The sequence below is a fragment of the Spea bombifrons genome, chromosome 2, assembly GCF_027358695.1.
Source record: "Spea bombifrons isolate aSpeBom1 chromosome 2, aSpeBom1.2.pri, whole genome shotgun sequence".
Taxonomy (NCBI): domain Eukaryota; kingdom Metazoa; phylum Chordata; class Amphibia; order Anura; family Pelobatidae; genus Spea; species Spea bombifrons.
The window spans coordinates 37613446-37757624 of NC_071088.1; the positions used below are offsets into that span (position 1 = coordinate 37613446).

The 144179-nt window shown below is 39.1% G+C and overlaps 3 protein-coding genes and 1 long non-coding RNA gene across 7 annotated transcripts in view; 1 reads left to right on the top strand and 3 right to left on the bottom strand.

Annotated features, from left to right (window-relative positions):
- Positions 1-3244: 3244 nt before the first annotated feature.
- TRIM33 (tripartite motif containing 33) lies at positions 3245-64463 on the bottom strand. Of its 4 annotated transcripts, none has more exons than XM_053457554.1 (20): positions 63932-64463; positions 35496-35614; positions 33405-33552; positions 30379-30511; positions 26004-26120; positions 25045-25159; positions 24270-24416; positions 18830-18947; positions 17670-17914; positions 16684-16863; positions 14538-14741; positions 12652-12784; positions 11406-11469; positions 10624-10780; positions 9530-9876; positions 8889-9012; positions 7407-7481; positions 6101-6253; positions 3980-4030; positions 3245-3900 (listed from the first exon to the last, which is right to left on the bottom strand). In XM_053457554.1, exons 1-20 carry the CDS (start codon positions 64353-64355, stop codon positions 3688-3690), a joined length of 3267 nt encoding a protein of 1088 aa, XP_053313529.1. In that variant the 5' UTR covers positions 64356-64463; the 3' UTR covers positions 3245-3687. The 4 variants fall into 4 exon arrangements, with proteins under 4 accessions (XP_053313529.1, XP_053313530.1, XP_053313532.1 ...); XM_053457555.1 differs by having other exon boundaries at positions 14538-14738; positions 63932-64462; XM_053457557.1 differs by lacking the exon at positions 3980-4030 and having other exon boundaries at positions 14538-14738.
- A 39174-nt stretch (positions 64464-103637) lies between these two features.
- BCAS2 (BCAS2 pre-mRNA processing factor) lies at positions 103638-115496 on the bottom strand. The gene is made up of 7 exons (XM_053457573.1): positions 115299-115496; positions 114711-114803; positions 114203-114273; positions 105800-105961; positions 105522-105572; positions 104636-104716; positions 103638-104162 (listed from the first exon to the last, which is right to left on the bottom strand). The coding sequence occupies exons 1-7, from the start codon at positions 115389-115391 to the stop codon at positions 104036-104038; spliced, it is 678 nt and encodes a 225-aa protein (XP_053313548.1). The 5' UTR covers positions 115392-115496; the 3' UTR covers positions 103638-104035.
- Positions 115497-124098: 8602 nt separating this feature from the next.
- Positions 124099-144179, bottom strand: part of DENND2C (DENN domain containing 2C) — a 25594-nt gene continuing 5513 nt past the window's right edge. The window contains exons 2-19 of the mRNA XM_053457558.1: positions 134750-135905; positions 134094-134242; positions 133567-133679; positions 133281-133451; positions 131717-131813; positions 131318-131362; positions 130077-130261; positions 129674-129783; positions 129283-129352; positions 128821-128898; positions 128548-128688; positions 128211-128359; positions 127891-128068; positions 127190-127231; positions 125998-126103; positions 125464-125703; positions 124773-124859; positions 124099-124234 (exon numbers count right to left, since the gene is read on the bottom strand). Of these exons, the coding sequence (XP_053313533.1) occupies positions 124203-124234; positions 124773-124859; positions 125464-125703; positions 125998-126103; positions 127190-127231; positions 127891-128068; positions 128211-128359; positions 128548-128688; positions 128821-128898; positions 129283-129352; positions 129674-129783; positions 130077-130261; positions 131318-131362; positions 131717-131813; positions 133281-133451; positions 133567-133679; positions 134094-134242; positions 134750-135540 (2784 nt within the window). The 5' untranslated portion in view covers positions 135541-135905 and the 3' untranslated portion in view covers positions 124099-124202. The remainder of the gene's footprint in view (positions 124235-124772; positions 124860-125463; positions 125704-125997; positions 126104-127189; positions 127232-127890; positions 128069-128210; positions 128360-128547; positions 128689-128820; positions 128899-129282; positions 129353-129673; positions 129784-130076; positions 130262-131317; positions 131363-131716; positions 131814-133280; positions 133452-133566; positions 133680-134093; positions 134243-134749; positions 135906-144179) is intronic.
- Positions 124114-126538, top strand: LOC128475102 (uncharacterized). The gene is made up of 3 exons (XR_008346435.1): positions 124114-124236; positions 125486-125625; positions 126400-126538. It is a non-coding gene; the product is annotated as an uncharacterized LOC128475102 (long non-coding RNA).

The window sequence follows — 144179 nt, forward strand, 5'->3', positions numbered from 1 at the left end:
TGTTTTCACATATAGGATTCTTTTTTGTAACCTCATTCCTGGAACAGGGCAGATTGCCAAGCATTCACAGAAAGAAACTGGGACTGTCCATGAATTCATGTATTGCATCTGAAGCATTTTCAGCCCTTAAGCATGATGAGCAAAGGGATCTAATGGGATCCTGTAGGGTCTTTTTACATGTCAAGCAGGCAGAGCGCCAAACACAACCTACATGCAAGTTGCTATAACCGGTACAGCAACTCAATGCGGCCACCCACATTTCAGTAGCTGCCAAAGCCTCCAGGTTCCACCTAGTATCCCAGGTATTGTCGCCGTCATCTTCTCTACCCTACCCAGGTTACAACTGGCCATATAAAAGTCCACATCCATCCCTGGGTTCCTTCAAGGACCACATAAAACAAAATCAAGATGGGAAAGATTCCTTTTCCATAACTGGTAATGCAGTAAAAACATAGGGGAGATGCTTTAATATATAAGGTTCTTCCTGAGTCAGGAGGAGTCTCTGTCACTGGCAAATGTAAATAATTTTCAAATATTACATATATACCATACAATAGATACCCAGAAATCAAAATTGTAATTAGACAAATTTTAAAAAAAAATTCTCAAAAACAACCTTCCTATGTGCATTCCTTAGTAACATTACGTACAATGGCACCTATGACTTATTTCTGTGTTAATACAATATTGTGAACATCTTATAATTCATAATCAGCCCATTTTTTTTAGATGTTCTATACAATGCCTAAGCAAAGTACTTAAGAATTATATGATTTCATACTCTATACAATACTCCAGGGAATACATATGCTAAATATTAGAAATACACTTACCAAAGCACATATATATGAATTTTACATTAGCTTATCACAAAACATCTAATAGAAACATCTGGTTGTAGAGAATCATCAACAAATACCACCGAAGACGGTCTCTAGGATAAGTAAACATTTTTCATATCAGTCTTTAATTATACTTAACATGTTATAGGTACTCACTTTTAAGTAAAACACTTTTTTTTCCTTTAATTGAAAGGCACGTTCTACACTTTAGCCTCAAAAGATACTAATGAAAACTTTGTGACAAAAAACTATTAGTATGGCAGCTTGCAATGAGGGAGAGGTAATATTTAATAGGAACATTGGCAGAAAGGGTGTAAAGGTTGAGTACATATCAGTAATGCTGAGTTTCAAATTAGGTTGAATGTCGTACCATTAAAAAAAGATATAGGAACATAATTGACAGAATGTGATGACTCACAAGGTAGATAGAGGCACCATGCATATGTCTGTGTCCCATATCACCAGGACAGATTGTGGAGTAAGCAGGTAAGCACAGGTAGTCTAAATTATGGTACATACTATTTTATCAGGACAAAACTACATGATGACGGGAAAAAAAATCTAACAAGAAATAAAAGATCTTTACCTGATCATGATACAGTTTTTGTCAAGTATTTTGTTATGTCTCAATGCTCTAGATCTTGCCTGTAAGAGACATTAAAGCCTTGCATATGGTTAGGTACTGTTTTAGAATGGGTTCATTTTTACTGATTAATAAAAGTCAATTAATGGGATGGCTACATGACAAATAAGATTAGAAATAAACCTGAAGCTGTCAGGGTAAAACAGTATTTTAACATCAACAAATAAGAAAAATAAACAATTAACGTTAGTCATGATAAATTTACTATCTATCTTATAATTCAACAGTTCATTTTATATTTGTTGGTAGCAAGTTCTAAAGTTTGTAAAATAAGACAATAATTGACTATTATTGGTGCTAGAAACCAATCGATTCAGAAAGGGCTTAGTAATAAAAGTAAAGTACCAAAAACAGCTTACATTTGACCCGTTAAGATTTTGTGTGCACACATTTTTAGCTTGTCCTCTAAACTGTACGGTTATTAACACTTTCTTGCATACATATTTCAGAAGAACCTTTTACCAAAAATTGTGTGTATATATGTATATTATATATATATATATATACACACGTACACATGGTCTTTTGTTCACGGACACCACCTCACAAGAAATATTAAATTGAAATCAACATAAAAACATAGGTTTATTTACCTTTAAACAAGGCATTCACTGGGCATTTACTATTTAAAAGTAAAATAGGTAGAATGGGCATTGAAAAGAGCATGCAGCAACTGTAACAAATGATTCCCTTCAAACTTATTGGTAATTACAGAGATCACTATTAAATATGGTAAAGTCATATAGAACACAGGTGAATATTGAACCAAATACATTACTGCTTAGATTAAAATGTCTGTATTTTGATATGAAAATGAAGATTAAAAAATAGATATCTGTGGATTTGAACAAATCTTCAAATGTCTCACTGGATTATGGGAAAACTAAGAACACATTATTACACATGGGAATGGAGGGTGTAAGTGCAATTTCAGTAGAATGAGGAACGGATTTTCTAGGCTCCTTCTAGCAGACAGTTCATTATAAAAGTGGTATTAGACAGTCTGGTAGTGGTCGCAGTCCGTTTTAAATATAAGATACCCAACAAAAAACAAACATCCATAATACACACTTGCGTAAAAACAGTACAGAAAACGCAGCCACCTTGTTGGCAGGTTACGAACTATGTACAAGTAAGACACAGTGAGCATAGCAAAACAATTGAACATTTCAAAAACAAAATCAAATAAAAAAGGAAGACTGGTAGAGACTCCATGATCCTCTTATATACTAATAACATTAATTTATAACTGGCATAAAACAGGATAAAAAAAAAAATAATCAACAATATTTAAACCAGTACTTTCATTTATTTTGTCCTTATCTTGGATGCAAGACAACAGCAAAGGTGGACAAGTCTGTTGTCTGAAATAATGCAATATGATTTTACGGACACTAGGAAGCTTCCTCATATATACATAACAAAAAAGTTCATGTAATCAAGTTAAACTGTTTCCCTCAAAATTATAATTATATATATATATATATATATATATATATATATATATATATATATATATATATATATATATATATATATATATATATATATATATATATATATATATATATTAGAACCCTGAAGGATGAACCACTCAGCTAATCACTCGATAAAATCTCAAAATAAAAAAAAAAAATAGGAAATGAGCGATTTTGAAAAAGGTATTTCAATTCATTCAAAAGCACTCAAACGTGTACCATGTTTCTTTCCATTTTTCCACATTCAAGCTACAAAGCAGTCCGACGCTGGGAAGAGAATATTTTGTTACAGTAAACCGCATGTACTGGTCCAATCTTCTTGAAAGAAATTGAGTAACAAGCAACACAACCACCAAGTCCACTTAGATATCTGTACAAAGAACGGCTGAGGATACCAAACCAAAATAAATTGGCTATAACATTCACAAAAGCCCAACTGAAAATACAAGTAGATTGTTCCAAGGGCCAAAAGCCCATGAAGACTAAAAATAAAAAAAAATAACAAAAAAAAAAACAAAACAAAAAAAACAAAGTGACAGTAAGTGTCCTCCACTTCGTTAAAAGAATGTTCATATTTTCTGTACAAAGATTTGTTGGTCTAATACTGTCTAAAAGTTGCCAGCTTCTCCATGAAGATTGCCAGCGTAGTTGTGACAATATTCCGGGAACACAAACTAGTTTCCTCTTTTCTACACAAAATATTTATAAGTTCTGTGCTTCCAGATCACTTTATATGCACTGGTCTTTCATCTGACTTTAGACGTTTCCTTCGTGGCTGTACAAAATCCTCGTCTGAATCCTCTGTTATTTCGCCATCGTCCTCCTCTGGTTCAAATTCTGGCAATGCTTGGAAGGTTCTGTCAGGGTAGATTTCTGGGAGTTTACTTTCAAAGTATAATCCAACAGCCTTTCCTGCTTGGGCCACTTCAGAGTCATTCTGTTGAAGAAACAAAAACAAGATTCACCTTGGGTTGTGCATAGACTTTTGTCAACTTAGCATGGTTTGGGAAGCTTACCTGCAGATTAATCTCTTGTGTTTCTGCATAAACTTGAACAACTTTCATCATCTAAAAAGGACACCAGAGTCAAACAAAAGTGAAATTCAATTTTCTAAGCTTTATAAGTAGGGTTCTAGGATAAAACGAGGCCATAACAAAAGTAAATAGTTATGACCGGATTGTATGAAATTTTTAAAAATCTATCCACAATCAAACAATAACATTTTTAGAATGGTGCAGCAGAACTGAATGACACAGACAGCATGTAAGCAGTCCAAATGTCAACTGTGGAAATACTCCACGAATCGTCTAAGGGGAGCAAAAATGGACTAGATCCAGAATTCCATGTTTAACATTCAGTTGTGAGTCATAAATGTCTTGCTATAGCAGGACAGAACTGGACTCTTTTCTAAGAGAAATGGAGCACACAATGCATGTGGTATTGGAGTCAAAAATTGAAAAAAAAAATTCTGCTACTTCATGTAGTAATTTTAAGCGATATTGATGTTTAACAGTCTATTGTCTAATGGTCACTAAACTTGAGTTACTGCCAGCGACAAAAGATTATTGGTATGTTACCTAAACAAGCTAGATTTATTTTATTAATGAAGCTGGCAGATTCAGATGCAACCCATAAGGTGTCATCCTTCCACTGAATGCTCTATTTAAGTTAGTCATCAGAAAGGGGTAATGGCAGGTCAGCACAGTTCCTAACATTTCAATACAGAGGTCTAAACCTTTCGTGCTCTGTTCTCTGGATTCCCGTGAATTATTATTTTCTGCCTCATTAAGTGTTCTGCTTTGCTCCTGAATTTGGCATAGATCTCGTCATCTCTTTGGATAACATCATAACACGATAAAACAAGATTATTCCCTGTATTGACAAGGTATAAAACAGAACGACAATTTTTTTTTCTTAAGACAACTCTTTAGATTAAATTATGATGACTGCTTAAAGTCCAGTATTTGTGAAGAAGATCTGAATATTAGGAGAAAACTGGCCCATTTTTTGATAAACTGAGGATTTATCCCCACTCCCTTAACATTACCAAGCCCTAGCAACCATTTGTACCCAACTTCTTCATATGTGGGGTGGGGGATTGCCACAGGAAATCTACCATGCATAGGTAACAATAAATATGATATTAAATATTAGCCAACTGTAATTTAATTAAAACTGGTGCTACCCAACGATCACTTTAACAATATATCAGAATGGCCATGCTTGCATTAATTCTGAATAAAATGTGTCATGTGTATAATCAATTCACAAACGTTGGGCTACTGTGATATAGTAAATATTCAATAGCAAGAGCCATTATAACAAAATAACTTTACACACTTGGTTTCGGCATGAACAGGCTACAGAGACTATAGGGTTTATTAATTGGAGAGTTGTGGTTGGATATACCTCACTCCACCATTCGTGATAAGTGGCACTGGTAAAGGTCTGAGATGCCTCTGTATTTCAATGGATGAGGAGACTTATCACTGATACAACTATGCTTATCACGCAAGGCCAACAGAAAGTCAAAGGGTTGGTGACAGAACAACTCTCCTGTCAACTTTTCCTTTAGTGAATAAACCCTAGAACATTGTCTTTAGTGCAATTTGCCATCTGTATATTTTGCTAAAAAGTAAAAAGATTTGTGCAACTTATAGTACAGCCATCCGCATACAGAGGGATTTAAAGGAAGCAGCACAGAGCAAGGCCATTAAATACTGATATCAAACAAGATAAGAAAATTTTCAGAAGTGTGTACATTAGTTATGCATGTACGTGTGCATATACATACATATTTGTGGCTTCTAACTGTTTTGAGGAAAGTATGTTTAGGGGATTGCAATCATTCACTACAATATGATTCACAAAACATATTTTGAAACTCATTTGCTTCTGCTCTTTGTGGAGAGGCTTAATACAGTGTTTGCAAATAGGTGTAAAATAGCATCAGTAACTGCCATTCATAATCCAGGTTGGTAATTATGTTGTTAATCTTGACACAAGGCAGAAGCAATAAGAGTTAAAGGTGTGAAACCACAACATAATATACAACTCGTATGACAATACAATGCATTGAACACCCTAAAAGCTAACTGCATTCATCTAGCCCCAGAAAATCAAAAAGGCCAACATACTTCATTGAACCTTTCACAGTTCTTAAATATGAGCCGGACGTCTGCCACAAAGTCTTCAGGCGTCTGGTAGTGTTGTGAGTGCTTCTTTTGTAGCTTCTTTTTTACTGTAGACAGATCCATCGGCTTCTTTATTATTTTATAGTAGTTTGGTATCTGAAGACAAAAAAGAAAACACATTTTAAAAGATCATGAAAAGGAACAGAAAATCAGAAAGAACGGATTAAGCCAATATTCGCAACCATAAAAAGTTTATAGACATGGAGCCACAGCGAACATATGCCCTGAGGCCCAGTAGTCTACTGCGCCAAGACCCCCTTTCCCTCAAACGATAAAATGGATATGTACGGAGACAGGCTGTCAATAGGCAGCTACTATTTTGTGGCTTAATTGGAACCATGTAAAGGTCAGATAAATGTATTGGTTAAAATGCTGTGCTATGCTTCTTCTTCCGCTTTGGAAAGTAACGCTCTCAAAGGATCTTGTGAAATGATCCACTTTGCAGTACGACTACAGTAGTTACCATGAGAAGAAGAAAAATGTTCAAACCAAAACCTTTTTAATCATACATTTTATTAAAGGTTTTCGTGGTTGAAATTATTATTGAAAAAATACATTTCACCAAACATTGAGCAATACATAGGCAGCTTCCAAGGAAACGCGCTTCCCTCCAGCATCTAGCTATGGTCACTATGGAAGCAAAAGCTTCCTGTTCCATGATACGAAAGCACATGAATTAATGTGATATATAATTTTTTTTCATTTTAAAGAACTGTTTAATATGCACAAACTGGCGAAATGAGATAAAAGGTACACACCGTTCAATTAAAAATGTATTAAATTAATCTTTTTCATCTCTGATACAAAGGATTTCTCAATCTGTTTGCAGTCCTAGAGGTCTACAGCCATGCCTTATAAGCTATTGACCAAGTCCGTGTGTGCGGTCAACAAAGTAACTCGCTTGTCACATTAATCTACAGTACAACATTGGATGGATTTAATACCACACTGGTTCTCACTTATTTTAAACCAATTGAGAATGGAAGATGTAATAGCAAGTTCTCTGCTGCTGTCACAAACCGCACTTTGGTAGAGCCAAGCAGACAATATATTAGGATACACATAATATAGGAAAAGGAAATCTAAAAGCTTTGCTTGTAATTAGATCACCAGTCAGTGTGATTACCTGTGCACAAATTACATACTAACATGGAAATTTAGGTTGAAATAATGAAAAAAGGCAAGCCGATCAAACTCAACCTCGTTGATACAGAAGGCGCCAATCTTATAACCCACTGAATCAACTTACCGAGATGGGTACTGGTTCTTGAAATTCAATGCTCAGCTCGTGGCAGTAAAGATAAAGAAGAAGTCGTTCACATTTCTTTTGCAGGTTAAACAAAAAAAAACAAAGATTAGAGGCCCTGGCAAATAAACCAATCCTAACAACAACAAAAAAGTTTAAAAAATAGTAACTGAAAAGCAAGTACACGTTGTGTATTTTTTTTTTTATCCTAATTTAGCAAGACCAGAACCTTATCCATCCTATTCCGATACCAGCAAGAGTCCTTTTCAACATTCACACCAAAAATTGCTTGTGATGGGCATTCAAAATCATATAGTTTGTAAACGCATTCTATAGTTAAACCTCACACAGTCTATGGTTGATTATCTAGTGACTTGTGGTCTAGCTAACAATGCTATCATAGTGTGAGTTTCTTGAATCACCAGATTTCAAGAGATCAAACTCCAGGTTCAGCTTCTCAAGGTATAACAGAGCTGATCTGGACTTGATCGACACCAGAAGAACTCAAACAGCTTAAAGCTAAGGTGGAGGAGTACTCTAAGCCTACTTGCTCCAGCTCGCCAGCTTTCTCCTCGCCAGTCTTGACAACCCCAGGCCTGAGCCACAGGTCCAGGGCTCATTCTTGCTTAGAGCAAAACTCTGGCCCACCCAGCTAAAATGCTCAGTGAGATTCACTGGAAAAAGGTGTTTTTTCCCTAGCTTTTTGTCCGTTCTGCTAGTATGATTAAACAGGTTAATTTAAAGGAGGATAATATAGAATGATAGCCAGGCTGCTCAACCTTAATAACCCTATGCGGAAACACAATGTAACTATTTTCTCAAAAGCCTATGGTGGCTATAGGAAATTCTGTAGCTTGATCAACAAAATGGTTCACAAGCTCTACATTCACACTGTAGACATGAGAAATCAAACTACTTTGCAAATTCTTTGTTTGCTGAGGTTCAGAGGTGTTGTGGATGTAAATTAGCCAACAGCCAAGTTTTAAGTACTATTTTTGCTCTTGTTTAAGGTAAATTTTTTTCCTCACAATCTCAAGTCTATTTCAAAGAAACAATTAAACATTGGAATAAGAGGCCAAAGCAGAAGTAATAAATCCATGACATTTTATCACAATATACACTGTACTGTACAAATGCCCAGCAAGGCTGTATGTGCTGCAGACAGGCACCCTGAAGGGCTTAAGAGCAGGCGCTCTGGATCTCTAACATCCAATGAGAAAAAGACAATACAACTTCTGCACTACCAAAGTTTATTCAAACTAATGACATATGGTACACTATTAACTGCCATATTTCTCATACGAGCACATAAGTTCTTTATCCTAATGTATAATAATGTATTGAGGGCAAAACAGGTCAAGCGCTGGATCAAGCAGTTAGCATACCCTATGCTGTTTGAATAAAACGTATTGACCTGGGAGTAGTGTTGCTGCAAGTTTCTCCTGATAAAGGTAAGAGGGGGAAAAAGCATCACTGTTCACTTACCATTTGGTCCACAGGATTTAACCCTTGTACAGTTTTCCCTTTTTTACTGTGCTGAGAATTATCACAATCATATTCAACTTCTGGCTTGTTCAAGTCTCGACAGAATGTGCAGATCCATTCACCACTGATGACAAAAATAAAAATGGGAAACATTTTTACAGTTTGTAAAAATTGCATTGGTTAACATTGTGACTACGACCCAAACTGGAAATATTTTGTTGGTCAATGCTAATAATTTGCAATAAAAAATAGTAATAATAAAAAATATATATATATATTTATATACATAAATATTTCTTAATGTTAAACTATTAAGAGTTCTTTAATTCAAACTATACGATACACTAAATGTCATGTTCCGTTAACCTACTGCGCAGCGCTACAGAATATGGACAATATACATCAATAAATAGTAATTTACTTCACAATTTATAGCATATAAAATACTAAAATGCAAGTACAATAAGTCCTGCCATATAATAGAGAAGTCATAAAGATTCTGATCAGTGCACAGCATCTCAAGGTAGTTAACTCCCAACTTTAACTAGCGTTAATTTGCATACATCATTAAATACTGTAGCACATTTGGATGTTATAATAAACGTAATAAAGTCGTAAGCCATTCTCATCAACGCACTTACCTAGGAAAGCTAAGGAGCGTTGGTACATGACAAGTGAGGTGAAAGACTTTAGGGCACTTTTCACAACATAAGAGGTCTCCTCCGTTTTGGCACACGGCACACCAGTCTTCATTTGGATCGTCCTCTTTATTTGTCCCTTCACCTCCTCTTGGTGACCGATGCATGGAGCTCCTGGCAGGCGACTTCCCATTAACAAGGCTAGTGTGGGACGACTGCTCACAGCTTCTGTTTGTGCTATTTGGCTCTGCTTTTACATGGTTCTCCATATTGGCCAGGGCTTCCAGGTCACTTTCGAGATGCAGGTTCGTGGTGAGAGGCGGCGTCAGACTACTCTCTGGGCTGCTCAGCTAGTAACGGCAACACGGAGTGTAAGTTAACCAACTACCACCACCCAGTTAACATTTTCACAATATCAGCTAAGGTTCTGAAACCACTGCTTAATCTAATATCATGAAATATACCACTAACATGATATCAAAGTCAGTTGATGTTATTTATTATAACATTATAACATATTATATAAAACAATTTTATATTAGTATTAGATAAAAATAGCATTAAAGCCTTTAAAAAATATATATATCATTCCTAGTTTTAGCACAATATAATGTTTTTGGACAACTGCACATTAGCCATATGTGTTCTTAGTTATCTTAGTTCAACATGCTAGCCAAACACAGGCACCTCGCATAATAAAAGTCTATGGCAGAACAGATTTCATTAGCATTGCCGTAAAGAATTGGTGCGGTGTTTAAGGAAAACATCACATGACTGACAATGACAAACCTTTAAGTGTGCAGATAAAGGATGCTCATTGATACAAAATGAATGAAATTATTTATTTTTCTGATGAGACTTTCCCATTAAGTCGCTTTACGTATATTTGGCCCACTGAATCATTTAGGAGTTACTGGTTTAAAACGGTAGCAAAAAGGGCTTCCATTTTGTTGACTAAACACCCTTACTTGACTAACAATGAGAAACTACTTGTGCAGCTTTACTCAACAGCACTAAAGAACAAACCTAGCACAGCGAGTCAAAATGATAAAATGGCATATTTCCCATGCTTGTGGTTCTTGTATAAATGTAATTACCATGCAGGCGCTTCGTCGACCATCTTCAGCTTTCTCTTGCTTTACAGTCCCTGAGAAACTACAAACTTCCTCCTCTGTTCCAGGCTCTTGTTTAACTTTTACCGGGTCTGACTTAAAGGCAGCATTTCTTTCGATTGTTCTACCACTGGAACCACAACTGTAGAAATTAAAATACTATTAAAAACAATGGTTTGTAAACAGTATGGTGTTTATTGTATATTGTATAGCCTAAGAAAGTCTTTAAACCTAAACTAGAATTTACATACTTAGGTCAACCTGATATTTTGAAGACAGATACATCCATTGCACACATGCTTCCATAAACCCCTTACTAGAATACTTTAGAATATTAGAGCAATGGCGTTTGGACACTTGGAGGTTGTCAAGTTGACTTGATTTAAAAATTACAAACATAATCTACAAAATACTAAAGCCTAACATCTTTAATGGGGACTACCCACATAGGGACAAGTGATGTTCTTCTGCTGGATATCATGTTCAATTTAACACAAGACGGTATTATGGAGGATGCTAAAAAACTGATTTCTTAAGAAAGGACTGCATATGTATCCATCTTTGCAACGAATGTGAATAACTCACAGACATTTTGCTAATATAAAGAAACAGTTATTTACAGCATTTTCAAACTTTGCAAATGACCTATATAGCAGAGACACTGGGCAACATAACAGTTACACAAGTATACAAAATATCCAATTGGGTAGAAGTACTTTACCAGATGACCAGAAATACATAACTATAAATTTATATTGATTACCCACCTTCCTCTGCTTCCTGTGCTGGACGTACTGGGCGGCCTCACAGGAGTATGAGAGTTGGCCATGCCTGAGAGTCAAAACAAGACAGCTGTTTTTTTAGTGTCCATGTGGACTTACACAGAAGATTATTTATAGAACGGATGTACATTGCTTGACATGGATATTGTCATATATTGTCATAGAATATAGTCCATACATAATTGGTTGGCTTTTGTAATGCACCAAATACAGCCGGAGATTTAGCTAGGAGACTTTGGAGATAAGCTTGAACAAAACTCAAAGGGGATCCAACATACTATACCCAATTATTATGTGCACAAACCTAACAAGCACTATAATAATAATAAAAAAATAATAGTAGGTGGCTTCCATTTTTGTAATAGGGCCAATTACTTTCCCTCCAGTTCAATACTATTCCCAGTACCCTGTCCTCTCGCACTCTACCGTATAATGACCTTTAGCAAATTACAGAATATATCACTGTCGGTTAGCGTTAGGTACATAAAGAGATCTTAATTCAGTGGCCTGTGCTGGTTTAGACAGAAGTAGGACAATTCAAATATTACTACAGAATAAGGAGAAAGAAATGTCACAAAGTATAACTGTTAAGCTTGACAGTGGAGCCAAATGGTCCAAATTATACCCCCCCCCCCGTTTTTTTTTTAAATGTTAAAATTGCAAATTCTTTCCTCCATGTGGAAAGAATATCAACTTCAGTATTTTAAAACAGCCTGTTACATTATTGCAATGACCAATTGCTGCTGCTCCCCATACAATTCTCAGAAACAGTACCCATCACCCCTTGAGACCGTAAACTACATCCTTTAGTTTAGGACACAAACATTTGGCACTAAAATGAAGCGGCAGCAATAAGAGAGAATGTCCTCTTGATAAGGGAAAATACAAACATATGCATAACTGGGCACATTTTACATAGAGCAGCGAGGAGCTTCTTCACTACAACTGCTGCACACAACATTACGTGACCCCAAAACAACCCAATTGCAAAGAAATAGGCTTATGCAAAAAAATGCCTTTATTTACAGCACTTACAGATGCCCTGACCCAGTGGAAAGAAACAAGGTAGTCATGACTACCTGAAAAATATTAACCATTACCATAAATTACTTGTTTTAAAGTCAACAATATCATGTGAGGGATCCAACAGCAAATGCATAACAAACAAAAGAAAAGAATTTAAATGCAATTTCCCCCATCAGAAAACATTTTGTTTTTCAATGCCACCTACCTGTTGACCCAGGTGACATAGAAGAAGGTCCCGGTGAAGGGTTCATAGTGCTTGTTGGTTGGGGGAGCTGATGCCCAACTGAAATGTATCTACTTAAAATATTGTCTAAATTACTAGAACCAGCATCTTCCAGCTAAGAGACAAGAAAATAAAAATAAGTGAGCAGACGGTACTTTAACTACCGATCTAGACAGATGACAGAAAAGCTAAATATAGCTAGTTAACAGTAAATTCATGGACTTTATACATTTGCAAGATATTTTTTTTTTTTTTTTTTATGAACAGACTTCAAACATTACATCCATGATTAAATAAGAATTGATCAATGTTAAAAACAACATTAAAAACTTAGACAACTGTGCCTGATACTTTCTGAAAAAACTGCTATACAATACAGAATGGAGTTAATTCTAGTTAAAAGAACAAAACAGTTCCTTGGGAACACTAACATATCAGGCATGGAATTCATGGTAATTAATAGGAAATTAAATGTTATTATACCACATCTACCTCAAGCTGGTTTATTGCTAAGGTTTATACAACCTTTTCACCGATGTTAAAATCAGTGGCCAATAGGAAGCCCCCCCCAGACAAACTCTCGAGAAGAGGGGGTGTTCCCAGAAAAGCTTTAGTGATATCAGAACAAGTAACAACTTGAATGTTGGTATCAACTTTTGATTAGCTGCAAGACTGTAATGTCATGCAGTAGACTCCAAATATATAAATAAATATAAAAATCAAATATTAACATGCAGCCACTTATATGTAGGTCTAAGTCTGTAAGTTGAATGTTTTTTTATTACAATAGTCTTCTCCAATGCCTTTGGTCAATAGCACTACTCCATCTATGAGTTTGCAGCAGGAAAAAGACTGAGATTAGCAGACTAAAGTTTCTATGGATTGAACAAACTCAAAAGTGTATGACCCATGTAATAAACAATGATATAAGGCAGATATTTCTTGTGTAGGGGGGCTTGCAGAATAGATGATCTCTTGGTTTCACTGCACACTCACGGTTCCTCTTGGAAGAGGAGCTGAGACAGACATATATAATGCAGTTAAATCCGTGAGCTTTCTTAAATAACAATCCTATTAAAATACCTTTTGTTATCTTATGAAGTCCCTTAGAGCATTATATCTGTCTATATATCTCACCGTGCATGCACAGACAGAACTCTAGGTGTGGCTTCCATGTTTGCACAAAGGGTGTACCTTAAGGTACATAGTAATTTAAACACTTCATAAGGGTGGGGACACAAAACATTTTTCTGAACCAGCCATATGGCGAACCACTTAGAAGCGATCACATTTAAGGAAACATTTTAGGAGAAACCAGTAGAGTGAGTGAAGACAAAAGTGTGATGTGTTATAATAGATGGAAGCAACAAAGAAAGGTATTTTATTGTATTATTAGTACACCAGAACCTATTTCATCTGATGATTGAACACTTTAATCATGTCTTGTTACCTCCATTCCTATGATACCGCTAATACCGCATTATTCCACCGAGAGATTAAGGTCTGGGTATTAGGCGCATTACCACAATGCTTTAGGATAAGGATTTATTAAATTCATCCAGTAGATTGAGAAAACCTGAAAGCTTTATGCATACTTTTTAAATGTTTTCTAAAAATGAAATTATAATATAAAACTTAGGCAGTTTTATTTTTAATCATTCATAATTTAGCGCCCAATAACCAAGACTTATTAAAGGATTCATTTTCTAAAGCTCTTCTAAACCTAGAGAGTCGCACGTAATAAACCAGAAAGGGTCAAGCAATAAGTAAAATAACAAAAGCTACATAAAAAGTTAGTACAACTTAAAAAAAATAAATAAAAAATGCAAGAATGTAATAACACATGCCGTTTGTATTTGGGTACCGACCTGGATGGGAGGGATGTCTGGGAGTGAGGGAAGGTTCTCTGGGTTTGTTACAGATGGAATTAGTTCTATCGATGTAACTGATGGGCTGGTTGGACCTCTGTTTGCATTTGCCATGGTTGCTGTGGTAGGGCTGGTCGGATTTATGGTATTGTTGTGGATCGAAACAACTGGAAAAGGCCCAGCATGGCCGGGGTTAGAATGCTGCTGGAAGACAGGGGGACACAGTCAGTAATATGCTTGTTAACATCATGAAAGCATGCAAACATACCCACACTTGTAATACAGTCTCCGGTCCACATAAGCACTTATATCAGGCATATGAGGAAAAAAGTACATGCTAACAAATCAGTATCTTTGCAAAGTTAGGTTTTCTGAACAAAAATTGAAAATGCTTTTACAGAGAGATGATTCACTAAAGTTAACTCAAGCAAGAACCCTAGAAAGAAGCAAATTGGGTATTCATTGGGTCAAGCCATTAACCCCTGGAGAGTTGGCATTGCATCTTGGACACCTTACCACAACAGTCCAGATAATCACAACACTCTGGGGTCATGCCCTTTTCCCTACACCCTTTCCCACAGGGCACAAAGGGAATTCCAGAATTTCCAGATGCCAAACCCTTAACGCAAATCATACATAGACCACAGGCACCTGCACATTAGTGCTCCCAATCTAAATAAGATGGCCACTAACGATCCATAATAAATTTCTTATAGTAGCACAGATGAAAGTTGTCTATGGCAGCAGCCTTTTCCACATGGCTGGCATGATTTTGTCGAGATCTGCTCTTCCCACCAGGTAACAGGAATGTTCAATGTTCATACATGGTGCCTCAGCTATCTTATAACAGCAGCAATAATATAAGGAAAAAAAAGGCAATTCATGCTACAAAGAGGAAAATGAAAAGCTAAAAAAACAAAAGAACATGCTTCAATACCCCCCCCATATGTTCCCATCAGGAACATGGCCAGATGGTTCCTTCAACCGAGGATGCATATATAATGCATATCATGCTGGGCAGCCCTGCAGCACACATTTTCCATAAGGATCCCCCACTTAACTGTCAACACTGTCAACTTTGTTTCTAAAATAGGGCGCTTAAGGAATTGTATTCAAAACCAATGCTTTCCTTCAGGATAAAATGTGTAATTATATATATATATACACACACACTCACACATATGTACACTTCTATGTACTATGTATATACCTATATATAATATATGTATATTGTAGGGAATATCAAAGCACCAATGCCTTGTTCATCAGCCAGTGTAAGATACCATCAGAACCTCGTGAAATCAAAAGGATAAAAACCAACCCCTCTACCACTTTCTATAAACATATTTTACATGAGTAACGAAGACATGCTTTACACCCATTTCAAGACCTCTTAATTACCGATAGCTAACCTAATATAACGGCAATGGTGATTTCAATTGTCCAGCATAGCATTTTACAATGTAGAAAATAAGTAATTTGTGCTCCAAACCATTAATATGTTCATTTCCGTGCAAAATGATTTAATTAAAACTTTTGCTTGGCAGAAACCTCTACATTAATATAACCATCATTAAAATAAACAGATAGTCAATTTAAAGCCTTGCCCGTGTTAAAATAAGTTACATTAAAATATACTAGCAGGATACTGGCGTGTGCATAGCACTACCACTGAGAGCATGTTAGAAAAGGTTTCTAAGCCAAGTCTAAGATTATATTTTAACATTAGAACTTCACAAAAACAACCGACTCATAAGCGTGTGCTACAATGCCCACTGTTCTGAACAGAAAATCTACGAGTCTGTACTCCAGGTAATGCATTTCCAGGTACAGTATCTAAATCAAGGGCACTTTATATCCCGCTCATTTAATCCATTTCAAGAAAAGCAACAAAAACAACAAACAAAAAGACCTCATTAAGCACCTTAACCTATTAACCTTAACATATCACCATGCTGGGTCGTGAATCTGACAAAATACGTGAAAGAATTAAATGTAAATGTCCTAAAACCTTTGGCTGTAACGCAAGCTAGGTGTTGATGAGCATTGGGCTATTGCTGTTACTATTCACTTACTCACGGAGCAGCCATTCCTTTTGTGGAATATGGTGTGATAAATGGTAGAAATAGCATATGGGACAGCTTACTTGTCTTTGGAGGTGAGGCTGCATCATGGCGTACTGAGGAGGTCCATTGTGACGGGAGACGTTGGGCATACGGGCAGCATTCTGCGCGGCATTCTGTGCCATCCTCATTTGATGCGCTTGGAAGGGCACACAGTTTATATTATTCCTTTGCATTGCCTGCATGCTGATTAACCGTGGTGGCTGCAACAAACATGACATAATGTTATTACAGCACAAGGAAAGCACGACACGTCACACAAATGCTCTCACAAAATAATGAACATTCATGTTTCTGTATGCTTATGGTGGGCGAAAAAAAAAACGGCTCTGTGCCGTGTGGATTTATTCCAAAGGGCCGTTTTTTTCCTCTTTTGCAGCGATGAGATCTAACGCTAAAATAGCTGTAGTCACAGCTGTACCTAGATCAGCAGGCATATGCAAAACCTTCGTAGCTATTACATGCATGTTAGAGATGCCCACACTAATCTGAGCTTATATCACTCAAATTATTTTAGTTATGTCAATATAAAAACGTAATGCATTTATTCGCTTAGTCTTTGGCAGGGAAAATGTCCGGGTAATGAGCCATCCACCACTTAAAACACTCAAAAGAGAAAGTTATTTTAACTGGCATCAACTCAGCTTTATAACAGCTAGCAAAATGTTTTTTTAAATAAATGGAAAATATAAAAAGGACTAAATGGATGACATTATAAAAATAGTCTTAAAAAAACACTCTAAAGTAAAAATGCTCGATACAACAAAAATTAATCTCATTGGCCATGACGCTCCTCCGCAAGTTTCCATTTTGTTTAAAAAAAAGTTACCTAAGTTTGGTTTGTCAAGGGTTGGGGTCTTTAATTTCCATATCTGTGTCTCCAACAGGGTCCTTTATCTAAGGTACTTTTTGTTATCTATGTATTTTGTTGATCCTGTTCTATTTTGAGGGTGTGTGCCTCAGTTTTAGTACCTGCTGAAATAACTTGGGATCTTTGTATAGTACTTGCCTGCTGATGCATTACTTGAGGGGCAGATGGTCTCTGGTGCTGTCCAGGTGGCTGAGCCATTCTCATTTGCTGGAGCTGCTGGTGTTTCTGAGCGTACACCTGCTGTTGCATATGCTGGAGTCGGAGTTGTGCTAGGTTAATTTGTGCAGGAGCTTTGTTTACATGGTTGGAGCCCTGAGGAACCTGACCAACCACAACATTGGGAGTATAACCCGTAGTTGGCTTATTTTCCACCACGAGATTACCTGAAAAGAACAAAATGTAAACTCAACACGGAAAATAAACAAAAGCATATCAGTGCACCGTACAACTCTGTCTATATAGAAAAACGAAGAAAGCGTTTGCCAACCACTAATAGTATGGAACAAACTTGTCAGGAAACCTAGAATTAAGGACAATGGTGCTATTGGGGTATTTTGCAAACAATACAGAAGCATTACTGAAATAGGGTTAAATTAGAAATGGTCATTTACATGCTGAAATCAAAAGCAATTGAAATAGCGTTAAATGTAATGCTATGGATTTCATGTTTAAATTTTGCCTCTAAGGGGTTACTCTGCTAAGATCCACAGTATAAACAGATAATTCATCAACATCCATGAGCTACAGATGAGTGGTTTCTACTGGTTTCAGTACTAGTGTGGAGAAACCTCTCTGTCCTTTATGTCTACAACAACTTTTGCACAAATATTAGTTAACACTACTTGCATTTTAATACAAATACATTTAGAATTCGAAATAGTTTCTAAGTAGTTTAGAATACTTGTGGTTAATAATAAATTATGCTAACACTAAGGCATCCAAATTCCAGATAATTTTCAATTTTCTCAATAGGGGAAAAAAAAGCAGTTTTCATCTGTAAACTCAAACCTAATATATTTAAATAGAATAAATATTAAGATATTTAAAAATTAAAGGATACGCTATATATCAGAACAATTGTTTTAAAACTGGCTACATCAACATATCTTGTAAGGCAGATATTGTTGAAATCTCAAAGCAGATGTTGAAATTATTGTTGTAAAAACACAGTTCTTGAAACTATTCCAAGAGTACATTTTTGTAGTTACAATAATAGTTTCCCAATGATCCAAAGTATACACAATAAATCCAATTTAAGACCACTAACATCATGGGGGGTGTCCATGCCGAACACTTACCTAAATTAACTACATTCTTTGCCCAGAATGTTGGGTCGCAATGAAATCTTATTGCTCCATTGGCAGCTGGGACAGGATCACACCTTGCCTTTAAGATGTGACGTAACTGGAAAGTAATCTGAAAGGACAAGAAACTGTTAAATATATTACGGCAGAAGTACAAGAATGAGCAGCACTTTTCATTATTGTTTCAACACCAGGGCTATTGTCAGACATGCAATATCGTATATTATTATTATCTTTTATTTATATAGCGCCAACAGTTTCCGCAGCTCCTTTTAACTAGTAAGAAGCATTAATGGGTACCAAAAAATGTAACAAATTACGCAGAACTATAAAAATAGGGAAAACAATTGGAGGAGGGGAGAATTTTATCTCAACAAGGTTTCTTGTGATCTATTGAAAGCTTCTCATTAAGATACTAATCATGTGTAACTCTGGCAAAAGAAGGTCTGTAGATGTTGAAAAGCACATCTCACTTGAAGAACTATTCTGGTAGTGTCAGAGAAACACACTTCCACAGGCCACATATTCTAAGCTTCTCCCAAGGGAGGAAACTGACCTGCACCGAAATACAGCTGGCATATTATGTATTCCGAATGTTACAGCTGTGAGATGACGCTATTCAGAACCACCAGGCACAGAGCTCAAGCACTACAAAGATATCACGGCAATGGGCACACAAAATTTCTGCCTTCACAGAATAAAGCCTCGTCTCAGAACAAGTAGTATACCTTTATGGATGTAACTGTATTACATCAAAGGCTGGGTTGTGCCATCTCATTTGTATGGAACACATAGGAACAGAAAAGCTACGAGGTATTAAACATTTATACAACTGCAATAGCCTGCAGGACTCACATCATGCCAAATAATATCAACCTGAAAAGATATTCTAGAGGAACTGCCATAGTAGAAGAGTCCAGTATAAAGGTAGCTACAATGTGGGGCATTGTAGTTGTATTGTGCCTCAGTGTTGGCAAATTGAACGAATTAGGAGTTCCATAAACTGCATGTATATTAAGACGTCTAATAACTTCTCTTATTTAAGAGGAACAGGTTTATTTCCACTTTCTAAAGATAGGAACGTTTGCCGATAGCATACAGCCCATTGAATTGGCAGAGGATCGCGCTTGGCAGCATTCTCAGGAAAGCCATCGCTGGTAATTGATGTGGCAGCTGTAGTAGCTTGGACAAAAATGTAAACATCTGTGCAAAGTTGAGTTCATTTTGGACATGCCCACCAAGCGTGGAACAATTACTCTCTTGTTTCACAGCTCCTATATCTGCGCCACTACAGCAAAACCTAATAAACCTTTATATCTAGGAAACGGGCACATTGGGGAACTATAGACAAGTGAAGTAAGTCTTCCTTCCTCCGAGGGGCATCAAAGCCAGCCCCCTACTTTAACAGAATATTTAGAACTTGGTTGTGAGTATAAGAGGGAATTACCAAATAAATTGATATAGCCCCAGAAGAGAATGGTGAGTGCTTGTAGATATAGTTCCTCAATTACAGAAATGCTGTTTATCACTGAAGATAGTGAAATGTTTGTTTATTGTCTAAAGCCCACATGTCCTGGAGTTTGGGATAATTAACTCAGGTAGAAGCTAATGTTCCGTAGCAAGTAAAAATTCTAAAACAATGCAGTATACTTTTTCATGTAAAACAAAAAGAAAATACATAACACGTAAAATACATATCATTAAATCAAGATTATCAAGTGTGTTGAAGACTGTTCTGTAGGGCTTGGGGACTTTGTCCATACTTTTCTCTAAAGTGACAAAGGTGCTAGATGGCCCAAGAAAAAAAAACATTTTCTAAGCTAATTCAAATTTCAGCAGTCCAATAACTCCAAGCACAGTCATAAGAGCCGCAATAAAATAGTTTTTCCAGTTTGCTAGAAAACGATCAAAGATTAATCCCTATGGTTCTAAGGGCAATGTAAACCACATAAAATGAAATTAGGATGGACACTTACATTACCCTGACACTGGAACAAAATTAGGGAACTAAATGCTTATTACTGATTCAGATCATAGGTCTTGTGACTAGACTTAATGAAGGGCATAAACAAGCACTGGATATGGTAAAAGATGCATTACTATTATTTTTGCCTCAGATCAAGGTTTATCTGCCAGATTCAGAACATTTAGGATTTTACAACCTGTGGGCTGTGGCGATACCTTTATTTTTATAGAACCAACATTTTGTTTTTAGGACAAAAGCAATAAACCTCACCGTAAAAATCAATATTTAGTAATGAGATGTTAACAGCTCTACCCAAAAACTAAGCATAGTGAAATGTTTTTGTACTACAGAAAAGCAAGGCAATTATCACTGAATTAAGAGATTAGACATTTAATAAAGTAGCACAGGTAGCATTACCTAATTAGATGTCGCTTCTCACCCTCCCCCCACCATTACAAAAGCTTTAAAAAAAAACTAAAAAAACTTAATAGTGGCCAGAATTTAATGAGGAATAATCATTTAGATTCTGAGACAGGAAGATGGCTGGTGTCATAGGATACGTATAATGCATATTTAATAAAATACAGCTTATCTTATTCTGCAAAATTCATCACACGTGTACTGGAGATGCAAAATGTAGTATTTGGGGAAAGACAGAGCCACTCATTTTCATTTTCCACTCACTTTCCGGTATGTGGCATCATAAAAAGCAGGGTTGGCTATGCATGTGCTGTTACCAGAGTATCATTTTATGTATGCTATATGTTACTCATGAAGCCCTCATTTTTAAACGATAAGAGACTGAATGTGTTTAGAAGGGATCCTGGCAGAGGAGGAGAATGAGAATGTAAGCCAGTTTCTTTAAACAACATTTTTAATTTATATTCAACAAAGAGAACCCGTACTTCTACATACTCTGTTTAACTGCTAGCTGGGTGGTAGGACACTAAACCTTACCGAGAACACAGTCTACTGAGTATCTTAGAGGTTATGCATTGTTAATAAAAGCTTGTTAACCTAACATATCTAGGTTTGAACAGCCAATGACACCCTTACAGTACCATGTAAGATAGTGAAGATGTTCTTGGTTGGATTAAGGCGTTAGGAGAATAAGCGGCTCCAACATTACTATATTTGAACCGTTTTCCCAACAGGTGACCAGTCTAAATTCAAGTTTGTCTTGTGAGATATAACACCGTGCATAAGCTGTAGGATGGAAATGGTTTAGCACAGAGACAGTCTTTAATAATATGTACTCGATATGGGGGGATATAGAGGTGAAACGGGGCCATGTGTTGTTCCTAATTTTTGACATGCATAGGCAACAGATCCCAGAGACCCAACACCATGCTGGTTTTCTTGTATATGTGTTGTGCAGCTGGGCATTACAAGTTTTTCCTTATGAATATTTCTACATTTTAACAAGCAAACGAAATCAAACTGTAATGAAATTCACCCATTTCTTGCACATGTATTGCCAAACAATGTGAAACTGCCTTAAATTCACTCAATCTCATCTACAATACTTTATAAAATTTTATACAAATAGCTGCACTATTACTATGAATGGTCCTGTGAAAGAATTTAATATAATCAAAAAAACTAAACTTGACATGAAGGAAAATGAAATAACTTCAAGAGAGTATATATTTCAGTTTTGTGGGTTTTCTTCCCCGTTTTAAATCTGCATTTGTAACAGGATGAGGGAATAATCTTTCTGAGACCATCTGTTGCCATTTTTTCACAAGCTGCAAATTTAGCTTTCACCAAAATTTTAATGAAAAAAAAATTCTGCTTAAAATGGTTGTCGACGTCTATAAAGATTGTTTCTAAAGTTAAGAAGCAAGTAAAAACAAACCAAATGGCATTCATAATTTCCACATGGAATGAAAGTATCTGTTCAATGTTCTTCAATTAGTGGAAATGGGATGCAGATAAAAGAAAACACATGGGCAGCAATAAACATATTTACTTATTCATTAAGTAATATTCACATCTGGCTCTTTTCCCAGAAATCACCTTGACAAAACAGCACACAATCAGGTAATAACTCACATACATGCTGTGTTTTAAAGGGAAAATGTCACTTTTCACAACCGATTTCATTTAATTTTGTTTGCTGATCAGTTTTTTGTAAAAAATTACCTCATGGAAGTTGAGGCCTGTCTGGATATGACACAACTAATATCGTCTAATGAATTCCCTGTCCCTGAAGGGGACATCCCATGGAAAAATCTCTTTCCCCGTGAGCATCAAATACAGTGTTGTATGTATTAATGTAGACTGGCATTGCCAAAAAACATGGTTTTATTCAATGTTACTCCAATAAACTTTCTGCAGACCTTTGTTGTAAATCAAGTGATCTTTTTGGATGAGTTTCTTTGCTCAAGAGCCAGGCCAAGTAGATTCTTTATGGCAGTTGGTTTCAGCTTGATTAGGCTAGGCCCTAAGAAGGGCCAAGGAAGTCTGACAATGAGCCAGGGTGTTACACATTTGAAAGACATCAAAAGACTAATAGCTGTCTAAAAATGTTGTATTTTGCAGAGACAAAAAAAATAAAAATATTATACATATATATATATATATATATATAAAACGAAGAAAAAAAAAACAGCAAAATACTTAACACAATGATTGGGGCGCAGGTACATATAGGGAAGAAAACAAATATATATAGTGTAAATCGTATAACAACTGAAAAGTGTGTGAAGATATGAATGCACTCACAAACAAACAGAATGCTTCAGGCCTCTCAAAAAAGTGAAATCTTTAATTGATCTTCATCTTCACGGCGAAACGCGTCAGAAGGACTACACGGAACCCCCACAGCGGATTTATTATTTATTATTTTTTTACCTACGAGGAAAAGACCACACGGGACTTCTCCCCCCCCCGGTGGACTCCATTCGTTTTTAAATGCACTCCGTGCATGGATGAACTGTGAGTGCAATCTAAAGAAGTAATTTCGTTTTTACTGAGATACTGCACTATGTTCAGTTTTATTTTCTAGATCTTACATGAAGATCAATTAAAGATTTCACTTTTAACAACATTTGAGAGGCCTGAAGCATTTATTTTTGTTTGTGAGTGCATTCATATCTTCACACACTTTTCAGTTGTTATACAATTTACACTATATATATTTGTTTTCTTCCCTATATGTACCTGCGCCCCAATCATCTGTATATCTTCATATTCGCACCCTAAGGAAGAGTGCTTTTTTGGGAAGTATATTATTTTTATTATTTTTCACCATTTTTATTTCATTCACGTACACGTGATATAGCATATTATTTTTATTTTATACTTAACACAAAATATTTTGGTGGCCATTCTCCTTTAAGCCACCATGTGCACAAACTGTTTAAAGCTAAAAAAATCCAGCTATATCCATTCCTACTAAAGTCCTTACTTATAACAGAGGACAACGCAATGCAGCACCGTAGTAATCAATAGACCAAGACATACCAGGCGTTTGCTGTATAGTAACGCTGTGCTGCTGCCACTTGCAATAGCCCAGTTTGTGAAGTTCATGACATGCTTCACCTGCCGTGACAGACCCGTGATGTCGTTCTGTTGCTGTACAAGCTTCATTTGACGTTCTTTTGTAACACTCTAAAGGGAAACAAAGCACGTTAAAGTGGTGGGGTTACTCATCTATAAGGTCAAACATGGCTGTCCATTTGGAATGTTCATTTAATCTTTTAAATTCTAGAATTCTTTTATGTAACATATGAACCATATTTCTCACACCCGATCTTGTTAGCTCTCCCAGTGCTGGATAGGGACATCTGTGACCTAAGCAAGTAATTCTGAGAATGACAGGTGCATTTTTACATGCTATTGTCACTTGTTGCTCACCATGAAATATACATAATATGTAGCTTTGTGAATTTTGGCTGGCATCAGAAGGAATAATGAGTTATCGGCATGTAAAACCTGAGTGGGAGGATAAGGAATTCTATAAATGTACTCTAGTGGTGGAATCCTGTTTTTGTTCGATCTGAACATCTAAACACACCATGTTGCGGGCAGTCTTTGTACCCTGGCGATTACATCTAATCAAAGAAAGTCAAACCCAACTATAGATCAACTGTGCCAAGAAGCATACAGGTTGTATCGCCCATACCAGATTTGATTAGTAATATGTTTCAGTATCATGGAATAATTTTAATTTATCTTACATAAAAGATACATTAATAATACATTAACTAAAGGTCAAAAAGGCAAACATTTATCTTACCTCCAATTGCTGAAGGAGTGATTTGCCCTTCTTATTAATTTCATTTATTAACGTGAAAATAGCCACTTTAATTTCCTGTTCCACTCTCTTATTAGTTTCATTTACTTCTTTTATCCTGTAGAGCAAGAGAAATAATAAGATTAACTCATTTATGCGTTCTGAGCATATGTGTGTATTGTATATACATATAGACACGCACACATTATATACACATACATATGTATATAGACACACACACACACCATTGCAGTCAACAGATCAGGTTTAATGCACGTCCATTTTATTTTTTTAAACAAATTTATATCCTAATGGAAAAACAAATTTGCCTGTACCTATGCCATGTCCTTGAAAGTTTTGACATTTGTATGTCAGGCATTATCCTCCGCCAAACATTTAAACTCACTACATTTAGATTTACTAGTTGGCCTCCAATAGGACCAACGAAGGCTGATTGGGAGAAGACCGAACATCATCTACTACAAGAAAGAGCGACGGCTTGTGAGCAGGGGGGATGACGGCTAATTTAGACAAGATCACTTACAATAATGGGCTCCTGGTCAGCAAGAAAAGTAAAATAGAGTAAAATGTAAGAAGCTAAATATTTTTCTTTACGGTGCTACAAGATATAGTATAATAGCATTTTTTACACAGTCAAAATTATCAATGCACTACTACCCGACATCACATTGTTATACAGAGAACTTCGATAAACGCAGCCTATCTCCCGTGCTCTGTTTTAGGGAAGTTTCATTTATTTATCTACTGAACGGTCAGGGGCATGTTCTCATAAATCCCGTGTCCAGGCTTCTGCATATTTATATGTAAAATACACACTTGGTTTTCTTAATGCATTTACCTGAAGCTCTGATATTAATGATACCGGTAAATTAAGTATATTGGCAAGGTTAACAATTTCAAACAGAATGCAACGGTAAAACTAAACAACGAATTATAACTACCTGTTTTGGACCTGAGTAGCAGCAAAATTTACATAATTCTTCTTTTCCAAGAGCTTGGCAAGTAAGTTTTCAATAGCTCCTTTTTGATTCTGAAATGCCTCCTCCAAAAACTGGTACCTGGAAAACACATACAGTGGTTAACTTTGTGAAGGAAAGAAATCTCAACTTAAATGATATTTTATTTCTATGAACACTAGCAGTACATTTTCTACTGTCTTATTGGCATTAATATTATTAGCCATCCATTCAACAGACAGAGGCAGCCACAATTTAGAAGCTACACAAACAAAGAAAAGGAATCTCAGCACTCCAAACTGCTTCCAGTCTCTAGGACACTTTATTAAGCGACAGCAAACAAAAGCAACGTTTCGGCCAAACAGGGCCTTTGAGCTTGACAAAGGCCCTGTTTGGCTGAAACGTTGCTTTTGTTTGCTGTCGCTTAATAAAGTGTCCTAGAGACTGGAAGCTGTTTGGAGTGCTGGGATTCCTTTTGTTTGTGTGCTTCAAGAGGGTTTATGCTGTCCCTTTTTTCCTGCTAGCACCCAGCTTCCTGGGAGTTGAGTGCAGAACCATTTTCTCTTTTTTACAATTTAAAAGCCAAACTGTTATGGATCCAGAATTCAGCCTTGGTTTGAACTTCAGTTACAGCTTTTTACTTCTAAGCTTCTCTACTAACCCTTGAGCAGCCTTTAAAAACAACAAGGCTTCGCGCATCACTAAAAATGGTTTTCAAAATACTTTCATGCATTCTTGAGCATCTTTCAGAGCGTCGGCCAACATCCCTTGTATTGTACAAAGACAACAAAGTGAGCGCACATCTGTAATAGTCATTTTGTACCATATGTAGCGTATCCATGAGAAGCACGGCTTGTTTGCCCAAGCCCGGCTGCCTTTTAAGTCACGCGGTTTGTTTGTCGAACCCTGTAAGTCCTGTTTTGCTTGGTCACACACCCAGTTCATTTCCACAGGCAGTTGGATCCTGGACTGAACCCAGCAGTGCCATAGAACCGATGCTCGTCACAGACAATGGTGCCAACGACAACAAAGGGAAGGAGCTTAAGTATAGCGAATCTATTAAGGACAGATTCATAAATCAAGCATGACTGTTCCATTTTATTTCATGTACAAACACATACATATACAGAACGACCCATATGCGCTTTTGGCGCATCCGAATACACCCTCTTTTGTCATATACAGGATAACATGAAGCATACATACTATTTATAAACAAGGAAGTTATGACATTTATAAGAAACATCGGTTTGAAAGTAGCGCAGACCCCTCCAGTATAAAGCAACCCGAGTGTTTGGTGGTAAACTCAAGTTTGTTGACATAAAAAGTTAATATTTTAGTATTGCCATAAAAGCAATGGGTTATAAATAAAAAAAAAATTGTACATATTCCTAAAACATTGTGATTTTATATATAAAAGCCATATTTATAAAGAATGATTATTTAATGTGGAGGGATCTTTTTAAACATAATCCCTGAAGATATTTTGAATTATAGATTGAAGCAGAACTGCTATGAAGCGAATTCCAAGTTTAGGATTAAAAGCAAATCCACAATTCTTTGATTTATGCACAGTTGATAATACTGAAAACGCGATGCAAGTAGTGGTGTATTTTATTTTTTTTTTAATTGGCTCCCATATTAAATGCAGGACACATTATGCGTTGACTAATATGAGTAAGTATTAAAGATGTGTTACTAATACCATATATTGATGCCGCATTTCCACTGGTAAACTGTGATTAAGAGAGCGTATTGTTACTGAAAAAAGTGCTTTGGTTTAACAGAAATGATTGAAAGTGATGATCTTTAGTTCAGGCCTGCTGTCTATACTGGCCGGCTTCCTTAAAAACCCTTGCCACAACGCACCCGTTGCGCTGCCAAGTTTGAAAGATTACTGCGGGCACAAGAAACACACACCATACATCATTTGTGAAAGGGCAGCAGAACCTATTAGTCAAAGAATACATCTGCTTCTATAACCGTTCCACACCAGACACATTCTGTTATAGTGGCTACATGGAAATTAATTTATTACTCAACTGGTATATTTGCTTTGAAAGACAATTGGGCATATAGTAACTTAAAATCACAAAATACTCAATAACACAATTTGTGCCGATTGTTTTTACGGACCCAAATCATCTGGTTAGATTTTTTTCCTGTAGAATATATAAATTAATGTTTAAATAATGAAACAATATCATATTTTCAATCCTTTATTAAATGTAGATTGTACGGTAAGGGTTGAGTTCTCTTCCATATTGGAATGTTGTAGTCATGAACTAGATTTGACAGCCTCCCCAGTGGTCTTGGCTTAAAGGTCTCATTCACTGAACCCTTGTGTCATTAGGCTGCAAATACAGTCTTCTGAATTAAATTCTGGGAGGGGAAACCAGGCATGACCCCGCCGTTAAAAAACAGTATTGTGGGTGCAAAACATGAAGAAGCCAAGCTGCATACAGCAAGACATGCGGCTGGAGAAGACAAAAAATAAATGTTCAGCTCATTTCAATCAAATGGCTTAGATTGTACTTGGGGCGCATGAATTCTAACCGAATATTTAGTGATTGAGTATTTTGACAAAATACGGTTTTCCAGCTTCATTGAGAAATAAGTTATTATTATTATACTTTATTTATAAAGCGCCAACAGATTCCGCAGCGCTGTACAAAGATAAAAATGTTACAGACAGAGACTGTCAATAGAGCAATTGCCATACGGATACAAGAGGAATGAAGGGCCCTGTTCCCGCAGGAACTTACATTCTAGGTACGTTTTCAAACTATTCTCTATATTCTAGAATGCGTTTAAGTATTCAATTCTGCCAGCGGGACCATTGCTTTCCTAAATGGTCTTGTGTTATCCAAACGGTCAGTAACATCCTCCTGCTGTGTTAACGGGATTATCAGCCTCACCCAGATAACGGGCTGCATTGCAGTAATAACTACAATTTCATAAACCAGTAAGTTGCCTCAACTGTTTGGAGCACCAGGAGTCTGAAGGATCAGTTTCAAAGACTATAGCGAAGTGGTCTAGTTTGTAGCAATAGCTTAAATAACTAAGGTGCACTTGATAGCAGTGAACGTTCGGAAGTCCACACAGAATATCCTTGTCCTAGTGCACAAACAGAGCTCTCCCTTTAACTGATCCATGGGATTAGTTATTTTCTCTTTCCAGCTGTGGATGGGAGATGGAGTTCTATTAATATCTCATTAGCTGCATAATAGTCAAGACGGGCAACTGCATCAAGGAAAAACACTTTAATCACTTAATAGTTAAATTGTAAGATGCTATTCTGTTGCTCACATTGCTGGTAAGATGATGTATGATCTGATTTTTTTATTGGTAACAGGGGTCCCCGTTTACAAACCTGTAAGGAGCGCCAACATGATGCGCTAGGACACCACCCAGTCCCTGGGTCCCCTCTTTGTTGGATGCCCAGCAATGCATTAAAATGTTCATGGCACAGAGACAGATGCAATGTATAAATGCAGAATATTTGTGTCCATAGATCGGTTACATCTTTCTAGTCATAGTGTGATTACTTACAGAAATGCTTTCTTAAATGCAGAAAACAGGATGCTTTTGCCATGGATCAAGCGTTTAAATAACTATGCTGAGCTCTTGTACTCCACTTCACATAGGTAGTTCCAATAGAACCTGAGCCAGGGGGAGATTGGGGGGGGGGGGGGGTTTACTTTTTTTGCCAGTGGTACTGACAGCCCTAATGCATGTTTGTCCATTAAATATTTGAGTAAATAAAGTGAATGAGCAAGAGACATAAGTGAATATGTATTCACAAACATTTCAGTTTTGATGGCATGGTCTCTTTAAGGTTACATTGGCATGTTCCTTTAGGTTATCAGTACTTTGTGGTATGGACACCAGTAAGTTTTTCACAAAGCTACCAAGTGCCTACAGACCACTGGCCTGTATGGATTACCCAGCACTTGTGAGAGAAAGCATTAGCTTCATTACTTTTTAATGTCAAACCGAGTGACAAGATATAAATGCAAGAGATAAATGCAATATAAGAAAGGAACCAAGTAATAACATCTATATTTAAAGTGTCCCCGTTGATATACTTGTACCACAAAACATAACTATTGTATCCAACAGCTCAGACTTGGAAAAACCGGTGCTAACCACATTACACGGCCTGGCAAAAAGTATTTTGTGTGCTCAGTAAAGTCAATAGGCATTCCGGTTCATACAGCTTTGTTTATCGAAAGCTACAGAGCATGTTTTACATAGCATTTGATAAACAACCTCAGCGGCATGGCTGGGCATATTTCCTCACTAGCAATGCACTGCATTTGATAGACAGAAAGCGAATTCACAACCTGGATGGGGTTACCTGTGTTCTTTGTGCTCCAGTAACTGGCAGTCCCGACACGTCAGTCTATCGCATGTTTCACAAAAGAGTTTGAGCTGCTCTTGCTTGTGAACTGGACAAAACACCGGACGCTGACCCGACGCTCCCACGGCTTCTGCAAGAAGACAAGGTTGTACCATTTAACAAATGACTCTTCAAGGGGATCTCACCATTTACCAGCACCAAATTAAAATAATCTTTTCAAAATCACGATTTCTCCTATATAAGAGTTCTACTTTTCGGGTATGTTTTCAGGTAGCTGCATACAGAGAGTAGCCATCAGGGTGGGGTTCTCTCTCTCACTTGACAGGGCAAGGAGGCCAGGCACGACTGCTCTGGTCGCAGAGAAAAAGGCCTCCTGAGGACCAGCTCCCCCCCAGACATACCGACAGGCCCCCGTGGACCCCTAGCACCAGCCTCCCTCCAGATATAGCTGGTGTGGTAGCTTGTGCGTGTAACAGTAAAACAATGTTAGTCTGTGAAAGTATGTCACATATGGTGTTGGCGTGTCAGGGGTGAGCCTAGGGTTAGTGACGTCTGTGATGGGGAGAGTAGGAACAGGAGAAAGAATGTGTGTTATGTGAGTGTACAGTGGTAGAGTGAGTGGGTGTTAAAGCGAGTTTACGTGTCCATATGTATGTGAGTTAGTGATTGTGGGCCTTAAAGAAATACTGCACCCATATGCCACTAACCCTAAGCTTGCCCCTGTCCCCATAAGGTGTGCTTATGGAAGCGTCTTAAGGTGGGACACAGGGTGAAGCAATGGGTGGGACAGTGGGATGGAAATGGGCAGGCTGATGAGAGGGTAAATTGGGGCCCAAGCATTGTACAGGGCCCCAAGGTTTCTGATGGCGGCCCTGGCTACATATGCCGGCTATTCCATTCGTTCTACTTCTCTTGGCCCAATCTACTATACCAACTACATACAATACTTCTTGCTCGTGGTAAACAAATGAATTGCTTGATCTTAACCACCCAGACACTCTGTCTAATGTCAGAAGTCTATGGAGAAACAGACTTCTCTGGCAGTGCCTAAAACTTCACAAACTAAACGACAAACTAAATGACAACCTCTACGTCTTCAGATAAAGGAAGTGTATCGGAACAAAATGAACAAAAAAACTATCCCTATAGGAGCTCCCCTTTAAGAAACTACAGTCTTATGTACACGTTCATTGGAGTGGATGTGCAGTGGGTTATCAAAATTATACCTAAGTGAAAAACAAAACTATTTTCTTTTTCTAGTGTGTAAACTTCACCTTTCTGGGAGTACTAACTATCCAAGCAATGAGACAACTGTACTCAAAGCACTTTTTAGTTTCTCACAAAGGCAAAAGACAGTCCTGGAATCTCATGCAGCAAAAGCCACAGAGATTTACCTTTAACGCACCATTTTTTCCACTACAACTACATTCTTCTGTTATACGAGTACCAAATAAAAAAAAAAAGTTCAAATATCATTGATCTCATTCAGTGGCAGGAGACATCTAATCATAGTTTTTGATTTTAATATAAAGTGAGACATAAATATCTAATTTGATGAATCGCTAGTATTACAGGCTTCGAGTGCAGAGAATACTTAATACTTGACGTGTCATCTAGAAACATGAGAACACGTTCTGAAATTACATCGGCTGTGGATACCGACCGCGGCAAGGGAACACAATGCTGATGTTTATCTAATTTTAAGCAGGGTCGGACCTAGGACAGGACCAGTCTCTGGCATCCTGCTCCTGCTTTGTTGTGTCGGGCTGAATCTGGTCATGGACCATTAACTTAAAGGGGAACTGCAACCATAATTATAACTTTTAGTTACCAGTCTATGGCTGTAAGGAACATTGCTGGGAAAAGTTTCCTAAATAAGAACTCAATTACTTCTGGGTTTCCTTTTTTACTTCTAGTGCCCACCTACACATAATCCTCTATTTGAGAAAGTAGTTCTCGATCTTGGTACATGCGATGTCAGCTCAGGCTAGTGCTGCCCTTTAGTGTCTGAAGCCTGGCTTTGGGAGGCGACATTCAACTGTGGATTTACTGTGAAAAAGGGAACTAAGGGAGCCCCATGCAAAACTCATGTCCTGCTTCAAGTACACATTGCTAGATAACCTACCCATAACAAAATATTCTGAGACAGACCTGTGGGAGCAGCCTTTAGGAAGGCATGGGCTTTTAACCAAATAGATCAATCATTTCTAACCAAACTTTTTTATTTAGCCTTTGCAGCTGCTTTGATTTCATGCAGAGGATCAATCAACAGCACAGATGTGATGGGAGGAAGTAGGGATGGAATCATTTACACACATTTCAAGATGACCGCCCAGTTCATTAGAGTGGACAGATCTAATACATATTCCATTAGACAAATTTAAGATCCATACAATTTTTTATATGCCAACGAGACCCCAGGTTTACTTAACAGTAAAGTCAGATCCCTGTTTTCTAGCTGTGGGCCACAACCTCTAAATCTAATTGCCGAGGCTCGTACGGTTTCAAAAACGTACAGAGTTATATATCAGAAATAATGGTTTAATTGCCCTCGGCATTAGAACAAGAACTTAACCAAGACAAAAGCCTCACTGTTAACATGCCATGAGGTCTTTAAGACATCGGTTTTTCTCTTGAGCAAGGAGGTATAGTGATGTTGGGCTCTCCCACAGAACCAATTAGTACGCTGGCGTCCTTGCTCTGTAATAAGTTTACATTTTCAATCAACAAAATAGTATGGATTATAGATGCTCTATAACTGTTTTACGTTCAGCAGTCATAAAGGTGCCACACACCCCGACGTCACTGAACTTTGTAGATGTGGGTGAAGACGGCATTAATGCAATAATTTTGGCATTATATAGTAAAAGTCTTTTTTTTTTGACAATGGGAAAAAAAGAAAATGGACCATCTCTTTATACATAGTTTGTTTTGTTCTTATGGTGCAGAGCTACAATTTTACCTTGCATCAAAGCTGATATGGTCAACTATACTTTGACCACCATTAACATTTGATACGTTACCTGAAGATACATCTTCTTTCTTCGTTATCATGTGGTCCTTGGTGAATTTAACCCTTTGGTGTGCTTCTATACAGGTTTTACAGAGCCATTCCCCACATTCCACACAAAACCCCACTGCACTCGCATTGTCTTCACAACTTGTACAAACCTAGTTCAAAGAAAAGGGGTTTAGGAATCATATACACACTGATGACTTACAGCTTTTAACCGTCGAAAGATGCATTCAAATCTAGCGAGACAGCTATTCTCTTTTATGGAATTGTTTGGCCCACTGAATCAACAACCAGTCTGATAGCAGTTGGGTGGTTGGTGAAAATTAAGAGTTGGAAACGTTCTAATTAAACTGGACATTTCTCAATCATTTGATACAGTAAAAACGCCAACATGCTTTATTACCGCAAAAAAAAAATGATACAATAAGGTATCACAAACGCATGTTGTGAATGTAGTTCGATGCTCATACCATTGAAATTTTCACTATGTGTTTTGGATCTGTACATGCATTTCTTTAAAAAAGCTAATCCTAAAAAAGAAAACTAATTTATAACAAATAAAATACTTTATAATAAGCATCAATAACTGAAAGCAATTTACATTCTACTAACTGCTTAAACATCACAGTTTACCAAAAACACAAAAAAAAACGATGTCCAAATGAGATTTCCTGCTCATAAAAACGCCCATGAATTACTGCTGCGTTTTTGCCCCACCGGGCTCTGCCTCTTAAAACCGAATTCCCTGTCTGCTTTGGGCCAGTTACTAGCTGCGCCCGGCCCTTGTTTACACGCTTTGCAGGTTACGGAGATCTCAAAGAGTTCCCAAAATGACATTACATGGCTCGTCTCCAACTTAAGGATTACTTTGTATCTTTACAGAGGATCTGTCATATTTTTAGTATGTTTTTAGTATGTTTACAAACCCCTGCCCCAACCGCTGACGTAAGAGTCACTGTTAAGAAGATTGATTTGTATTGGCTGCAGCTTCAACACTCAACTCTTGGACTACCTAACAGTGATCGACGGATCCAGAGGATGCGATGACAGGCTATGGCCAACCGTACTCGTGAAGTTAGAGGGATGTGTGAAATAGAGATGGTCTGTCCCAGGGGCGTCCAACGTGTGGCCCTCCAGCTGCTGCAGGACTACATCTCCCATAATGCTCTTTCAGCTAAGGGGCTGGCTGAGGAGTATGGGAGATGTAGTCCTGCAGCAGCTGGAGGGCTGCACGTTGGACGCTCCTGGTCTATCCAGTCTATTTCTCCCCGTTGCTTCTCCAGTAAAGAAGCCTATCCATTATTTTCTGTATAAATTACTTTTGAGCTATTGAGTTGCTCTGCCTGCAGATCAGACAAATACAAATTTTCCATGTTATTTTAACCTAGGCCTTGGTTGGATTTTACATGCAAGCAACTGTTATAATTATGTATTTACCTAAAACACGTATGCTTAATCCAACTGTAGAATTGGACAACACAAATGTTATCCAAACCAATGTTAAATGGTGACACTCCACATAGTGTGTTTAAACTCTAAAGAAGCAAGCATTTCATGAATTATGCCAACGGATCTATGAGTACATGCAGTCATGAGCTCACCAAAACCTTAAACCAATTTAACAAATGTCCCTATGGAACACATACATTTTTTTATTTTAAATAAATAGCAGAATTGTTTCTCTCTTCAACTAACACAATAGGAAGTGAACATATTTTCTCTGTTGGATCAACCCAAACATTCAAATTGTCGATTAGCCCTAGAAGTTTAGTGACCCACTGATGACAGAATCACTGCAATCATACCACGCGTTCAAATAAAACGCGGATATTATGCCGCTTAAAATATAGGCAATTATGGAGCCACAGAACTGCTTTTTCCTAACATACCTCACCTGGGTGGCTAAAAGTAAAATGCAGGAAAAATAAAAAGCAACACATTTAAGAAATTCCAATTCCAGAACAAGGTTTGTAGTCACACAGCTCATATTACAGTAAAAATAAAACTTATTTCACAGAAATGTTGGTTAATTAAAAAAAAAAAAACGGCTGAATTCCAGGCAGTACAGGAGGCTTAAGGCAGTTAGAAAACGTCATACCTGCTCGGACTTTTCATCACTGCTGCTCGGTAATTCCGAGGTGTCCTTCACAAAATAATTATCCACCAGATCAATCTGTCTGCACTCCTGTCTGCACACCGGGCACCTTATCACCCCAACTGCAATACAAAAGAGAAAGGCAAACATTAAAAAAACAGCTCTTGTTTATGCGCAACGTGTGAAAAGAGGAGTTGTTTAAAAGGCACGTTATGAGCAACACACCGATTCACATCTTCCTAGATCTCAAAGCACACAAGGACCGCACAGATCCATGCCTGGGATCCATAAAGCGTCTTCATTAACGCCACATGATGTGAACGAAACCAAGGAACACGATATATATTATATGAGCAGAACAAAAACAAGACATATTTCACTAGCAAAACGTATGGATTAATATTTTACAGAAATGATTGGTAGAAATGTTTAATCTTGTATCGCGACGGCAGGTCCAAATTAAAAGTAATGCAATTAACGGGTGCAAAGAGTACAATTACATTTACACAATAGATGCGCCTTTTAGAAATGTAACATTATTTTATTAAGCTATACATGCAAAAGTAAACCTATACAGCCTAAAAAGCATAAATACGTACTCTCGACAAGCACAGGTAAAATTTACATGGAAAGCGAAGTCTATCAGTGATTGCTGGGGGGGGGGGTTGGGACACTTTGTATACAAATAATTACATATTTGGAAATATATCAATCTTTACTATAATTATGTTTCGTTTAATATGCGGTATCCAGGCTACATGCATTCTCTGCCAGTCTTACCAATGGAAATCACATCCAATTAACGAGCGAGGCAGACAGTTTTAATAACCTAATAGATCGTGGGGAGCCAGTCAGCTCGAGAGATCAATAAAATAAATGTGCGCCAAAAGGACATTAGGAGACACGGCGTCCCTGCTCACTAGAATAGCCAATACCTGGAAGCTTCATTTAGAGAAAGCTTGGCGATGCTTCATTTTAAAGGAGGATAGACACCAATATTTTTTTTTTTTTTTACGATCACATCAATAGGTTTGAAGAACTTCTGGACTTGGTGTAGTTGTAAAGGAAGGTTTCCCTACATCAGCGGATTTGTGATGTGTATGTGTAGTTGTAATCTTGGCTCAATCTATAACTCTGGTTATACGGTCTTGTGGTTTTTGGTGGAGTTGGTCCAGACATTCTGCTTCCAGAATACCAGCCATCAAAAAATTGTTGGACGGATTTGACCGATAAAACTGACTAACCTTCAAACTAATTTGAAAATATGTCAGTAATAGGTCAGAATTTCCTCAAATCCCTTATATGCCCTTATAATTGGGCTGTGTGTATGCATTTTTCAGGGAGTGCTTACTTAACTAGCACGACAACTCACACTATGAGTAAAAGGAAGATGAGTGCGCAGCGATGGCATGTCAGTTACTTATTCTGAAAACATGCACTACATGTGATTCTGGGAACTTAGACGTGAGCGGCTTACTTTCTCCTAGCTGATCATACGATTGCTCACATCTACAAGGGAAGAAAAAAAAACAGGAAAACAATACTCGAAAAACCAACTATGTAGTGCAAAAAAAAAATCTTAAGATGTTAATATTTGCCAGATTGTCAAAAAAAACTGGCGATGAAATAAGGGTTCGTCAGGTCATTATTAATAAAGGTGTTTTTTTTTTTCTTCTTCAGTGACATTTAACCTAGAACGTCTGACCTCCTGATCCTAGCAACGGGTCTCACTTGAAATACATTTGGATTCTCCCACTGGGACAATCATACGATCTTTGTGCTTATCCAAGGTAATGAAATGGGCATGTGTAATTTCATTTCCAATATCTACTGAGAACCCCTGACGACGATATTAAACTCCATCTGTATACGCTCTTTTTATTACTCGAGGCTTTAAGACATTTATCGGACAATCAAAATATCTGCAGTTACATGGAAAGTGATTCCAACAAAATGAACAAAAACTCATATAGAGTATGACCGAACAAAGGACAATTGTCAAGTAGATGGCCATATTCTAAGTTAAAGCGTGATGTTGCCCCCGTTTTCCACCTGGTATGAATATCTCATATTTCATTTGAACCCCTCATCTCCTGCTGTTGCCCCTGTTTTCCACCTGGTATGAATATCCCATATTTCATTTGAACCCCTCATCTCCTGCTGTTACCCCTGTTTTCCACCTGGTATGTCTGTATCCTGCCTGTCTCCATACCCAGTGGCTATCAAAGGGTTACATTTGGTGCCCTATAGTCTAGCTTAATTGCAATCACCTTATCTGACCACTTGTGCGGAAGCTCTATATATTCCTTGACCTCACTTGGAAACAAGCTTGCTTGGAAATGTAGCTGCTGTGGCCTCTCCCCTAGTGGCCTCCTTATAAGTGGCTATTTAAGAGTTAGACTGGAGTTAAACGGGAGGGAAACGACATACCACGTACTACTGCGGAAAGCGGCTACACCACCATCAGAACCAGACCAACTCATCCCCATCCAAGTAGTCCTCTATTGTCTCACTTCCACCACAACCACTGACCAGATTGTAAGCTTGCAAGAGCAGGGCCCTGCGGGTACCCTAATATATGTTCAGTAAATAGTGATATTCCATTAAGTCAAAGGCTTCATGGAGGGTCAACAAGTTATCTGTGGTGGAGCTGTGGTTCCAAGAAGAAACTCATTATCAGCTATAGTTTCCCACTAGAACTTGGACTTTACGTTGCTCTTTAGATGGCAGTATATGTATTTCATTGTCTCTTTCCAGACATTTCATTTCCTTTTTTAAGTAGGCCTAAAAAAAAAGCATATATGAAATGTAATACAAGTCCATAGAGTGCCAGGCCTCGCTTAGTAGTAAATTACATTAAATCCTGCAATCCATCAGATTAAAACAATTTTAATAGCCATTTTCCACTCCCATGAGAGCTCTCTAGCTTTTGTTTACATATAAATGCTAAGATTGAAAGCAAACAGTCAGAGAGAAAATGAAACAGATGCTATCTTGAGGACTCTGGATTAGGTAAAGCACTTGAATTGTGTTTATAAGAGGACTTAATTAGCGTACAATGACATATCACTTGCCCGTGCCAAGTACAATAGAGAGCGTTAATATTCCAATACCGTAAACGTGCCTTGATCCCTAGCCAATAATTACTTAATAGGCACAATAGGATACAGACCTAAATCATTACATAAACTATACATGCAATCATAATTTGGTGTACAAAAGTAACAAGAAAAAAACAGCCTTTGCTGATACACGCCTACAAGTCTGTTTTCTACTTGCGCGTCTCTTGGACTATAAGGCCAAAAATACCCCTAGTCTTAAATTTGAATTTGTCTAATAATCAGACCTCAAATAGGAGGTCAAACTACAAGACTAAGATCCAGTTCCCTCGCAGCGCCTCAGGGGACCTGGATCCTCCTCTCTGGCAGCCAGTGAACGCCTGCGAGATGCACACAGACAACTTCCGCTGCTGCCGCCACTTCTACCAGGCGGAAGTACCGGTTTGCAGCGAAAATTGTATAAGCACATCGCGCAGACGTCCACAGGCTGCCCCAGTTGACACCAGGGAGTCTGGCACACGGGGGACAAGTGTAGGGATGCATCGGTAAGTCGGAGGTATATAGAAGGGGTATAAAGCATATCAGGGAGCAAAGTGGCATATAGGGGGTATAAGGCATATCTTGGGGGCAGAGTAGCAAACCGTGGGGCAGATGTGCATATATGGGGGCAGGTTGGCAAATTAAAGGAAATAAAAACAAAAATTGCATTTTTCTCAATCATAGTTTTTAATAACTATTAAAAAATAGTTTACATGTGAATATTTACCCCATAAGAAAAAATGTTTTATTAGTAGTCTTATATTCAGACACTTTTTAATTAATATTCAATTTTTGAGGGTCTTATAAGTGAGCAAATAAGGAAATCGAAATCATGGAAGTATTTTTCATAGCCTAGAAAAGCTACACGTAAAACAAATTCTGGGATATTTGATGAGAGGTAAACCGTGAGTACTAAGCAAGGAAACCCAATTAAGCCATCCTCTAAGAAACAGTAACATAGTGCTGCCTATAGGTCACCCCTCATATAGAATACCCAAGATTGGACATGTAATCCAATACATTGATGGGTATTAAAAGTATTAAAGCAATTCTTAAGGGGGTCATTGGGGTCATGAGTTACAGATGAATTAGAATTTGAAATATTTTTGGGGGGAGAGGGAGGAGTTGTCCTGCATGGGCCAACGCTGCATGTTAAGTAAAATGTTATAGTTGATAGCAGTTAGTAAAACGTGCTATGTTCTACCACATTAGTATGGCATTTGGATGGACTCGCGCCAACACCCGCCCATCCTTGCATGTGTGCGTCCATAACTGGTTGTGATTAATCCTGCAATGGGTCAAAAGGAAAATAGGTTTCACGAGCAAACATTGACTTATATTGTGTTGTGGTAAACAGCATGGCTCAGTCTTAATCATCTAGGGGGACCCATTTACTCATGAAAGTCTATGGAGGACTATGAGTAGGGAGTAGTAATGCAAAATATCACATATATATATATATATCTCAAACAAATATTTCCTCTTTAAAATCTAACTCTAAAGAGCACACACCCTAAGTCAACTAATTACATATTTGGCAAATACATACCAAAAAGGGGAAAAAGTTACAGCAATGGACTTAATACACATGATAGATTTCAACACCATTTTCTGTTTAATGCACCCAGCAAATACTACATTGCTTTTTTCAGAACAAGTATTTTTTTTCTTTTTTCTTCTGAAACCACTTAATCACCTAAAGGTCTATAACTCAATACTTGTGTTTAGTTGTAAAGTGTAAAAAATAAAAATATTTTTTTTTCCAATTTTGCTTAGGATGGCTTTTACTGGATCAGTGCCACCATTAAAAATAAAGGATCAACCTAACCCCCATATACACATTAATGTCCCTAAATTTTCAAGGTGCCCCCTTGCACATGCATGGGGGAGATTCTGCAGACACAATCACTCCTGTCACCATGCACCAGCTAAATACTATGCAGGAGATGTGGCCAGCCTTACGCTGGTGACCATTCCCTTCAGATATAGATTGTAAGTTTGCCAGTAGGGCCTTCTTTACCTAATTAATTGGTTTGCCTTCCTCTAGTCTTGTCAGCTCTAGTTTTCTCATACCCCTTGAATGTATGTATTGTAAATAAGCGCTGCGTTCATTCTTGGCGCTATATAAATAAAAAAAAATTATAATAAAGACATTGTGTGCTGGCTACTCATCTTGTTTGCGAGGTTCATACATCGTACATAAACTTTTCCAGCCATTGCTGTAAACAATTCGTATGTTTACAAAAAAATGACAACGCAAGAACGTACAAGCCAATGGTGAACTACATATCCAGCCAAAAGCAAAAAAGTTGCGGATGATGCAGCTCATAAAAGCTAGGGAATCGCAATAAGAGCAGGAAACCTACTTTTCGGGCATGCGTGTCTAATGATTCCACCGTCTCCAGTGCTTTTCTCTCCCCATCACCCACTAAATGCTTTACATTTGTTAGAGGTTTGTTGTTAGAGGTTGCTAGAGATGAACATACAAATACCCTGGTGAAATTCTGCAACCAACAAACATTTTATTAATTGCCCTCTCTGAACCTTCTCCCAAATTTCCCAAGAGACTGTTGGGAGACGTTGAAAATAATTGCTCTCAATGCGCTCTGCTGGATATATTTGGTAATCCCTGTTGTGGAATAAAAAACCAGCCACGGTCTTGGACCTTTCATTAGGTCACAGTATACACGTTGCTACATAGTTTTTCCTTTTTCTATACCGTATATATAAAATTAGTTTAATTGCTTCCAATGGGCCTCGCTGGGTTTATCTTGAACCTCATGTAAAGTCCAACTGAAAACATCACTAGCAGTGCTTTCCAGGTTTCCCAGACATCTGTAATAAAGCACTGCTATAAATAAAGAGCAAGTCTCTGTCATCGTACGTGTTTTTAAATATTGATCTAAAAAAGGCCGTACTTAAATATGCAAAACTATTTTCTATCCTTAACAAAATTGTAAGCTTGTTTGAGCAGGGCCCTCCTCACAAATTTCTGTAGGTCATTTTTATGTTATATACTACTTGTTATATAAATTCTATAAAAGGGCAGAAAGGACATTTTATTTGCTAAGTTTACCAAATCAACCCTGAATTCACGCAGGTTCTCTCACTATTTCACGGGGCAGCTTCCTGCATCCAATCGATGGAGCGGAAATTCAAAAGGTAAAGCCACAGCACTTTGCGTTTACATTTTTCTAAATTTTAGCACCTTTTCTGTTTGATTAAAAAACAAAAAAATGAAGAACTGATGGATTTTTTTTTAAATAAAGAGCATAAAAGGGAAAATCATGGTTCAAATGATTCAGTAAATCATTAAGCAGATTCATCCATTGATTGCTATGGTCAAGAATTGGACTTTATCAACAATCCCCTTTATATTCCATAGATACGACTGATTAGAAGCACATCTTTTATAACCTGCAGCAATGTGGTGCAAAAACATGAGTTACTATTCTCAGGAGAAATATAAAGCAATTTCTAAAGAAAGCTACAGTTCTTTACATGCCGGCCTGGCCAAAGTCATAAAAAAAAACCAAAAAAAAAACCAAAAAAAAAACCAAACTTCTGTTTAGGCACTGATTACACATATACATGTATCAATTACAATGCTGCACAAGAAAACAGGACTGCCATCCAAAATGCAAAGATACTGGATAAATCACATGTGAATCTGATGCATACCACAAATAACCAAGATCGGAGAGTAATTTGTGTAAGTTTTCAGAGGCCAGCAGTGTGGAAGGGACGGCAATGCTCCAGGCCAGATAAATGACCTAGCAGTAAAACAGCCAAAACCACAGCTGGTAAGCCTAACAAAGGCACTGCAGAAATGGAGAACCAAAAGGGCCCCCATCAGTAAATGTCACCCAAAGCCATTGTGACACTAGATCAGGGGGTTGACAACCTTGGTTTGGATCTGGGAGACAGGCTACGCTAATGAAAAATAGCAAGTGTGATGAAAATGTGTTTGGATTCATTAGATTAGTTGGCGCTCGTTGATGAGGTAAAGTGGCAGGGACTGTGTGGGAGGGTAATATCAATGACCGATAGGAAGAAGTAGCCAAGAAATAAATTATATATATATGCATATATTTTAAGTTTCGTTCTAATCTTTCCTCCGCCTGCTGTATTTCCCCTGAATTATTATATTTATATAAAGAAAAATTTATTATTCGAAATACAAATATATATCACAAACTATGTACTTAACAGAAAGGTTTTTAATAAAGCATTGATCCATACATTACATTTTTGGCAAATACATATTAACAAAAATCCATTTACTAAAAAAGTTGTAAAAAAAATAGTGAAAATAATCTATTTAATATGCCTTTAAACTAGTACATCAAATTACTGGTAAATCAACTTCATTTATAAATAATTCATTGTTAAATAAATTGATAAATGCATTAAATAATTGAAGAAAAAACACCACCTATAAAAGGTTAGAATACGGATTGGATTTTCTCTACTATGCTTATTGTTTCAGGGGGTTGGATATCTCTGATCTTATTATATTACACATATTGTTCTTTCCTTTTCCCTGCTGGTTGTTTCATTTAATAAAATTTAATTAAAAAATAATTGGAGAAAAATCAAATTCAATGTTGGTTAAATAAGGTTGATAAATGCATTAGTACGTCAGTAAACATAAAGAAAGCAACCTAAATGTATCTTGAAGGGAGATCACTGTGCCTGTTCTTTGCTATTATATACACAGGTCATGTGACACTGTGCAGAGCACATCTGTCAAGCAGTCTCCTGCTCGTTCTCTCCATCTCCCAGATGGCACTAACCTTAAGGCTCCCCCTCAGGTCACATACACTCAGGACAAACACCAAATACTAACACAAACATGCTAGCACCTTACAACAATACACACAATCTAACATCATACAGGAACAGATGCGCACACACCGACACCATACACCAATACAAATTCTATTGTATTCCAGCATACACACTCAAGTCATACAATAAACACTCAACACTACACTCAAACACATGCACACACCATCCAACATACAATAACAGTCTGACTAACATTATACATACACCAATCAGCCACAACATTATGACTACTGACAGTATGTGAATATAACTGATAATCATGACATCATGGCACCTGTGAGTGGGCGGTAGAGCCCTGCGCGGGACTACTTTTTTAATCCCGCTCCCGCAATGTGGGTGTTCCGCTCCCGCCACATTTGTGGCCAATCCCGCCTGCTCCCGCCACATTTGTGGCCAATCATGCCCGCCTCCTTACCTGATTTCCCGCGCAGTCCCGCGCGGCTGCCCTTGAGTTGTTCCCGCACAGCGTCTCTTCTCTTGCTCCGCCCAGGAACAAGGCAGAGTCACAGGAAGTGACATCACATCACGTGACTCCGTTTTGTTTCTGGGCGGAGCAAGCTAGGAGACACTGTAAGGGAGCAGCAAGAACGCAGCCTTGCGGGACTGCGCGGGATTACCGGGACCCGCAGGTACAGTGCCTGACAGCCCGCTCCCGCCCGCAGCCCCAGCAAGACCGCCCACGCCCGCAAGTTTTTTGGCGGGTCCCGCCTCCCAGTGCAGTCCTCTAGTGGGCGGCATACATTAGGCAGCAAGTGAATATTGCATCCTCAAAGTTCACGTGTTAGACGCAAGAAAAATTGGCAAATAAAAGGATCTGAGCCTCTCCAAAACTGCAGCTCTTGTGGGCTGCCTCCCGGTCTACAGTGGCCAGTATCAAAAGTGGTTCAAGGAAGGAAAAGCGGTGAACCTGCAACAGGGTCATGGGCGGCCACGTCACACTGATGGGGGGGGGGGCAAATGGCTACTGTAGCTCGAATTGCTGAAAAAGTTAATGCTGGTTCTGATAGAAAGGTGCCAGAACACACAGTGCATCACAATTTGTATAGGACTGCGCAATTTGTATAGGACCCCTGTCCGCTGCCGAAAGCGCTTGCAATGGGCAGGTAAGCATAAGAACTGGACCAAGGAGCAATAGAAGAATGTGGCCTGGTCTGATGAATCTTTTATTTAACATCATGTGGATAGCCGGGTACTATCTTACCTGGAGAGCACATGGCACCAGGATGCATCCATTAACCTCACAACTCACAGGACTTAAAGGATCTGCTGCTAACGTCTTGGTGCCAGATACCACAGGACACCTTCAGAGGTAAAATGACCCCATTCCTCGATGGGTCAGGGCTGTTTTGGCGGCAAAAGGGGGACCTACTCAACATTAGGCTGATTGGTGTATATCAATACTGCATACTTGCAACTAGCATAACATCCCATGGGTAATCTCCGTTACCCCCATGAGTCTTATGAGTCAGTCAGAATCAGTGAAGTGTAAATGAAATACTTTCCTCCATATGACTGCATTAGTCAGAATGTCCGTCTGGGTGATTAGGACTGAGCCATTTTATTATTAACCACAAGACAGTATGACATTTAGTCAATGGGTTTATCTCATAGATTATATCAAGATAAAGAAGCTACAAACCATACACATGACAAATTTGTAGCTGTCTAAAATCTATGTAAAATATGATTAAAACAAAAACTTTGAAAGATTATTTTTAATGTGACAAGGGATAAATGCTTTGGTGGGATTCTAGTAATAAGGCAATGCGTGTAAAACTGCAGCCTAGCCAAGAATTATATTAAGCAGTACGCGCCTACATATTTGTATAATAAAGCACTGTCTACCAAGTAAAAAAAAAACGATGGCTAGGTAAAGGTTGTATTGTCCAATTGATCAAAATGATGTAAAAAAACCTGTGTATTTAATAGAAATAAGTGACGGTATTAATCACTGTGCAGCTACTCCTCAGAGTCACCATGAGCGGTCAACCAGTGGAAGGGGAAACACCAGTGAATCAGGAGATCACCATTTTAGGGCACCAAATCAACCAAAAAAATTCTATATCAACTTCTTTCTAAAGTATATATACTTTACCACAACCAGACCACAGGTAACACTAGTGTTGAATTATAACAGGTTCGGATATGATCGACAATTGTTTATGTAAAATTCAATCTAACATACTGGCGAAAATTGGAGCAATTCATGCCTAGTAAAGTTTACCAAAATGTATACATATTAAGGATACTACTCAGGAAAAAAACAGGGTAGTCTTATTTTTTTTCCCCAATCGATTTGGTTAACATCGGCACTATTTTACTGAACTCCAACACTGAAAAAATGCAAAAAGCATAAAAATTCATCACATCACTAGCAACACCACTGCAAGCTACCTTCAATACCCAGCACGCTGTGAAGTTTATTTTAGATACTCTTTGAAGTCTACGCAGAGTATCAAAAAAGGTGATATGGCACAATACCAACTCAAAATGCAACATACATACACGAAACATGATTTTGGCCTATATAATAAGTATTAAATCATTTTTCATTAGTATTTTCAATTTGCTTAAAATTCTGCATTTGCATTTTAAATAGGCAAATAAATCATTTTAGTGATGTCAAGTTAGACCACTGTACGGAATCATAAAACAAATCTGCTAGCCACAATAATTAAGGAGAGATGGACCGAAGAAACAATATGTCTTTTAAAAACGTCCAGGAATGTGTCAACCCTGGTCACCAAGTGGCATAACAAACAAATGTATACACAAGACAAATACCTACAAAAAATAAAAAAATACTCCATTAGCCAAAAACACTACCGAGTTTAAAGAGGCGATCAAACACTCATTGCGCAATGGGTGATTGTATCAGCACTTTCCTATGTCTAACTTAATCATCCACTATGACTGCTGAATTAAATGAGCAAAAAAACAGGTAGAGGTGTTCTCAACTTGCGATAGAAAGTCCTATTTCTTACACTTTTACAAAGTATATCAATGTTTTTTTTCCCCCTTTCTTACCAGAAAAAAAAATCTTCTCCTCTTTGGCTAGGCTATGGGATCATAGGGAATGAACACAATTTTGCCTGAGAAGCTCTGGAACATTGAAAATAGATAAGCAAACAATTTTGGCATAGCATTCAATTAACATGTATTCAATATGTCAGCTCAAAACCGTCAAAAATATTCACAGACACCAAGGTGTGAATCAGTTGGCCGGTGTTCTAAATACAAAATTGTCAGGCCATCGATAGAGTTCAGAATAATATTTTTTCCATACCCACCGACAGATTTATCAAGAACAGAAAGGCCACTACGTTTAATGGAAACAAAATTGGCCATTAAAATACAAAACATACACCAAGCAATTTAATACATAGTGAGATTTTACAACACTGTTTCACCGACATATAGAGCAGGGCGTGACAAACTCCGGGCGCCAGGTCTCCATGACGACTAGAAACCACTTCCTGGCACCCAGGGTTTGCAGAGTTGCCATCATGAATCCGACACCCTGTGCTTTACTGTGGGGGTGTTAGGCTCCCAATGGGGTCATGTAATGCACGGCACACGCCTTACCGACCCCCCCCCCCCCAGTGTATACATGTATAGCGCTAGAGTCAGAGTGTATCTGTATAGTGCTAGAGTCAGTGTGTGTATGTGTATAGTGCTAGAGTCAGTGTGTGTATGTGTATACTGTAGTGTCAGAGTCAGTGTGTGTATGTATAAAGCTAGTGTGTATGTAATGTATAGTGTCAGTCAGTAGGTCTACTGTATTGTAGGGCCAGATCCAATGTGTATGTGTGCGTAGTGTAATTTTATATATGTATAGTGTTAGCCAGTGTGTGTGTACACGTGTATGAGTGTTAGAGTGTGCGTATAAGCGTATGGTGTTAGCATGTTTGTACAGGAGAGTAGATGATAGATTTTAGTGTTTGTGAGCATAAGATGTTAGCATATGTCTGTTACTGTATTGTGTACGTATGTTAGCGTATATCAGGGAACTAGGGCTGCAGAGAACATCTTCAGCTGTGTTTACCTGTTTTGGTTGTTCCCAGAAGTGTAATCACACTTGTGTGTCACCCAGACCCATCTTTATCACCCTTGACCTGTATCTGACTTGGTCTTAGCCATAATTCTCTGGAACTACAAAGCAGGAGTGCCTGCTGGACTTTTTAACCCTAAATATCTTGGATGCCCCTGGACCCACCAGAGCACTATTTTGCACAACTTTACAACACGTGGTAGTGCTCAGACAAGGGGTGGTTGGGAGAGGGGCCCCCCTTGGGAACCCTGGTTATTAACCACCTTTTGTTGAGCGGGGTTTAGCATTCACTGCTATGGAGCCTCTGCCCGGTTGCTTTGTGGACTGTCCTGGTGAACCTTCAAACTGCTATCACTCAGGGTGCGGTGCAAGTATCAAGTCGGTTTTTTTGGACCTAATCATGTAGGGACCCCTGGTTCTCCATCGATACCCTGGGATAGTCACTGCTCCCTTGGGATCACCTGGAAACCGACAAATTAAGGTTAAACGGGCATTGCTGTGGTTGGTGGCCAATTGTGGCGCCAGGCTGTCTGGGCAGAGTATTGTTTGGTGATGGGATTATATCCTTATCTGATAGAGTATGTGATAGCGTATGTAAGGCTGCGTGTTTTCATAAAGTTTTCCTTGTTTTCACCTCAACATTGGTTCTGTCTGATGCTTGGGGTGGGCTGCTATAATCACTTATTGTCAGGACAGTATCAGCGCTGTATCAGCTAGATTTTGGTCAGCTACAGCACCAGCACGGCTTCCTTTTGGCGAAGTCCTGCTTCATCTCTCTAACGCTACTTCTGTCAAGCGCTGAGAGGGTTAATCACCAAAGTCTCAGGAAGGAAGCAACGCTCTGGCAGGTGTACCCAGTCGGGGTACAGGACCTCCCGTCACATTGTATGGCAAGGCTCAACAAACCCTGGGCACCAGAAAAATAACATGTTTGGGGAAATAAAAAAGCCCGAACTATTGACTGGAATTCCCATCACTGTTTTTGATAAACGCATACCGTACTTGTACAAGTCACCAGCAGCAGGGAGCCTCTGCTTAAAGAACACTGTATATTTTCCTTATACATAAGTCTTAGCTCATATAGCTAGACAAATGCTACAATTTTACACCTTGCCTTGTGGTATAGCGAAAGTTTACAAGGGTGGTCTATCTAGCTGATAGTTATAAACCTGCCGTGAAAGGATTTAAGACCTTTATCAACAACCCTATACAGCAATTAGCACAGCACAGTTATTTGTGAACGAGGACTGGCTTCTTAATATGACATCACTACAAGCAATGCCTACATTTCTCAAAGAAAAAATACTCAAGAATAAATGGATATATAAAGCAGAGGCTGACATGCTAAAATAAAGCTCATCTGTTGCTACAAAGCTGACATGTCACTTTATACAAACTTACTCCTCACACTTGTGTATTCATGCTCCATCTCCACAAGTCTTCCTGTGAAGTTGCTTATGGGTCCTTAACCTTGCAAACATGTTTGTATTTCTAGAACGTTCCTCCCATTAGTTTTTGATGAACTAGTTAACCCATGGTTAATTTCCACAAATCGTTGTAGGAAACCTGACTCTTGCAAGCACACTCCATAATTTTCTAGATGTGTTTTTGAGACGCATTTAGGACCCTGTATCTTACTAATGATCCAAACTATCCAAGACTGGTCCATCCTTATCCTCAAAACCATATCAGTGGGAATCTAAAGGTTTAAAAAAAAACAACATGCAAATGTAACAGAGCGTTTACTTATCATTCATTAAAACACTATCCACAAAGAAGTTTTTCTATATTTTGCTACCAGCCTCATGTATCTGTTCTATTTTTTATGTTGACTCCTTGCTTGGGTGGCCAGCTGGTTACGTTAACCAGACTTATGAAAATGTGTCATGCAGGGCAGCAAAGAATTAAAAGCTGCTGTGCTTTCCCAGATAAAGAAGCCATAAAGGTCATCTACGCTTCCAGCCATTTGTAGTTTGAAGGAAACTACTACGTAACTTTACAAATGACATCTACGCCAGACAGTGAAAATCCAACATCTAATTACAGCATATTAATGTAGAATTACCCATGATAACGTCCATATGTCAATTTCATATTCCATGGATCCGATGTCCTATACAACTAGAAGCTTTAAAATGTTAGCTATAGTTCCTTCACTATGGCTGCATTTCATAGACTACACGATAACCCGCATGAACATTCACAATCATTAATATTAAAGTGTGAAAACAACGTAAAGATAAAGAGTCCTCAAAGAGAACTAAAAGATGTAAAAACAGAAGGGAAAAAAGAAAAAGCTCTGTTCCATTTGCTTCAAACCCCATTCAGAAGAATCTGAAGCCAAAATGTTACCATTTTCTTTATTATCACAGAGTTGCGGGATGGCGAAGCAAAGCTTCATTACCGCCTTTTCCTGGATATCTTTCCTCTAAAAGAGGTCAGGGTCTGGAACAAGCTGGAAAACTTTCAGAGCCCCTGGGCAAAAAAGGCGTATGACTTTGATTGACAAGTTAGAACCTGTTAAAATAAAATCGGTAAAATACATTTTCATTGTGATACAGACGAGCTTTCAGAGAACCCTTGTTTGATTTTATCACAGACACTGTATGGGGAAGAATAAATTAAAGGTGAGCTTTAGCCTTTTCGGGCACTTTTAAAACATTTATGGCTCAGGAAGTGAATAGGTTATGTCTCCAGAGAGGCTGTAATCAGATGCCAGATCTTTTTAGCGGATTGTTGGATTTTATTATGTAGAGAGGAACCCATCAGGGTCATCCCTCAATTATCAGATCCGAGGACCAATTCAAAAAACCTTCTGCAATATCGATTACAGTCCCCGCAAAAATAAGTAAGATCTCATAAGAGGGCACAAAATATTTTAAATACCAAAATTATTAATTTGGGTGTAAATGGGGTGTAGCTGGAATGTAATTGCAACTGATGCTGGACCCTTAATTGATGAAAACATTCTTGAGACTGCAATTTTACATTGCTTTAGAGAGTTAAATTGTAATATCTTGTGTTTTCACTTCCTTTGAATTTCTATGTGTATGAAGAACAACGCACAGTCTAGTCTACATTTCAGTGTTACTTCCCTAATCCCTTCACCTCTCTTGTGTTATCGCCATTGTTGTATACGTGATGAGATTAGTCTGGAGCATCCCTTGCTATTGTGTTATGCGTTAAATGTGTTAATCCTCTCCTGTGTTTGTCAATTTCTCTGACCTGGTAAAATGGCTATATAAACTTTGACCCCGTCCGCATAAAGAATTACTCTCTCCCATCCTGGTGGGTGTGTTGTGACTGGTGGTACGGTTCTTTGTGAGAACTCCCCCCCCCCCCAGGAGTACTTTCGTTCAGAGAACCAGAGAGGCTACACATCTTGTAAACAGCTTTTGCTGAGAGGAAGGTGGCAGCGACGTCCCACTAGGCCCACCCTCGTTACTATAACCTTTGCAATAAAAAAACAGCCAGTTTAACACAAGACATTGTATATGATGTGGTTTACTCACTAACTTGGGAGTTAGTAGAAGACTTTGCCAGACAGCTTTAGTTTCCTCTAATTGTCCTCACATTGCTTTATAAACACAATAATAATTTGGATGGTCTAAATCAAGCATATTTACACCAGGCGGATTTCTTAAAAGCCGCATCACTAAACTATGCATTATGCAAGGCCTATATTTGCACAGAATTACCCTGTATAATGCATAGGAGCAGAAAGCATATCTATTCCTGCCAATAGATATAAACCCATGTCTCTGTATAGTATAGGTGTACAAAACTCAGTAAGCAAAACCAAACTCCTATATCAGCTATCAAGTAAATGTGCCAGGTAATGGCTTCCTCGTGTGCGTTGACATTTCTCTAATTTAACACATTATACAGAAATTAGATGCGGTTGGCCTCTTCATAAATACGTTGGGGAAATGTTTCACCTCGCTGCAGTATTTAGGGTTTACTCAGCAGTTTTAGTGAGCAGGGTAAACAGTAAGACTAAACACGCCCAACAACTATACACAGAGCAGCCATAACATTATGGCTACCTGCTTAATATTGCGTAGGTCCCTCTTTTGCCTCAAAAACAGCCCTGACCCGTCGAGGCATGGACTCCACTAGACTTCTGAAGGTGTGCTGTGGTATCTGGCACCAAGAGGTTAGCAGCAGATCCTTTAAGTCCACGAAGTTGCCAGGTGGGGCCTACATGGATGCATCCTGCTGTCAGGTAAGCGACACGCACGCACACACACCCGGCCATCCACAAGATTTAAAAGGAAACGTAGTTCCTTAGATAAGGCAACCATCCTCCATTGCTCTGTGGTCCAGTATTTATGCTTACGTGCCCAGTGTAGGCTCTTTCAGCAGTGAAAACGCAACAAGCTGCGATGCGCTGTGTTTGGACACCTTTCTATCAAAACTAGCATTAACTTTTTCAGAAATTTGAGCTACAGTAGCTCGCCTGTTGGATTTGACCACAAAAGCCAGCCTTCGCTCCCCACGTGCACCAGTGAGCCTTGGCCACCTATGGCTCTGTTGCTGGTTCACCACTTTCCCTTCCTTGGACCACTTTTGATAGGTACCGACCACTGCAGATCGGTCCCAAAACAGCTGCAGTTTTGGAGATGCTCTGACCCAGTCATCACAATGTGGCCCTTATCAAAGTTGCTCAGATCCTTACACTTGCCCATTTTTCCTGCTTCTAACACATCAACTTTGAGGATGAAATGCTCACTTGATGCCTAATATATCATAAGCGCTATTCACTTCACCTGTCAGTGGTCATCATGTTATAGCTGATCAGTGTATATAAAAATGTTATATTAAACATGTGGGTTTCTTTTGCATCATTTTTGCAGCAGTATGATCATCAATATATAAAGCTGCCAATTATAGCTGCTGTGTAAAAATGAGCCAAAAGAAAAAAAACAAAAAAACAAAATACATTAGCAGCGAGTCGACAGTATGAATAGCCCATACAAAAATGTTTATGTAGTTGTGACAGCATAACCAATCTATGCTACTGTCATAAGTAGACTGTGTATAAAAATCTGTAAGCCTCTTGTATTCCATGTCTATTTTTCTGCCACTTGACCATGACAATCTTGTAGTTAAGGGCTATAGTTAGAATGAATCACCAAACACATTCCAGATCAATAAAGCATTCAAAAACAATAATCCAGACTGAGCAGAATGAATGAGGCATTTGTTTATAGGTAACCCTTCTTTGAAGACACTAAATATTCATACCTGTAAAAAGCAGTGGTATTGGCCACATGAAGGTACTTCAGCGAAGCAACTAACTCTTAAATCAGAAAATGCATTATTACAAAGCACTTGAGCCTCAAGAAACAAGAGGAAGTTTGTTTATAAAAACATATACAACTTAAATGCAACTCAAGCGTATTGGTATTGACCGCACAGAAGTGGTCAGTTGGATGCCCCTTCCGCAGAATCCTACCCGTATGCATTTGCCCACCAGCTAAATGCCATGTGCGAGATTTATGCATGTCATACTTGCTCCGCGACAGCTCCAGCACAGGCTGGGTGAAAATTGTAGACTCAGGCCTGTTCAGAAGTCACTCTTGTTGATTGTAATGGGAGAGCTTTCATGACACTGATTGGCTACTTCAAGCAGGGGACGCTGCGGCTATCAGCAAGAGATTTTTTTTGTTTTGGAAAGTACTCATTGTGCAGTAACTCGTGTACTGCTTTAGCGGGGCTGTCAGATGATGGTCTATTATCCCTGTAAGCGTTTTGAGAAGCACTCCTTTTCGGCATGAAAGTATAACACAGGGGTCACCAGATATGGCTTGGAACTAGGAGCCCAGCCAAAAAAGTTAGGTGCCAATTTTTTTCTTACCCTGTAATGAATTTATTTTCATTTCTTACCCCTGGTCTGCACTTAAAAGATGTTTATTAGGGAGATATGGCATAAGAACACATCTTTCTTTTTAGTGCTGCACCACTAGGTGCCAGGAAGTGGTTTCTAGCCGCCATGGCAACTTGGCACGCAGGGTTTGTCGAACCCCGATAGAACATGTCGAAAAATGTAATCATAAAAAAAGATAATTATTAATGTATTAGGTTTCCAGTAGCAAATGACCACATCAGACAATGTTATCTGTAACTTAAAAAAAATAAAAAAAAATCAACCTTAGTAGATGAGTAGTTCAATCAGTAACCCTAGGTAGCCACAAAGGATCACCAAAAAGAGAACCCTGCTACTGGACCTATTTGTTTGGAGTCAGTTCCATGATGCTGCCTTTTGACTTTTCTGTAACCTATTATTTCCAGCAAGCATCCTACTGAGCTGTTCTACCATGTAATTTCACGTGGCAATATGTCACCTTAAAATGACTCTTAAGGTTCTTAAATTACTAAATTGAAAGACTGAAATCAAAGTAATACACGAGTTGTAAGAAACAGAAAAGTAGTCAGCAATACGTGACCCATAAATAAGGAAGCTGTTTTTCTTGAGATAGTGAAGTCTACTACTTTTCAAGACAAAAGCCTTAAAAGATTTTAGAGACATATTGCAAATAACAGCTCTTTAGTAACTATTGCCATCACACCTTAGAAAATCCAAGCCAGCTATTTCACCTGTTACTTTATATTTTAGGCAAATTCAGAAGAAACCAGGAAAATCTAAACCTTTCTGGTTACACTGCAGAATACCGGATACTACCGTTGTTGCTTTTCTAATATGCCCTTGAAAATACATATTTTACCCTCAAGCGCAAACTACGCAATCCTAAGAATGTATACTTGAAAGGAGGCAGTCTGACATCTGAGGCTTCTTGTAGGGCACTCAGAGATATAGATGGACCACAGAAGACAACTTTTGGGTTTTTCTAAGATGCAGCGTTGAATCACCTGTAGAGCATGTTTATCTTCATCACAAAGAGCTTTAAATTAACACTGAACTGTAGAAAAATGTTGGTAACTTGCCAGGTGTTGCCATTTCTCAAAACATAGTGTAAGCGGTGGTGACAAACAGGTTACGGTGTCTAATCAATGAGAACAAATGCTTCACCAAATTCAGCGGAGCTCCTTAGGGTCAATCTGATTTGAATAACAAACAGAGTTTGATTTTTCCAACCACTGAAACTGTTTTGGAGATACAGGTAGCCCCAGACCAGAAGTGCTCTAGGGAAGCCTGAACAACAAACAGGAAGCACTCGAGGTCTGTGGGGAGAGGCATAAACAAGAGCGGACACAGGTGAGAAGACAGACCCGTTATCGGCGATTATCTCTTATCCGACATACTTTGGGTTTCCTCATCTCTGTAAGCAGAAGAGTTCCTCATGACGGGGAGAGGATCGTCATGTCGGAGGGGAGCGGGGGGAAAAAAAGCGAAAATGTATTTAAAATAGGTAAGGGTTTGAGGAAAGTGGACCCATATTTAAGGGAGGGGGGTTCCCTTGGGACATCATTAACTTTGTTAGTTTAAAAAAAAATCCTGGCTCCTAACTTTTTTAGCTGGCTCGTAGATTCAAAACAAATTTGTCAAGCCCTGTCTTAAGGTATTTTTTACTATAATCTTGATAGGTTGCTATGTCAATAGCAACCGTATTAGTTGTAAAACTATTAGTAGTTTTTTCGGTTGAAAGGTGTAACCTAGAGAACAATATTTCATCCTATACCTACACACGCTCATATGAATAAAAGAAAATGTGCCTCTGCCTATAGGTAACTAAGGAACACCAATAACACAAGAACTGGTAACTATCTGTTATCGCCTCAGGCTAGGATTTCTAGGACAACTATTGACCAGTAGGTCGAAAGCTTGTATATAGCAACATTGTTGTGTTGTTGGGATCCTAGGCAATTCTGCTGTCTATGACGTAAATCACATTTTGGAAAATCATATTTATAACAGATACTCAACCTGTGCTTGATTTTTAAAGTAATGGAATATTTAATCAAAGCAAATGTTTGTGACAGAATGAAGTCATTTAGTTTCATGTGGTGATTTTACATCGTCTTCTCCTCAACCTTTTCAAATTAGCCAAAACAATTTAGCTGTGACCAAAGATGGTCAAGTAACAATAAGTGGGTGCAATGACAAGACATTTTAGTTCAAGATGAGTGCAGTGGAAATGTATGTGGGTGCAAAGTGGACCCACATTTAAAAAAAAAATACTGACTACGGCACCCACACAAATTTCCACTGCACCCATATTGAAATAAAAGGACTTGCCATTGCACCCACTTCACACGCTGATTTTGTGACCATTACCGCCGGCTCCCGCAATGTGTGTGTTCCTCTCCCGCCACATTTGTGCCCAATCCCGCCCACCCCCTTAACTGAACTGCAGATTTCCAGCTCACTCCTGCAAGGCTGCCTTTGCGTTGCTCCCTCACAGCATCTCTTTGATGAGTTCCTGGGCGGAACAAGAGGAGTCACATGAATCTAGGGCTGCAACAACTAATCGATAAAATCGATAATAATCGATAATGAAATTCGTTGGCAACGAATTTCATTATCGATTAGTTGAATCGATTATTATCGATTATAAAATGAGGGTTTTTTCAGAGCAAACGCTCTGAAAAATCCCCCTCATTATATAATCCGTTTAGTCTGACTCACCGTCTCACAGCAGCAGCTCCTACTTACTCCCCCTCCCTGTAATCACTGTGACAACTGGCCCCGCCCCTTCCTTCTCCAGGCCAGAACCACATGGCTGTGACACTCATCTAACTGTAAGTATGTGTGTATATATATATATATATATTTGGGCTACTGAAAGTTAGGGGAGGTGGGGGTTAATTTAGGGGCAGTTATGGTTAGTGGGGTGTTTAGGGTTAATTTAGGGGCAGTTATGGTTAATTGGGTGTTTAGGGTTAATTTAGGGGCAGTTATGTTAATAGGGTGTTTAGGGTTAATTTAGGAGCAGCTGTGGTTAATGGGGTGTTTGGGGTTAATTTGAGGCAGTTGTGGTTAATGGTGTGTTTAGGGTTAATTTAGGGGATGCTGTGGTTAAGGGGGTGTTAAGGGTTAATTTAGGGGCAGTTATGGTTAATGGGGAGTTTAGGGTTAATTTAGGGGAATCTAAATCCTGGGGGCAGTGAAGTGACATATCTGGGGGTATAAGGCATATACAGTATATAAGGCATATGTGGGGAGGGCAGTGTGGCATGTCTGGGGAGGACGGAGTGGTGTATCAGGGTGTATAAGGCATATCTGGGGGTAGAGAAGTGGCATGTCTGGGAGGCAGGGTGGCATGTCTGGGGAGGATGGAGTGGGGTATCAGGGGATATAAGGCGTATCAGGCACAGTGGCAGATGTGGGAGGCAGCGTGGAGTGGCAGATGTGAGAGGCAGCGTGGCATATGTGGGAGGCATTGTGGAGTGGCAGATGTGGGAGGCAGCATGGCGTGGCATATGTGGGGAGGGCAGGGTGGCCTGTCTGGGGAGGATGGAGTGGTGTTTCAGGGGGTATAAGGCGTATCAGGCACAGTGGCATGTGGAGTGGAGTGGCAGATGTGGGAGGCAGCGTGGAGTGGCAGATGTGGGAGGCAGCGTGGAGTGGCAGATGTGGGAGGCAGCGTGGTGTGCTGTGGTAGGCAGCGTGGCATATGTGGGGGGGCAGCATGGCATGTCTGGGAGGCAGCGTAGCAAGCCTGGGCTCAAATGTGCATATATTGGGGGGCTGGTTGGGAAATAAAGACAAGAAATGTATTATCAAAGTTTTTTTTATTCTGCTGTTTGTATTTAACATCATTTGTTTAGTAAATTATTTTAAATAAATGAAAAATTTACATTCATTTTTTTTATCCGATTAATCGATTAATCGAAAAAATAATCGGCCAACTAATCGATTATTAAAATAATCGTTAGTTGCAGCCCTACATGAATCGATATAATTTCACCTGACTCCGAGGGGTTCCTGGGTAGAACTAGAGAAAAGACACTGCGAGGAAGCAACCCGAAGGCAGCCTTGCTGGCGTGCATGGGATTACCAGGACCCGCAGGTACATTGTCTGACCGCCCACAACATGAGAAAAACCGCCCCCGCAAGTTTTTTGGTGGGTCCCGCATCCCAGTGCAGTCCTCTACTCCCCACCTCCATAAAAATTGCACCCATGTTTCACCTAAAGCACTTGTTTTTATTAATTTATTATAAATGCATGCAGGAATATATTTTTCTGTTAAATACAATTATACAAACAAATATTCCCTGGCTGCTGCTGCTTTATGGTAATTTGTTCTGTACATGTGAATAGTAGAGTAGCTCAGTTTTACAGCAGCTCTGATGTTATTAGAGTTTAAAGCCGTAAAAGAAAAGATTTAACCCACTAGTTATTTAAAATGGCGAGATTCTTCTAAAACGGCAGCCGTGGCGAGGAACAAATGAAGATTTTCATATTGGGCACATTCGCTTTTTCTGTCTTCCAATGTTGCATTCTTTTGTTATTCGGACGAAATTGTAAAATGCAAATGTGCCAGTCTACTTTTTTGCTGCTTACTGGATTTACTTCACGCAGCAGCACTTCAGCGTTTAGGAAGGCGTCCAGACTCACTGGCGGAACTACGCTAATGGATACGACACATCCAGCAGTATACTACAGGACTAAATATCAAAAACACCACCATTTTATTTTAACTGATCGTTCGGGGTAAGGAAGACCATACAACAACAGCACTAGTGCAATGGGTAGACAGACGGCTCAGGAATCACACCTTGCTTAGTTACAATATTGAGTGCTGGGTAACCTTGTAACATGTTGAACTTCCTTTTTAGGAAAGTTATTAGGTTTTGCATTGACTTCCAGGGGTTAAATTGTGTTGCCCCTTTCAATTTGTATTAAGGATGTTTGACTGACTGGTCTAATACATTTCTGTAGGTCAAATTGTTATGTTCTGTTTACCCATTGTAATGTCTTATGGAATATGGGTGGGAGTCATGAAGGGGCTCCTGAGAGACCTCAACAACACAAAAATCAGGCAGGAGCTGTGCATGGGGAGGACAGGTGCTGTTGAATCAAAGATGGATGAAATGATAGATGAACAATGTGCTGGGAGACATTGCACTCTCAAAGATGACAAGGACTACAGATTAAATTTAAGGATATGGAGGACAGAAGTTGCAGGAACAATTTAACAATAAGGGGAACTATATTTCTATATATTATATATTTTATTTTAAAAGGTGTTGCACACATCGCTTACATAAGCAAAGGTTTCTGAAGAGGGATGATCCATGACACTATTACACGTGTCCACTTTGTTCATATTAAGGAACAAATAGTTGCTACACAGACAAATATCAAGTCACCCAGAGAAATATGTCTCGTTGCCATTGCACCTGTAGTTTCCACGATCACTTAGGCACTGCGAGCGGCATACGGGTGGGAATGGCTCTACAAATTCATTGGGAACAGTTGAAAAAGAATTTGCATGTACTGCAGCACTGGGATGTACCAGCCCCTTGGACACCTGTTTTCCCACAGCCTACATTAAAGACGCATGAAGCAAAAGTGTGGACTACAGTTCTGTGAAAGAGGACCAGAAAAAAATCACTCTCTTCCTCCATGCCTCCTCTTGTGAGGGAGAGGTTTACATGATGCTCCTGTGCGTAAACAATGACAACAACACACACTTTCAATGTCTATGACATAGGCCTTTTTTGCTTTGTGATTATTTTGTTGTTTTGGTATAAACATGATAGTCCATATTTAGTCCATAAATATTGGCACACTCTGTTCTCATGGTTTTTGTAACAATTGCAAAAACATGGGTTTGTAAGAAATAAATAAGCGCGAAAGATGTGCAGCACAATTATTGGCAACCCCATGAATTTATGACAAAAAATAATTTGAAGCCCCATTGACCTGGGTAACTAGGGACAGGAAATTGCTGAACTATGATTTACTGTTTCACAGGGGTATAAATATTAGGTAACACAAATTCCCTTAGTCATTCATCACAATGGTAAGACCAAAGAATATAGATGTGATATGCCGCAAATGGTTGTTGAACTTCACAAAATGGGAAGCGTCTCTAAGAAAATAGTTAAGGCACTGAAAATGCCAATTTCCACCATCAGGGAAATATTATGAATCAACCTGAAAGAGTATGTCTATATTGTCACAACGCATTGCGAAGAGGATGATTCGGGAGGCCAATAAATCTCCAAGGATCACAGCTGTAGAATTGCATTAGTTAGTTGCGTCTTGGGATCAGAAAATTTCCAAAACTACAGACACTGCTTCATCACCACAAGTTGTTTGGAATGGTTTCAAGAAGAAAGCCTCCACCTGAAAAACATCTCCCGAATCCGCCCTTTCCTCACACAAGAAGCCACTGAATTACTAATCCACTCCCTTGTGATATCCCGCCTAGATTATTGCAACTCCCTACTAAGCGGTCTCCCCGCTTCAATCCATCCTCAACACTGCAGCTAGATTAATTTTTCTCTGCCGCCGCTCCACTATGCCACTTTATTGGCTCCCCGTACCCTTCAGAATCAAACTTAACTTCAGACCCTGGCCTATAGAGCCCTCAACAACTTTCAAAACCTCTCTGAAAACCCACTTGTTCAGGGAAGCGTACAACATTCCTTCCCAGTTCTCCCAACCATCATCAATCAAGCCATCTGAACAATCAACAGCTTCAACACATCATCGGAACCAGATCAACTCATCCCCATCCAAGCAGTCCTCTCCTATTGTCTCACTTCCCCCTCAACCACCTACTACATTGTAAGCTCACAAGCACCAGTTATTGTATGCGTTTATAAATTGTTCTACTGACTAACAGCGTTGCAGAATCTGCAGGCGCGTTATAAATAAATGAAATGTAAAGTCTCGACTCTTATTCAGAAACAGACTCAACCGTCTTCTGTTTGCCAGACACTACTGGAACTTTAAGTAGGACTGGGTCCTATAGTCATAAACCAAAATAGAGCTTTTTGGCAATTAACACCTGAAGTGGGTTTGGCACACACAGAGAGGTAGCTATATGGAAAGGTACCTCATGTCCATGGTTAAATATGGCGGTGGCTCTAATGTTTTGGGGCTGGTTTTCTGCCAGACGACCTGGACATTTTGTTAGGCATCAGGGACTTATCAAATATCAACATATTTCAAATGAACACACGACTGCCTTCACCAGAAAGCTTAAAATGGGCCATGGCTGGATCTTCCGGCAGGACAATGATCCAAAACATACATCAAAATCAACACAAAAAATGGTTTACTGACCAGAAAATCAAGGTCCTAACATGGCCATCCCAGTCCCCTGACCTGAACCCCATAAAAACTGTGGTGTGAGCTGAAGAGGAGAGCCAACATTGTTGAGTAGAATCTGAATGGTCTTGTGTTCTCAAACATCATCATGCATTATAGTAGATGACAGAGAGCTGCTTTGTTGGCAAAGGGAGGCAGCACAAAGTATTGACTAAAAGGGTGCAAATATTTTTTTTTCCGATAAACCTGTGTTGTTTGCAATTGTTTCATATATGGGGTTTTTTTTAAGAAAAGATCAAAAGGTTAAACAATAAAGACAATTTTCATAGCCTTGGACCGTTGGATGACATAAAACGTAACAAAAGTATGAGAGTATATTGACTTTCCTGGATGACATCCAAGAAAACGTGGGGCAAGTTCTAAGTGCTTAAGGAGGAATATCAAGATTATGTGGTAATGGAGCCAAAACAGACAATGGATACTAAGAGGAGGTTGATTTGTTGGGACTCCCTCCTTGTTTCCAAAGATTTGTATGAATGCAGAATTAAGTTCGTACAAATCCAAATGCACACGCCTAAAGGGTGCTATATACATTTAGATTTTGATGCTTTATAATGTGCAAGCACCATTACACAGGTTTAAAAAGGTACTGCACTGCCAAAAGTAATCTTTAGGAAAAGCGGCAGGCAAGTTTAAGGTAACAGCAGCTCACCATCACCAAATGTTAAAAATATCCAAGACGACATCAAAATCAAGGCAGCTTGTAAAGCAGTTTGGTAAAAACGTAAACAAACCTCACTTTTAGATACGGTAAAACTTTTCACTGTTTAGATAGACCTTTGCTGGTTTTCTATTTGGTATATAGAAGCCAGCTAAATGGAATCATTTGGCGAATTTGATCAATTTGAATATAAACGGCCGTGCTGATCCAATAAGTGAAATTGGTTGCTTATTAGTATTAGGTATACCAATTCCATTTGTGCTTTACAGGGGAGTAATGAATCTGGCCCAGCTCTGTCTCCAAAGGATACTTCAAACTGCTTGTTTTCTGTAGGGCTGTAAAGGGAAAGGTATATGTGTCCTTCACCAACATCTTTCCCACACAGGAAAAATACATAGGGCATGCAGACACTACCCGTCACTACAAAGTCTGTAGGCAGTGCCTTTTTATAGCTGGTGTCCCCGTTATCAGTACAGTAAGATTTTTAGTTAGATCAGCAATCCAATGAACGCACTCACATTTGGGGTCGTGCTTTCACACCGAACATAAATGTTAATTTCAGATGTTAAGATTTATACAGCGCGTTTCTTAAAATGGCAGTAAAGGAGCAGTCATGAGAAAAATAAAACACTCACTTTAACCACTAGTACTTTCTGTGGTTAAATCCCCCAATTGTTGCTACAGATAACATCACATGCCAAAAGTTGCCCACTAAGGTAAAAAATTAAACAGATTTTATCTTGGAGGATAACGCCACCCATGGAACAGGAAAAGACAGACAAATACTAGGATAGGAACCAATGGAATGTTTCTTTGGATTTCTCACAGTATAATATATATATATATATATATATATATATATATTCTCAAACATGTCTAGTGAAAGACAATAAAAAGGATGTAACAGTGCTTTTACATGAATGAATTGCTATGCAAGGGTTGAAAAAGAAAAAATAAGACGAAATGGCTAAAGGAATGCAAATAAACCCTCACTATAGCAATCCGTATATAATGATATAGCATCAAGTTTCTAGAAATGGGAGATAACAGCTTCCCTTTTTTTCTAGACTATAGGCTCAATTATTTCAAATTATGTGACTTGATAAAAGGACAATCAGGGGGGGAAATAATGGTGTTGAAATACATTTTTAACTAAAAATGCCACCTACTTTAATCAGCAGCCAAAGCAAAAAAAACAAACAAACACAAATGATCCACATTTCGGTTACTGACAGAAACAACGTTGCATTACAATGAAAAAAAAATTATTAAAATAAATCAGCCCAACCAAAGAATCAGTACAGCATATAAGAAGTTTAATTAGGTCTAGTGCCCACTGCCATCCCTACACATACAATTAGTGGACTGTACAGTTCAAAGACTTGCCAAGATCAATTAATTTACAGGTCTTGTCCGCACATCCATTAGGTTTATTTAAAAGGTGTTATTTATATATATATATATATATATATATATATATATATATATATATATATATATATATATATATATATATAAAACCTGTTGTCTCTGTAAGTCAAATTGTTATGTTGCATACTACTTGTTATGGCCTGTCCACCTACTGTACAACGCTACATAATTTGTTTTATATAGTGCCATCAATATATATATTGTATCGAGGTATAAGCCACCATATCATTTTGGAACAAAGCCGATATATATATATATATATATATATATATATATATATATATATAGAATGATGCGAAAAAGATGCTCCAAAAATAGACTCACATCCCGGATTTCATTTACTATACAAAATGTATCCTCCAAAAAGTGCTCAAAGGGCCCTTATACGCAACAACCCGTAGTTACTTTAATGGAGAAGAGTATGTCACATTATACCATAGTCAAAAAACTATAGGTTATCTTGTAAAAGGGCGAGCTGCTAAAGTATCAATTAATGCAAGAACATTAAACGCACATTCCACAGGTATGATCAATCCTAAATAGGATAACCAAGTTATCTCAAGTCGTCGTACAGGGCTATGGATTGTGACAGCGCTCTATAAATCAATACATAATAAGTCACATGGGAGATGGAAACGGTACCAAGCATCCGTTGAAATCTCAAATCTATCAGTCCTTATATAAAACACCATTCATAATACGGTATGAAAGGCATAAGCCTATGCAGCGGACCATGTACCATTCATCTCTGCAAAGAGCATCCCAGCTCCAACGCAAGCCTCGTAAATACCTTCGCAACTTGTGTGTCAAAACAGAAGACCGGTTTGCTAACCTTCGCCAGAAACTTTGCATCGCAGATTGTGTAAACAAACCCCATCATCCTCAAACAAGAGGACACGGGCACTGACCATACACAAACCAATAACATATATATCACATATATAATAAAACTTTGTTAAGCAATACTCTTAGCTGTCCACCAGCAGCAGGTCTCATAAGCCAAAGAAGAGCAGCCCGCATCCTGCTGCCATTCCCGTGCTCACATCATGCCCCATGCCCCATGCCCCATGTGGTCCAGACGGGCAGCCCGCTATTACCTTGCTGAATGTCCCCGTTGCTGGCCCCGGGGAGCGGGACACTTAGCTGTCTCTCCGGCTCAGGCAGACAGCGGCGGCAGAAGGAGTGCAGACAGGGCAAAAGCTTGGGCTCCGAGTCCCGGCTCTGCAGGCTCTGTTTGCAAACCGCACATGTATCCAGTAGATTCACCACAGCAGACGAGGAGGACGAAGTGGGTCCGGGAGCTGACGAGGAGGCCGCTGAAGACGAAGGAGCTGGACTCTCTTCTGCCGGTGCCGCCACAGGTACGGCGGCCGCAGGGGCCTTCTCACCCGTCTCCGCCTCCTCCATCGCTTGGGCCTCGGTTTCTGCAGGACTCCCATTTTCCCCGGCGCCATTATTGTTGTTGTTACTAGTCACCGATGCCTCCGTCTCCCCGCCACCGCCTCCTTTGTTATCCGCCATGTTTTCCTCTTTGAACCCCTGAACTGACCGCTTCGCGACGCCACCAGCGCACGTACAGTACGCCGCCGCAATCTATACCGCCCCTCTCTCTACCCCTTCCTCGACTGTAACGGCCACGGCGGCGTGACGTCGAGCAGTACGTGAGAGACAGTGTAGAGAGTGCATGCGCACTGGAAAGCTCTCAGTACTCATGCGCGACGCTCGGCGCGTGCTGCCGAACTTGACATCCGCGGCGCCCGCCGTGCCTGTACCTGTGCGCATGCGCTGTTGTATGTAGTTATGACACGTACGGAACCTGTCATTTTTTAATGCGGGATAAACAAGACCAGCTTTTCATTGATTGGAAAATGTTTGCTTACAAAGTTATTACTCCTTTTTGTAAATATTCTAAAGGCTAGGGTTATATTACATTTATTTATATAGCGATGGGAGGCCTCTTAGCACTTACAGTAGGGTCACTGGGTCACTATTATCTAACTCTGGTGTATAATAACCTGCTAAATGTAGTCACTGCCTGGCAAACCTGATCAATTATAAGACGACCCCCCCAAAATCTGAATATTAATTTAGAAAAACAAAGAAAAAGTCTGAATATAAGATGACCCTATAGGGAAAAAAGTTCTACTAGTAAATATTAATGTAAAAAAATTTTAGTTTATATTTAATAAAAGCTATGATTGAGAAAAATATTTTTTGTTTTTATTTCCTTTTATTTGCCAACCTGCCCCCCAGTTATGCACATCTGCCCCCCAGATATGTCTTATACCCCCATATGAATTCTACTCTGACAACCAGGGAAGGTATGCGCAATGCAAGTAGACAACCTCCACTTCTGCCGGCAGCACTGCAGGGGGTTCTGGATCTTAGTCTCATAGTCAGACCGCTATTTGAGGTCTGATTATAAGATGACCTTGATTATAAGACGAGGGGTATTTTTCAGAGCATTTGTACATTCATATGAAGGTTGAAGGGGAGTTGTTGGTAACACCTAGGCAACAAACATGATCTGATTAGTAGAATGTGGAATTCTCAACTCTGATTGAGATATCAGAATTGTTGACTAAGGAGATGGTTAAATAGCCAGAAGCTCAGACTTATATACATAAGGACTTGCCAGAGCAGCCAGATTCCCCCCACATGACTTAGCCTGCAGCCAGATTGTACCCACAGTGGTCCCTCTCTGAGTCTCAGGTCTTCTCTTAGGGCTCCGCTCAGCCTGGCTCACTCGCACCCTTTATTCATTCTATATCCTTTAGGCCCAAAACAGTGATGGATAGCCTGTCAAAATGCAAATACCGCATTGGCTCGGTTATAGTCCGCACCCGAATATAGGCCGCACCCTAAAAGTTAGGTGCTTTTCTAAGGAAAAATTATTCTTAGTTAAAAAAAAAACGTAGAATAGATATGCTGCCACTCTGCCCTCCACCCGATATATACTGCCACTCTGTCCCCAAGATGTGCCCCCCCACGACTCCCGTGTGTCTTGCGGGGCCGGCAGGGGACACCTACACAATACGCGTAGACAACTTCTGGTGCCGGCACTTCCCCCGGCACGGGACATTGTGTAAGCACATCGTGTAGACGTTCCCCTGGCTGCGGCGATGCGCGTAAACGACCTCCGCTGCCGGCACGTCTGCACAATGTACTTTAACAATCTCCCTTGCCAGGACTTCCCCCAGTGGAGAGGTGCCGGCAGCGGGGGTTTACGCGCATCACCGCTGCCGGTGATCTTCTACACGATGCGCTTACACAATGTCCCGTGCCGGCGGAAGTGCCTTACACTTGCCATTGCATGCACACACTTGCTTGCTTTAACATACAAACATTTTCACAACACAAATACACTCTTTCTTTCCTCTTTTCCATAATTTCTCCCATATCTCTCATTATTTCTTCCATTTCTCTTTATTTTAGCTCTCATCCTCTTTCTTTTTATCTCATCTTTCTATCAAAGTTCTGTTTATCTCTTCCCTTTCTGTTTTTCTCTCTTTATTCTCTATATCTTCCAACTATTCTCTTTATCTCCCATCCTTTTTTCTCTTTCATTCCTCTTTATTTCTATATTTTCTCCCCTTTTGGTATATCTTCCCTCCTGCTTCTCATTATCTCTCCTCTTCCTTATCACTCTTCCTTGCTTTCTCTCCTCCTTTCTCTCTACCTCTCCCTTTTTTCTATTATCTCCACCCCTTTTGTTTGATCCCCTCTTTCTCATTATATCTCCTCTTTTGCTTTCATCTCATCTCTTTCATTTATCTTTATCTCTCATCCTATTTCACTTTATCCCTTTTACCCGTATCTCCCCCACATCTCATTATCTCTCCCCCTTCTCATTATCCCTCCTCCTCATTATCTCTTCCATTTCTATCTATCTCTTTCTTTTTCCCTCATCTCTCATTATCTCTCTCCTCTTTAGCTCTCTCCTTTGTCTCCATCTCTCCTCTATTTCATTATACTTCTTGTTTCTCCTTATCTTTCCTCTTATTCATTATTATATTTGTTATCGCCATCTTTCCGTTGCCTCTCCTCCAGTAACTCACATATGCACTGACACACATTTTTACACACACTCTTACATTTACACATACTTACACATTTACTAACACACACACATACTAAAACATACACTTCCATATACAACCGCACATTTCTGTGAGTTGTATTGGTGTGGAGCTCTGTGATGCTCATCACACCACACATTACTGCGATTTGTATTGGTGTGGAGCTCTGTGATACTCATGCCCACCACATATTACTGCGAGTTGTATTGGTGTGGAGCTCTGTGATTCTCATAACACCACACATTACTGCAAGTTGTATTTGTGTGGAGCTCTGTGATACTCATCACACCACACATTCTACAGATTGTAAGGTTGAATATTGTTTATTTGATTGCTATGTGTTGTGAATTGTTTTACTTTATTTATGAATATTTATTTTTGTGTTATCGCTAGCCAGCATAGCTATTTGTTTTACACGTGAAACATAGTAATATTGATTTGCACTTTTCTGCTGAAAGTTATTGATATATTAGCATGCTTGTAACATGAGACAGAGACTAAATGAGGCAATAGGTGGCAAGTAAGTCCTGTTATAGAAGCTTGTTTGCGAACCATTTGTTTGTGTTTACATTCACTTTATGTTTACATGTTTATGTTTTTGCATTCTATGTGTATCTGTTTATGTTGTTTTTGGTGTTGGGGTTTAGGGAGCATGATTGCATAGTCTTAGTGAGTGTGTGGCCAGAGTCCAATCAATATTATAGATGGCACTGAATTAAGGCTAGACAACATCTTTTGAGTCAGAGACAGTAAAACAAAGGTTCGGTAAGGTCAATGTTTTTGGTTTGCAGATAAAAACAAAGAAAGAAACAACAAGATTAGCTCTCTGGCTATTTGTAAACTAGATAAGATTATTTGAGAGATCTCACAGATATTCAGAGTAGGCAAAATGTGTGCCTGCATTAAACTTCAAAGTGACAGCAAGAAACCAATAAGGTCTGTCGCCTTGTAATGTTGTACGTTTAGCATCTTGCACATTTTATTTACATAGTACCTGGCTAGAAAAAAGGGCTTTATCTTTTTGTCATGCTGTTGTAACCTCATGATGGCTGTTTAAAAGAAGTTTGCACAAAGAACAACAGGGGAATGTTTAAAGTTGCTACTCAATGTCACAGAGACTAGGGGTCCTTAATGGGGATACCTGACTGTTGTTGCTCATGTGCTTTTTACATCCTTTGGCAACAATCCGATAAAGCACCCAGGCAGAACCACCAACTTTCAAGGGGTGTAAGCAGACATATTCTGGTAAGTAGTGGAGAAGATAATATAATTACCGTATTTGCTCGATTATAAGACGACCCTGATTATAAGACGACCCCCCAAATCTGAATATTAATTTAGGAAAAAAAGAAAAAGCCTGAATATAAGACGACCCTATAGGAAAACAGTTTTACCAGTAACTGTTAATTCATATAAACTATTTTTTTTAATAAAAGCTATGATTGAGAAAAATATTTTGGTTTTATTTTGTTCTATTTTCCAACCTGCCCCCCCCAGTTATGCACATCTGCCCCAGAAATCCCTTATACCCCCTATATGCCACTGTGCCCCATGATATGCCTTTTAACCCTATATGCCACTGTGCCCCATGATATGCCTTTTGACCCCCTATGTGCCACTCTGCCTCCAGAAATGCCTTATACCCCTATATGTCACTCTGGCATTAAGGGGGTTAAAAGGCATATTATGGGGCAGAGTGGCATATAGGGAGGTTTAAGGCATTTCAGGAGGCAGAGTGGCGTATAGAGAGTTAAAAAGGCATTTCTGGAGGCAGAGTGGCATTAAGGGGGTTAAAAGGCATTTCATAGAACACTCTGCCTCCAGAAATGCCTTATGCCCCCCATTTAACACTCCCCCACCCCCAAACTTACCGGTGCTTCTGACTCCCCTGTCATGCAGCCGGGGCAGTGTGTAGATGTCTACGCGATTCGCGTAGACAACTTACGCTGCAGCCGGAAGGAGGTGTGGCTAGCAGCGGGGGTTCCCTGACTGTCAGAGAGAATTCCCCACAACGGTGCCGGTGCCGCACCGGCGCTGCTGCCGCACCGGCGCCGGGAACTCTGATCTCTGACAGCCAGGGAAGGTCTGCGCGATGGACGCAGACAACCCATGCTGCTAGCCACACTTCCTTCTGGCTGCAGCGTAAGTTGTCTAGGCGAATCGCCACTTATACTGTACTTGAGTTTACTTACCCTACCGTAAGAGAATTTCTAGCTGTGCGATGTAATCACAAAATGGTTTTCCAATGATCAATTAGGCTTTTAAATTTAAACTCGGATTAGCTAACACAACATGCCACAAGATTGATGGTTGTAGATAAAGGGCCTCTGTACGCCTATGGAAATATTCCATTAAAAATCATATGTTTCCAGCTACATTTACAACATTAACAACATCTACTCTGTATTTTGGATCCATTTCATGTTATGTTAAAGGACACAATTTTCTGTCAAAAACAAGAGTGACCCAAAACTTTGGTACAATATTATATGGAAAAGCTGATGTTGGTGTATAAATATATATATATATATATATATATATATATATATATATATATATATATATATAATTTTTTGAGAAATCAGCACAGGCCCTTTGTAATGTCAAATCAATGTATTAATCAAAATATTAATGATTAACCAAAGATAGCCGTTATAGGTCCTCAGCAGAGCAACTGGGAAACTCAAAACAGTTTGGGAAGGAACTTCAATATTTTGTGTAACCCCCCTGAAGAGTTGATACTTCCTAAAACTAGCTTTTGTTTAACCCCCTGAAGAGTTGATACTTCCTAAAACTAGCTTCTCAGCACCACTTAATGATATTCTCTCCAAACCCTCCCTTTTTTTATTTTTTTATTTTTTTATTTAATTTTAATCATTACTGACTTGTGATATTTGTCTTATTATATTTTTTTGCTGTTGTTATGCTATTTGTTGATGTCCTTTTTTGTCTATACCTGTTTTAAAAACACAATAAAGAGAAATATAAAACAATATTTTGTGTAACCCATCTGAACACTAATAGTGGATCTTTGGAAAATCTTCATTAGCTCATTATACATTGAAACATCGCACAATATATCCCTATAGTAACAACTCTCAAAAGTGCAGGAAGAAAGATTCAACCATTCCGGGAAAAATGGAATACCTTCAAAATCTGTGGTCATCATACATGTAAACTTTTTAACAGAAACTGGTTCATTCTCCCTCACATCAAAGTACTAATACATTTCAAAAATAACTTCCACTTTAACTCAATTCCATAACTCATGTTCCTCTTCTACGGTTCTTTAATTTTGTTCATGGTTCCTCTATATTCTGAAAACGGACATTCTCATTTTTACACGTGCCATTTTGCAGAACTGTCTCCCATAAAAGAGAGACTCTTTGTTTGTAAGTCAGTTCTTCCTATTTTCCTAACTTGTCTATCCTTTTCAAGATGATTTGCTTTTCTCTTTTTTTTTATAGAATAGAATTATATTTAGTTGGACAGTATACACAATAATATACTATAATACACATTCATTTAGTAACAAATAGTCCATCATTTTTTTTCTCAGTTCTTGTACTTGTTGATCCAGGAAGAAATAAAATCATTAAAACTGACTACCCAAAATGTTTAATTTTATCTTAGACAAAAAATATTTTGTTAAAGAGGAACCTTACCTGCTGCAGCTTTTAGCATAAATTAGTATTATTTTTTTAATTAATATATATATATATTTCAAGAATCCTATCTAACCCCACCTCTAAGTAGTTGTGAGTATACAATACAGGACAGTCATTGAGTAGGTCACTTTTAATGTAGGTTTTTTGTAGTTTTAACCTTACAAAACCCCCAGGAGCCTTTTGTAATCTATATCATCAGAAAATGAAGTCTGCATAGAACCCAACGGGCATGCTTACCTAGATACATTACATCAGCCAACCCAAGCAGAGAAAGTCGTCCAAAAAGTAAATGGCAGACCCAAAGCCCACCTCATCCTGAACAACTCCAGGAATGAGCTAAAGAACATAAGAGCAAGCAAACCATAAAATACATAAAAATCATCCCCCCACCTACATTCCAACAAGTGGAAGCATGAGGGATTGATGGGGAGCAAACGGAATGCAGACTCCACATCAGTTTTAGCCATAAGCACCCCCTACCAAACATGCACAGCCAGTGAATCGCCCAATTTAACGATCTGTATAAAACCTGACATTGTCTTGCAGTTAGGGAAGGACAGGTGGTGAATGACCCGAAATTTCCAGATCTCCTTTTCAGGTACTAACCCCAGATTGGAGGATCAGGGGAGTGGTTGTCACTGGAAGGATCGCCATTTTTTGTTTCTTAATTAAAAATGCCCCCCGAATTTTCATCTGAACTGAAGGGGCAGGGAACTAAATTTGTTGTCAGAAAATGAATGTGCCAAAAACAAACAAAAAATGTTTCTTAATTCTGAGTAGGGGGGTTTTCCATCACACTTTTTTCCCCACCGTAACTTATATTACTTGAACATACAGATACAGTATCTGTGATACAGTATCTGTGCCATAATTACCGTAACATTCTTAAAAACACCATTTAAAATTTGTGTTTTTGGGCCAAAATACAGCAGTAAAGCCTTGTGGTTAATGTATGTATTTCCAGGCACTCTTACTGACACCAGCTGTCTTTTAGACTATGTTTTATGGTCATCATGACTACTAAAATTATTCTGGCAACACAATAGAATAAGCAAAATAATTGTAATTCACGAAGAAATTACATTTCATCAGCTCAGCAGCAGGGATTAAGAACTTGATCCTAGTAATGAAGAGCAAGAGTGCACCTGTGAACACTCACACACCTGCTATTATCCCTTGTTCGTTAGCATACCCCAGTGCATATTAATTGCAAGGTGACTGCTAGCAATGCCCTTTGTGTGACCTTGATGGATTTATAGATGATTGTAGTTCATTACAAATATGGGCTTTAGTATGAACACTAAATTTCCATGTACAGAAAGTATATGGGATGGAGCTTAGAATTATTTATATGGAACAACATATTACATATCTGAGAAAGGAATGGGAAGAATAGAGACAAATGATACCACAAAATTTTAGGAATCTCATAAAGCACTGAAAATACAATATATTAAATAACCAGGAAAGGAAATCAGCAGAAGAAAACTATACTGCAGAAATATGTGAACATCAGTGTAAATGAATTTTGTGGATTTTAACAGATTTGAAAAGGAAATATCTGATACATTCTTCTTCTGATCCAGTATATCATATATTGTGAATTTTTAATGTTATTGGAATTGCTCTCTTTTCCCAGGTTGTAACAGTGCTACTAAATCTGTTGGCACTCTATTAATAAAAATGTAGTAATGATAATAACTTTTGTTGTTTGTTCTGAAGGTGTAAGTGGTGGTTAAACAGGTTCACATTGCAGCTGGAGCGCTGTGTTGTTATTTTTTTCTAAAGTATTATAATGTCCCAATCAAAACAACCCTTTGAGATGTCATAATAAGACAATGATAGTATTATGATGTCACAATCAAAACATCGCTTTATGATCTCATAATAATAAGACAATTAAAGCATTATATTGTCACAATTAGAACATCCCTTTATGATGTCATCATGATAAGACAATCAAAGTAATATGATGTCACAATCAAAACACCTCTTTATGATGTCATAATGATAAGACAATGATAGCATTATGATTTCACAATCAATAGACCCATTTATGATATCATAATGATAAGATAATTAGTATAATTAAAGTATTATGATAAACAACAAAATGAGAAGGAGGAGAGACGTGGACAAATGGGAGAGATAAAGTGAAAGGAGATAAAGGAGATTGTAGTTATAGACTGGGGTTGAACTGCAGCTTCCATGATATGAACACCAGAGGAATTGTAGATTGTGGAGTATGGCTAGTCTTTACCACCCCAGCTATTGTAAACTAAATGTTTCATGTTGCACAGGTTCACGATGGTCTGTTAGCTACTACTACTTGGTCATATAATTGTTCCTATTAATGAGTAACTTAAATTTGCCTCCCACCAGGAAACCCCTTTCCTGAGCTAACAAAGGCAATGGTGGTGTGGTAAGGGTGGGAGAAGCAAAAAGTTGAGAGGATATTTTGTCCCCTTGTAAGAAATCATGAGAACGCCTATGATTCAAACTGACTGTGTGCATGGCCATGTACAAATTAACATTTTTGCCAAAGAACAGTTGAGCAATAATTACCATAAACATCAGAAGTGTTTTTGTACACTATCCATACAGTGGCTACTGTATGTTTCACACAATGAGCACTCTTTACAAGGCAGTGAAAAGACTATTGATAACTATGTTTGCTTGATTGTATACCAACAGCATTTGAATTCTAGGGTTGCTTTTACCATGGTTGCCTCATTTGCCTCGATTTTATGAGTCTGTACTCATATACGAAAAAACAAGAAAATACCAAATAGGTTAAGTCAATTGATCAGTACATTGGAATTGCTAAAATAAAGGTAAATCTCCCAGAGCTTTATCTGCCCTGTTTCATAACGATAAAAATATTTTTTTGAGAAAGGGCCCTTCCAACCTGGGCTGCACTGGTCGAGGTTAGAAGGGCCTTTTCTAAACTATTCTGAACTGGCACGGTGAGACAGGAATGTATCAGGGTTACGTTACGTCACATGACCCCGCAGTAAAACCGAGGCTACTTGCACAGTGTGAGAGCAACTGGCTGGAGAGGTGAGAGGTAAGCAGGGGCGAGCGGGAGGCGGGGTAAGTAGGTTTGTTAATTTGTATATACCGTATTGGCTCGAATATAGGCCGCACTTTTTTCCCCCACTTTAAGTTTTTAAAGTGGGGGTGCGGCCTATATTCGGGGTCTAGCGCCCGACGCCCGGGACATGCAGTCCCGGGCGCCGGGCAGGCAGCGGGGTTAGGATACAGATCCCCCGCAGCGGTGCAGGGGACCTGCATCCTTCTCCCCGATACGCTCAGACAGCCTCCCCTGCCAGCACTTCCCACGGGGGGGGTGCCGGCACGGGAGGTTATCTAAGCGTTTTACCTCTGCCCACCCCCGACTTACCGGAGCAGACTCCCGGGTGTCTTGCGGGGCCGGCGGGAGACATTTACGCAATACGCAAATGCAACTTCCGGTAACGGTACCGGAAGTTGCATACGCGTATTGCGTAGATGTCCCTCGCCGGCCCTGAAGACACCCGGGAGTCTGCTCCGGTAAGTCGAGGAGGGGGGGCAGAGGAGGACAGCGGCAGCGTATCGCGGGGAGGGAGGACAGCGGCAGCGTATCGCGGGGAGGGAGGGCAGCGGATCTCGGGGAGGGAGGACAGCGGCAGCGTATCGCGGGGAGGGAGGACAGCGGCAGCGGATCTCGGGGAGGGAGGGCAGCGGATCTCGGGGAGGGAGGGCAGCGGATCTCGGGGAGGGAGGGCAGCGGATCTCGGGGAGGGAGGGCAGCGGATCTCGTGGAGGGAGGGCAGCGGATCTCGGGGAGGGAGCGCAGCGGATCGCGGGGAGGGAGGACAGCGGCAGCGGATCGCGGGGAGGGAGGACAGCGGCAGCGTATCGCGGGGAGGGAGGACAGTGGCAGCGTATCGCGGGGAGGGAGGACAGTGGCAGCGTATCTCGGGGGGGAGGACAGTGGTAGCATATCTCGGGGAGGGAGGACAGTGGCAGCATGTTTTTTTTGGTGCTTTTTTAAAGAAAAAAAACTTTTTCTTTAAAAAAGCACCAAACTTTTAGGGTGCGGCCTATATACGGGGGCGGCCTATATCCGAGCCAATACGGTATGTATGTATGTGAGTATGGATGTCTATGCATAAGTGTGTGTCTGACCATGGATGTGCAATTGTGTGTGTGTGCATATATGTGTAATTGTGTGTCTGAGTATAGATTTGTAATTGTGTGTGTGAGCATGGATGTGTAATTGTGTATGTGAGTATGGAAGTGTAGGTGTTTGTTTGTTACAATTAATGTGCACGTGTGTTAGTATTAGTAAGTGTGTGTAATTTGTGAAAGTGTATTTACATGTGTGTGCCAGAGTGTCAGGTCTCCACCGCGGTACTCACCTCCTTCCCATGCTGCGTCCACCTTCTGACCTGCGCCACCGATATGGCGACGCATGAAGAGGGGTCCAACATGGCAGACCCGCTCACTCCCCGGCGTTGACAGTGCCGCGATCTTCTTCCCAGCACCGTGATCTTCAGGACGGTCGTAACACAAATGCTCTTCTTAAAGGCACAGGCAAAGATGGCACAGATAAGCACTGACAAGCTAAGGTAAATATGGCACAAACAGGCTGTTCGGGGATTAGGATGGAACTGGTAAGCTGCTTGGGGAAAAGGCACTCACAAGCTGTTTAAGGCAAAGGTGGCACTGTTGGGACATGTTGCTTGGTGAAGTTGGGGGCCTCGGGGCAATTTTTGCACCAGGGCCCTGTGGTTTCTAGTTATGCCCCTGGTCCATTGTTTAAACACAGTATGCATTGGGCTACAGCATAAGAAAATATATTTGAAATTGCTAAATTACTTCTAAATTCTTTGTGAGATACTTTTGGCCAAATGTCAAATTTGCAGAGCACCAGTCTTGTGCCTGAGCTTTTAGTCCTGTAATTGTACCTGCATATGAGGTGTCTTCATAAATGAAGAAACAGCTATACTCAGCTAGATATACAGCAAGGGTTGTCATACTTTGTCACGCAAATATATTTATTATACATCTTATGCATTATTCAAGTTGCATAAGGTTTTAGATGGCCTGAAAGAGAGGTATCTGTCTAATGATTATATTTGCAAACAGGGAAAAGAAAAAATGTCGGTGCGCTAAGCTAGTCACAGGCTCAAATAATACAAATGTGTAATACGAGGCCTACCAAACAGGTGTAAGCATGCAGCAAGAAACAGTGTATTGGCTGTACAATGTATACAAAAAACAAAAACTGTCTGCGCTTCTTACCCTAATAAAGTTGGCAACAAATATATAAACATAATATAAATGAGAGGTTTTGGTTATATGAATTGGCCAAAGCATAATTAAGCTCACCCGCCACGTCAAGGCACACTCTCAATAGGGTGAGAACCTACTCTCACCTCCTACGTAGTGGACACACAAAGCAGTTTATACTGCTACCAAAACCTTATTAATGTGTTGGGGGAGGTGCAATTAAACCTCCTCCCCATGATTATATTTGTCAGCAAAGAGGGTGACTGTGATCTGCATCTGAGTGACTATCTAGGTTAGCTGACTAGTGAATTCCCGACTACACTCACATTACAGAGTTTGTATCTGCAGGCCCCAGGACTTATGGTTACAAACTGTCGACAGATAAAACATCTCTGAAGGTGATAGTGATTTGCCTGAATTAGCCAGCAACGTACAGCTTATTCACTTTGACAGTTAGAAAGACCTGTACTTGATTACCCTTACATCATGACCATGAAGAACAGAAGCATATTGTGAAATATGTAAAAGAGACTGTTATCCAAAGACTTTACCTCATTACCATTTGGTTACTGAATAATTAGAACAAATACAAGGTGTCGGTGCCCATTTTCATGTATTTTAGCTGGTCCATCTAATTCAGGCTTTTGTAAAACAGCTTTTACAAAATGCCATCAATTTATTGTTGCAAATACCTAACAATGTTTGGTTTCATGGAGCGTTACAATAATTTGTTACATACAATGCCACATATCCATTTTTTTAGAGGGGTTGCCACAATTGTTTAATGATGAGTTGTTTTCCCCTAGCAGCGTAAAGTTGGCTGTTGTTGGTGACTTGATGGAGGCTGCTGGTGAGAATGGTGAAATTGAAAAAATATTTACTAAGCATGTGCATCACAGGAACCTGAATATCTTGTACAAAATGTTCTTTCAAGGTAAAGAGTACTATAAATTTAAACAAAAAATATATGGTCCTTTTCGATGACCCCAAAAGTTTCAAATCAGCTCGACGTTGTATTTTGAATCACACAAAATCACATACTTTACTAGAAGATTTTGAAGATCCTACCTGTATGCCAAATAGCTATTTGCTGGTATAAAATCTATAACACCAGATGCATACAGTTAGGTCACCAGACATACACCTATAAAAAGCAAACCTCTAAAAATAAAGTTTTTTGTTTAGCATTCAGCAGTTTTTATGTTCAGTGTTTTGTGATTTAGTCACAGCCATATGCAAATTAACACTCAACATTAAAGTTAAAGTGAAAATATCTCTGTCACCATGCTAAATAGAGAAGGTGTGCTTGACACTCTTCACACTGCCTATAGATGACTGTAAAATTGACTGTAAAAGACTATGATGAAGATGATGAAAAAAAAAGATATACAACCGTACACTTGGGTTAATCTTAACATAACAAAAAAGAGAAGGTGTGTGTCAGGGTTTTCACCCTTCCCTCGCTCTGCTTCTCACACTTAGCCACACCTCAGCGGAAGAAATTTGCTTCTTATTACTTCCCTGGTTTCCTGCTGATTAGCCAGCCCCTCATTGCTAGAGTCTGGCTATTTAAACAGCAACACTTCAGTCTCTCATTGCCCTTGTGTTGGTCTCAGACTCTCCAAGTGGATTCTCCATTGTTCCTGCAGTTTCCTGTGTATGACTCCTGCCTTGGCTGATTTCCTCTCTGGTTCCTGAATCCTGTTTACATCCCTGATTCCGTTTGACCTCTGGTATCCTGACCTCTGCTTGTTTGACTTCCTGATTTGTCTCTCGACTCCTGGCTTGGACTTTTGACTACATTATATGGACATTATTTCTCTGCACTTTATTATTTTTTGTATATAAATAAAGGTGATTTCTGACAAAACATAATGGCCATGAATTCCAATGGTGCAGGTGCTCCACCTGGCCAGAATATTTTTTCTAGGATGGATATACAGGATCAGAGAATTTAACAATTGGCTATGGACATGTAGACCCTTCTGAACCGTTCGGCTCATTTGGATGTCCAGCCAATACTCGCAGAGCCTGTTCCAGTACCCTCAGAGAAACCTGTTGCACTCGGAACACTAGCCATCCGTAGTCTATCTGGATCTGCCCGCTTCCTCAGCGCTATGGGGGCGATCCAGGTTGGTATTTTTCTGGAGATGGTTCCACAGGCTTTTCACAGTGACAGGAGCAAGGTCGATTCATTATATCCTTGCTTTCCGACAAAGCTCTGTCTTGGGCCAATCCGATATAGGAGACCAGTAAACCCATAGTTAACAACTATGCCAAGTTTGTAGCCTCCTTCAAGCAGATCTTCAATTTGCCAACTCGGTCCACCTCTTCTGCTATTCAGTTAATGTCTATCCAACAGGGTACCAGATCTGTGGCCGAGTACAAATTTCGCACCGTAGCAGCAGAGGTGGGATGGAACAATGAGGCGCTTGTGGCTGCCTTCTCCCATGGTTTGGCAGACCGTGTCAAAGACAAGATTGCCGCCAGGGACTTACCCGCTACCCTCGAGGGGCTAGTGTACTACACCATATTGATTAACACTAGGCTCCAACAGAGACCCTCTGTTCAGTAGTGCCTGCAGAGGCATCCTGGTCCGGTTGCGTCAAACCTTTGTTGCCCACCCATGCCTCTCTCCCCCATGCCTCCTGGTCCAGTCTCTTCTGAGGGTGAACCAATGCAGATAGGGTTCACCCGTCTCTCGGTCGAGGAGAGGGCCTTTCAGAGGAGGGAAGGGCTATGCTTATATTGCGGCAAGCAGGGCCTAGGGTCCTGCCGGGGACAGACCTTGGGTGGACTTTCCTCATCCCCAGAACCACTTCTCCTGCGGGTTGCTGGTTTCTTATTTGTGAAGAAAAAACTTAACCATCTTATGGTGAAGAATGCGTACCCCATTCCGTTAATCACCAAACTATTTGACCGCCTCAAAGGAGCTACGGTCTTTACCAAGTTGGATTTACAATGGGTCTAGAATCTCATTAGGATTAAGGAGGGTCACGAGTGGAAAACGGCCTTTGGGCTATGCAATGCCCCGACCATTTTCCAGGAACTGATTAATAATACAAGATTTTTTGCAACAGTCCGTGGTGGTGTATTTGGACGATATCCTGATTCATTCTCATTCTCTTAAGACTCATTACTCAGATGTTGCTAGAGTCTTACAGAAACTCAGGGAGACCGGGTTATATTGCAAACTGGAAAAATGTCAATTCCACAGGAAGCAAGTAACCTTTTTGGGATATGTGATTTCAGAGGAAGGGTTTGCCATGGAGCCACAAAAGTTGTCCGCAGTGTTGGAATGGCCACGTCCACTAGGGTTGCGTTCCATTCAACGTTTACTGGGCTTCGCCAACTACTATAGGAATTTTATTAAAAACTTTTCCTCTATACTGAAGCCCATCACGGACATGACTCTGAAAGAGGGTGACCCAAAATGTTGGTCCTCTGTTGCTGCCAGAGCATTTGAATCACTGAAAATCGCCTTCGCCTCAGCTCCTATCCTGCTCCACCCCAACCCCGCACTGCCTTTTGTCCTGGAGGTCAATGCGTCTGATACCAACCACAACTAATTATAATGATATACCTAATATCATAATGCTGCCACCACCAAGACAATTTATAAATGGGGTGTCTTGGCACGAATTAGACTAAGAACCTACACAATATACTTTAACACAATAATTATGTGATTTCAAATTACCAGTAAAACGGTCTAATCAGGGAACGTGAGTCTTTACCAGACAAAGGTAGAACTTAATAAAGGAATATTTATTGTGAACAAAAAAATAGTCACAGTGCATACAAAAAAAGATGATAAATAGATTATTTACACCAAACAGATAAAAAAAAGGAGAAAACCTTACGACTCACTTGAATGGTAAAGTAACAGCTTTTCTGTTTGTAGAGCTCCGGCAAGGAAAGATGGCGACTTACTCAAAATTAGATCTTGGCCCCTAGTAAGCACACTGAACAATTTCATATCATTAAATTTATACTTTTTCCAGTTCATCTTGAGTTTTAAAGCCGGCCCAGAGGTGGTATAAGCGGAGGGAAGGTGTACCTATAGGAACCATAAGTGACCTCCCCTTGTGTGGTGGAACGATACCAGTCAAAATAACTCAGTTTTATTTTATTCTCCCTCCTGTGCTCGCCACAGCAATAACATTTATTAATTTCTTGTAACTTATGAAGTCCATATATATATATATATATATATATATATATATATACTTGCTACTTATGACTGAATACCACTTCACAATTTCTTCCAAACAGCTTACGTTTTACTAGCCATATTTGTATTCTTTTTGTAGGGTGTGCTTTGCCCGTTCTAGATATGCACAAAATGAGGTATGATTATGAATCTATGGGTTATTATTGATGTATGTGTTGGATATGACCCTGGAAGAAATGGTTTTCCTGACTGCTAGTGGTCACTTAGCATATCAAAATAATTCACAATCTATGAGAGGATACAGGCATATGGTGGATTACTCAGGAAGTAGACTGGTTGGAGTCCCAGCTTTAAAAGACAAATTCATTTTATAAGACGTTTTTGCACCACATGCCTATGCAATTGAATTAACCCCATAATTGGCCATACAACAACAAAAACAGCAACAAGTATTTATATAGCGCTTTTCTCCCAGTGGGACTCAAAGCACTTTACAGGTATATGCATACAAGAGAAAAAGAGTGAATTATCTGAAGGATTGGGAGAGAAGATGGGTTTTAAGTCTTTTTTAAAAGTCTCTAAAGATGGGGCATCTCTGATTGACAGTGGTAGAGGGTTCCAGAATGTGGGAGCAGTATGACAAAATGCGTTGGAGCCTGATTTTGTGCGCACTTCGGGTATTGAGAGAAGAGACATATGTGTGGATCGAAGGGGCGAGCAGGGATGTAGGGTGTTTTTTCTTAGTTATTGTTGGAGTTGGTGGTCGGTAATGTGCTCGGTTAAGGAATGCTTATCATCCTGGTTGTGTGTTTTACGCCACCTTCTTTCAAGCTTACCATCTCTACCAGGTAGCAAGTCCATGTACCTAAAAACATCAATGCCGACGTTCTGTCAAGGCAGTTCTCCCGATTGTCCAGAGAGGAGACAGCTCCAACCAATATCACCCCACCTGATCATATCTTGACTACCATCCGGACCAACTTGACCTCTCCATTGGGTGAGAGGATTCTGGTTTTCCAACCCACCACTCCCCTCAGGAAGCCTTGTGGTAAATGTTTTGTGCCCTCTGAACTTTGGACCAAATTGCTGCACACTTATTATTGCCTCCTTTGTAGCAGCGTGTCCTACGTGCGCTCGGAGTAAGACTCCTAAGCACCTTCCAGTGGGTATACTCCAGCCCATACCACCTGGTGAGCGCCCCTGGACACACTTGTCCATTGATTTTATGGTGGATTTGCCCATCTCCTGGGGGCATGGTTATCCTCATGGTAGTTGACCCCTTTTCTAAAATGTGCCACTTTATCCCATTGAAAGAGCTACCCTCGGCTCCTGAATTGGCTTTGGTCTTTGCCAGGGAGGTATTTCGTGTGCAAGGGTTAACCATTGACATTGTCTCGGATTGCAGGAGCCAGTTTATTTCCAGGTTTTGGCATGCCTTTTGCGCTCAACTAGGCATCAAGCTATCCTTCTCCTCGGCCTATCACCCTCAGTTCAACTGGGCTGCAGATGTCTCCGTTCTTGGCCAACTACGGGTTTCAGCCCTCCCTGTTGCCCGATTTGTTTACGCCACAGAACATCCCAGCTCTGGAGGTTCATCTCAGGGAACTCCATTCCGCATGGGTACAGATTCAGCATGCCCTACGTAGGTCTATGGAACAGCAAAAGCTCCAGGCTGATTGCAGACAACTGCCAACACCCTCCTACCAGGTCGGGGAGAGGGTTTGGCTATCATCTCGAAACCTAAACCTCCTGGTCCCTATTTCGGAAACTGGCTCCTCGCTATATTGGTCCCTTTCACTTACGTGCTTGACCTCCCTCCTCATATGCACATTTTCAATGTATTCCACGTCTCCCTGTTGAAGCCTCTGGTGTGCAACCGCTTTACCACGGTTCCTCCTCATCCTCGTTCTGTTACAGTTGATACAAGATCCGCAGCGTCCTAGATTCTCGTTTGTCCAGGGGTCGACTCTTGTCCACTGGAAGGGTTATGGACCCGAGGAGCGTTCCTGGGTTCCTCCACTGATGTGCACGCCTCCGCTCTCCACAAGGGGTTCCACTCTAAGTACCCTCTTAAACCTGGTCCTCTCCCACTGGGGAGGGATCGTTAAGGGGGGGTACTATCAGGGTTGTCACCCTTCCCCGCCTCCTCTTGCTTCTCACACTCAGCCACACCTCAGCTGAAGAATTTCTCCTAATTACTTCTCTGGTTTCCTGCTGATTAGCCAGCCCTTCCCTGCTAGAGTCTGGCTATTTAAACAGCAACACTTCAGTCTCTCATTGCCCTTGTGTTGGTCTCAGACTCTCCAAGTGCATTCTCCATTGTTCCTGCAGTCTCCTGTGTATGACTCCTGGCTTGGCTGATTTCCTCTCCGGATCCTGAATCCTGTTTACATCCCTGACTCCATTTGGCCTCTGGTATCCTGACCTCGGCTTGTTGAACTTCTTGATTTGGCTCTCAACTCCTGGCTTGGACTTTTGACTACGTTATATGGACATTATTTCTCTGCACTTATTTATTATTTTTTGTATATAAATAAAGGTGATTGCACTGCATTTCTGTTTCCATCTGGTTTGTGGTTCCTGACAGTGTGCTTGACACACTTAACACCGCCTGGCGAATCCCCCACCAGACCACAACCTCATACATATATTCAGATAGGTGCAATATCTGCTGCTTTAGACATTCTAATTGTGGAGGTTTTTATAAAATATATGACCCCTATAGGGAAAATTCTGAATTGTTGTTGAATAAAATGTAACATTCCAAACACGTTGTAGGCTGGTGTGACAAGAGGGAATTTATATACAAAGATATGGTTGTACCAGGCTCTAATTTATAAGATTTGGTACCAAGTTTTATACATAGCCCCAACATGACTTGGAATTAAATGCCTGAGGGCTGGGATTTTGGCTAGATTAAACACAACATCTACAGTGGTTGGGAATGTTTTAAACAGAGGCTATCTGGAATATTTGAAAAGAAAAGCCTATGAAACAGCCAGCCAGCACTGGTCCCTTTTAAATTCATGAGAGGCTACAGACTCGGCACCGCCCTCTTCGCTCCTGCGGCTTTCTTCTACTGTTGTTACCTCTTCCCACTCCCGTATTCAGGATTTCACCTGTGCCGCTCCCCTCCTGTGGAATTCCTTTCCCCGTTCCGTCAGACTTTCTGCCTCGTACGCGACTTTCAAAACCTCTCTTAAAACCCACCTGTTCAGGGAAGCGTACAACATTCCTTTACAGTGCTCCCAACCATCATCCTAATCAAAGCCATCTGAACAAACAGCTTCAACACATCATCGCAACCAGATCACCTCATCCCCATTTTGCTTCTGACATGACTGATGTCCCCTCAATGAATGGGCCTGACCCCCAACCAATTTAACTACACAATAATTGACACAACATCAAGAGTGGGGTTAAAAAGGCCACGGCCAATTTATTTATTTAACCAAGCCATTGCCACGCAAACTAAAACCAAAACTAGGTGCGTTGACAGGGCAATAACTACCAAAAACTGAACACAAAAAAATAACATAAATAATTAGCACGAATAAATAACAAAACCAAAAACACCCCTAAGCTTACCAGGCTATCCAGGTACCACCAACACAGGGGAGGACATACTCGGATGCCCAACCCCTGACCTGAGGTTCCAAGCACAACCAGCCAGGAACCTCCAACCAAAATACCACCAAATACCACCAGAGCATTCACTCCCAGGACTGCCCACCCAACACCACAGACAATAGGGAAGGAGGGTGGACAAACTACACGAGGTAGGCTGACACACAAAATGGCACCTAACCTAATGACACTAAATAACCTAAATAACCTCCCCTAGCTCCACCCCCTAAAACTCAAGAAATACCATCAGGCCTAGCCCAGTGAAGGCCCACACCAGCTCATTTTGGCCCCCATGGGGATCATTAAAAAAAGAGAGAATTTATCAGATGGTAATAGGCCAAATTCAAAGTGTTTCTATGTTCTAGATACATCTGGTAAAGAATTGAGGGAGCATACATGCAAAAATAACTTACAGGCCACAAGTCTAATCTACAAATTTCTAACGTTAATCCTGTATAGTATGTCTCTTCATCTGTCTTTGTGTGTGGCAGTAGCAAATGACAATAAGTAAAACAAAATAAACAAAAAGGAAGCAAGCGCATCATTTTTTTGAAAACAACTAAGAAAACCTGTGCACTGAAAATAATTGAAATTAAATGCCCACTGACATCCTATATAATAATTGTCAGTTAATTGTAACACATTTCCTGGATACAGCGTGCCATGATTACCCGCAAGCATAATACCCATCTAGTGCTGATAATAGTTTGAGACAAATTATGCCTGGTTTGGCATAACATGGGTGAAATTTTGGCACATAATCCAGCATGCACAATGAATACTGGCTAATGTTCTTGCATGTTACAAACAAGATGCCTTGATTACCAACATGCATAATAACCACCTAGTGCTGATAATTTGAGACACTTTATGCCTGCTCTGGCAGAACATGAGCCAATATTCCTGCAAAATTTTTTGAGAGAAAAAGGGTTTGGAAGGGAGGGTATTTTATCATTCCACATTAGAGGCAACAAAAGCAGCATTATATGTTGGAAATATGTACCGAAGAATGAGGTAATGTGTTTTTGTGGATCTTTGGTGTGCAAATGAAAGCTTTAGAATGTGGTAACAGAATAGCTGAGATTACAAAAAAATATTTAGTAAAAAAACATATGGAGAATTGGTGTCTGATGATCCCAGTCTCTGGCATATATGAATCAGTGATGGAATATGCAGTTAATAAATTAGTGGTTACCTGCCCCTGTAAATCTTATAGGCTCTTATTAAAGGTGACAATGACAAGAACAAAATGGCATTGTATGTCATGTTTATAAAAATTTGTAATAAACTAAGTTATCTTGAAAGTTTCCTTTGATATGAAATGCTTCCTATTTTCCATCGACCGATCTATCTCTCTATCTATCTATATATTTATCTATCTATCTTAAGAAGTGTTAACTCTATCCCATTTTGTTCTTCCTATATATGATATTGTGCAGATTTGGCAAAACTACACTTTTGTATCTTAGTGTGAGGATTTAAAATTTTATTCTTGGGAAATAATAATTAATGTACAGCATGGCAGAGAGACATGTATTGGTTCAATGATGGATATGAAAGGATAACATGGCAGATGTATGCAAAATGAAATTCCTCAAGTGTGGAATTCAGGAAATAACATATCCAGATAAGAGAGGGTCACAATAGCCAAGATGAAAAGTGATTAAGGCACATACACCGACCAGCCATAAGATTATGACCGCCTGTCTAAGATTGTGTAGGTCCCCCTTTTGGCACCAAAACAGCCCTGACCCATCAAGCCATGCACATTAGACATCTGAAGAGTTGCTGTGGTATCAGGCACCAAGACGCTAGCAGCAGATTCTTTAAGTCCTGTAAATTGGCAGGTGGGGTCAGCATGGATGCCCCCTGGTGCCATGTGTTCTCCTGGTAAGCGATGCACACGCAGCCAGCCATCCACGTGATGTATAAGAAAACGTGATTCATCAGACCAGGCCACCTTCTTCCATTGCTCTGTAGTCCAGTTCTTATGCTCAGGTGCCCATTGTAGGCACTTTCTGTAGTGTGCAAGGGTCAGCATGGGCACCCTGACTGGTCTGCGGCTACACATCCCCATACACAACAAACTGTGATGCACCGTGTGTTCTGACACCTTTCTATCAGAACTAGAATTCACTTAGAGCTACAGTATTTTGTCTGTTGAATTTGACCACATGGGCCTTTACCCCGCACTCTTGTCAAAGTCGCTCGGATTCTTACACTTGCCCATTTTCCCTGATTCTAACACATCAAATTTGAGGACAAAATGTTCACTTGCTGCCTAATATATCCCACCACTGACAGGTGCCACGATAACAAGAAGGGGTTTATGGGTGTTTTACTCTCCTTAGGGTCAGGACTTACAGGACAGAGACGTCTATGACCAGTATATGTACCTGGATCTGATAAACAGCAGGTTTCGGCCAGAAGTCAGCGAACCGGCCGTGGTTACCATCATCCCCACAGACCACAATAGTGACCCCCTACTGGGCTGAGGTGGGCTGAGCGCAAATACTGAGCCGTGTGCAAAGGAGGACCTGATAGAGAACTTTCTGTGGCTTGTTGTGTCTATTGTATGTAAATTACCCCTTGTACTGTTTAAATACTCCTGTGTTTCCAAATAAACTGAGTGCTGTTTTTACCTTAACATGAGTGTTGTCTGATTCTTGGGGTGGGCTGCTATGATCCTTTATTGTCCTTTTCAGGACAATAACCAGACTGTGTAGCTAAGCTTCGGCTAGCCACAGTGCCAACGCAGCTATGGTGCAGCGACGTTCCTTTTTTTTCTCTACAACGCTGGTTCTGTCTGGCGCTGAAGGAAGCAACATTTGGTGGGAGTACCCAGTCGGGGTACAGAGCATCCCGTAAGTCTGGGGAGGGCAGAGTGGCATATCAGGGGGCAGAGTGGCATATGGATGGTTATAAGGCATATCTGGGTGGCAGAGCGGCATTTCGGGAGTATAAGGTCATTTCTGGGGGCAGAGTGGCATATCAGGGAGGCAGAGAGACAAATAGGGGGTAATAAGGCATATCTGGTGGGGTATAGAGGCATAAAGGGGGTATAAGGCTTACCTGGGAGGCAGAGTGGCATATAGGGGAGCATAAGGCATATCTGGGGGCAGAGTGGCATATTGGGGGGTACAAGGCATATCTGGGGGAAGAGTGGAAAATTGAGGTGGGATAAGGGTTATCTGGGAGGCAGAGTGGCATATCAGGGAGGCAGAGTGGCATAAAAGGGGGTATAAGGCATATCTGGGGGCAGAGTGGCAAGCCTGGGGGCAGATGTGCATAACTGGGGGGCAGGTTGGCAAATAAAAACAAAAAATGCATTTTTCTCAATCATAGTTTTTATTAAATATGAAAAGATCATTTACATGTGAATTATTATTTACTACTACTATTTAAAACGTTTTTCCTATAGGGTAGTGTGACAGAGTGACCTGTCATACAGGGCTGCAAGGTAGTCAGAGATGGCTCCAGCCTGGCTGCCAAACAGGCAGGAACTCCATTGTTTAATTAATCCCATCAATAGGATTGCTGACTGGGGATTAAAGGTTGGGTTGAATACATGTATCTGTTAATTTGTGTTAATGAAGTTATGTGGCTATATGAGTCTATGTTTTACAATAATAAACTGTTCATTCCTGCTGTACTCAATTCAAGGTAGTTGTGTCTACTTATTGGGTACACATAGCAGGGTTCCAAGGTGCGCATGTTGGCTGGTGCTGGAAGTGATTCCGGGGGCAACAGGAGGATACATGTGGGTGATCTCTGGGAGTTACTACAGCTCTCTTGGTGAACCCGTTACAGGTAGTTCTTATAATCATCTTATAATCAGGCAAATATTGTATGTAAAGTGTTAAACGGTACAGATTTTTTACGGCGACAGAATCCATTTACCTTTCCAGCTAGGGTAAAAAGACTCAGATTTCTTTTCCTCTGATCTCCCCTGACCAGCCCAGGGATCAGAAAAATTGATTGAGGACTGCGCGATTACCATACCAAGGAACTTCTGGTCTCCGGCTACCCGGAGACTTCCCTTGCGGGACGTGGCCAGGACTGCCGACTGATGTCAGCGGGCGGTCCCGTGACGTTGATGGGAGTTCCCACTGATGTCAGGGGCGGTCCCACTGACATTGGATCGGCCTCATTGACGGCAGCGGGAAACACCCCCTTTTAAAAGAAAAATGGGCGGGGAGTGGGACGTGTCAAGACCCTGCGACCCAGAGGATTCGGGTCTTGACCTGGAGAACCGGAGAAGCAGAGCTCCCAGGTATGGCTATTACAGGATAGACCTGAATCACAGGTAGGGCAGTACCGACCCCTAGCCCCCACAAATAGCCCCATATCTCCAGGATCTGACTCTACTCCCTCTCGACTTCAGTGACACAAAGCTGACAGTGTGTAAAAATTTGGGGTTTGCAATCCCTGAACTAATAAGAGCAGATATATACTGATTCACAAGTCATAACAGGTGCATGTTTTCCCTACTACTGTAAGCTACCATTATAAGCCCAATTAATGCCTGAATTGATTTTTTGCTGTTTTAAACACCGAGTTTTTAAATTTTATGTTTAGTAAGCGAACATATATGTGGAGCTTGGTTTGTCATTCTTGACATGAGTTCAAACATTTTATCATGCAAAGCCGTTGCACATGCAGAATACAGAAAAGTCAGTCACTTTGGTATCAGAGCTTGACCATATCCCTGGCCTGTCAATTATATGAACCTTTAAATGCAAAGCATTCTCCAAAGATTTCTCAGTTTCATAAAATGACTCCTTGCCTTTCATTTTGTCTGTCATCTGTCAGCCGACCCCAATCCCTGCTGATTTCTTTTCATTTTTCTTTCCTAAAGTCCCTTGTGCTTTTTTCTTTTTTTGATCCCTGCTTCTGCTGGCGCTATCACGGTCAGGTCCTTTCACCTCTCATTTTCACAGCTGTAGCATGCTACTCAAATGCAGAAGACGGCTAGACAATCCTCCACTGTCCACATCACAGAATCTTTGATTTCCCTTGAGAAAGCTTCATGAGACTGAAGACATAAATCCAGGACTGTCTGACCCTGTCCCTGCCATCTGACAACAGATGGTGACTGCAGGGGTATAATCATCACTTGTTTTATTTTTGGATCAAAGGGTACTTATAATACTAACGAAAAGAAACTAATGTATATTTTAATGATGATAAAATATTACAATTTTGAAGCTTATTAGTTCTTTCTTTAGATTCCCAAAATATGGATTCCATAAAATGTTAGGGAAAGAGTATAATGTATAAATAGGGGACTATAAGTAGTCCTTAGTCTCCACCTTAATGCTCTACTAAATAATATCAAGAATGTGTAAAGATGTAAAATAGAGTCTCTGAATTTATATTTTTAGTGTAGTGTCTTATATCATAAAAAATGCATTTAATATATTTCCAATTTAAGGGTTATGCTGTTTGTTGACATAACAGAATATTTTTTTAGAAGATTAATTTACCGACATGATAAACAGTAATTTGGTCACTGGTGGTGGCAAAGAATCCTAAATAGAATACATAATAAAATTGTTCCATGTTGCAAAAGTAATCAAATGTCCTTATGGGGTTAAAAGGATATGCTGGCAGTCAGCAGTATGGATGGTAGCATAGAGGGACTGCTGGTGGAGCAGCACAGAAGATAAATACACCACTGGCCACACCACATTTACCTTATATAAAACTATATATATTCCTGGCAGTGAGTGTCTAAGGAGGGAGGGAGTATGTGTGTATGTTAGAGGCAGAGTGTATGTATACGTATATGAACATGACTGTGCATTTGTAAGGGTTTGGGTGTGAGCATGAATGTGTATGTGTAAGTGTGTGTTAGCATGAATGTGCGTTTGTGTGTGATTATGAATGTGTATGTTTAAGTGTGTAAGCATGAATGTGTACTGTGTGTGTGTCTGAAAGGGCATGTGGGTTAGTATGAGAGTGCAAGTGTGTGCTAGCATGTGTGATTATTTCTGGCCTGATATTTCAGGCCAGAAAATACATACATTATATTTTAGCATAATATATATAACAAAAAACAAAATACTGTCTGCGCTTCTCACCCTAATAAAGTTGGCAACAAATATATAAACATAATATAAATGAGAGGTTTTGCAGCATGCTCACACTGTTTGGTAGGCCTCATATTATACATTTGTATTATTTGAGCCTGAGACTAGCTTAGCGCACCGACATTTTTTCTTTTCCCTGTTTGCACATATTTGAGGTTGTTGGCTCCTCATCAGTCTGGTTGCAGCTTGCTGTCCAGGGGTTAATTGGGAGGAGGTTTAATTGCACCTCCCCCAACACATTAATAAGGTTTTGGTAGCAGTATAAACTGCTTTGTGTGCCCACTATGTAGGAGGTGAGAGTAGGTTCTCACCTTATTGAGAGTGTGCCTTGACGTGGCGGGTGAGCTTAATTATGCTTTGGCCAATTCATATAACCAAAACCTCTCATTTATATTATGTTTATATATTTGTTGCCAACTTTATTAGGGTGAGAAGCGCAGACAGTATTTTGTTTTTTGTATACATTGTACAGCCAACACACTGTATTTGCAGCATGCTCACACTGTTTGGTAGGCCTCATATTATACATTTGTATTATTTGAGCCTGAGACTAGCTTAGCGCACCGACATTTTTTCTTTTCCCTAATATATATAACACAAAACAATATGGATTCAGAGCCTTATATCACATAAAGGATATACTTTATTTCTATACTGAAAACAATTAAGTCTTGTTGAAACTAGAAGCCTCATTATGTATGTCTCAAATAAATGTATGGCCCAGGAATTTAAGGAGAGCAACTGCTTATCTCAGCAAATGTGGAATGTTAATTTGAGAGACTTGTTATCAACTACACATCTGAAATTAATGAATAATTAAGAAGGTATTGTATTTTAAAAGCAAGTTATAATCTTTGTTTTTCCAATCAATTTTGAATAAGACTAATATGGTATAGTATACCCAATTATATCTTAGGGAGTTAAGAAAATTCTAAGAAATACCCAATTATTTTCAAGGAGAATAAGTTTGTTTAATGATCAAATCTGTTGAAGAAAAATATTTTGGTGCCAGAATGTCTGAACAATTCCACCAAAAAAAGTGGAGGGTTTACACCATACGTGTAAATGGGCCAAAACGATTCTGACACATTCCTGGGTTCATTTTTGGCACATTCATTTTCAGGCCAAAAATTTCGTTCCCTGCCCATCCGGTTGGGCCGCTAATTTAGGGGCATTTTTAATTCAGGAACCAAAATCATTGCCTGGTGCCCACATTCACTCTCACTCACTCTCTGAATGTTTCCCTACCTTCTCTGCTGACCGCTTCCCCTTCTGCCGAACACTTCTGCATCTTCTTCGTCTTCTACCTTTTATTTCCCCCCGCATCTCTGCAGAAATAACCCGCGGGAACACTTGCTGTTTATCTAAGGTGATATCATTTTAATGAATATGGGATGTTTGTCTAATATGCTATATTTCACTTGTTGCATCATTGTGTATTATATCCACAAGCCAGTAATTTATACCTGATTACTGATACCCATGTATTAAGTGTCATAATATATTTTTACATGTTTTAAAGATCATTTTTCTGTTTTGTATTTTGTACTGCACATATCATATAAATATTTTATAGATTATTGTTTTTGCAAAAAGATTCTATCTTGAGAACCTATTGTTGTGGTATAATACAGTTGTGATCAAAAGTTTGCATACTCTTTGGTAATATATGTATCATTTTTAAAGAAACCATGAGTGAGCAGGAAAAACACATTTCTTTTATTAAAAATGGCCCCTGTTCAAAAGCTTGCATACCCTTAATTCTTAAAGTATTGCCCCCTTTAGCATCAATGACAGTGTGCAGTCTTTGTAATAGTTCTCTATGAGGACCCAAATTCTTCCAGGTGGTGTAGCTGTCCATTTGTCTTGGCAAAATGCCTCCAGGTCATGCAAAGTATTTGGCATTTCAAGGTGAACAATTCTTCTGGCGATTGGTTTACCTGACCTTGACTTTCCAAGTAAATAAATAAATATACATAAATATATAATACAAAAGAAGCCCTGTAACATTTTTAGAATTCAAAAGAAGAAAAAAAGGAATGAGTGAATAAAAATTATGTAAGTTACTAAATAATTAAATAATTATATGTAAATGCATAAATAAATAAAACAAAGGAAAATTCAACAGACATTGTAAAAGTTTCGGAATTTAGAAATTTATTTATGATCTTCAATATTTGTTAGTACTATTAGCCCTTTTCTAGATTTTTTATTAAGTGCAAAATCAACTGAACATGCCCAGAGGACCTTCCCGTTTGGTGGATTAAGGTAAGGGGAAGCTGTCTATACTTTGGCTTAAGTATTTTATCCAGGGTTGCCAAATACAGTAGTAGGTCTTTATTTGGCTAGTGGAAGCAAAAAAGCCAAATTCCATTTGATATTGATATTCAATTTGATTTATTACTTCTGACCATGGAATTGATATTGTTTTTTCCCAAGTTTCTGGATATTGTGATTTTTACCACCATTAAGATTTGAATTAGTAATTTCTGAGATAGTTTGTTTTTAATAGGAAGATTCACATGGAACAAAAACAGAGTTGGTGTTATTTCTATATCCAAAGAAAATACTTAGCTAAGTAAATTTGTCAGGATTATTTTCATTGAATCTAGTTTGCTACATTCCCACCAAATATGAAAATAACTACATTTTTCTTTAAGGCATCACCAACAAAGATCAGAATTTTAACTATGTATTTTATTAAGCTTAGTGGGAACATAGTGCCAGTGATAGATTCTTTTGTAGTGAAGTTCTATCAATGATATGCAATGGGAGTGATTATTATGCCAGCTAAAAATTAATCTAGGGGTAGTGAAAGACCTAAGGTATACTAGACTAGTATACTACTAGTAAACTACTAGATATCATTTGTCCCACGCCAAGCTTAAAAAAGACAGTTTTGATTTTAATGTATTGCAAGGATGGGTTCAAAGTACTAATGTAGTAATGGAGTAATGCTAATGCAGCCTTAACCACTGAAAGGAGGCACTCAATCCTCCTGAGATTACACCAACTGACAGAAATGTCTAAATCAAAGTCTGGTCTCTCCATCCAGGTTGCTTTCTTTTGACGTGTAATTTGTTTAATAATTAGGCAAATATGTGAGTTCTTTCGCTTTACACCCAATTTTTTTCACCCTGTGGAAACTCATGGAAATCAAGACCTTCAGATTTGCTGTTCGTTCCATATCCTTTCCAGGTAAATTCCACAACCCCCCCCCCAAGAAAAGTGGATGGCAGACGCATTTTCCCATCTGTGGCATCAGATCACTGCTTTGGCTATTCCAAACACAGTGGTAGGCTGGAACTCCAGATGTTTAGTGGACCACAGTGATTTCTGAGCTCAACAAGTCTATTCTGGAATTCCAGCCTACCACTGTGTTTGGAAGACCCAATAATATATTCCACCTGGATATAGGTCTGATTACCTTCCATCTAAATTGTCAGCTACTTTTACAAGATCTGGTTAATGGGATCTTTACGGTTAATTTCAGGGGCCGTTATGGTTAATGGGATCTTTACGGTTAATTTCAGGGGCAGTTATGGTTGATGGGGGTATAAGGGTTAATTTTATGCTGATGACTGAGGGTTAATTTAATTAATTTAATAAAGTTAACTGTAGGTGCAGTTATAGGTAAAGGGGGGCAAACTCAGGGGAATCTAAATCCTGGGGGCAGTGTGAACATTATTAATGTATTTATTTATAAAAGTATGGTATCAGTAATATTCTCTGAATGATTCGAATCTCTGTAAGATTCGGATCCTTGTAAGATCCGGATCCCTGTAAGATTCGAATCATTTGAATCTTCGGATCATTCGACTCTTCGGATCACTCGAATCTTTGAACGACTCTCTGACTCTATGAGTCATCGTTCCTCTGTGAATTAATGAGCTGTAACCTGACCCCAGAGTCTGTGTCTGAGTGCTCCGCAGATGACTCTAGGATCAGGTTACAGCTGCATGATTCACAGACTGAACCGCTACAAATGAATCGTTCAGTCTACTGAACCGATTCATCCGGATCACTAAAAAGAATCGGATCAAATGAACGATTCGTTCATGATCCGGACATCACTACTCCCATAGTGAGTTCAATATGGTACAAAAATGGAGTACTGATATGCAACAGTATTGTGTGTAGATCATCCACTTTGCTAAAGTATTTTACTCCCATAGTAAGAAAAGCAAAATTGAGGACAGATACACGACAATAGTGTGTCTATCATCCATTTCGCTATCGTTTCTTATTCCCATAATGAAGGGAGAATTACAGCAAAATAGAGGATAGACCCAGATGTCTGTGATCACAGTATTGTAGCAATATTTTTGTATCTATAGTGAGCAGAATGCTGTAGCAAAATAGAGTACAGATATGCTCAAATTAAGTCTGTTCCCCTCTAATTTGGTTACAGCAATGTATTCATATAGTGAGGTGAGTGTACTAAGTTAAGGACATAGCTGGGGCAATGAGGCCAGTAGCCCATCCACTCAGTGTTTTGACATAAATTAAACAAATTATCTGAGGGGTGCAGTCCTATGGTAGCTTCTCAGTAAAATAATACAGCTTTCATTGAAATAAGTATGCAGCATGCAACAATAGTCTCCCTGTGGCACCATCTATGTTAGATCCTCAAAAAGAAATACTACAGCAGAACACTTTTGAAGCCAGAGGTTCACACATTATAAAATGGTCCAGATGTGCCTGTTTGATATATATACTTCTTTAATATTTATGGGATTATGTCACACAAAAGGATTTAGAGGTATGATGGGAGTTCCTCTTTTAGTCTTTTTTTTGCAACTGAATGGACCATGGAAACACCATTCCTAATATTTTTGAATGCCCAAACCTTTCCCTGAAATAATTCTTTAATCATGTAAAATGTTGGTTCCTTCATAATTTTTTTGCACAGAACCTGGGTTTGCAAACTTTACGCTGTTGTTTTTTTTTCATGATTAACCCCTCAGAGGAAAATATAAATGTACCTGTATTTGCTTAGCATACTAAAGCATACTATAAGAAAACAGCTTAATTTTGCCATTATGGAAGTTTGCTATATTTATGACTTCCTATGTATAATTAACTTCATTTTATGGAACATGTCATATCATAATCAGTAGTAATATTCTACAATGTTCTCCCTTTCCCTGCTGCGCAGATTTCAAATTCCTTTATAATATATTCATGATACCCAGGGGACTATTTTTAATATCTTTGCTGCAGGGAGTTGGTCTTAATTCAAGTTTATTAAAATCTATGTTTCGGCTTGACAGGTTTTATTATATTTTAATCGGGTCACACTTTGCTTCCCACTTTTGCTTGTGCTATTTATTTCACTTTATGGGAACAAGAGTTCAGTGACTTCCTTCCGGTGGACAAAATAAAAAAATATGTATATTTTTACATTTTATGATAAGGTATTAGCCTATAGGCTACCTGGAGCCCTCTCTTTTCTGGGCTTTATGGAAGGTGACGCTAATCAGCTGTGCATGTAGGGCCAGCCTGCATTGGTTGAAGGTAGCCACGCTTAGGAGAAACCAGTGAAGACCAGACTCTCTTCTTTCTTGCGGCACACACTGAGCCAGAAACTGGTTAGGCTCTTGGCTTGTGAACTGCCACTGGCCAGCCCCCAGGAGAGGACAAAGAATAGGCACCGGTAGTCAAATTGTAGGCATCAAAGCTACATGACTCCTGGGGTAACACGCTAACTTTTTCAAGTCAATAGCAAAACTGGAAGGAAGGGCTGGGCACCCAAGTGATGAAGTGAACCCAAACGCCAGGACATCATAGCCCAGTGACCTGCTAGTCACAAGGTAGCCACATGGAAGTTGTGATTGAGGTTTTTGCTGCAACAGCACAGATCTCTATCAGTTTTACAGCCGGAGGCAAGTCAGTGGATCTCCCTAAACAGCCAAATGATCCCCACTGCCTGCAGTAGTGGAACAGTGGGGGCTGCACAGCAGGACAGGGAAAAAATGAATATCCTGCTGAAAGCAGGACATTTGGGAGGTATGAAACAATCAACACCCATGACATTTAACCAATCAAATGATGAATGTTAAAAAAGCTTTGTCAAAAATCCCCATTTCACCTTTAATTGTAGCCTTAAATTTGTGTTATTTTCAATGAGCACAAATAGCAGTTTGCAAAATAAAGCACGTTCTGTCACATTAAATGATCAATGCTGAATAAGTAGAATATAACATATGCAAGAGGGGAAATAAGTACTTTTCTAAGATACTACACTGCTGTACCCGGGGCTATACAATGATTATGTTCCTTTAAGTTATTTCCTGAAAATGTGATCTTGCTTTTGGCCTTGAGAACAGGAGGTGGACAGTATAGATTTGGAAAATGCTAACTACATTTCTACATGATTAGTAGTCTGTTCTAGACTCAGGAGCACAGGTTCCTTGAGTTTTCGGAGATCATCCATACTTCACTAGTAAATGTCTCACATTCTCCATACCCTTTGAAGATTCGGGCAGCAAATCCTTTAATCTTCCACTGAGCTACAGTTGCATGAAATATGTTTTGGGTGGCTTTATATACTTCATTGGATTTTTAGGCTGCATATCCTAGCTAGCTGCCCTATATCTCTACCAATAAATCCAGCTAACACACATTTAATGAAGTATCAAGTGAATTTTAGTTGATTCATTTTTAACCGTTTGTCTACTGCTCCCTTTTCACATAGATAAACTATTTATATTATAAGTGGGTCATAATTCAGAACATTTTCAGATTAGATAAATCACTGCTTTTAAATAGATTTTTAAATTAATCATTTTTCATGGTATTGTTTAACCGTGAGTAGTGCATTTTATTCACAGATTATACTGTGCAATACAAATCCAGTTAAATCAAAAGTGCATGCATTCTAGAAGTATTTTTTGTATCTATTAACAGGATTTTCATGGGAAATACCTATTGTGCTAGATGGTAACATTCTGATCTTGTTAATACATGGATCCTGTCATGGGATGAAGGCCATTTTTTCCAAAATTCGCACCACACACAATTTTGATAATTATACAGCATACCTCGCAACTGTGCTGATTTGGTTGTGACTATACTGAAAACAAGACTCGCTGGCCACTTTATTAAGTACACCTTGCTAGTACCGGGTTGGACCCCTCTTTTGCCTTCAGAACTGCCTTCATTCTTCGTGGCATACTTTCTACAAGGTGCTGGAAACATTCCTTGGAGATTTTGGTCCGTATGGACATGATGGCATCACGCAGTTGGTGCAGATTTGTTGGCTCCACATCCATGATGCAAATCTTCCATTCCACCACATCCCAAAGGTGCTCTATTAGATTGAGATCTGGTGACTGCTTCAAGGTTAGACGTGTTGTACGTTCAGAGATGGTATTCTGCATATCTTGGTTGTAATGAGTGGTTATTTTAGTTACTGTTGCCTTGTCATCTTGCCTGCCCATTCTCCTCTGACATCAACAAGGCATTTTTCATCCACACAACTGCCACTCACTGGATATTTTCTCTTTTTCGGACCATTCTCTGTAAACCCTAGAGATGGTTGTGAGTGAAAATCTCAGTAGACCAGCAGTTTCTAAAATACTCAGACCAGCCCGTCTGGCACCAACAACCATGCCACGTTCAAAAGTCCCTTTCTTCCCCATTCTGATGCGTAAATGCTGCCATGTGATTGGCTGATTAGCTATTTGTGTTAACAAGCAATTGAACAGGTGTACCTAATAAGGTGACCCAGTTAGCGTATATCCAGCATATCCCCCCCCGGCATTTCATACGGCCACAGGAACGGTTTTGTTCTAGGGATGTGAACGGATTCTAGCTCAGTATGTTACTGAGACATTTTTGATGCATTGGGTAAGGCTTATAGATGAAGAGCAATGTAACATTTCATTCATAAATTAATTTTCTGTTTTTTTTGCACATAGAATTGTGGCTTTTAGTACTGCAGAGCACTGTGATACACTGAAACCCCACTGAACTCCTAGAAAAGTCAATAGAAGAAAGCGGAACAGGGAAATTTTGGTCTTGTGGTCATTTCTGGGAACTTCCCTGGACTGGTCCTCCAGGGCTGTCCCTCTCTTGCTCCTCATGAGAGGTAGGAGTAGGTGCGGATGCATTAGGGAGGTAGGGCTTGCCATGTGTAGCCATATTGTATATATATAAGGATCAAGGGTGGATCAAGAGCGGGGGGTGCTGGGGGAGAACCGGCACAAGGGACACCTTACAATACATATTAAATTGCTCAGTTTGATAATGATATTTCCTTCTGTAATTTATAGAACATTTTAAAGTAAGGTAGTCATAGTGCAATTCAGCCAGAGACTGGAAAGTCATAGTCAGTTGCTTCACCAGGAATCATATCATGAGGAACATGTAACAGAGTTTGGGGTACCATCATGTAAAATTTGCCTAATTCTTAATTCAGCCCTGGATATTATACACAAGCCATTGTCAAATGTGTATTTCCTTGTTGTGCTTCTAGTATTTTAACTGTTGAACATGCATAAAACACCACAGCAGTACTTACTAGGGGCACATAGAATCATAATTAAAGATCACATAGATCCAGTCACGTGTTAACCATTGCATCAAAACCTAAAGCGATTAGTGTTAGGGTCACCTTCCATGCGGGACAGTGGTATTTGTTAAGTTTACTGGGCCATGCAGTGCTAATAGATTATCTCACATACACATGATCTGAATTTGGACAGATGGGTGAAAGGAAGCAGAAAGATAAGATACAACATTGGGAGGGAAGTCTGTAAGTAAAAGATATTGGACAGACTTTTATCTTAGCATCCACATGACATAGGAGTCTATTTGACATCTTACTAGATATGGCTGAGTGTGAGACCCAGTGGCACAACAGATCAAATAAAGGTAGGTACAACCATTTGTCAATGATGTTGTATTATTAAAATTATATTTATTTATCTAAGCATCAAGAATTTACCCAGTGTTTTACACAGCATAGGGTTTGACTCAATAGATTGACAGAGACAGATACATAAAGAAAAATGGCCGTACTTGCAAGTGGACAATCTATTGGATGTGAAACTTCTATTGGGGATGCAGAATGTAATATTTCATCATGAAAGACTGTTACTTCAGGTCACAGGACGTACATTTACATCCTGCACTACTGCAGAGCTGCAGGGAGCTCTTCTTACAGCCTGATCTCCCCAAGAGTGCAGTTCTCATTAATTCCAATAGGAGCGCTATAACACATTTGCAGGAAGATTCCTAGTTTAAGTAGAGAGAGAGAGCAATAGGGAGCAGGGAAATGAGACAATTTTTTTAAGCTACCCTGTTATTGCAATGAAATGTAAGGACATGAGAACAATTATTGTTAAATACTAATTAAAAATATATATCAAGTATAAATGAACAGAAATAGTCTTGTTTTGTCTGGGATAAAATGAAACAGAGCAATCTACATTTCAGTCTTAGGAACGTATTATTTAAGGTTATTTAACAAATTGTATGGGGCTTATGCTCATAACACACATTATACTTAATCATTTTAATGGCATGCTATGAAAAAGACCATGTTGACTCAGAAATATAATTTTCCTTTAGGCTTAAGGGGACTTTAGAGGACCTTACCATACCTGGGAACTTTCCGGGTTTCGCCTGGAGACTCTGGGTGAAATGCCACTTCTCCAGGTCACTACCCAGGACACTCCAGGTCACACGAGTGGCATTGTGGGGCGCTCTACTCCCCGCCTCCTTCCTCTTCAACAATAGCGTGTTTCCCCTAACATCAGCAGGACCGCCCACTGATGTCAGCGAGACCACCCAACAACCTCAGCGGGACCTCCTAACCACATCCCGCAAGGGGGGCTCCGGTAACTGGAGCTAGAAAGTTCCCAGGTATGGACATCATCAGGGACAAATAGTATTAATGGACTACAATAACCTCTCAGTCCCGACACCGGTTTTTACACCTATACAAGACGTATCTCCTTTAGGGCCACGGCTTTTTTTCCTTTTTCACAAGTATTAAAGGATTTTTAGCACTTTTGCTATGTTGTTTTAAATCACAATTTGCCCTCTCTTACATAGTTAAACCACACTATAGTCAAAGTTTATGCACAGAAAATGTATAATAAAGTATAGAAAGAAAAAAAGTATAGTGACTTTTAAGGCTGTAAAACATTATGAATCTGTGCTCAAAGAAAAAAAGGGAGAAGGCAAGACTTCTTGTTAAAAGTTATCTTTTTTTATTACTACAAATACTGAAAAATAGATATAAGGGGGTGTAACCACAAAGGAGGGGCTTAACCAAGAAAAGATGTCGTAATGATAGGATGTGTCTAAGGGAGGGGAATCACCACAGGGGGCCCATGACTTTTTGTTATTCGGGACCTTGGATGGTTCAGTCCGATGTTTTTGGGGTTTGGAATTGTATAACATATGTATTAATATATTATTTTTACTATTTAGATTGGTTAAGTTATTAGCAAATTGTTAATATATATGAAGTCACTGCATGAATGAAAAATAGATACTGTTTCTCATTCCCTCGACTTGCTTGTCATATTACTTGTTACTAGACTATATCTATTAGTGAAAAATTAAGCTAACCTAAGTTATACCCAAAGTTGCTCCATTCATCCATACTTCTATGAGATGCATGATGAATAGAACTCATAAGGATTACAAGTAGGAGCAGCCATTTTGAAAAAACAGCCATTTTATGTTCAGAGGTTTTGACACAAACTTGTTTTCTCCAAGAGAAGTTGATTATTGAGAATAGCGTGCAGTACACATTTCACTATTTCATAAATCTAACTCAGTGATGTATTGATTATGTGCTATGGGATAATTGGTGATAAATAAGTGGATTTATGGGCAGGGGAATTGTTGTTATCGTGTGCTTTATTCCAATCCTACGTATCTGCCATTGCCTGCTATTATTACTGAGCCTATAATTCCATGCTATCTAAGACTTTCAAAATCGGCAATTTCTCTATTTTCAAGCTAATTTTGGGGTTGGACTGGAAAAAATACCACAGAATTGCATGGAGTATAATAGCTTCTACAGAAATTACATATTTCATAAAGATAATTGTTCGTCATTTTGTTTTTGTACATAATTTTCCTTTAATTCCAGAAGGACCTGCTTATTTAATGTATGATATCCAGAGCTAGCAATTGCTGAATTATTGTTTTTAAGTGATGGATTTAATATCCCAGTGGAGATCACTTTCAGAGAGCACTGAAGCTATAATAAGTTGAGGGATAAAATTATAGGTCTTGGTAGGAATAACATAGCATTATCTCCTTCAAAAAGGCAGGGGGCAGAGGAAAAAAGGCATAGGGCAACAATTAACTGCCATATCTACACATCAAGCAGCATTATTATATGCTAACCCTCTGCGACCTGCACAGAATTGTTTGATAATTATTGAAAGAATAAGCATATACAGTCTACAGTCAAATTGTGAGTAAACGCATAAGTGAAATCCCAAATTCAGGAAATTAAGCATACATCAAGGATAGTTGATCACAACCAGAAAACTAGCCAGGTGTATTAAACAAAAGATTTGAAAAAAAGTAATTATTCTAATTTTTTAAGCAGCAACAGAACACTTGATGTTGCAAAGTAAGAACAACTCTCTAGGCTGAAGTACATTAGACACGTGTCAAATCATCTATTTTTCTAAAGAGCGTATGGTTCTGGGGGGCTCGTATATATCCGTACCAATCACGCAAATGTCTTTCCAAGTCCCCCTATACACAAACCACTTTAATTCAGCTTCTATGTATTTTCACTCACGCATTACCTTTTCCTTATGTGCTGCTTGGGTGATTTTTTTTTTCGGGGGGGGGGGCCTAAAGGCACAAACTCAGTGGCATCTCCAGCAATCATATTAAGGAAGCATATGGGGGGGAGGGGGCAGGGACAAAAGTAGGGAGGCAATTAAAAAACACTGTATTATATGTATGTATGTATGTATATATATATATATATACATATATATGTATATATTTATATATGCATATGTGCATATATACAAACACAAATATTTGCAAAACATTTATAAATTAACAAAGTTCTGACTTATTATCAGCAACCAAGTCTATCTGCTGTAGACATTTTAACAATATAATATCTACCAATCTCTTTGAAGTGGTGGCACAGGCAAGCTGTTTGGGGACAGAGATGGCACTGGCAAGCTGTCTCTTAGCATAATGCTAATGTGAATGAATGACATGGAGAGTTTTAAAAAAAATAGATGAAGGGCACTCTCATCGCTCATAAATCTCATCTCCATTTTTTAACTCTCCAAGTCATCTAGTCCTTACTCTAGACTATTGATGTGGATGGGAAATAATGCTAATGTGACTTTGTGTGGGTATTAAATAAACAACAAAATAAATCTAATCTCCCCTGTCAATAATACGCAGCATGTATATGTAAAAGGCATTTTTATTAACATTGAACAGAAGGGAGGACACACCATACTGCTGCTCAGGCTCAGCTTCCCTCCACTAATTATTTACCGCTCTCTGCTCACCTGCTTGGCAGGCTGCCTTCCACCGATTCTACAATGATGCTCTGCTGAGGCCAACTGCCTATCCTCAACTAACTTTCCCGCGTAGGCAAAGTGCACAGAGTCTCTTATATGTGGCTGGTGACTTTGGACAGAGTAAAAAAAAAAAAAAGATGGAAAGTCACACTGCATCCTTGTACCAGCCACGCGTTATAAAACATTGCTTGTTGATAGATCAGTGCTCCCTTGCGTCAGGTATAAATAAACTAAAATGCCAACCATTTCAGTTGGGGAGGCACATGAGGGGCAGGATATTACCGTATGTACGGCGGCAATGGCCCCCTCTGCTCCCCCTTCAAAATATCTATTTGTACATCAGCACATTTAACTGTTACATAACACTAAATGAATCATGGGATACATTTGGGAACACACACTGCAGACTTTTTTTTTTCAGCTTGAATAACGTGAAAGTGTTTCTGTCCTGGCCACCTAAAATGTGGAGTCAGTGGTTTTTGTAAACATTGCCCTAAGCAGATATGATGGTTGGTTATTATTTAACCATAACTATAGGATGTAATATTACGACCCGATGGTTATGTGTTGGCGACATGAGGATGTACAAATATGCCCTATCGTCTTTGCACCAGTGGGGATGTTTCCCTATATAGGAGATTATAAAAAAGATTGTGTCAGCACCTATTACACTTAAATAATGGAGAATGCCCAAACTTCTATCGAGTGCTGACACTGGGAGAAACAAATATCTTTAAAAGGCTGGTTACAGGGACTGTGTTCAGGAACGCAGGGCTATACAGCCCCTGCTTGCTAATCCCCCGGATATTGTCTAAAATCAAATCACTATTTGGCGTGACCACCGTTTGCCTTCAAAACAGCATCAATTCTTCTTCGCTTTGCATTTTGTTAAATGATAGACATATACTATTAACGTGTTTACTCTAAAACTTTACAGTACTTTCCACACCTGCCTGTTTCTACAGTACTACATATTTTGTTTCAGGGATTTTTCAGGGACTTCTTGTGTAAACACAGTTACATAGATTTATTTAAAGTGGATATAGAGGCAAAAGGTGATCATTGTTGACCTTCTTTGCATGTGCCTACCCAGAATCCCTTGTGGTTGTGGCAGCACCATGAGAGAAAAACAAGCCTTCTGGCTTGTCTGGTGTCTGTAGATGAGTGTTTAATAATACTTCTACTACCCCCTTAATTTTAAGTGGAAGGGTTTTCCATTACCTTTACCCACCATAAGTTTTGTTAGTGGTATTCATAGATTTATTTAATGTATAGAATTTTAAAATGCAGGATCTGAAACGAAAATAAAATTATCCAGCATCTATTCACACTAGCTAACTATGTCCAAGCTAATTTAAGAGTACATTTGCAAAAAAAAAAACAAATGACATTTATTCACATCACAAATTGAAATCTCACAAAACTCTTGAAAAGTTTTAATTAAAACAAATTTTCAGCTCATTAAGTACTATTTGTACTAACAAGGTGTAATCAACATTACAGATGTATATTACAAAGGCCCCCTTTTGGCTCGTATCAAAAGATGTTTATGGCTCTCCATTTAATTAATTATTCACTGCAAAAGTCTGGAAACAGAAATACCATGGGTGACATAAAATAGGTTAAAGGAAAAATTCACCCAGCTGTCGACTGTGCTATAAGAGCATGTTTTCTGCTGCAGATTATGACCTAATGACTAAAAGCACAAATTGGATCGGTTGTGCTAGACACTCCGGAAACAGTCCTGGGAATCATTGTGAATAATCTTGAATATTTTCTTTGTTCTCTCCGTCCCTCTGCTTGAGCTGATGGATTTCATTCTCCAACTGGACAATTGCACGCTCTATCTCATAGTTCTTACTTACAAGGGATACCCACCTAGAATTAAAGAATAAGTACACTGTTATCTCAGTAGATTTACAGTAGATTTACTGTATGGACAATACTTGGGAAGTTAAGAGGATACATAGATATTCCAGAATCCTCATTGGGAGCTTAAACATTATTGGCAAAACTGAACCAACAATTTCAACAGATACACACAGAGCATAGTTGCCAGAACTCAACAGAACCAACCTGATTCTTCTTGGCTAGTAATGAATTTGCAGGGCATTGCTTTCTTAAATAACAGGGCCTTGTAACCTGTATCCAATAACTGCACTAGGTGGTGACTGGTTAGTTGTAAATCCTTAAAATTAGACAGACTAAGATTCTAAAATGAAATCTGCACATGATATAAATTTAGTGAGCTTAAGGGCATACCATTTGCTTTACTGACCGAAACATAATAAATAAAGAGTATGACTACAATAAAGAGTATAAACAAGAAAAAAAAAAAAAAAGTCACTCACGTTGACTCCATCTCTCTCAGTTTTGCACCAGACAAAAGTTGGGAATTTTTCCTTTGCCAATTCAAGTCTTGAATGCGTTTCCTGCAATGCAGCCAATAATTCTTGAATGCAGAAGAGATTTTAGAATGCAAAATCACCCATATTATCTTATCTCTGGATGCTATAACCAGGGGCGTAACCACCATGGCCCTTTGTGAACAATTTTGGACTGGAACAGGGAGGCAGAAGACTTAACGTGACCCTGGGGTAAAAGCGAGGCTGCTCTTATGGTATGTGAACCTCAGAGATAAAGCTGCAGGTAAGGTAAGGGGATACAAGAGGAAGGGATGAGCTAGTGAGTGTTTGCTTATATACATACGAATGAGTATGAGTAAGTGTAGACTAACGTAAGCATGTGTATATAAACGTGAGTGTGTGAGCATGTGTGCCTGTGCGTATGTTGAGGGCGCTGTGGCCCCTTGGCTTTATTTGCCACCCGTTGCAGAAGGTACCACCCCTCGCCCTTGCCGTGTCTGACTGGTCCAGCTTGCAGGAAGAGGCACCACTCCTGTAGGTAAGTGGTGTGGGCAGTGGCACAGGGGGGCAAAGAAGGCACAGACATGGCTTGTGTAGGTTGGGCCCCCTGAGAAATTCTCACACAGAGGCCCTGTGGTTTCTGGTTACGTCCCTGGTTTAGACATTGATTAATGCTGTTAACAGAAACTATAATATAATTTGATTAAGGAAACAGTTACATTTATAAATGGATAGCCCACTGTCCCAAACTGGTTAACCAATGATGACTGCACATTAAACCACTTAGTAAGTTCTTTAAAATGCATTCTTTACCTAACCGAAATTCCGATTATTTAGGAGAATATGTAAAAAATTTAACCATTTATCTCACCTTAACTTTTGGAGATCTTTTTGGGCAGATTCAATCATATGCACCAGGTTTCTAAAACAAAGCACATATTCCAATAGGTTCAATGCATATAGTAGAGCAAAAGAGCACGGTATAGGAAACCAAAAATTGCCGACTGGGCTTTAGCCCAACGCATGCCTTAGCTGGGTTAGGGAATAGAAGTGCGAGCCAGAAGGTAGAGACGGCTAAACTGCTTCTACCCCTTGTCTGAAGGCAGGAACCCATGTGTACAGAGTCTTAACTTGGTGTGCTGAACTTACTCGTTATAAACTTTCCATGCGTTGCAGCCATGCTGAGACATGATCTCAAGGTTCTCAATACGAACTGCCTGGTGCTCTAGTTGTGCCATGGAGTTGTTGACACACTCCTGCCATGCGGTGATGTCATTCCTCTGCCCAGCGGAAGGGGCAGGCAACTCATACCTTGTGGGGGCAAGACACGTACAGAATTAAATATTTTGATGTTCTGCATATTTCACAGAAACTACTGTATTAAAATTAAAATCAAATGGAGACAGATTCACACAAGGAATACAAATTCGAGTCTAACAAAAACTAGCTATTATAAGCCATTTCCTCAAAAAATATATATGGATTAATAATATTAACCTTACTGCACAAGTCTTTTAAAAGGTACTAACCTAAAACAATGATATCATTTTACAGCATACAAGTCCATTAACCAGTGAGAAAAGGTAAAACGTGTCATCTTGGTATAGCATCTAGAGATGATCTCTCTAACCTTGCCTTTAGAATTTCCACTTTATACGGACACATACATCAAGCCCACTTTAGATATGAAGTCTGCTGGTTTCTTAAAGCTCTGGTCTAGAGATTTGTGTCAGAGATACATGGATGAGGATTTAAGAAGAAGGTTTGAAAATAGTCACGGCCAGAACACCGATGCAGATCAGTTTAATGATGTAAAACGTATTTTCATTCTCACTGAGAATGGAGCCAGCAGAAGATGGAACAAGTAGGATGATCATTTTTAGGTCACTCTTTGTATGTTATACCAGCCTGATCCAGCATAATGATGATTTTATTACCACTCTTTCCGCATACAAGAGATTATTATTTAGTGATGAGATGTGTTCTACCTATTTCCATGCACCAGATGAAGCGATAAGCAAAACGCGTAGTGCGTGTTGACGACATTGGGAGGAGTAGCAGCATTACGGAAGTGGATCAGAGGACTAAGACGGCGTCTCTTTGTGGTAGGGCTGCTACGAAGTTTGAAGCCTGGACTCTGTAACATCCAAAACGGAGGACAACAAGTTCGCCTTTCTTTTATACATTAAAATTATCGTTTTTATCTACTCCCCTCTGCTGCCTACCTTCTTTATCTACAAGTACCAGTGCGGGATAAAGAAACCCCTAAGGAGATCATCACACTCTATGTAAGGGCATATTTATGCCCTTTAAATTGTAAGATTTTTTTAGACCTACTTTGATATACTACACCACCATTTCTTTTTTCTCTTCCCTTTATATATGAGCCTTTTGGATACTGTGTGTGGGAACTCTCGCTGGAAGGGTATGTTTGTACATATTATTTTTGGGTTGCACATATAATTTACTCACTTATTATTTGGGTGCGCAGACACTTGTATTTAATTTGGAACATTTTGGGGAGTTGGTTCCTGGGTCTTTACAGCACCACCTCACCAGAAGGTGTAATACTTATACTTAATTAGAATATTGCGCTTCACTTTTTTGTATTTTGAGTATTACTTTATATAAATATTTTATATATACTACTTTTTGGCCACATAGGTTCTTAGTTATCCTATTTAGAAAAGGATGGGTTCGGGGGCGTGGCCGGCCGCGGGACAAGATGGTCGCATAGTTGTGTTGCTCTCCCATCCTGTCCTACATTAGCTACGGTTTTGCACCTTAATCGGCTCTTCATTTTTCTCCTCGACTTGGGGAAAGTCCGCAGCATGCCTGGCGGAGCTCGGAGGTCCACAAAGAAAACGCCGATACCGGACATTTTCCACAGAAAACAGCCAACTGTTTCTAGCCCCGCTTCTTCTCCGCCTGCTCCATTGGGCCTACAAGTAGACATGGCGGCGGAATCGGCATGCTCCAAACAAGACATAGCTGATATCAAGAATCTGGTTCTCACAGTAAAGCAAGACCTCATGGATCAGATACGATCCGAGATGAAAGAATTGAAACGGGACATTTTAGACATCGGCCTACGCACCGACACCCTCGAGAGAGACCACGCCACGTTACACAAGACGCAGCAAGACATGCTGTCTGACATTGCGGCCTTACAACATGAATTGCACTCTCTACATGACGCGCAGGAAGATCTTGAGAATAGATCTCGCCGGGATAACATCCGAATTCGCGGTGTACCTGAATCTTTTCTGGACATTCCCGACGTACTGTCCCAGGTATTTCGCCAGCTGCTACCAGACACTCCTCCGGAACAGATTTTGGTGGAGAGGGCACACAGGGCTTTGCGGCCGAGACCTACCAACCGGGACAGACCGAGGGACATTATTGCAAAGCTCCGGGACTTTACTGTCAAGATGTCCCTGATGAAAGCGGCACGTTCCATCACTCCCAAACTGGACAACTCGGCTATACATCTATTTACAGACCTCTCGCCCAGGACCCTGCAGCGTCGCAGAGAGTTTAAGCCTCTCACTGATCATCTTAGGGCTCATGGAATTGCATATCGCTGGCGGTTTCCTTTTGCCCTGCAAGCCTCCAGGGAGGATAGAAGCATCACCATCAAATCACTATCAGCTGCCGAAACCCTGCTGCAGGAACTTGACTTACCACCTTGCCCAGCTGGTCGCCAGAGACCCCAACGTTCGGCTTCTGCTGTGGATCCTGCGTCGTGGTCGGATGCCCCTACAAGACGGCGCTCCCGCTCGTCATTCGCCATCACTGAGGAGACGGACTGATTTTTCTCTACACCTTGATACTCACCTGCTGTTTCCCGAGTTCATCTTTCCCTGAAGTCCCGTTTCTGCGCATCCTCCGGCATTCCTGTACGCAGCAGGGACGAAGCCGTTTCCTTTGGCTCGCGGCTCTCACGCATCGGGACAGCTAAGTCTTTCATGACATTCGTTATTGCTATTTTGCTTATGTTCCGAGTGTCCGTTTGTACCCTTTTTTTTTTTTTTTTTTTTTTTGTTTGTTTTATTATGACACATGTACGCCACTATTTGGGCCTTGTATAAGTGCATTTTGGGCGTGTTTTATGCTTTCGCCAAGCATGCTTACCTTATCTACGAGGAGCTCTCGTTGACAGACAGGGCTGGTTGGGTTGGCCGTTGATTTCCGTGGTCGGTGAGATCCCCCTGTTGACCGATATGGTCATTCTATCACTTGACCGTCGCTTGGTTTTGCCTCTGCGCAGGACCTATAGACGTTCGGTGTCAAGTGGTAGCCTTCATATACATATGTATGTGTTTTGTTTTGCTCTTATGTTCTGTTCTTCTTCTTTTCCTTTCTTTTTTCTCTTTTCCTTTTTTCTCTTCCTCCTTTCCCCTCCCGTGTCCCCTTTCTCCTTGGAGATACCGGGTGCCGTTACTGCTACTATTGGGATTCCTGCTGATGGAGCACTCCGACTAGCGTTTCATACACCGCTGTGATGCCGTTCCATGTTAAGGTCATTTCACACAATGTACGAGGTCTCAACACTCCACACAAGAGGAGACTGGCGTTTCGTTATTATCAGCAACACCATTGCGACATAATTATGCTTCAGGAAACACATTTACGCAAATCCTTCATTCCTTCCTTCTGGCACAGATCCTTTAGGACACATTACCATTCTACGCACCCGAGACAGAAAAGGAACGGTGTTAGTATTTTTTTGAGATCTTCCCTGGGTTTTCAACTTCAGGAGACGTTGTCTGATAAGTGGGGAAGATACCTTCTGCTGTCAGGTACTCTCCAGAACCAACCCACGGTCCTTCTGAACGTCTACGCACCCTCCGTTGGTGATGAATCCTTCTACCATCGTCTGACAGATATTCTTATGCAGTATCGTACTCATCGTCTCGTCGTCGGCGGGGATTTCAACGCGATCTGGGACATTTTCCTGGACAAGAAGGGATCTCAATCTACGTCGACCGCATCGCCCAATACGCGACATCTCAAAGATTTTGCCCGAACCACGGCGCTAGTGGATGTCTGGAGGCTACTGCACCCCAAAACACTTGATTATTCTTTTTTCTCTCATCCTCATGGCTCCTACTCCCGTATCGACTTCCTCCTCTTCAGCCAGAACCTCATCACAGCAGACATGTCTTCCGCGATTCATCCCATTACGTGGTCCGATCATGGGGCGGTGGAATGCTCCTTTCGGCTCCCGGACTATACATCTGCTGCCCGGAGTTGGAGACTGGATGAATTTCTGTTATCGGATCCATCTGTGCGGGGTGACATCCAGAGGGACCTGCAGGAGTACTTCCACTTCAATGAAACGCCTGGGGTTGACCCCCTATTAGTCTGGTCGGCTCACAAAGCCTTTATAAGGGGATCCTTCCTCAAACTGACTGCTCGCCGCAAGCGTCAGCGCCTCTTGGAGGAGAAGTCCCTCTCTGATAAGCTTTCTCTCCTGGAAGCTCAGCACAAGCGTTCCCTGGATGACGGGACGCTACGAGACATCATACAGACGAGAGGGGAATTGAATTTATTACGTAGCAGAGCGGTTCTCCATTCGCTCAACCTTACGAAACAGCGATTTTTCGATAAGGCTAACAAGCCAAGCGCTATGCTGGCTCGACGTCTCCGCTCTCAGAGGAAATCGCAAAATATTACCAAGATTGTTGACAGCCACCAGGTATCCTGGATAAACCCTGCTGATATAGCGGAGAGGTTCGCGGATTTCTACAAGTCGCTGTATGATGGGGCTAAGGCACCCCTTAACCATTCGGGAAATGACCACATTACCAACTTCTTGAGCTCGATACCTCTGCCCCATTTGGCTCCATCTCAAGTAGACTCTTTAAGTGCTCCCATCACTGATGACGAACTTAAGCGGGCTATCTCTTCCATCAAACCGTCCAAGGCTCCGGGTCCGGATGGCTTACCTGGCACTTACTACAAAAAATTCTCATCGGTTCTGCACCCCAGACTTTTGACTGTCTATAACAAGTTTCTGGATGGCTCATCTATCCCCAAAGAGATGCTTGCGGCGAGGATCATAGTCATACACAAGGAGGGAAAGGATCCTGCGAACTGTGGGAGTTATCGTCCCATCTCCCTCATAAATGCTGACACGAAATTGTACGCCAAAATTTTAGCGTCTCGTTTAAGCTCAATCATCTCGACTATCATTCACCCGGATCAAGTCGGGTTCATTCCCCGCAGGGAAGCCCCTGACAACATCAGGAGAACTCTTGACCTCATTGAAGTGGCTACTACATCCTCTCAGCCGGCGATGCTTTTGGCGTTAGACGCCGAGAAGGCGTTCGACCGTGTTGATTGGACTTACATGTGGGAGGTGATGCGGTCTTTCGGCTTTGGGGGCAGATTTCTTAGAGGCGTCCAGGCGCTATATGACTCACCCTCGGCGACTATTGCACTTATGGGCCACGAATCGCCTCCTTTCAGTGTACTCAACGGCACCAGACAAGGTTGTCCGCTGTCGCCTCTCTTATTTGCCATCTGTCTCGAGCCGCTGGCGATAGCGGTCAGAACGGATCCAGATGTCTCGGGTGTGGTCGTGAATGGCCACCACTTCAAGCTCAGTCTGTTCGCGGATGATGTTTTGTTGACCATAACGAACCCTCTCATATCCATTCCCAAGCTATACTCCATCCTTCACACGTTTTCCGGCATCTCGGGATATAAAGTCAACAACTCTAAGTGTGAGGCTTTGAACATCAATCTGAGGAGTGAAGTGCAACAATCTATAGCATCCAATTTTAACTTTACGTGGAAATCCTCATATCTCACATACCTGGGAGTACACATTACCAACTCTCTAGCGACACTGTATCAGGTGAACTACTTGCCGCTGTTGTCTACATTGCGCAAGGAAATCATGCAGTGGTCTAAATTCTCCATTTCCTGGATGGGGAGACTCTATGCGATCAAAATGAACATTCTCCCTAAACTTCTTTATTTGTTTCGAGCACTGCCCATTCCCATCCGCAAACCTGACCTGGACTCCTTTCAATCTTTTGTTTTTCGTTTTGTGTGGAACTTTAAACGGGCCAGAATTAACCAACACACAATGTTTATGCACAGATCCAAGGGAGGACTGAGTGCTCCGCATCTCTATTTGTATTATCTGGCTGCTCGCCTGTCGCAGTTGGAGGCCTGGTCCCTTCCGGACGGAACTCTGCCTTGGGTGGATATCGAGGGAGGCTTCACCGACTCAGGCCAGCTGCGTCACCTCCTGTGGATGGATACCGCGACATGGTCTTCAACCCGTCTTCTAACGTCGACGCGGGCCTCACTGGTCCTATGGCGTTCCTGTCGTCTTCGGTACTCCCTCGCGGGCGATCCTTCTTCTCTGACCCCCTTATTTTCTAATCCAGCGTTCCCAGCGGGTCTGGATGCTCGTGCTTTTCAGTGGTGGTCAGATAGGGGTCTGGTGAGGGCAGGCCTTTTGGTGCGCCAGCGGGGGATTGTGTCGTTTCAGCTGCTACGTGAGAGTCTGGACATACCTCCCTCGGAAATTTTTCACTACCTCCAAATTCGACACTTTCTGCTAGCCATGCTTGCGAACCGTACTCTAGCCGATTTGACATTGTTCGAGAAACGCTTCGTGTCACATCAACGTCTGAATTGTGCTATCTCTACGTACTATGGCCACCTGTTAACAATTCGTTATTCTGGACCACCGTCTTATAGACAGCGATGGCATTCTGATCTCAACCAACTTTTTCCAGTTGCCAGATGGGGAAAAGCGGCGTCCAACATCCATAAACTCACGGTCTGCACTGTGGTGAAGGAACGGCTATACAAAGTCGTGGCACATTGGTACCTTTCTCCCCTACGTCTCTCTCATATATTCCCGACCTCCATTGCGAATTGTTTCCGTGGATGTGGTGCCTCAGGATCTTATCTCCATGTATGGTGGACCTACCCCCTCATCCAGCAGTTATGGCAAGACACGTTTCACAATCTTTCTCAAGCACTAGATGTGCCCCTTCTAGGTTCTCCGGAGGTGGCCTTATTAGTTATGGACATGGAGGAGCCGAAATTGACGTCGGCCAACCACAAACTTATACACAGAATATGTGCTTCGACCAAGCTTGCTATTGCGAGAAGGTGGAAGGGCTCACCCCCCACTTCCAACGACATTCGATCGGCCATCTGGAATCTCATCATTATGGAACACATCACGGCAAAACTGCGTGACGAGTTGCACAAATTCTCGGCCATTTGGGATCCGTGGCTTCTCAAATTCCTTCCTGCTGTAGCTGGCTCCCCTTTGTTGTTCCTGTGATTACCGATTGTCCTTTGTTGCGGTGGTGTCTCCATTCCCCCTCTTCCTCATCTACCCTTTACTCCTCTCCTGCTCTCTCTTTTTCTCTTTCCTTACTCTTTTCTCTTTCTTCCCACAACAAAAATGGAAAAATTCATTTGTGTCACTTGGCATGTCATTTTTAATTTGTAGCTACTTTGTATGAGGAATGTTACAAGTCACGTTAACAGACGTTTGTACGCTTTTCCAGTGTTTCACGCTGTATTCTTAGCAGTTACATGACCTCTATGGAAGTGTTGTACTCTTGTTTTCTTTCCACTTTACTGCGTGACTTACTGTCAATTTGTACTTTGCCTTTTTTATCCAGTGACAATAAAAACGTTTACAAAAAAAAAAAAAAAAAAAAAAAAAAAAAAAAAAAAAAAAAAAAAAAAAAAAAGAAAAGGATGGGTTCAATAGAGGTGGAATGTAAAAAAATGTTTTAAAAAAATTGAATTTTTTTTTTTTATGTTTGTTTCATTATAAAAAGTTTTCCTTTAATCCTCTTGATGAGTTGTTGGTTTTCTTGCAATTTCAACTCTTTACAATAACATCTATCGAACCTGACATAAACACAGATTTGACATTTAGGCACCGCATTCAGTTCTTTCATGCTAGAAGAATGTTCTCTAGTGAATCTGCCATGGTCACCTTAAATTATGTTATAGTGATGAACATATCAACAGAAATAAATAGGATATAAATTGCCTTGAACTGGTAGACATTAACAACTTAGTCTTTATCCAATATTAATAATTATCATGGAAAAAAACACTCTTTTAAGTGAATAAAAACATACTTCATCTTCCTAACTCCTTGGCAATCCCTCACAATGAAAATACAGTACAATTCATAACGCAACCATTAAACCAGAAAATGCCCAAGGGCAAGGATATTCTGAGGCAATTTTCTGAAACTAAAGTGTTTTAATAATGCCACTACATTACCAAAACACTGTTGTGGAAAAAGCTAGGCTTTCATGTTCACCGTGAGATTTTTATTTACTTATTCAATTTTTTCAGATGAAATTGTTTTGCACACATTCTTCTAGATGAAAAAAAAAATCTTTATTTATGCTTACACCTCTTGGCTCTATCAAATTATTTATTATATACTACTTTATCCTGTTTACCTATTGTACAGTGCTTTGGAATATGATGGCACTATATATAAGGCTATAAATAATGATTATAACAACAACAACTTTGACGTACCTTTTCATGCTAAGAAGCTCAATTGGCTGTCGTGCGGACAGTCTTTCAAACTCATTTCTCATTATCTCTGTCTACAGACAAAAAAAAGGAGAAAAAAATAATTATAATTCCACCAAATATAAAACGTATTAACAAGTTATATAAAAGTTCTGGTAAGTTTTTTTTAACGTTCTGAAAAATACATATTAACCCCATGTCCCCTTATCGTCATGGAGACAACCAGCAGGCAGTTGCCCCTCTACAGGCATTTGTGACAGCAAGTATCAATCTTGACGGTATGTCTGAACATAGCCAACACGTAGCTACGGCACAGAGACCTCATCCAGGATAGATCCCGGAAAACGATGTTATAACTGCTAACCTTTGCTACATTGCCATCAAAATAAATGCATATAATGTTTTATAATTTTGTTCTGTGTTTATGGACTAAAGGATGTTGCCATAAAAAACCCCCAAAACCAAACCAAGCGCGTGTTTCTGGATCGCACCATAATTATTTTTCACTAACCTCAAACGCAGAGTAATCTGGTGTCGGTAGATAACTCAGGTAATTTTTGGTAGGACGGTACCTTCTGGTTTCTTCTTCCACCAAAGCAGCTGCCTAAAACGTAAACAAGTTCAGAAGCCACAAATGAGATAACAAAAAGGGGGACTAACACCTCGCCAATCACACAAAAAAAGTTGCACATCTTTTTAGGTCTCCCCCTCCCCCACAGTATTTAAGGGGTAGTATCATAATGGAACTGTGTATAGGCACCGGTAATTCCCTTCTAGCAAATCATTGCACATCTGGTTTTAGGAACGTGGATCATGACGTAGCTTTATAAAGCATCATACAGATTATGCATGCAACTGTAGCATTATATGTTTTCTGTATTTAAATAAATGCACCAGCTTTAGCAGTAACGTCAACAGAACCTGCTATATCTATGAATGGCACTTTATATAAGACATAGATAATCTTGGAAAGAAACTAAGAGGGGCAAATAGTCCAATGAGGAAGGTAATTATATCCCACGTGATGCTTGTTCTCCTCCATAAACCCATGTGCAACTCACGTAATACAACCAGCGTGTAACACTGTCCGCGGACTTACCGCTTCCCGCACTCCCTGGGCATCATACCCCTGATCAAAGTACGGCAATGCATCTACCACCACATCCCCAGCCACTAGACTGGTACCCGCCATCTTGGATCCAAGTGAAACTCCACAGGCACGCGCACTTGGTATCTGGCGTGACGTCAGCCGCAGCGACTTCTGATTGACCCAATGAATGTTTTCACTAACTTCCGGGTTAGTCTCGCCGCCGTGCCTCAGGGTGTCTCGTGATTGGTGCCTTGGCGGAGGCGCTGTTTTGATTGGTTCTTATTTCATAAGGCATTAGTAATAGATTAGAATATTCCGTTTCATTTTTACTATGGATTCTGCGAAAAGCACAATTTTAAGAACACAGAAAACGGACTGCAAGTGGTTATTTTTGTTTATAACCATACAAGTATTTATATTCGAGTTAGCTGGCAGAGCAAATAAACTTATAAACAATATAAAGCTATTGTTTCACCAAATAAAGTTGTAACTGAACGTTTGCCTTTGAGATGCCGGTGTGCGGTTTTCGTTGCGTTTCGTTAAGGGGGAGTTTGCCAGAGAGGTTTTTGTTAACAGCCTCACTTACCTATTCGTTATGAAGAGCTGGAGCTCCCAGGTTTCTCCAGCAGGAGGTGCGAACAGGCCCTGCATAACGTGTAAATTAATTAGCTGGCTGGCACAGTGAAAAACTGTTTGATTCGTGCTGTTCTGCAGATCGGACATTAAGGCACAGCCAGCCCACCTACAAATAAAATAAAGCATAAAACAGAAATGAGGAAAAAACACCCTGACATTTTATATGTATATAAAAAAATATTTGTGGATTACAACCCCCATCACCCTCAGTGAAGCCTACAAAAGTGGGTGCACAAGAAGTGAAAGCCCGGCACACTTGTGAAAATGTATCTTATTTTTGTTTTTAATCTTATTAAGATTAGATTAATTTAGTCTAATCATTTTGTGTGTCCCTACATTGTTCAATTCTGCATGCTGTGAAGCAGTGAAATGAGCGTCATGTAGCGCCCTTTAGATTTCAAAAAATATACAAATAAAAGATACCCTGGCATGTCTTCTCTCTAAAAATATATTCTTTTGTGGGTGTATTTTGAGCTGATGGGCTGCTAAACAGTCCCAAATGAAACATAGGTACCGGTATTTCCAGCTTGGAACAGGAAATGGAAATGTTGTGCACTGTTTTTATTCAAGACACTTACATTAATATATTTTGTGGTATTTTGTTCAACTAAACTGCTGAAAAAGTCTCAGGTTTTGGGGGCACAAAACACCCTCAGTAAAAAAAGTGATTAATAGATAGGCTTAGAATTTGGTATGTGATATATATATATATATATATATATATATATATATATATATATATATATATATATATATATAGTATGTGCTTTGTTATGTTTAACCCTTTAATGACCAATGACATGCCAGGCACGTCATGGCATTAAATAACCTTAGAAAGTGATCTAAGATCTCTTTCTTCGTTTAAATGGTGTTGCTATAAAGCCTGGAGGCATTCAGCAACACCGAAACCTGCAACTAGAGCCCCATGGGGACCTTTCCGGGGGCATTAACATCCACCATATACTGTATGGTGGCAGACGCCTTATTTAAAAGAGCCTCGGAGGCAATCAATGATCGCTTCCTACGCTTCGGTTATTTGCTGAAATGCATTGATAGGGAGGTATTCAACGACACTGAAAGCCCTCCCCGGGACGCACTGTGACCGCTCCAGAGAGTGGTCACAAGCACCACTGCAAGAGATTTTGCTTCTAGTGAGATGACTGCTTCCTTTAAAAAATAGTTTTCAAGATGGTCTCTTCAGACTTTTCTGAGAACTCTGGGTACTACATTCAACCATGCAAGTCAATAGAGCCCAGCTTTCTAATCACTGATTAGTAAAAAATAAAATAAAATAAATGGAAAAAATAAAATGTGTCACCATCAGGGGAACCATCCAGTTCAAACAAAATGGAAAAAATAGCAAGAAATGAGCAAGAAATAAAATTAGTGCTGTATCTTACCAAAAATCCTGGCATGGAAAGAGTTAAAATACTAGCATTTGAAATACCCATGGGGTGGTTTTGATGGAGTAAATAAAATTAGCTGTGTTAAAAGATGGGTGCAGACAGAGCAGATGTCAAAATGAAAAAAAAAAATGCGCACCTCCCAAATGTTGACTTTTAGCCCCCAAACGACCCGACAAACCTATGCATGGGTGGTATCACCCATTACTTAACACATATTGGTGATGCTGTTTGACAGTGACATATACCAAGGGCTGTAAATTCATGCCTAAAGTACAACGTGTGTGAAATAAAAACACACAAAAAAAGACTACCACAAAATTTGACAAAGGCTAGTGGTGTAATTTGTGCTTGGAAAGAGTCAAAATACCACCATTTAAAATACCATGGGGTGTCTCAAAAATATATGTTTTGATGGGATAAATTGAATTTGCCTGGTTCAAAGATGTCCCAAACAGGACATGGAGGGTAGGATGACCAGTTAGTAAAATTCTAAATTGAAAAAAGTGCTTGTTGCAGCACCCAGATTGCACAAAAAGGACTTATTGCAGCACCCAGACTGCAAACATAGAACATGCCGCATAAACAATATTGTACACATAGAACTTTGCACAGCAACCAGATTGGAAACATAGAACTTGCCGCAGCACCCTGATTGCACACATCTCCACTCAGAGTCTTAAGTCTCCCCTCAATCAGGTCTCCTTTCAGTCTGGTTTACGTGCACCCTTTATTCATTCTATACCCTTTAGCCCCAAACAGGAGGAGTAATGGATAGACTGTATGGATATATATATATATATACTAACCTTACAAATGCCTGGCCATAAACACATGCAAATTCACTCTTGCCCCTGCATATAAACATCTGTCTTACACTTGCCCTCACAGTCACACACTTGCTTGCATTTAAACATACTTGCCCTAACATACAAACACTTTCAAAACACAAGCACACGCTGTCTCTCTCACTGCCTTTCTCATAATTTCGCCCTGTGTCATTATCTATCCTCTTTCTGCCCATCACTCCCCTTTCTCACTACCCTCCTTTTCTCTATATCTCTCCTATTCTCTTTCTTCCTTCCCCTGCTCTTTATATTTTCCTCCTCATTCTGTTTATCTCTCCCTTTCCCTATCTCTTCCCTTTTTATTTCTTGCTTTTTGCCCACTATCTCTCCTTTTTACCCTAACCATTTCTTTTTTATCTCTCTTTGTTCTCTTTATCTGCTCACCCTTTCTCTTCATCTATTCTCTCTCTCTCCTTTCTCTTTATTTCTTCTGCTCTTTCTCTTTACCTCAAATGTTTTCCCCATCTCCCCTGTCTGTCTGTGTATCTCCCCTCTTCTTTTTGGTTATCATGTCTCCTCTTTTGCCTTTATTGTCCCCATCTTTCTCTTTAGTTTGTCTCCATTCGTTTTATTTCTCTCTTCTTTATCTCTCGCCCTTTTATTTCATCCCTGGTTTGTCACTATCTCTCCCATTTTCTGTATCTTGTCTCTCCTCCTATTTCATCTATCTCTCTCCTTTTTCCACATTTCTTCCCATCTCATATCTATCTCCTTTCTCTTTATCTCTATTTCTTTTCTTCCCTATTTCTGCCCTTATTCATTTCCCTTTTTCCCTATATGTCTTCCTCTCTTTTTCTCCCTTTTGTCTATTTATTCTATACTATATCTCCCCCTGTCACTATTTCTCCTTTCTGAAGATCTTCTTCTTGCAGGCCTCCATCACGGTGGATCCGACTTTTCAATGTTTGCCTTCTATTGGCAAAAATAGATGACGATCCTCGGCATATAGGGCGGTTTCCAGATCAGGACATCTTATCAATATATTTTAGATATTTCTTCCCCATTGGCTGTAGTTGTGTGTAATTTATGTACGTATAAACTGTAAAAAATTTATTTTTGTTTTTGCCAATGGTTTTTAAAAATTTAATCATACAAAATGTCTGAATATGATTCCAAAAAGAAGCCCTACTATATAATTTGTGTGGGTACTCACAACATTTCTGCTGTTCTGTGGTGTCCTTAATAGGTGTCCTTAATAGGTTAAAGTACTTTTAATATGCCTAATGTAGAAGCTGCAGCTGCCTATTTCCTGTGACTGATTGGTGGAATGAGGACACCATAAAATAAGAATTCAAGCGTCTAATGCTGGTTTGAAGTAGTCTGGTAGAATGTGCCTAAATAGTGAAAATCTCCCTGGCTGGGGCATTTCACCTCTTAAGGACCAGGGACGTGTTTATTTATTTGTACCCTTTGTGACCGAGGCTGTTTTAACATTTTTGCAGTGTTCATGTTTAGATTTAATTTTCTTCTCTCTCGTCTAGTGTACCCAAACAAGTTATATATTGTTATATATATATATTTCTTTTTGTATTTTTTTTTTCAGAACAAGACGGCCTTTCTTCAGGTACCATTTTTGATTACATCTAATGTCATTTAAAAAAATAATAATTGTAGATTTTTTTTTTTTAAAAAAAGCACTTTTTGTCTCTTTTGCTTGAAAAATCTTTTACTCATCTACAAAAGCTAATAAAAAAAACTGCTAAAGAGATTATACTATTTGTCCTGAGTTTAGAAATGCCCACTGTTTTATTTTTTATTTGTTTTTGCAAGTTATAGCACAAAAAGTACAAATAGCATTTTGCAATTTCAAAACCTTTTTTCCCCAAAATGTGGTAATCCTGTCCCCATGTCTTATTTGGGATATCTTTGAAGCCAGCCAATTCAACTTACCCCATCAAACCATATATGTTTGAAAACTGGACACCCCAGGGTATTTCAAATTATAGTTTATTAACTCTTTTTACAAGGCAGCAGGATGTCAGAGTTCAGCAGGCACCTACAGCATTCAAGATACTCTCTCCATTCTCTGCTTCTCAGTCCGCCAGGCTTGTGACCCTGTCTCACAGCGTGTGCATCAGCATGTCATCCTGCTTCTCCTTGTCACTTCAAAACAACACCTCAATATGTGTTCAGCAACATCTCAGTGACAGTGACACCACGCATGCATTGGTTTGCTAAAAGGTCACATTTGGGACACGCGGAATTCAGTTTTTTAAATTGTAACTTTGACGCCTTCTGCCCCTCTGTCTTATTTGGGACATCTTTGAAGATGGCTAATTCAATTTACCCTATCACACCATGCATGTTTGAAAACTGGACTACACAGAGTATTTCAAATGCTACTATTTGAATGTGTTTAAACACATATTGTACTTCAGGTATAAATGTACCACTCCTGGTATATGTCACTGTCAAACACCCCATCAACATCCCCTGAGTACAGTGATACCACACATGCATTGGGTTTGTCGGGTTGTTTGGGGGCTAAAAGGCCACATGTGGGAGGAGTGCATTTTTCAAGTTAGAATTTTTCTATCTGGTCATTCTACCCCACGTCCTACTTGGGATATATATATATATATATATTTATATATATATATATATATATATATATATATATAATGTTTTATTAATTTTCTGTGCATTCTTCTCAATGTAATATTGAATTTACAATTAGGTAGCGAAATATAGGTTAAATAGTCTTTTGGCTTTCTCTTGGTCAGCTGTGATGATTTTGATTTTTGCAGCTCCTTGGTTTCACCCAAAAGACAAAGTCTGAGGTTTCAATCTGTGTTCAGTTTGAGGATCATACAATCCAGAGTTTCTTATGAATGGCCTTGCAAGCAAGTTCATGTTTTCACTATGCATCTAAATAAGGTCTGTAAAAGTGAATCTAAAATCTAGTGTCACAGAACTAGGGCTGTAGAGGACTGTTTATCTTCTGTTACCAACCAGTTGGATCACCATTTCCCATGCCCCGCACATGATGGGTTAATCCGCAAAGTCTTGGATAGAAGGGAGTCCGATTTGTTGGGTGTACCCAGTCTGATTTGGTCGGTGTACCCAGTCAGGGTACAGGTCGCCCCTAGAAAACATGTCCTACACAGATTTGATTTTCCACTTCCAATAAAATTTTCGAACATAGCCAAGGTATTTTATGTAACGCTTTATTATGCAGGGAGAATAGTGACAAAATTGGAGTGGTTTGCACAAGTCTTGACAGAGTATTACAAAAGATAACATTTAAATAAAACATTTGGATTTATATACATATAAACTCAATATGAGTCAACAGGCTTCAGAGAACCAACATACTCCCTGACAACATATTGATCTAATATAAAGCTAAATTAATACACTTGCCAAAGTGCACGTTGTGCCCAAGTATTTGTAAGTAGTAGTGGCTGGTTCAGAACAACGGGAGCGGTAGTCCAATGCCAAGATAATTCTATACGCTCCTACTTAAAGCATTCAGATTCAACTGAATGGCAGGAACTAGAACAGGTTAAAAACCAGCCTGGGTTGAATACTATGCACCGGAAGCGAATGATCATTGAGAAATAAGAAATTAAGCTCACTTTGTTATAAGCAATGCAATGTATTTGATTTTAGGGGCTAGGAGCCAGCACACCCAAGCATCTTTCTGTTACTGACCTAAAAACAAAAAGATTGTCCTTAAAAAGGGACGCATTCATTTCATCAGCATCCTCTATTAGTCCAACCTTCATTTTTACAAAACCTAGGGACTTAACATCATTATGCATAACAGAGGAAAACATCACATTATATTTTTCTTCCCAATTAAATGCAAAATATTAAAGCTGAAAAATCTTCCACCTCCATATGGATTTTACATTAAGGTAAATATAAAATATGTAGAATGTAGATCTGCTTATTTTACTAGACCTGTAGACCATGCTATGCATATAACTTATTTTTCTGTAGACTCAACCTAATTGTACCAAATGTAAAAATTTTTAGTCACTTTTACATCTTATTCCTACTCAACTTTTGTAAACTATGCACAAATATGACTAATGTATCTATAGACTTGCACCTTCAACAAGCATTAACCTTCCTCACTGGCTAACAATAAAAAAAGACTGTAGTTGCTTTTAATATCACCCATAAGAACCCCTTTGGTAAGAGATCTAAATTATAAGCTTATAAGACCAAGGCCTTCTTCTCATTCTGTACCCGTATGTCATAACAGGTGTTAATGTTACTGTCAATTTTAGATTGTCTTTGTAAAATATTTGAATGTCCCCCTAACGTAACAGCGCTATGGAATCTACCGGTGCTATATAAATACATGTAACGTAATTACTGTAAAATGTCCCATATAATAATGTAAACTCTCACTTATATGTGCAAGAGACACAAAGCAATATGAAAAATATAAAGTACAAATTATTTTTTGTTAGAGTATAATACGCACCAAGCATTGGACCAAAGCGGAAGAGAGTTTCTTTCCAGTCGAAGAAATCATACACACAAGAAAACATCATACTTTTTAGTCTAACCACAGATCTGAATTAGGTTTGTCATAGAGCCAGCAGATTGGGAGTTAGTGGCCGATAATAATCCTATAAAGCAACATGACTTCAGCTGCCTTCTATTAGCAAATTTGACATAAAATGCACCTCCAACTTTAAAAGGTTAGAAACTTTAGAAGCATCTACAACTTTTGCATCACACTTAAAAATCAACTTCCTCCTGCTGCAACATACTTAAAGAATATCACGTAAAAACAAATAAAAACAGTACTTCTCCATATACTAAAGTGCGTTTCTAGTGTTTACATTAAGATAGTAATTTAACATTATAATGATGCTGTATAATCAGGTAAGTGACCTATAGCCAAAATAGCAGTGAACAAAACTTTCTAATTTAATCAAATCAAACCATTTACTGTTACAGTTCAGTGTTTTGGCAAAGAACCTCCGGTCTGGATCTCCAAATCCTAACTATGTGAATAGAGTCAGATTCTGGCTGTTCAAACCTTTGTCGTCTTAGATACATTTCTATATGGGCTATATTGAGTCCAAACAACATCCCGTTACAACGGATGCTACAGAGTAAATTATATAGCATCATCAAAATGTAAGTATTGCATACAGCTAAAAAGTGACAGTTTGTAAAAAGAAAAGAAAGCAGGTTAAGAAGACAGCTATGTTTAGTTGAGCAAGTGCTTTAACGATGATCCATCTTTGTGGCTCAAAAATACTGATTGTATTGCGGCAAGTATATGGTTGTGCTGTTTTCAGACATAAGAACCACCTTGTACCATGGTCTCCAGTGAAACCGTAGATTGTAGCCTATGCACTGTCACAGTCTATAAAAGTTAATAAAAGTGTCACAACAGTCAGAGAGACCAATAGTAAAAGTGGCAATGTGAGACGTAAGACCACCTTCAACTGTGCATCTCTCAATAATTTCTAAGATTTCTAAGCAGCATGTCTGTATATGTGGCTTCACATCTTCTGTTGGTTTAAAAGTCACAGGGTACTTTATTAGGATATGAAGTAGCGATGTCAGTGTCCGGATCAACACGTTTGCGCTTCCCAATTTCACAGCGAGTCTATTCAGACAGTGTTGCCATAATACATCCTCTGTAGCCACAGGTGAAATTGCTAAGGTAGAGGCTACTAAATATAACATACAACTCTTGGAAACATTTTTATCCTTTATAATCCATTGTAACTTCATGCTTTGTCCATTACAGTGATACAAAGCAATAATCCACTTCTTTAGATAAAATCTATCCCGTAATGGTACTAGAAGTAAATATTTCTGTGTCTTGCAATCTGGGAACAAACAAGAAAATGTTTCTCTCTGTCTCTTGATCCCTGCGAAGGTCCACGGAAGTTAAAGATCTCCTCCAGGAATTTTCAGCATTACCTAGGAAATTTTACTCCAGAAGCAGGAACCTTGTGATGATTCTGCAGCTACTCTAGACAACATTTCAGCTCCGACATATTTTTCGGAGTCACTATATTCTAGTTATGGTGTAACAATACAGATGCTCATTTCTTCTGAAGAAACTTCATTTTGCTACCTGTAAGTAGAATAAAAGCATGTCAGATGTCATCTACTAATAAAGATTTATTGCTATTGAGGTTTAGGGACTTTTTACTCATTTATAAATGTTATATATCCATCTGACAGTGGAAATGACATTATTTAATAATAAAAAAGAAAACATACATTTTTTTTAACACTGCAATAATTTAAGCGTCTCTAATCTACGGCTAAAGAAAAACATTTGTCATTTAAGTTTAAACGAGTACTATGAACAATTACATCATTAACATACTGAATATAAATTAGTTAAAATAAAAAAAAAAGAACAGAAAACAAAACACTGTCTATTTTTGAAGAAAGACCCCATCAAAAATTACAATTACAATTAAATAGACTACAAACTAGTAGTGTTATTTTGATTGAGTACTGTTTACCATTGATGGACATATCACAAATAACTATTTCTGTTTATGAATATATATATATCAAAATGTGAATCTGATCATTTTTATATTGGTTTAAGGAAAGGTGTTTGAAACAAAAAGAATCATAAATGATTGAATTGAACTTACTCAGGCCTTTTAAAAATTTATTGACACTGCTAGGCTCTGTCTCAGGAAGGGTCTTTAGATATTCAATGGCTCGCACCTCAAAAACACCTAAATTCAAAGGAAAACAGCATTTAAAAAGAGAATTTTTTAATGGAAATAAGTATTATACAAAAATGACATATCAAAGTATACAAATTAAAAAATGTCTGTGTAGTTGAATGTGGGATCATTAACTCATACTTACTATTGTTTTAATGGTCATATAAAAAATGCGATCTTAATACTAATTCAACATTGCAACATTTGCCCAATCACCAGGCCAATTCATTATGCAGGGCCAGTTTTGTTGTTTTTGTAGGAGAAGCTCACTAGGGCTGGCTCCTCTTAATACATAATAAAGTTGGTGAGTTGAGTAAACTCTTGTGTAAACTACAACTTTAGTTAATAAACCCCAATGAGAGTAATCTGCTTGACGCATGTAAGTCAGAGATGCAATCTACATTTTTTTTATACTTCTGACATTTTCCTTAAGTGAAGTTTTATATACTTTTGGGACAAATGTTCTGTTTTAAGCGTATGAATTATGCAAAGGTCAAAAAAGATCGATAGTACGAGTCATTTTTAATGCTTATCTGAAATGTGTGTGTACAACATAAAGAACTGATCCTTTATAGTAGTTTGGTTTTCAAACTCCACATGCAATTATCTTTACCTTTAACGCCACTCTTCCGCAGCTCCCGATCCTGAGTGAATCCAGCAAACATCTGCGTTTCCATAAAAAGATCAAGAAACTGACGTATGCTCCGGGAAGTGTGTGATTTTCGGAAGGGATCTCTCTGGAAGACCCTTTCGCCCTTTTCATTCACATACATGTGTAACGAGTAGTGTCCCATAATCTCCACAAAGAACCACACAAAGGCTTCTGTTACCAGAGAGTTCAAGGTCACATCTTCTGTGGGAACAAAGAGTGGTCAGAAAATTGGGTTATTTCTTTAGGCTATTATGCATTTATGTACTGTTCACATAGTACACATATAGGTTTTAATCTCATATTACAACACAGAAGTAGAATTTCCTGGGCATTTGACTAGAGCATCGTTACAAGGGAGCTCATTCTTGCCAACCCTCCAACTTCATTTTACCCAAGCTACACTCAGCTCTTATTTTTATTTTATTTCATGAAATGGAGCGTGGAATCACATGGGATATAAATACCGACCTGTTAAAGTGTATGGGTCCTACTTACCTTCAGTGAAATGCTGTTCATGATATATGATGTCATTTCTCTGCTCCAAGATCTGGACTAATGCAGCTTGAAGCTTGTGAGGTAATATGTCATCTTCATCTGATAGCTGTGGATGGGATGTTATCAGTTAGCAGTTTTCTTAATGTGGGTAGGCAGAATCTACCCTGCTCAAGTAAATACTTTTGTACCTAAATGCAACTTTAGAAATACCAGTCCTAGCTCTACAAAAGTAGACACAGATAAGTTGATGCCATACAATCTGAGGAAGCTTCTTAAAAGTTTTATGTGATGAAAGAAATGGTAACTAAGTAGACCTGCTTCGCATATTAGAGTATTTTGTGGAACAGAACTCTTAAACTTGAATTGCAGATGAATATGTGTAATATATGTTTTATTTTTTAGTTGTTACACGTGAACCTGGTGCCAGGAAAACAATGCTCATATGGGATGGTCATGCCCGGAGGAACACAGAATACGTGCTCTGTGCGCTATACATAAGGGTGGATTAAACTGGAATGGTGAGAAATTGTTACGGTCAACACCCAAATTCTGGCAGAATGCTCTGGGTACCAAATAGAGCTGTCAAATGGGAGTTAAATCTGTAGCCAATATACAAAGGCCTGGGGTATAATTACAGGGTAGGAACATATATCCTGCAAAGCCAAACCAGAAACAACTGACCTATTTCTCCATAATGACCAGACTTGATACACCTACGGAGTCTAGCACACCCATATTACTCTGTATATCATGGGAACAGAAAACAGTTGCGGATGTCCTCCTCAGTAGTTAGCTTAATTGTTTATTTGGGTTATCTGATTTGGACACAAGCCGCAAAAGGTCTCATGTCAGACACCGTGCTGTGTGTTCCAACACTGTGCCCGCTTCTGAATGAAACCTTCTAAGATTCCCTGGTGTTTCAGCTGCCATGACGGCCACTTCCCTATCTACTTAAATGACCGAAATATCTGACACATTACTAGTGATATCAAGTCCTTTAGCCCATTTATAAATGTTCTAACTAAATGACTGAATCATACATGGTTCATTACAATAGACCAGACCTACACAACTTCAGTCTTTGCAAACAGACCAGGACATGATCTGTATTAATTTAACTTTTCTGGAAGCAGGTAGTTTAATGCATTTTTAATTGCAATGATATCAGGAGATGAGAAGAAAAGGGACTCACCTGTTGAAGAAATTTGTTTGCACAGAGATCAACTATTAGTACCTGGAGGAGGAAGATCAATTTGGGACACATTAACAGATTGCCACATTCTCTGTTAAATGTCAGTTAAGTTAAACGTTTATTAAATGAAATGATAATTAAATGAAACGTTAAACATTCAATTAAAACATCTATTATAATTGTGACTTTCACTCATTAGCTATAATCTCATTATAGCCAATTTACAAAAAATTTATTGCAGAAGGAATCTTTTAGTAGACCTTTGTATAACAAAATGTGTTACTAACTGCAAATAATATATATAAACATATACAGTAATACATATATATATATATAAACAAAATTATATTTAGCCAAACTTGTAACATGCCCACAGGTCCTCAACTGTTCACTAGACACATACACCATATTTGTAGCCTATATCCCTATGTCCTATTTTATTCTACATTAAAGTGATGCGGTGTTATTTATTGATCAGAGGTACACTTTAAACAAGATTATTTTACAAGCCAAATTTAGCAGCAAAAAGTGTACATATTTAAAATGTGTTTATGTTTTCTTTGTATCCCAAGGCATACGATAATTCCCAGTAGCCTGGAGTTCTGTTAGAAGTCCTCTTATCAGGAATCTTACATGGCTGATGGTGACAAGAGTTACACTTTGGTAACTGTCCTAAATAAGTATGTCACAAGGGCACTCACCTCTTCGATGGGAAGGTCGCTTAGCAGAGGTAATGAGCAGGAGAGTATGCCAATTAGGAAAGGAGTGGGCGAGCAGACAATATCAATCATGGAAGCTGGCAGAACAGGAATGTAGGTGTGTTGCCAAGTAAATGGGTAGAGCAGGGCAACCACTGCATGTGCACACTTAGATAAGGTGCTAGAATGAGAGAGAAAGAGCAAGATTATGTTTCCGTTCATTACATCTCACAGATTGAGCCATTTTGTACTTTCTGCATATTTGCTGCATGCGGGAGGATCGGGATTCCTCATGATCGCTGGTTTCTTGCCCCTGACCTCACCTGAGATTATCAGCTACAAAGATAACTCGTCTCTCAAGAAGCAGTGAGGCAAAGACCTTGATAAGATGAGACACACTTAGGCAGTTAAACAAACAGTCAAAATCCACATGCTCGAGACGCGAGTCCATGGGCCTGCAAAGCTCTATGACCTGAAAAGAAGAAAAAAGGTTTCATTAGAAATACACAAAAACATTATAGTCTATGATCCGAACCTTATGTTTTACATCTGAACTATCTGCTTGAAATCTACCCATCGTTGTTTAATTCACGTACATGTAATAATTACATGAATGTAATTACATATTACAAAAATACTATAAAATTGCAGCTTAAATACCTCATTTCCTGAACCCGGCAGGAAACTTTTCACAGTTATTGTACGTCCGGGAGCCGGAAAGGGAGCCTCCATGACACTGCGCATGAAAGGAGACACCAGAGCTGGCGACATCTCTCGTCTTTTTTCTACTTCATCCAATATCTTTAAACAAAAAAATACTATTCAATTAAAACAATTCCCATATTATTTTTAATGAAACAAAACAGCAATGTCTTAGTAAAAGCTGCAGAAGTTGTATCTGTGGTATAGTTATGGTAACTGGAATAAGCTTACCTTAGAAAAGAGGTTGAAACAGCCTAATCGGCTAACCATGCAATAGACCTCAGGCAGCCGCTTCCCTTTGCCCTGTGGCTACAATGAAAAAGGAAAAATTATTACATTGAAGTAACTGCAAACTGTAAGGGTTAAATTAACTAAAAGCATCAGGAACTTGGATCAATAACTTCTCATGTATACCCTTAACACCCTTTCTTGCCAAAAAAGCAATGCTTCTGCAGTATCAACAGTCACAACATTTCATTGGGTGCTTATACCTTATACGATTATGCGTGAAGAAAGATTATTATTTACAAAAGCGGATACACAGGCAAATATTACACACATAATCACTTTTTGCATATATAATAATTATTTTTTGTGTCTGTTTTTTTATCTCTATATTTGAGATGTTATGCATTCATTAAGTAAAATATTACTGGTTGTAACCAAAGCTATAATAAATAAATGTGTGCTCACCAAAAGCTTTTTACAGTAGCCAAACCACCTGCTTCCATCTTCTCCAGTGAGGACAAAAGAAAAAGTTTCACTGAAAGAATGTTAAAACAGTTTTAATAGATTCATATTAATTCGACTGTAAGCTCTACGAGACAGGGACTTATTTCCTAATGTATTCTTACCTACTGTTCTCCTGTATGACTTCTGCACATACCCTACAATGTCATTTATTGTGCATCTACTTTATTATCATATAAAGCACAGTGTACATCTGTTAATGCTAAATATATACATACAAAATGGCTTACAATATTGACAATTATAAAAAAAACTAAGACAAATGGGGGGGGCTGATTTGTATATTGAACGTTACAAGAAACATCTCGCATGTCACAACCTTTTCAGTATTTACCTTTTCAGATCTGAGGTGGGAGCCCAGTCTTTGGAATCAGGGAAACAAAATTGTGGGATGACTTTAAGTCTTTCCTCTGTGTCTTTGGATTGCCTAAGTGGCTGATCATTCTGTTATAACATATAAGTGAAAATAAATAAAAGTGATGCATTCCACTGAAGAAACAGGCATCACTTATTAGAACACAACCCCAAAAATGTGTGCCTATATTTACATTAGGTAGAAAAAATGCCAATCAACAATTTGCTACAGAATGCAATTCAATAATCAACGCAGACTGAGCTATAAGAGAACTGGACATTACATTATCAAATGTAGGAGAAACATGGTACACGGGAAGCCTCAGCTTCTTTAGATTGAAGAGATAGGGTTTTGGTTACATAGAAATTTGATGGCATGTTACCTTATTGGGATATTGTTGGGTTATATATGGAATGTAACCATCTCCTGAAGGCTTTTTCTGTAAAGAGACTACCACAAAGAGCTCAAACAGCTGCTGTTCCTGGAACTCAATGAGGTCCCTCTCCAGGGTCTGATAATGAGGGTTCCTCTTTAATGAGCTCTGCACGTGAGTCAAACGCTTGTGTCCTACAGAGCAAAAAATGGAACTTATTAGGTTTACAGTATAAACTAATGTATTACTTAATAAACTCATAAGCACCATGGACACATTGTTATTATTATTATTCTTTAAGCATCACATACAGTACTGTGCAAAGTAATGTTATTAACGATTGGAGAAAAGCATGTTGTATTTATCTACAGACATCATATTTTGGGTGACTCTCCCAGCTCAAAATCCATTGTTTATGGCAATGGTAATAAAGCCATGCTTGTTCAATGAAATCCTTTCCTCCATAGACTTTCATTTGATATGGGTGATTAACACTAAATCTTCTTATTGTTTACCACAAGGCAGTGAGATAAGGATTTGCGGGGGTAGTAGATTAAGATAACAGAGCTAGAACACATTAATAATATAAAAATTGGTGTTGTTTTAAAACAGGCAACACAATATGTTAAACAATGTCTCTACAATTCACAAAGGACTCTTGTAAATGTGAACTACAGGTAGGTATACTCTGAAGAACAAATTCAAGTTTACTCCTTGGATTCATCTGGACCACAGCATACATAATTCAATGATGTCTCCTGCTAGCTTTAGATCTACTGCTTGCATCGCTGACTTTGATCAGGAGCCTTAGAACCCAAAGATGTTAAAGAAATTCTGGTGCCATGCTCTCCTTGTAATTTAAGGATTGAGAAACATTTGTTGTTATAGGCGTCATAGGATTAGGAAGGACCCACCCAAGCTTCAGGTGAGCACATGTTAATGTTCTACATCTATGATAACTCAGCAGGCCCTCCCAGAAAAACCAGGTTTCCCAGATTTCATAACCTATTGTCTTGATATCACTTGAACTTAAAGATGAAAAACATAAGATCCTCAGTTGACTACTACCAGTCATGGTGGGAAGGTTTGGGCAGAGGAGTCTCATTAGTTTTCATACAAGCATGGGTTGTATAAAAGGTGTTCCTACATCTCCATGTGATCACTGGAAATTCACTTTACTTTCTGGTGCATCAAATAATGGGAAGTTCATGTTGTAATATATCACAATATAGTGGAAATTGTTTGCTTACTTCTCTGGCGATCTTCTGTTTCACTTTCAGATTCACTAGCTTCTCCTAAATAATAATAATAAAAAAACAAACATGAGGGTGAATGTTGCCTTGAGTATTATATTACAATATTAATAGTTGAGTAACATATATACAAATAGGTATAATGCACTATTTTGATTATAGATAGAGAAACTAGGAGAACCTATTCTTAACATAATTTTTTGCAAAATCCATTAATCTTTTTTATCCCAAATTCAGGGTAGCATCTGCAATGAACTGACACTTTTTTCCTAACACTTTGTAAATATATAATTTGCTGAAATTGCAGACATTTATACTATATACCCTACAACCGACAGCCTGATTAGCTGGTATTCTAACCAAGAGATCATAACTGCTAACCTAAACTACGTGTACCTTTTGAGGAAGGAGTGAATTGACCCACATAGGTCTGAACTTTAACCCTCTTCTTCCCTCGTTTAGCCTCAAAGATGTCCTGTATTTTCATCACCAACTGCAAAGAAAACATAATGGTCTTAGAAACTAAAATGAATAAAACACAGTATTTTGCATACACAGCTTCGTTATTTAAAAACGTTATAATCTGGAAGTATATAGTGGTATAAGCCCCGGGTATCAAGCTCTTCTTGAGCATTCATGAAAATAAAACATAGTATAAAATATATTAGATGCATACGGTAACAGGACATTCTAGATGACATGTTGCTGTTATTTTTTTTTTTCTATTACCCAGTATCAAATCTTTTTTTGAACTTAAGAAGACACATACATATACATATATACATATACATATACATATATATATATATATATATATATATATATATATATATATATATATATATATATATATATATACACACACACACACACACACACACACACACACACACATGTAAGCAACAAAATACTAACTCGCTCCCACCAGAGGTCACAAGAGAGCCCTTTTCCATACTGGAAATATATATAGTGCATAAACAGAGATGCATGACTAATACGAGCTCTGGAGGAAGGAAGGCCTTTTTTGGTTTGCTTGTTTGATATAATTACATCCTGTTACCTTGCTTTTGTAGGTGGTTTTTATCAGTATGAACCAAAAACACACGATGGGTTTCCCTCCCCAAACAATTAAAATGAGGTGACCCCAAAGCATTCCGGTGATCTATGGCTAGGTATAGGAAAATATGAATCATGTTTGTATTTAGAATTTTGTATGAAATGCTGTTCCACATTTCATACAGATAAAGCTTAGCTTAAAGATAAACCTAACACTCTAGATTGTAAGCTCCTTTGAGCAGGGCCCTCCTCACCTGTTGTCTCTGTAAGTCAAATTTTTATGTTACATACTACTTGTTATGTCCTGTCCATTGTACAGCACTATGGAATTTGATGGCGCTATATAAAACAATAAATAATAATAATAATTTAAAACATTAACAGTTGTTTAGTTAGCACTTAGCAATGCTGGTTGTTTACAGTACAAGCTAAAACACCTCTATATTACATCCTCCTATACGGTGTTCCAAAAGCTCATGGTGCGTTCTTTGTACACACAAAAAATGTTCGATAATTTACTGAACTGATATTTGAAACCTGGACTATAGTTAAGGCCTGATTACAAACTCACTAGCCTTTGAGTGGAAGTTCTAAGTATTTAAATTTAACGGGTTTGAAAGATTTAACATATGCAGCTGAGTTTCATTGTGTTTTGAGAAAGTGTCACTTTGAGAGAGAGGCCTCTTCTACTACCACCCGATTAAAAGCAAGAAAATGGACTGGAGGCCAGAAAGCACACCTATTGTCTCTTAAAAGAAGGAGAAGGTAGGAGCGGTGACCTCTCTAAAAACAGTAGATACGGTGAGGCGTACAAGATAGCAACCCTTGCTACAGACAAATCTGGTATGCTAGTATTTGCCTTTGATGTAAAACTCATATAAAGCTATGGAAAACATTGGCATACCCTAGGGAACTTCTTTCTCTTCTTAGCTGTATCTCCTCCACTTCTGAAAATCTTCCATTCCATCAGTGTGACTGGCAGGGTGGAATCCTTTGGTGTCTTCTTGTGAAGGTATAATTTTGTGCTTTTGAGTTCCAGTGTTTGCCTTTTCAAAAAGTTTGGTTTAGATGGGATCTAAAAGGAACACATAAGAAAGTTACATTTGATGCCTGATACATGCATACATTTGATAAACATTCGTATATGAATATTTTATTACTGTATATACAGGGCATGTATCCCTATTTACCTTAGGGGCTTTGATAGTACATCTTGGAGGTGGCAACTTCCATATAGATGGTGCCCTCCACAAAGGTAGGGGGGAGATTTTGATGTCTTCATAAGGGTGTTCTTTGACTGGATCTGGGAATAAAACAGGATATTTTGATACCAGATGTAGTAAAAGACAAAAAGGCATATGATACGGACTTTCGGGAAGCCAGATACGTTTTTGTGTTAAAAGGAGCAGGGGATGGCCTATGACAAAACCTTATTATCGTAATACAATTCTGTAGAACACTGTGGTTCTCTGGAGTCTTTGTTCTTTGGGATGTTACATTACCCGGCCACATTCTGCACATTATCCATCTTTCTTTCGCTCCCAGTCTAGGTAAACTCTGGATCACTGAACCACAAATATTTCCCTGGTGGAGGATGGGCCATTTTTTTCAGCTTTTGTATTTAAAATTAACATTCATGTCCTCGAAAGAAGGAAAAATAAGAAGGAGGATGCACGAGCGGTTTCTATAATATAGAGGATTTTAGTTAACAACTTACACATAATATCCTCGTAGATGTTTTCCTCAGACACAGTATGGTACACAGCAGGCCTTGAATGGTCTGTAGATTCCTCAGAGATCTGAGGGTGGTTTGAATTTTGTAGGAAACGCCTGTAAGTCTGGACGTCTTCAAATTCAAAGGATTTCCTAGAGAGGAAAGATTATTTTTAGTAATTCAACCTATAATCCATGCAATGTAAACACGAGTACAATCCCAAATAAGTATAATGTACTTTGTGAGTTTTTTTTAAAGCTTGAAAGGACCTATCAATCATACCAACTCTACTCTTTTAGACACAGAAAGATATCCCTTTTCGTCCATATGGAAGTTTGTATTCCATCGGGAAAAAAATAGGTGTCATTTTTAAGAAACGATGGCTTCTCATTATTCCATTCGTGCTCTTTGAGCTAATGTTTTGGTTACTATGGTGATAAGACTACTATTTAAACTTTGCCACAAATTTCATTTTTCTAATTAATCTTATGACAAATGAAGCAGCAGTAAAAGGATAACGGGATATTTTCGAATAGAGAGCTAAAACATGCCTACTAAGAACTATTTTTAAACTACTTACATACAATATATATTTATAGGTATTTCTGCAGCATTGTTATTCAGAAAACACATTCTATTTGTAAAGTTGGTTTGCTGACCTTTTTGATCTCGGTCTTAATTTCCTGTTTCCAGGCTTTTTAGGCTCAGAAGGAGGAGCAGAAGGATCAGAAGATTCTGTATCACTCTCGTCTACGGACCGTCTCCTTCGATGATGGTGATTGTCCTTGCGCTCATCATGGCGATGCTCTGTGGAATAGCGAAATGTCCTTCGGGGTTTAGGGACTGGGTTTATAGATGGAGCAGCGTTTAAATGCCCCGAATCACAATAAATATTTTCCATGCTTTTCATAATAGTGATCTGATTTGCAAGGCCTCTCAAATTAAGTTCCTTCTCTTTTGAAATGTTTTTCCCCCTTTTCCTTTTAAATTCCATTACCATCGCTGTTAAATCTTCTTCTGAAATATAGTTGCTTTTCTTAAACATCCCTGCAGAAGTGTAAAAGTTTCCAGGAGGAAGGTCCATCTCTGGGTCTGAAAACTGTTGGTCATAAATAGTAGGGCTTTCTGCCTCTTCATTGACCAACCTGTTATTTTCACCATCGTATAGATCACCCCTTGTTTCTTCCCTAAAATCCAAACCCAAATGTTTAGTATGATTTAATCCATGTTTCCTGTTGTCCAATCCCTCTGCAGTTGACCTTGCAAATGTATTACTGAAGGTTCTTGATGGCTTTTCGCTCAGTAGGTCTCCACATGATCCAGTGATGCTTCTCCCCTCCCACTGGGAGATCTTCTGTTTGATGTTTTTGCAGTGGCTTCTTGAGAGGGTTTGTAAAGCAGAACGGGACAAGCCACATTCTGGGCTTCCCATGGTATGCATGACAGGCATTTCCCCTATAAAAGTTCCATGGTACAGCTTTGCGACAGGGCTTTATTCATCCACCAAGTCTTGTGGTCTCTGAAACTGTTTTGGTACTGGGAACTGTCTCTTTTTCAGCAAAACAAGACAATATTTCCGCTCACCACTTCACTAAAGGGTATGGATGCTGGTAGCCACACTGTCACAAAACAGAGCTGGGAATTACTTTGAATCGATAATCACAGGCTATATATGAACAGGTCTATTTTATGTGCCGATTTTTCACCCTGTTCTTTCAGTGAGTCCAGAACGTTCTTCTGTTCAGGACTTTTCCTTCCAACAGTTCACTTTGTGCTGTTTAAGCCGCTCTTGATAGTGTAGCCACAGCTGTCTTTCTGAAAAACAAATGTGTTTTGTCACAGTGAGTTCTATAGATAAGGGCTCTAACAAGAGCAACAATAACTGCAGTGTTCTTACGTGAGGGATAATACGTCAAATTTAACGGATTGTGAAGGACATACGCAAAGGAGAAAAAAAAAAGAACTACAAAGCATGAAAAATAAAAGCAAAGTGGAAAGATTATTGTAAAGACAATTGTAACCAACTCTTCCTGCTTCCGCTTATTGTACTGTAAATAAACTAAGTTAGGTTCTGTATGTATACTTAGAAATAAACATTAGAGGCAATTATTTTCTTTACTGTTGGCTACTGGACATATACATTGCCTCGATTGGGACATCGAGTAGGACAAAAGGTAGTTTCTGTGGGGATATATTTTCTTAACCACGTCGCAGCCCGCAGAACCACGTCGCAGCCAGCGATTACTGTGGGTTTCATATTTTGTTTAAAGTTAATCTTTATTTAAATTAATTAATTAAATTGCTGTTTAACCATTACTTGCCAGAGGAGCAAGCCATCTCAGGCATTATAAAAATACTGTTTCAGATTGTGCTTAATTAAAAGGTTAATAGTACTAAAGAAACAGTAGCTAACATGTATTGGAAATTATAGAATTGCCAGGTAAGCAATATTATAAAAAAAAGTTGAATGGCTATATGAATTCATTGCAAATTTCATTACAAAAGCTTAAAAAAGTAATAATTAGCAATGACAGGAATCATTGGATGGAAAGGATGGAATATTTTGCAAAATCACGGAAAACATACAAAAAGCCAATATATCAAACTGGTTCCTCCCTACTATGACATATGACTGTAAAAAAAGCAAAAATGTAAATCCATCAGAATTCACAGGAAACAAGTTGAAATCTCAGTACAAGCGCATACTTAAATTATATGCTTTTATTTCTTTTAGCTAACCTGTTCTCGACAAATTACTGTCTGCAATACAATACTATTTTAACCAAGCTTATTGATATTTTGGAATGCGTATGAATATAGTTTTTGGCTTAAATACATTTTTAGACAAATTGGTTAAGCAATATTGTAAAAAAGAGTTGGCCAAAATTATTTCACAACAATGTGAAAGACTGATAAAGTCATGCAGAAAACAATTACTTCAAGTTATTGCTGCTAAAGATGGGTCTACAAGCTATTGAATCATAAGGTGTACTTAGTTTTTCACACGGCTTCTCCATTTAGGCTTTATTTTTGTTGAATAAATCATGACACCGTGTAATATGTCATGTACTGTTGTTCAGCTGAGGTTGTTTTATATATGATGCCATGTACTTACATTATGCAAAGGATAACATGTGTTATCATTGCAATCTCAGTGCATTCAGCTATTTTTAACACATTTCACAATATCTTAGAATTATGTTCTCCAACTTTTTAAAGGAATGGATTTATGTGCATAAGGTTCATATGCCCGTGTTATTTAGCCCATTTAAAACAAAAATGTTATATGATAATAGGAACTTTCCAAGTTTATCCCAGAAATTACAAGTTTTTAAACCCAATGGCCAGAGGTTGAAACTATACTCAAATTGATCAGTCTGAGTGGCTAACATCTGAGGTACATTATTATACTAAGTTAATATGTGTGAAACTTACCAAAAAATGTGCAGTATATGTTTTGGGGCAGTGCCACTTGTTGAAGAGGACATCTGGTTACCTTAGCAAAAACCATGATGTGAATAGTCCAGAAGAGGCAATATCCAATAAGTATTTAAAAAGATTCTGTTAACAGCAACCAAGAGCCATACAAAAATAACTACCTGCGTGGCACAACTAGCACAATAAGATATTCTCCACTGGCCTATACAATCAGAATATAGATAAAGATATGTAGCCAAAGATATAGATAAAGATATATAGCCAAAATTAATAGACTACTACTTTTTAATTATTATTATTATTTTTGTATAAATGCCGAGAAATGAGATATTTCATGAATGTACATAAACCATGTACTGTCCCTTTAAATATATTTAAGTTAATGGTGAGGGAGTGAAAATACTAAGTAATTACACAATTACAATTAGTGAAACAATAACTAAAAGAGGAATGCAGATAGCTCAATGATAGTGCTTTTCTCATACATACAGACACCTGAACTCATACTCAACAATCTACAGATACATCCACACCAACCAAGGGGGCAGAGGTTGCCACTCCCTGGAATGACCCTTGTAATAGTTATGTTACCTCATTGTATTTTTCATTTGTTATGGAAATCTTACCCCCCCATATCCATGATGATGCACTGTAAAAATGAGAGCGTGGTTTCCTGTTGTGTGATATGCAGGAATTGCTTTGAAATAGTTTTCCACAGAGAGTAATAAATTCCCCACAAGAATAAACATGATCTAAAACTCAGTTTTGATGCCAGAGAAATAATACACAGGTGTGGCAGCAGCTGCATACAGAGTATATGATTCATGACAGGGATGCGTATCTGCAAAAAAATCATCTTCTTACAATAAACCAACCCTTTTAACAAAATAAACCATTTATTTGAATGTCTGATTGTGAAACCAATCAGAGATTAGATTACACATGATTTTCAGTAACGTAACACAGAGTAGCAATAATTGTAATTTGTATGAGAATACTGTATACGTAAAATGAACAAGTTCTTCCATTGTATCGCTATACATTATGATTAGATCAATACCAATGAGCTTCAATTGAGAAGAGTTGGCCCTGTTTAAAGTCATTGCTCACTTTACCTTCTAAAAGGGAATCTTTTACAAATGAATAAGCTTAAAAGAGACCATACCTATAACACCCTAGAGATTCCTGGCACAGAGCTGCTCCCCAGGACTCTGGGTCAATTTCTTAAATCTCTGGCCAACGGAACACCACATGTCTAATCCAACACCGTTTCTCCTTAATTTTTCTCTACATCCCACCTATACTATAAAAGTCAAACTAGGTCTAACCCTGTCTCCACAGCCTACCTAAGTATTGTTGCTGACCCTTTCCAACCCTTTATGACCACAGTGTACCCATCTTCTGATGGCTACTTCCAACAGGATAATGCACAATGTCACAAAGCTCACATCATCTCAAACTGGTTTCTTGGACATGACAATGAGTTCACTGTACTCCAACGGCCTCCACAGTCACCAGATCTCATTCCAATAGAGCACCTTTGGGATGTGGTGGAACGGGAGGTTCTCATCATGGATGAGCAGTCGACAAATCTGCGGCAACTGCGTGATGCCATCATTTCCATATGGACCATAATCTCTGAGGAAGGTTTCCAGCACCTTGTAGAAATTATGTCACGAAGAATGAAGACGGTTCTCAAGGCAAAAGGGGGTCCAACCTGTTACAAGCAAGGTGTACCTAATAAAGTGGCCAGTGAGTGTATATTCAGCAGAAGGGCACATGCCTTTGATTCTTGTGCTGCTGACTTTGCCAGTACTGTTTTGATCCTATCTCACAGTGACGCTTAACTTATGTCATCAGTCATTTAAATGTGTTCTTGATTTTCAGTGGACATTTTTTCTCAAGAGGTTACATAGAATCTATTAGAAAAAAATTGGTACACACAAGATATATTATGGAATAATTATTTAGCTAAAATTATGATATTAAATTACATATGGGTTAAATTATCCTAATAACAGTCATCAAGCCAAATTGTTTCAGAACTCTAGGAAAATATAGTATATCATGTAAATGTACCAATGCATAGTTTTAATATTTTCAAATCTACATTTCAAATCTAGTGTCATGAGTTTAGCGTAAGTGTTCCCAGAATCCCATGCTATTGCAGAACCTGTATGTAGTCATTTTATTTTTAGGACATGATCTTTGATTCCTCTTTTCTCACACTGCAAATTTCTCAGAAATCAAGTAAGAGTAAGTTCAAAAGTAAAATGTGGGTGTTAAAACAAAGCAATGGTTCATTACCACTAAAGAGGGTGCTAGTAGACAGTATCATTGTTTCAAGGATCTTCTGATCCATCTAAAGTTCCTTGATCTCTGAGCTTCCATTATTAAAGCTTTAGCTGGCTGTTGATGATAGTAATACTGCTTAATTAAGACAGATTAATTAATTCAACATGCAGAAACTAACTTCCATTCAATTTAAAAGAGCAATCATTAACACCAGAGAGCTATCCAACTATGTTACAGACTAAATAATTACGTGGGAACATGGAAAGGTTTTGGGCACTCAACAGTACCAAGAATAATGTTACAGATGATGCATTAACTTGGAAGTTAAATAAGGTTTTTTAAATTAGTTAGATCAGTTTTTATATGTGCCTCAATGAGACATTTGGTAGCCTTATGCAATAATATATTTGACCAGTATACCAAATAAGTTATATAGGTGTTTAAGAAAATGCTTTAGCCATCACACAATGTTTCCGATGACCAGTCAGGTCACCGTTTTCTTTTCAAAACACATTAAGTCACAAAGACAATGGGTTTAGATCCCTTGGGGCAGTTCAATAGTGAATTTCCTGGCAATCGTTAATACCTGTTGTCTTTAAGTCTTACCTATGTGAGAAGTTGCCATTTGTTGGAGATGACATGCAGACAACCCTGTAAATGCACTAGCCACATTATCATTCTGGAAACACACCACACTTTACATTTCACTGATAAAAGCTCATTTTGCCCTCCATAGTGACACTTCTCTGTAACAATTACCATCTAAATGGCTCTGATGTTGTGTTACTAGTTTATAGCCCGTGTGATGATTCTGTTCCTAGATCTTGAATGGAATGTCCCACAGAAAAATATATTTAATAAATAGATTTCTCAGGTATGGATATGGCTCCCATGTAGGATCACCCATGTGAATTGAATGAAAAAGGCTTACAAAGAACTTTAAAGGGTGCTGTTCAACTTCGCAAGACATTAATTGCAATCTCTGAAGGCAGAGTAAGCAAAATAGACCTTAGCAGGTCTGTCATTTTACTCGCTCTCTTGAAGTTTTAATTACATTGAAACGCATAAGTCTTTCAGAAGTTTTTACAGTTTCTACAGCATTAGTAGCTGCTTTTGTGACAAATTCTACAGGTGCAAATTATGAATGAGACATTTTACATCCTTAAATAATTATTTCTTGGAAGGGTTTGAGCATTCAGCATTACAAGGAATGATGTACTAAGTTATAGAGATGTTAAATTCAGAAGAGCAGGTAGAACAGCACCTTCAAGAGTTAATCTTAAGTGTTGGGAACAAAACAGCAATATAATAATTTAGGTTGACATCATATCCCAACCAGCTGTTCATTCAGACTAAGCAAAAACCACAATGGCGCAGCAATTTCCATCTGTCCTTCCTGACTCCAAATGTCACTGGATCAACAAGATATAAACAATCATGTTCTAATAACCCATTATAACCCTGCATATTCTTCTTTGCTACAATACCATCCTGTCCCTATTTAAAGGAATCTACTGAATTTGAAAGCACGACCACTGTGGATTCCACATCTTTATTATTCTTTAGGTGACCATTCCTTTCAGTAGGCCTGAATGGATGCGCTTTCGTTCTTTGTACAGTCCTATTAATGAGCAGGTCATCAGCGTGCACTTTTGTATTGTCCCTGTATGTGTTTGGATTATGATATGATATATATCAAAGCACTTTACAGTTGGGAGTCAATAAAAACATAATTCCACCAAAAGAAAAAAAAATATTTAAAAACATCAGACTTGAAGTTAATAGCAACAATATTTTTTTTTAATATGCAACAAAAGCCATAATATACAATTAAAAGAAAATTCAATTGGCGTGATTCTGAATTGTACAATAGTTTATGTAAAAGTGTATTACTAATCTGATTACTAACGTGTCACTCTTACTAATTCATATATGGAACGCCAGTGATAACTTGGTAAGTCAAGATATATAATTTCTCCCGTGGGATGTTCAGTCTACTAATTAAGTAACTGTGAGTTTTCTTTAGCAATGAATCAATCCGTAATCACCTTATCACTACTTTGTCCTCTGTGTTGATTTGGAAGTCTATGCCTTCACACCCACATGTAATTATAGGTCAGGCCTCACCCTGAATCTCTTTTAAAAATACTCCAAAGCACCCATTATGGGCTTGAACATGCAAAAACACAATACATTCTGAAACCAAAAAGAATAGTGCTAAGTCATATGGAATATAAGAGTATGTCAACTTTTGTAATTTGTAATAATCTTTTGAATACCCCATTATCTCACAGTAATTAGAGTTTGGCTATGTTTGTGTTAAGGCATACAGGAACAAGATAAGCAAAATGATAAAGCTGGGATAAGCCTCCAAGTGGAACAGTGTCTCCACTTACGACTTTTCTGAGAAAATCTCCAATTCTGTTATACAGCTATACCTGTATACTCATGAGAATATTAAACTGCCCCCCCAGGCATTTGCCAGTGTGCCCAATGGCCAGTCCGGGCCAAGGATAGTCAGAGTGTCTGTAGAAGGCCATCAGTGTCCGTGGCAAGGGTTGTGAAGGTCCATAGAACATCATTAAAACTGTCCTGCCCCTGGTCTTGGCCTGGCAGGTGCTACAAGAACTATCATTTCAAACAATTATTCTGTCTTTGGAGGCTGCACAAAAAAACATTTCTCTTTACCTTTATATAAGTGTATAACAAAAAATGGAGTTTTATGAGACATTATATGTGGCTAAAATTCTGTCCTTTAGTACCCAAGCTAAACTTCCAAGATCAGTTAGACTGTCTCAGGTGTTTCTGGCCTCTTGAAGGATCAGATTCATAAATATAGCAGCAAAACCCTACACTGTGTTCCAATTGGCATGGGACTGTGCTCTCCTTAAAATAACATTTGAACATTTACAAAGATATCCTAAAAGATGGGGTATATTTGGTTAGTAATGCGAAAATTGTCACATGGGCCATTTTTTGACAGGAAGCAAGAGCTGTTGACCAGCACAGTGCAGCTATGTGAGGTGTAAATGATCCATTTACTTCATTACACAACCTATCCCTGTCAGGGGGATCATTTATCCCACATACTGAACAGTAACACTTTAAACGTGCTGTGTGTTCCACTTAGACAAAGAAATGTATTTCAATTAAATAAACTTTAGCAGATCTATAATTTTATTCTGAAATTTTCAATAACGGTGTTAACACTTTTCAATAGATAATGCAATAGATTTTTAGCGGGAAACTGTTCAGTGTCATAAGTCAGTCCCAAGGAGGCATTTAATATATATCGGTCGTTAAAAAGGTATACTTATCTTCAACATTTGGCTTCCTGTGCTAAATACAGAAGCCTGCAGCATACAAGGGTTAATTACAATTATTAGCTTCCCTGCACTATCCCCAGGCTGTGATCAGTCATTGTGTGACTAGGGTCCAGAAAAGTTTTACAGCCCATCCAGCAAAAAGACAGGACCAGGGGAACTAACAAAATGATTTCTTATCACTCAATGATTTCCTTCCAGTCTGGAAAGATGTCAGGAGAAGAGTTTAAAATATATTCCAAATCCTAGTATGCAAAGATGAATGCAAAACTGAAAATATTATATGTCCTAGTGTGCAAAATGCACGTAAGAAAGTCCATTCATGTTTCATTTAAAGGCACCTCGGAAGTCCACTACTACATTATCACATCACATTAGATTTTAGTTATAGCGGACCAATAGATTTTGTAGCTCTAGTTCAGAAGTTACAGTGAAAATTGCAAACATTCAAATTATCAGTGTAATAGGATACATTATGAATGGTCAACCCAAGGAGACCCACTGTTAAATCTCAACTAATAAACTCAAAATTCGAACCATGTATACAACAGGTTTGAGGAGTAAAGATGGCCTACCTGAAAAGACAATGGGACTATTTTGATCTAAGGCACGGTGTGATCATGTGAGATGCTTGAAGCCCAGATGCCTATAACTTGATGGCTTGCCTTTCACTACAACAATCTGTGTTACAGTTCTAGAAAGGGGCAGTCTTTGCATCCCACAAATGTCTTGATCACAACAAAGGATTCCTTGGACCCTGAAACTCATAGGTGATATCTGCCCTAAGGCTGGTGGCAGTTGGCTATGAGACAGGGCATCTCAGTAATAACGAAACCAAGGATTGAGTTTAAAGCTCTAAACAGATCTAAGGATGCAAAATCAGAGAGGTTTATTTTGCAAAACAAAAGGTAGACTAGACAAGATAATGGTATCCACTTAGTACTTTTCCATTCATAACCTTTATCTATAGACCAGCAGCACTTTGAACTATACATTGCAGTCCCACCACCCCCAAAATTTGTTTTGTAACCAC

Bases quoted from the DNA above. Each gene is read 5' to 3' on its own strand.
- TRIM33 (XM_053457554.1), bottom strand. From the start codon at position 64,355: ATGGCGGATAACAAAGGAGGCGGTGGCGGGGAGACGGAGGCATCGGTG. The intron at 14,742-16,683 runs GTAAGCTGTCCC...CCTGTCTTCCAG, and splicing joins AGCCTCACCTCCAAAGACAA to CAGCATTCTAACCCCGGCCA. The intron at 6,254-7,406 runs GTAAGTTGATTC...TTTTGTCTTCAG, and splicing joins AAGAACCAGTACCCATCTCG to ATACCAAACTACTATAAAAT.
- BCAS2 (XM_053457573.1), bottom strand. From the start codon at position 115,391: ATGGCGGGTACCAGTCTAGTGGCTGGGGATGTGGTGGTAGATGCATTG. The intron at 105,573-105,799 runs GTAAGTTCAGCA...GCTTTGTTTTAG, and splicing joins GCATGGAAAGTTTATAACGA to AAACCTGGTGCATATGATTG. The intron at 104,717-105,521 runs GTGAGATAAATG...GCTGCATTGCAG, and splicing joins AAAGATCTCCAAAAGTTAAG to GAAACGCATTCAAGACTTGA.